This window comes from Rhopilema esculentum, chromosome 18 (genome assembly GCF_057945365.1).
Source record: "Rhopilema esculentum isolate cy_ngs chromosome 18, ASM5794536v1, whole genome shotgun sequence".
Lineage (NCBI taxonomy): Eukaryota > Metazoa > Cnidaria > Scyphozoa > Rhizostomeae > Rhizostomatidae > Rhopilema > Rhopilema esculentum.
This window is the reverse complement of record NC_142832.1, coordinates 7,285,208-7,429,386: the sequence shown is the minus strand read 5'-3', so window position 1 is coordinate 7,429,386 and position 144,179 is coordinate 7,285,208. Positions and strand designations below refer to the sequence as shown.

Genomic DNA, 144,179 nt, shown 5'->3' with positions numbered 1-144,179 from the left:
AGGCTGTATTGAATGAGCACAGCGAGGCACAAAACGACAGTTGAAGTTTATCAATCCAAGGAACTTGCGAAGCTTTTTGAGCGAAGTAGGAGGAGGAAAATCTTTGATTGCTACAACTCTTGTGGAAAAGATTGGCCAAAAATGCATTTGGTAGGGTGAATGACAATAGCATGATCGGAAAACGAGAGAATAAAATGTCAAGATGCAACAAATGTTCTGCTTCAGAATAACTGGCGATAAGTGAAGCACTGTGAGCAAAAACGAAATCCAAACCACGAAGTACATGGTGCATGAAGCGCTGGAAGGTCTATGCTGCATTACACAATCCGAATAGCATGCGAACGAACTCAAATCGCCCAAAGGGAGTTGTTATAGCAGTCTTAGGAATGTCAATAGGCTCGACTGGAATCTGGTGATAGGCACGCACAAGATCAATTTTTGAGGAAACGGTTTTTCCATGCAGAGATGAAGAGAAATCTTAAATGTGTGGGACGGGGTAGCGATCAGGAACTGTAGCATTGTTCAAGCCACGATAATCACCGCAAAGACGCCAGTAACCTTGAGTAGCCTTAGGAACCATGTGCAACAGAGAAGACCAACTGCTTTTTGACGGCCGAATGATGCCCAGTTGTAACCTATGAACAGATTCAGCTTTGGAATGGTCAAACGTTGAGAAGCAAGACGACGGGGACGAGCAAATACAGGAGAGCTTGTAGTTGTGATGGGATGGGTGACTGTGTGCTTTACTTTTGATTCGTTGCATGAAAGACGGACAATGTCAAGATACTTTTGAAGTAATGCTTGGTATGGCGAAGTAGTATCAGGGGTCACCAGCATAGGATGAGATTAGCTGTTGGCGGACAAAATAACTTGAATGGTCAAATTTGTTGTAGTGTCAATGAGTTTCCGATTTCAAACATCAACTTTGAGGCCAAAATTTGCAAGGAAATCAGCGCCAAGAAAAGGGAACGGTATTTCAGCAATAATAAAAATCCACCTGTACGTGCGGCAAAGTCCGAGGTCTATAGTTAAAGACTTTTCTCCTAAAGTAGGAATTGGCGACTTATTTACAGCCTGTAAAGAAAGTGGGGGTTTTAAAATGTGGGGGGTGGACTAAAACCATATAAAAAAAGGCTTTACTGGTAGTTTATTACTTAATATTTAGCATTTTTAGCTAAAGCTCCTCCAGCTGTACCCCCGCTCCACGGTGCCTGGATAAGGATAAATTGTGACTTACGGGAAAGTTTCCATCTTGTGAATGGGGTTCTTCTTCTAATGCGGTAAGACATCAATTATTGTTCACCTCCCTGGAGATCCCTGAGATGAGACGACAATAAGAAATGCCTTCGGTCAGCATTCCATTCAAATCTGAAAAATAATGAAGCATTCGATTTTGAAAAGCTTGCTGCGTTGCCAAGATGAGGATTTGCGTTCAGGTTGAAGTTTCCATCTCTGATTTGTCGAATTACTAATCCATGTTGGCTAGAAGACTCCGCTGAACATCAATCGCAATCTGAAGGAAAATGAATAAAACGACAACCGAAATTTCGACATGAATCGCCTGTTCCAAGCCTCTACCGAGTCGTGCAAATTTCAGTACGAACGTATAACAGTAGCGCCGAATGTTGAAACAATAGCCCTTTCCACGTCACAAAGTGCTTTTCCGAAAAATATTTTGTCATATATTTACAGTGATTCTCAACTGTGAACGTCTATGTCTGGAAAACGAGTTAAGCTCTTCGAAAAAAAATTCACGATAGCTTCTTTTTCTCGACTAACTACCAATTTATGCAAAAATCTCAGAAAACATTTTTGGGCTGGTGTGGCCCTTTGATATTACTTACGATCATGTTTTAGGGTTAAAACGTGTTTAGTTTTGTCTTCTTGAAAAACATATTTAAAAAAATTGCAACACCTTTCAAATCGCCATGTTAAAATCCTTGGTTCTTAATCGATGCCGTGATTATTCTAGATTGTTTTTCATGCTATCCCAAGAGTTCAGTTTTTGCATCATGTTTCTTACCGCCAACCTTGCTGGCTGCCTTCACCAACCCTTGATCTATCCTATCTCTTGCAATAGTGATATCCTAAGGAATTACAGCGGCTTTTTCTGAACAAATGTCTTACTATAGGGCAACATATCATTGTGTATTGAGCTGAATAAATAGAATGTTGACTGTGTGGGACCCTACGATTGATTTCCTCGTAAGGAAAGGTCATTCCAGTCACCTTATCTTCCTTATGTAGAATCAATCAATGCTCACAAAAGTTGATTTATATTAAGGGCTAGCTCAGGCTTTCTTTCAAACATAAATGTAGGGTCCTGTTTAACACTACAATAATGTTTTATTGTGATGTCGAATTTACTTCTTCTGATGACTATGCAAACATATAGCAAGTGACGTAATCAAAAATTATGACCTCATATGTGAAACAACAAATCTCCAATCAAACCATGCATGATCACTTGGTTCAGCATGAGCTATTGATGGAAGTCATTTTAGAGTGTTTGCATTAATAAATTTAAGTTCAAGTAAAGCAATGAAACAATATCTGAAAAGGACATTAATCAGCCATTTAAATAATGAGTATGGATTGAAATTATTTTGTTACTCTATCTTTTGGATGCTTTCTGATGAATTTTAGAGACATCAAAGAGGAAGATCAAAGGGAAACTTAGATATTGCCAATTCTAAACATTTGATGTGAATTTTCTCGATTATGAAACCATAATGACGTCATATTGTCAAAAGAGAATAGTCAAATGCTGTTCCAGGGGCTTTCTTTGAAGAATTTTGTAGACTTTAGATAGCGCAATTCTAAATACGCACCTGAAATTGGACAATTCGCTGGGAATCAGCCAGATTCGCAATAACCATGGTCAAAATGCCCCATATCAAATGTGTCCAGGTTTCTTCCAGAAATGCCCTTTGTTCAATAGTTACTGAGAATCGGTACCAAACTAGCATGCTCACAGAGCGGGAGGCTTTACATTCAGAATGAGCGTAGTGGTGCAAAGAAAAGAGCAAAGACAGTAGTAACAGTTGCGTAACTGAGCTGGCCTTATTTGGATGGTAATTTTTTTTCTTCCTGTCTGGATCGGGTGCCTGGAGAATTTTGTATTGATCAAGTCATATTGGAATCATTTTCACAAAAAGATGAACAGAGTTGAAGAAGGAGAAGTTGAAAGTAGTAAATTCCGTTATCTTGTTTGCGGATTTGCTTTTTTGATTCAGTTTACAGGATATGGCTTCAACCGTACATTTGGGACCATTTATGTATCAATGCAGAAAGAATTTGACGCGAGCAATGCTTCGATAGGTGAGCAACATCTTTCTTTCAACTGACTTGAATCGCGCATAGGAAGGTGGGGCTTTCTTCGATAAATTTTACTACAAAGACTTGATCCTTTCAAAAGAGACCGAGAAAAGTCCCAGAAATCTAGGGTTTTCAAAGCAATTTCAAAACGATTTATAGGCAACGAAATTTCTAATTAGATGGAATGACATAGGACCGATTTTCTACCTGTTTCCTTTTTTTTATCAAATAACCTTACATTCTTCATTTACCAAGTAGTTAGGACGCTCCCTTTTGTATCCTGACATGCCTGACGCAGCCCCCTTTTAACAGAGAGCTAAAGTTTTTGAAGCCTCAAAACTTTCAACCAGGTGACGCCAGAATAGCCCCAGAAGATTCAATAAGAAGGAACCAAGATAACCATGTATATATGATCTAGGTAAAAACATTAGAAACTAAATCTAAGAAATACACTTAAGTATTTTAAGAATATAATTCGTTGTCCTTGTATTCTGTTTCAGTAATGACGTTGACGTGTATTCGTGTTTATTCATCTAACTAAAAGTCCCGGGCTTCTTGTCGGGGGGAAAAGTATTCGGAATTTTACAATAGCTTTTCCGAGAGTCGTTCCCTGCCATATCTCTATGTTTTTCGCAGAGTTGCATGACGACAAAAAAATGAGCTACAAATATTGGTTAGGACTAGCTCTTTCAATTATCTGTCTTAACTCTTTGGCAAATTTTTCACGCTAATCGATAGAGCAACATCCTCTTCTACATACATTTGGTCCAAGAGCTTAAAAAACGACTGTCTTTTTACAGTTATAGTTTTGTCTGGAACCCACTGATTGGAAACGCTTAGTGGGTCTTTTACCAACCTCTATTCCCCTATTATCTGCTGCTGAACAAAGGGTAGACCCCAGGAATTTTCTTTGCATAGAAATAGCCACACAGTTTCAAGCGATCTTAATGAAATTTCTCACTGTTAACCTTAATTTGCATTCACCCAGATGTATACTTATTGCTTATTGCTTTACGTTAAAAGCTTATACTTATAACCACAGGTCTGCTTTTGATTTTGACACATAAAACCCAATTTTGCAGTACAGCTGAAACTCTGAAAAACAGATGAAAATTTTTTACTCATACCACATTAACGTAAAGATTAATTAAGACCCTGCTACACAAGATGAAATCACTACACAGATGAAAGCACATTGAAAATGTTGTCAATGGAGTCTCAGGGTGAAAAATAACTCTTCCTGTCTACACAATAGCGGTTTTTCATGCTTGTGAAGATGGATTCCAAAAATGGAACGACGATCTGGTTTTGCAAATAATTACACTGGCACGTAAATTCATAGATAACGGAACTCTTTTGGGTGGTAGGAACGCAGTCCTTTTCAATGGATGGAGAGGCCATTTTGGTACTGTAAACAATACAAGGATTAACAGGGAAGAAACAATTTGTAATGGCCTGTTTTATCTGGTTGTCAAAATGCAAGGAACTGTTACCGATCCATGGTAGTTTAAGATGAAGTGGGCACTTTCGTGGACCGAAATTTTGAAAAGCCGAAAATTTGCGATCTTTTCCCTTGCGTAAGAATACATGACCTCTGGATAGCCATTCTCCAGAAAAAAATATTTTTCAGCTTGTCAAGTTCCGAATCCAATTTTTGCTTGAAAGAATCCTCAGTGCCCTGTGAGTTAACGTTTTGATAAGGTTGACTTTTCTTTGTTTTGGGCAAAATGAACTCCTCCGAGTGTAAAACCCCACAAATGTGGCTCATCCACACATTGAAAATAGCCAACGGGCTTTTTGCAAAGATATTGGCAAAGGCAGATCCCAGCGGGTTACCCATAGCAACATTATTCTTCTGTTCGTACATTTCATGGTTAAAACTGAATTCAACTGAATGTGTCGCAGTCTCCATCAGTTCAATGAAAACCTCCTCTGGGAATGGTCAGTTATCAAGGCTATGCAAAATTTTAAGGTATCAAAGAGCTTCGGGATAGATGACATCTGCAGCTAGTTTCTTAAAGTATGGATGCCTGTTCTCGCATATTTTTAATAAAAAGGATTTCGGAGGGCTTATTTCAAAACAACTGGAAAGTTGTTAGAGTAGCTCCTATCTATAAAGAGGGGTATACTGAAAACAGGTCAAACTACAGACCTATATCCGTGCTCCCGGTTGCTTCACGTCTTTTTGAAAGGCAATCTTCGACCTACTTTACGCATACTTCGAGGATGATAAGTTGTTCTACTCACATCAATCTGGCTTCTGGGCCCTGCTCTCAGTTTTGACATGCTTATTGAAAAGTAGTGATGATTTGACAAAGGACTCCTTTCATCTGTAGTATTTATTGACTTGAAAAAAAGCTTTTGATACTGTAGATCAAGCAATTCTCATTCAAAAGCTTTTTAATAATGGAGTGTAGGAAAAGGAGCTGGATTGGTTTAAATCGTACTTACAGGATCGTAAGCAATGCTGTAAAGTAAATGGACATACTTCAAAAATAGCAAACGTGCGGTGTACCGCAAGGATCGTGCCTCGGTCCACTACTATTTTTATGCATATATAAGTGATTTGTCCTGTGTTTTGCAAAGCACAAAAGTTACCATGTATGCTGAAGAAACAAGCATTTTGTAATCATCAAAATCTATAGAACACACAAAGTGTGTTTCGTTTTCGATGTTGAAGTTTTGCATAAAGTCAGCGAACGTAAAAGAATCCTTGATGCAATGTTTTGAATGTTTTTGAACTTAGCCAGTTCGTGTTGTGCTCAGCCAATCACATAGAAGAAAGGCCTAAGTGAGTCATTCGGCTTATCGATTATAGGGAGGCCATAACAATTGTGGTTATTATGAGCCTGTGGGTCTTTTTCTATCGAAAACTTCGTTAGTCAACACTTTTGAGTCGACAAGCTCCAAAAGACAATTTTGAAGTTTCAGCCCTAGCTAGGCTGTGTTATCATGTATTTCGACATCATCCAGTTTTTTGAACTTTTCCTTATCGAGGAAAGTTTTCTCCATTTTTTGGATGTTATCCTTTTTGTCTAAAATTACCCCCTGACCCTTTATAGGATTTTGTAATGAAGATTCCATTGTTAGACCATAGAGATTTTAGGGCTTGAAAATGGTTTCTATGCAAAAGAAAATCCGAGTGGGTCGATGGGAGAGCCACTAAAAGCATAAGCCAAATCGCTTAGTCAAGCTCTTAATTTGTTAAATTCCAAAAAAACAGAAATATCGTTCTTGGAAAGTTGAGCGTGTAAAATTTCGAATTCAGTAAGAAGTGGGGTACAGAATTCAAGACCATTACCCAAGAGAAAATTTTTCGCTTTCAGAGAGAGAAAAATCCGATAAATTGGAAATATGTTTTTTTGGAAACGCTCATCAAGCCACCAAAACGTTTCCTAACTAGCATGCCAGTATTCTTATTGTGTTTTTCTGTGGTCTAATTTAGTGTCCGCTGTTCAATTTCAGAAATGTAGATTCATTGTCTAAAAATGTCAAAGAACATGAGAAACGGACGCGTTTTGGACAGTTGGCGTGCATACAAACGTTTTAGAGCCGAGTTTTGCATTCAAAAGGTGTTATCAGTGGTGGCACCAGGGGAGGGCTACAGCCCCTCCGTCGGAAGCATCTAGCCCCCCATCGGATGAAGTTATTGGAAAGAGGTTGAATCGTGGAGGTGAATATGGTCTGGAGATTCCAGTAATTTACCACAATTATTACTCCCGCTCGATTTGCGTGCCAATTTTTTTTGCATGAATGTATTTAAATGTCCATCTACATTACGAAAATCAAGGGTGCCATTTTTTAGGAAAGCGGAAGGGGTGTAACAGAGTTGTCAATCAAGAGCGGTCATTGTCAGTTCCCCTGCGGAGGAGCAGATACCATCAATCGTAATATATGATATTGTTTCCATTATAAAGTGTTTCCAATATCAATTGTTTCGAAATGATATCTGGGACATGTCTTTAATCACTATTTTATTTAGAAATTTATAGTCACGTGTCTTTATACCCCCTAAATCCAAATAAGGAGATTACTAGTCCAATTGGTCATAAACTTCATCCTGAATGGGGATTAGGGATGGGGGGGGGGGTAGAAAGATTTAGAGGGGCACAAGATGCTGAAAGGTAAGAGCAATATTTACTGTATTGTTTTAAGTGCATTATGGGATTTATTGTAGACTAAGCCACATCAGCCCTCTAAACACTCTCCTTGTGCACTCCTGCGATAGAGAGGGGCAAAAAATATAAGAATGAAATTAACTGAATGATTGAAATTTAGAGTCCAACAATTTACTAAGGAGGGTCCATGACCGTTAGCATGACTGTTAGCAGGAATAATATTTTGAAGCAAAAAGATTATGAAAACAACAGGGATGATGTGACGTGTTAAAGCAATTTTTGTTTCAAACCATAAAAGGAGGACAAGCACAGCTTGTCAAAAACTGAGACAAAACAGTGTAATACCTCAACAACATCACACTGGGCCCTCTCACAAAATCTTTTGTTGTTAGGAGATCTGGGATCCAGTTTGTTGTTAGGATAGTGTACCTAGTGTACCCAACTAGAAAGGGACGTGTGTCAGTATAGATATACTATAGTGCTTCACAGGGCCGTCGCTAGAAAATTTCATGAGGGGTGCAAAACCAGTGGTTTGCCGACAAAATTGGCGTGACAACAGATACGGGCGTGGTTCTCAAACGATTATAATTATTATTGATAAAACTCGCGAATATTTTTTCTCGAACTGCTATATTTCAGTTTTGCTCAGTGTCATGATGGCATGGTGGCCAGCAAACCAAAAGGTCCCGGCTCAGGGTGTGGCAGATAAACTTTTATGAGCCACACCAACTTATGCGAGAACTGCCTTGGCTACGGTGAGATCTCCAGTGTTGGCTTCGGAGATACCTCACAAATTTTATATATGTATATATATAGTATTCTGAGATTGAGCCAAGAAAATAATCAAAAATTCAACCTGCATATTCTTTTCTTTTATGTGTCATCTTTTCATTTGTCTAGGTTAGTATCTTGGCTACAATTTGAAATCTAGTGACCTACAAACTTATTCACACTAAAACATCATTGAGAGAACTTAAAACGATACAGATTCCTTAGTCTGTACTAAACTTTACCATACGCCGATTCTGGAGAGGAAGTCGAAAGTCATTAACGTATTTAAACTGTTCGTTGTTCCTTAATACACCTAAGGGACATCTCCTTTAACGGATCGTTAACGGCATCCCCTTGAAATAGGGCCCCTCTCTTCCGATGTTTAAAAGTTGCAGAAATGACTCTGACGTGATTAAAAATTGTTATTTCCAGAATATCTCATTGTAGAAACCAATAAAAATATTCATTTCCATATATGGAAATAGAGGCAGAATGTCACGTGATTAACCATATTAATTCCTAAAACCAGGACCAAGAATTTATAGATTTCCCCAGTTAATATTTGAAAACAATATGGTGAATTTAAACTTATATCATCTATTGTGATTGGGACATTTTTCTCCTCCGCAGAAACACATGCTTCGACCGGGCATGATTTGCACCCCAATAAAACCCACTTCTGTTGAGCCAAAAAAATTGCACCTATGATTTTTATATAATTGATAGATATTTGAAGGCATTCATCAAAAAAATCAATTTTGGCACCGAAATCGAGCGGAATTACACAAAGAAACCCGACTGGAAAGAAAAAAAGCCAAATTGACTATTTTGTGCAAAAAAGATTGTCCGTTAATTAGAGTGTCCGCTTTTTAGACAGTCTTTTATGAGACTTTGGCCAGAAAAGATCGGAGAAAAAACTTGATCCTCTAGTCAGAGGTGTCCGCTTTTTAGAATGGTCGTTTATTGGAGAGAATACTGTTTTTGTTTTCTGAATTTCACCTTGTAGAAAAGCGTGCTCAATTGTGGGATTTCGTCTAACACCAGACATGCGAGAGGTGATGAATTTAGGTGCAACTTGACAAAAAATTTACCTAAAGAGGGCCTGGATTTTTGGATTATGGATTATTGATTTAAAGATATGAAGGTCTCTGAAAGACCTAAATCACTGTAGTCACACTGAGTGGATTTAGGCTGAAATTTTCTATTGAGATACTATTGGCAGGTAACACTCCCCACACTCCCGGTCACCAATCCCCTGATCATAATATAAAAGCCACTAATCAATCATTTTAAGCATTAGGATTATTCTCATAAATGACCAAATGTTATGTTTGATCTGGAAGCGTGAAGATGAAAGGTCAGGACAGGCACCGGGGAGCGTTGAGAAATGTTGGGAGGGGAATGTTTGGGGGGGTCAAGTCGAATAAAAAGTAGTTTGACTGGTGATTCACTGGTAATTTTTTGCATTTTGTCAAAAATTGTTGGGCAATAGCACCCCAGCCCCCTTTTCCGTGGTGCCTGCAGTAAAAAAATCAATCTTACAGAGTTTAACGAACAAAACGATAGGGAACCAGATCTTGTTAATTTTTTCCGCGTATAAGAAGTATTATATAGCCTGACAAGCAGTCATTATTCTGAAAAGCTTATTCCTCTAGAAAAATGGGCTGGTTTTCAGGATAAGTATGACTTTGGTATTTAACATTTCTGAAAACTTTGCTTAGCCCCTTAATGAGTTTTCAACATTAAAATTAAGCTTAACCTGCTGAATTTTGGACTCAGATTACAGGGCCTAAGCTTATGATAATTTGGCCTACATTATTATTGACCTCTTAATTAGTATGTTGTAAACAATGTTGAAGAAGCTGTAAAACTTTATGCCACTCATATTCAACTTCCTCTTCTCTATTCAAGCACTAGCGGGTTCATTACCGGCATCTTTGCTGTTCATGTTATCAACTGTCGCAGTCGTTATTTTGGATCGGATAGGCTTTCGCCTTTCAATGCTACTTGGAGGCATATTGATAGGCGTCGCCCTACTGGTGTCATCGCTCACTTCAAACATCCTCATCATCTACCTGACGCTTGGAGTTATTTACGCATTTGGTCAGAGTTTGTGTTATTACGGGTCTTTGCTAATTTTGCCATTGTACTTCAAGAAGACACTGCCACTCGCCCATAGTATAGCCATATCTGGGAACAGTGTTGGTGGCTTAGCCTTGGCGCCTGTCGTTGGTTTCGTCTTGAAACAGTATGGCTTTAGTGGAGGAATGCGGCTGTGCAGCGCCATTGCCTTGTTCATTATTGCAATGTCGGTGGTATTTAAGAGGCCTGGGGAGAGCTTTTGGTTCAACGGATTGATTTGTGAAGAGAATGAAAGGCAAAGCGACAGTGAATCTAAACCTGAGAACCTACCTCTGCATAAGAACAAAGCATTTGTGATTTATGTTGTGTCGATCATGTATTGCAAATTTGGAGTTTACATAAACTATGTGCATATAGTAAGTATTATGTTATAGTCCTACGTCTTCATGGCTTTTTTGCAGGCGTTGGAATAATTGAATGCAATTGAGCTTTGCCTTTTGACGCAATGTGGAAGTTGTCGATTTTGCAGCTTAGCGCTGCTGTCCATCACCTTCTTTTTGTATAATGATTTTAATATGGAATCTCTTTGCTAAATCTTCTCTAAATTTCTTTTTTCGTAATTTCTAGACCCTTAGAAGATTTTTTAGTAGTATTTTTTTGCATATGTTTTAATCTGAGAAAACATTCTAAATTGTGAAGAGGGATGAAAAGCAAAAAAAGTTAAATCATCTATCAAATTATTGATTTGAATTGGTATAAAGAAATATTCTACTAATGATCTTGAATCATAGACTGTTTACTTCTATATGCCTAACATAATTGTATGTACCTACATGTGTCTTTTTGAAACTACTACTTTTTCAGGTACGTTTGGCTCTTGACCGGGCAGTGCCTTACACTGAAGCTACATTCTTACCAGGCCTAACTTCAATCGCACAGTTCCTTGGCAAAATAGCTTTTGGCAAGCTGTCAGCCATGAAAGTGGCAAGCAATTTGGCTTTGTGTCAAATTTCGACCGCTTTTATGGGAGTATTAATGTTTTTCCCATTTCTAAAAGGGTTTACTGGCCTAGCCATAATCTCTTTTGCTTTTGGATTATCTCAAGGATTGCATAATGCATCAAACCTTATTATTGTCAAAGAAATTGTAGAAACACAGCAATTTAAAAGAGGATACAATATCAGTCAATTCTTTATAGGAATCGCTACCTTTTGTGGACCCCCAGTTGCAGGTAAGAAAAAATTTCTGGGGGTCTTGGCTGGGATTAAAGAATGATGTTGGAATCATCAAAACACTATACTATTTAGAATTTATAAAACAATTATACCATATCATATGATAAATGATGTTATACGATGTGGTTTAAATAAATATTTTATATTTGATGTATCAACTTGTGATACGTTGTAATATCAGACTTAACGTTTGAGCATTTCAAAGGCTTGTTACGATGGAATAATGAGCTTGATAATTTAGTAACAAATTTCATTTCCAATGTGAAATTTACCAGGATTTATGCAAGCAAAAATGCCTGCAATGCGTACAAAAGTTTTATCAAGATATCTTCGTACGGAAAAACATTTCACCAATCCAGTGTTTAATGATTTAACTATTGAAATGCCCTTAAAGAAAGTAACAACTTTGAACAAACTAAAGCTTTCCGTCCAACTCTTTTCAGAGTATAAAACCTGTGAGCAAGGATTTAAAACTTCCAGCTAGAAAACGTAAATGAAGCTGTGGATTGAAACTTGCTAATGAGAATGGCAAGCACATGACTATCGAGCTTGCCCATTTAGTGCGGTTTAATTATTCAAAATATTTTAACCAATCTATTTCTAGGGTCAAACAAATTCTTTCTGTTTACACAACAGAGGCTATTTTATCTTTTATGCAGATAGAATGTAAAAAATGCTGGATGTTAGGACGATCGGGCTTCTGAAGGCTTATAAATTCATATGAATGCTAGACTAAAAGATAATGTCTCAATATGTTTGCATTTTTTAAAGACTCTTTAATTTTCACACTAATAAAATAGTGAAATATAATAAGCAAAATATAATTTTTTAAAGAAATTGCTAGTGTTTCTGAAAGTCGTGAAAAGTTTTTTTGCTGTGAAAAATATATTCTCGTATTATAAGTAAAAAAATATAAAAATATTATCCTAGCAAGACAGTTTCACGTGAAGCCTTACTTCGGTCTATTGTACCTTCTATCTTTCTCTTATCGTTTCCTTCCTTTAATTATCTTTTCTTATTTCTCTTGTAGGCTATTTGTATACACTCACTGGCAACTATATACTTGCTTTTCTCATTGCTGGAGGATGTGCTGTTATGGGAATGCTTCTGATGTTCTTCGTGCGATATTTTCATGCCCTAAACAAAGAGGAAAATGAGCTTCTCCTCAAACAGTAGAAGTTTAAAGTCAACATAATCGGATAAGAATCTTTCAATAAAACGTAAGTTACTTGAAATGAAAGGTGCTGCTTTAAACCCTATTATATGCAAACAAGCTTCAACGTAATGAAGAAGAGAGTTGGTTGTCTTGATCTTAATTAGAAATAGTTTTACATTTCCTCTTTTTAAAAAATAGCGAGAATTCAACCAAGCTCTGATTGCAATTTTCAAATTGAATTCAATTAACAATCAATATGCTTGTAGATTTTGTGGTAGTAATATTCGTTGCCGCTTTGAGAACTTAATAGAAAATGAAAACACTCCCAAGAATCTTAAGATCATAAAGAATTTGAATTGAACCCACGTTCTCACAGGACCGCATTTACGTCTTCTGGAGCCCTGGGCTCAAAAATGATTGGGGCCCCTTAAAATATACCAAACAATTCGTTTCACGTGCACAGTACTTGGCTAAACATAATCAAACATAATCAACCAACTTTATGACACCAATAAACTTGTATCCATTGCGCATTTCAGGACATTTCCATAAAAACTACCCAGCTGCTGGAAACTTTTCGATGATTTTATTGGCGTTTAAAACTCCCAGAACATCAACATCTGCTGTCATTTAAAGATTGTTTAATGATTAAACATAAGGAAACAACGCGCTACTGTGACATTGTTGACCTTAGTTCACACTCTTTTTAATTACCCTTTTCAGCATAGTGAAACATTTTTCACCGGAGAAACCAATGTATGGCAAATTGAGCAACAAACTAAATGCTGTCATTGCATTGGGGAAAGCTCCTATGAGGACAAGCGAAAGTTTCAAAAGCCCTGTGGTAAAAAAAATGAGGCCCCCTGCGAGCGGAACGAGCTAAAAATTCTTGTGACCACGCCCTTTATTACATTCTTTAAACGGAATTCATTACTTTACAAGGCCTCCTAGCCCCATTCAAACACAAGATTGAAATCAAGAGCACATTAAAATTTTGCACAGGGCCCCCTAAATCAAAGAATCCGGGCCAGAGGTCAGTGGGCCCATGGGTAAATGCGTCACTGCGTTCTCAAACATAAAACAAATGTTTGTTATCTTTCAAACGGGTATAGTTTGTTATTTATAGTTTTTTTTGTGAATAAGTCAAAATTAATAAATACACCAGTGCAATATTATTCCGGTCATATGTGTTTTTTTTCAAACTAGGACCTGGCCAAACTTTTTCATGCAAAAAACAGCCTATAGATTAAGATCAAGGGCAAGCAAGCAAGGGCCCGGAACGGGAGCTAGTGCATGGTCTGGAAGACAGGCATAATTCCCTTTCCAGAAAAAGACATAGCAGGATTGTCGGGGAGACGATCTTTTAAAGTTAGTGTGGGGCTACCTTCTGCCCAGGCGTCAAAACGTAACAAGATCTCTTTCCATGCGCATGCTCGTTGGTTCCAGGACAGAGGGTTGCCTCACCCATCAAAATACCTTCTTATGCTCGTCTCCCCAATAAACAGGGGGATTTTGTGTGAGGAAGTGTGACAAGCCTCAAGAGTTGTTTAATCGGCGGATTCGCCATTTTGGTACTTACTCGGCAAACTTGGTGGTGGCATAAATTAAAAAATTAATGATAGTTGATGGTATATTTGATTGTTTTCATCTTCATTTCGATTTTTTCTTGCAAAACACAGCATTTTGATATTTCAGATGTTGATTGGCAAGCTGTCAGCAATGAGAACCAAACTCTACATTGCAAGTTTTCAAGGCTAGTGGCGCAAATGGCGAGAATGCCAGCAAGAAAATCGAATAAAACCATCAAAAAACGTTCCTCCTGCTGATATAAAAGTATAGTTGTATTAACTTGCTTCAATGAGTACATTTTTGAGCAAACTGGTAGCATCAAATTTTTGAAAATTTCCTCACCTTCTGCGGCAACCATTCCTCGCCTCAGGTAGTAACTTTCCAGTTCTTGTTTACTGCACGTATCACAATAGTCTGCATGTTAGCTACCTTAACCTAACCTACCTATACAGTACAAATGGTTCCTAATTTGTTAAATGATTAAATGAAGAAAGCTTTGAGATATCAAGGAAAGTTTCTTAAAGAAAAGCCTATCCAAATACCTTTTAACTACTGGCCTTGCGCTCCTGTGTCTTTACTATTTCATCGCTGAGATCATTATGTTTTCAAATTAAAGCAAATAAGCCAATGCTAAATTTTTTTGTTATGACGTTGCTTTAGTTTGCTATTATCAAGGTATTAGTCAGATATTGTGCTTCAAGGTATTTTATTTCTGTGATAATCAATGGTCGTACAGTTATCAACGATGAACTACCGAACTACGCATGCCCAACTTACAAAATAATGTCAAGATTCTAACAGGGATATCTCCATTTGACTTTCAACATTCTCATACTCAACCGAACATTGTAGGAGACAAGTAATGAAAGACCCGCCAATTTAGTTTAAAAAATAGCTTGGTATCTCGAATTATGCCAATAATAAAGAAGCTTAACGCCACAGATGGCTTGAGTACACTGTTTTTTAGAAATAAATGCTGTTGTTTATTAGAATATTCAGAAAATATTAGAATATCACACAAAACGGTTTTTCAAAATTACAAAGGCGAGATCCGATCAGAATTGGCATTTCTTTGTGAAGCTAGTGAGAGATTTATAAACCTAGTGGTTGGAAATGTATTTTGAGGGTTATGAACAATGATTAAGCGAGATGTAGCAAATTGTGTTGCTTGCAAATTGTTATTAGATACCTGTAATATGGATTTCGGGCAAACAGCAACATTATTTTGCCATGTGCAAGGACAACAACATATGGCACGGGGACCATTAGATTTATTGGCCAAAAATATGGCAAATGCTAACCACTGAAATCAAAGAGTCCCAATCACTGCAGATTTTTCAACCAAACATGAAATTTTTAAAAAACTTTGAGTGCAGTTGTGGTTTGTGCGAAGCCTATATTGTACATTTAGGCATTCTATATATATTTACTTTTTATAATTTATCACTTTTATTGAAAATAGTTAGCTTGAATTAACTTAATGCCAGATAGATGAGATAGATGAAAGAACTTATTGCCAACTTTAAACAAATTATTTATGATTTATTTATTTTTACTATATTATGTCATTGTTATACTATCATATATTATTATTCTGAGACATCTGAGGGTTGAAAAATGTTTCGCCAGGAGTGAATGCGTCTCTCTATCTTTTGTCAAACACTATTTAACATGATTACGATTTGCAGCATATTAATCAATTGCAGCATCGATAGATACAAAAAAATGCAAAAGTCAATAGTCTACAATCAAAAGCAATAAGTGAAAATTTTATTGCTAGCAACAGAGTTTTGGTTCAGTGTACATGAAAATTTCAAATTTTTCTGCACTCTCTGAGTTTTCTCTTGCAAACTTTGTAACAACTATTGTTACCTAATTATCTTTACTTATGCTTATCAAATAATCAAATTAATGATCTGATGGATATCGTATAAAATGATCTTGGTGATGGAGAAGGATTGATTGTTTCTTGCAATACGCAAATTACGAGACTGAATGAATTTGTTTATGTTTCAAACCAAAACAGCATTTTGGTTGGATGAACGAAAAAACACTGGTCCGATTCATACATTACTAATATTCTGGCCTGTTCACTAAAACCAGTTCGAATGATCGAGAAAAAGCGCCCATATATGAATCGAAAAATGATTCAAGATATCAGAGGTTCGAGCAATCGGGGGTTCAAGTTATCGATGGCATTTGTATATGAAAGCACTACGCTATGTTCAAGGGGAAGCAATATCAGTTCGAGTTAGGGAATGTTCGAGCTATCGGGGGTTCGAGTTTTCGAGCCTTTACTGTCTTTACAGAACTAAACTGACATAAGCAACTTCCAACGCTGCTCGACACTTCCAGTTTTGTCAGAACTTCGCATGAAAAAAATTGAACTTTCTGCTTGCGTAATATGGGCATGCGTAATTAAAATCAAGTGGTCTCGATTTTGCGTCCGCTGTAAGCGCCGGAAAGTTGATAGGGTCTCAACTTTTTTATGCGGTCCGCCACTTGACAGCAGCACTTAGCTACGCATGCTCAGATTTGGTCGCTACGCCCGCGCGCAGAAAAAATGTCAAATGGAAATCGGCCTTAACAGTTAACAATGGCTCACTAACACGCAGCAATAGCTGTGTGTGTTATGATATGACGCGATTTAACCGTTGTGGCACAATAGGTGCCGTGGTGCATGCACGAGAGGCTAACTATGAATTTGTTGTAGCAAAAAGTATTTATTCGCTGCTTCGTCACGCGCAATGAGAAGTTTTACAGTATCGGAATAGATAATGTGATGCAATTTCTTGTGTATTTCTCAATTTCTTTACAACCTTTTGTTATTATATGTGCCATCCCATCGCTATCTCAATTTCCATTTATCAATGCTAAGCCTTTTTTGCTTTTTTAATTTCAATGATATTTCTTTTGAACAAGGATTATTTAATCTTAGGTACGCCTAGCGATGGAAGCATTTTCACTGGGCTTTTACTGTTGTATGGATATACTTTAATTGAGGTCTTCTACAGTTGAAGATCTGAAGGTATCTGACGAAAGGTTTCTTCATCAAGAATATTTACTGAGGCTTCAGTGTCCACAAGCAAATTACATTTGTAATCGCTGACTTTGGCAGTAACAATGGTACTTGGATTTATTTTCTGTTTCACTGTATATAAGTAATCGAAATCTGACTCAGAGTTTGTTTGTTTCTCATCAACTTGTTTAGTTGTAATTTGCCTAACGTATCCTTTGTATGGTGTGTTTTTTTTAATCATTTTTTGAAGCAAGACCACTCTGATTTCTTCTGTAACATTGTCTGTGTACACATGTACCATTGTATCAAAGGCACTGACTATATCAACATTATGTGTTAGAGTCTCTGATATTTCTTTGACATCAATCTTTGGAATATGGGCTGCAGAGGTGATCTTTCGAAATTCTTCTTCAACAAGCCTAAATACCTGAACGCATTCTGGTGTTACTGACAACAAGCCACCGCTTGTCTGTGATGCAACTAGCCTTGGTGCTGATACATTATCACTTTTGGCAGCATAGAGCAATGATAATATTTCTTGAGATTGTTTGCACTTCTTGTCTGAAAATTTTTATACTTTTCTAACCATTGCATTCATGACATAGCCAGATAGGTACTGTAAAGCATCCATTTCTTGCACTGTGATAGGTTTACTGGATGTCATCGGTGATTTCTTAGATTTATTAAAATAAGCCACTCAACTTGTCTGCAAGTCGCATTGCAATCAATGTGCATACAGGGTTCTCCAGGGAAATAAAATATTTTGTTGCATTGAGAATAACAGAGTGGTAAAATGAAGAATAAAACTTTTCAGCATTATAATTTCTAGAAAATGAACTCCAGATTTTCTGTATTTCTTTTTCAAGAAGCTGGGATTCGTCAACAAAGCAATAGTCCCCTGCAGCTTTACATATAAAATCTGGATAGCACTCATCTTTTGAAACGTTTGCTTTGGATTTGTTAACCAGTCTTATCAATGTATCTCCTTGGAGCTGACTCTCTGGCTGCTCTTGATTATTCCCTTGGTCTGGAATGCTTTGTTCGCCCACAGTCACATCATGCTTTAATTCATTTTACTTTAGCAAACATCTTTCTGTTTTGTATTTCTTCTTGCAAATATCACAGACATATTTTGCTTCAATTGTAAGCTATGAGAATGACAAATATTAAAATGATTTGAACAATAAACAGTTTATAGAGATCTGAATCATTAAAACACAACGGCAGTAACTGGATTGTTGTTTAGCCAATGTAATAAGCATAGAGGTAAAAACAGACACACGATTTAACAGTGAAAATGAAAATACTTCAATGATGATTGTAAATTGAATTCTCTGGAATCTAAAAATTGTTCTAAATTGAATCCTCTGTAACCTTAGCCAATTTTGCCTGGTAGCCTATGCACAAACTAAAGTCAGTCCGAATTATTTGACGCATGACTGAGAAAAAACTTAGGCCTTTCCCAGAAAGTGTGTATAAGATACGGCTAACACTTGCGAAAAAACTCGTAATAAATAAAAAAGATAACATTTTTACATCATCGATGAAAATGCTTTCATCGTCTTCTATGGGTAAATAGTCGTTACCCAGAAAATCAAGGAATTAATCATATAAACCACTGTTGTTGTCCGCCATCGTTGTCTAGCGTGCATCTACTTAAGTCACGTGAGCAAGTCGCTCGCGTGTTTCAAGTTATCTTTCTATACAATATTTCGGAACAATCGGTTTATTAACATCTACGAGGAAATGTTTTTCAGAGTGCTTGAAAACCTTGAAAGGACCGTCATATGGAGGTTGAAATGGCTTTCGAACAGCATCATGGCGAACAAAGAGGTGTGTACAAGATGGAAGATTAGCTGGGATGTATGTGTAAGCTTCTTGAGAATGGGGAGGAGTTAGTTTTAGTTGTTGCATAAAACTTTGTAGACGATCAACAAAAACCGAGCGATCAAGGGCTGTGACATCAGATGTCGGAGATATGAATTGACCTGGAAGACGAAGTGTGGAACCATAAATAAGTTGGGCAGGTGGACAACCGAGGTCAGTTTTAATCGTTGTCTGAAGTCCGAGGAGAATGAGTGGAACCATGACATTGGCGCAAGGGTGGTAATAAGTAGCATGAATACGTTTGATTCCAAGTAAATCAGCGAGGGAGTTCTTATAGCAGCCCAAAGGGAGTTGTTATAGCAGTCTTAAGGGGCTCAAATAACCAAAGGGAGTTGTTATAGCAGTCTTAGAAATGTCACTAGGCTCGACTGGAATCTGATGCTAGGCATGCACGAGACCAATTTTTGAGAAAACGGTTTTTCCATGCAGATATGAAGAAAAATATGCGAGATGGAGTAGCGATCAGGAACTGTAGGATTGTTCAAGCCACGATAATCATCGCAAGGTCGCCAATCACCTTCAGTAGCCTTAGGAACCATGTGCGACGGAGAAGACCAACTGCTTTTTGACGGCCGAATGATGCCAAGTTGTAACATGTGATCAAATTCAGCCATGGCAATGGTCAAACGTTCAGAAGTAAGGCTAGTCAGGATACAGGAGGGTTTGTAGTTGTGACGTGATGGGTGACTGTGTGCTTTACTTTTGATTCGTTGTATGAATGACGGGCAATGTCAGGATACTTTTGAAGTAATGCTTGGTATGGCGAAGTAGTATCCGGGGTTGCCAGCATAGGATGAGGTGAGCTGTCGGCGATCAAAATACCTTGAATGGTCAAATTTGTTGTAGTGTCAATAAGTTTCCGATTTTTCAAATCAGCGCCAAGAAAAGGAAACGGTATTTCAGCAATATTAAAAATCCACATGTTCGTGCGGCAAAGTCCGAGGTCTATCGATAAAGACTTTTCTCCGAAAGTAGGAATTGGCGACTTATTTACAGCCTGTAAAGAAATGTTTTGAGAAGTTTGTTTCTCAGCAGAAGAAGGAGGTAAAACGCTTACATCAGCACCTGTATCTACCAAGAAGCGTGTGTTATTATCTTCTTTCAAACCAATTAACTATTTCCAAATAAACACAGCGGTATGTACAAGCAGCTAAACATAGCATGAAAAACACAGCGGGAACAAAACAAAAAAGACAAAAGCTTAGATGTTATCACTACAGGTTCAGGAGAAAAACACTGGAAAGTTTAACACATCTGCACCCCGGGCAAGGGTGTAGTGCACAGATCACTGGCAGTGGTTTAGTGCTAGGTGGCTAAGGCCCCCTTGTTGGTACAAAATGTAGCAAACTTCTACTTTAAGTTCTATTTTATGTGACATTTTGCTTGATAGCCCCTGTTGTACTTTTCTTAGTACCATACCTGTGACCATTTGGGGGACAGTTCACGAGACGGGCTGTTAGAAATCTTACATTTAGAGGACTTTATTTTTCTTAAAGCCTGGCAAATTGCTTTGCTTAGGTGGTGCGTGTCACACCTTCCCCAAAACCCCTCCAAACCTCTACAAACTGCAGTTTCCCCAAACATTCAACATATTAGAATGATAACAGGCACCGTAGAGCATTGAGAAAGTGGGGGTCAAAAAATGTGGGAGGGGGGGGGGGGGCTAAAACCGTATAAAAAGAGGCTTTACTGGTAGTTTATTAATTAATTTTAGCACTTGTAGCTAAAGCCCCTACAGCCATCCCCCGCTCCGCGGTGCCTGGATAAGGATAAATTGTGACCTACGGGAAAGTTTCCTTCTTGTGAATGGGGTTCTTCTTCTAATGCGGTAAGACATCAATTATTATTCAGCTTCCTGGAAATCCCTGAGATGAGACGACGATAAGAAATGCCTTCGGTCAGCATTCCATTCAAATCTGAAATCTAGTTTCCATCCCTGAATCTTCATCGAGTTCCCAAAGCATTCCATTTCGAAAAGCCTGCTGCGGCGTTGCCAAGATGGGGATTTGCGTTCAGGTTGAAGTTTCCATCTCTGATTTGTCGAATTACTAGTCCATGTTGCCTGGAAGACTCAGCTGAACATCAATCCCAATCTGAAGGAAAATGAATAAAACAACAACCGAAATTTCGACATGAATCGCCTCTTCCAAGCCTCTACCGAGTTGGCAAATTTCAGATTAAATTACTTACGATCATGTTTTAGGGTTAAACCGTGTTTAGTTTTGTCTTCTTGAAAAACGTATTTAAAGAATTTGCAACACCTTTCAAATCACCATGTTAAAATCCTTGGTTCTTAATCGATGCTGTGAATATTCTAGATTGTTTTTCAGGCTATCCCAAGAGTTCAGTTTTTGCATAATGTTTCCTATCGCCAACCTTGCTGGCTGCTTTACCTACCCTTGATCTATCCTATCTCTTACAATAGTGATATCCTAAGGAATTACAGCGGCTTTTTCTGAATAAATGTCTTACTATAGAGCAACATATCGTTGTGTATTGCGGTAAATACATAAAATGTAGACTGTCTAGGCCCCTACGATTGATTTTCTCGTAAGGAAAGGTCATTCCAGTCACCTTATCTTCCTTATGTAGTATCAATCAATTCTCGCAAAAGTTGATTTATATTAAGAGCTTTCTTTCTTTCAAACCTAAATGTAAGGTCCTGTCTAACACTACAATAAAGGTATAAGGTGATGTCGAATTTACTTCTTCTGATGACATATGGAAATATGTAACAAGTGACGTAATCAAAAATTATGACCTCATATGTGAAACAACAAATCTCCAATCAAACCATTCATGATCACTTGGTTCACTTGATAGCTATTGATGGAAGTCATTTTAGAGTGTTTGAATTACTAAATTTAAGTTCAAGTAAAGCAATGAAACAATATCTGAAAAGGACATTAATCAGCCATTTAAATAATGAGTATGGATTGAAATTATTTTGTTACTCTATCTTTTTAATGCTTTTTGGTGAATTTTAGAGACATCAAAGGGGAACATCAAAAGAAAACATATAATGTGAATTTTCTCGATTATGAAACCATGATGACGTCATATTGTCAAAAGAGAATAGTCGAATGCTGTTCCAGGGGCGTTCTTTGAAGAATTTTGTAGACTTTAGATAGCGCAATTCTAAATACGCACCTGAACTTGGACAATTCGCTTAGAATCAACCAGATTCGCAATCAGCATGGTCAAAATGCCTCGTATTAAATGGGTCCAGGCTTCTCCCAAAGATGCCCTTTGTTCACTAGTTACTGAGAATCGTTACCAGATGTTCACGGAGCGCGAGGCTTTAGATTCAGAATAAGCGTAGTGGTGCTTTATATCCAATAAGAGCAAAGACAGTAGTAACAGTTGCGTGACTGATCTGGCTTTATTTGTATGGTAATTTTTTTTCGTGCTGTTTGAATCGGGTGCCTGGAGAATTTTTTATTGATCAAGTCATATTGGAATCATTTTCACAAAAAGATGGACAGAGTTGAAGAAGAAGAAGTTGAAAGTAGTAAATTCCGTTATCTTGTTTGTGGATTTGCATTTTTGATTCAATTTACAGGATATGGCTTCAACCGTACATTTGGGACCATTTATGTATCAATGCAGAAAGAATTTGACGCGAGCAATGCTTCGATAGGTGAGCAACATCTTTCTTTCAACTGACTTGAATCGGGCATAGGAAGGTGGGGCTTTCTTCGATAACTTTTACTAAAAAGATGTTTGTCCCAGAAATCTAGGGTTTTCATAGCCATTTCAAAACTATATAAAGGAAACAAAACTTCTGATTAGATAGAATGACATAGGACCGATTTTCTACCTGTTTCCTTCGTTTTATCAAATAACCTTACTTTCTTCATTTACCAAGTAGTTAGGACGCTCCCTTTTGTATCCTGACATGCCTGAAACAGCCCCCTTTTAACAGAGAGCTTAAGTTTTTGAAGCATCAAAACTTGCAATCTGGTGACGCTAGAATAGCTCCAGGAGACTCAATAAGAAGGAACCAAGATAACCCTGTATATATGAACTAGGTAAAAGCATTACAAACTAAATCTAAAAAATACACTCAAGAATTTAAAGAATAGAATTCGTTGTCCTTGTATTCTGTTTCAGTAATGATGTTGACGTGTATTCGTGTTGAAAGGATAAAATTGTGGTTTTATGATAGATTCTAACTAAAAGTATCGGGCTTCTTGTCGGGGGGAAAACATTCGGAATTTTACAGTTTAGCTTTTCCGAGAGTCCTTCCCTGCCACTCCTCTATGTTTTTCGCAGAGTTGCAGGACGACCAAAAGAGAGCTACACATATTGGTTAGGACTAGCTCTTTCAATTATCTGTCTTAACTCTTTGGCAAATTTTTCACGCTGTTCGATAGAACAACATTCTCTTCTACCTACATCTGGTCCAAGAGCTGTAAAAACGACCGTCTTTTACAGTTATAGTTTTGTCTGGAACCCACTGATTGGAAACACTTAGGGGGTCTTTCACCAACCTCTATCCCCCTAATATCTGCTGCTGAACAAAGGGTAGACCCCAGGAGTTTTCTTTGCATAGAAAAAGCCACACAAGTTTCAAGAGACTTCGTATGCAAGGTGTAATGTGTTGGCGTGATCTTAGTGAAATCTCTGTTAACCCTAATTTGTAGTAACCCAAATGTATACTTATTGCTTATTGTTTTACGTTGATTGCTGATGCTTTTAACGACAGGACTCTAATTGCTTTTCACACATTCAACTCAATTTCTCAGTACGGTTGAAACTCATGAATTTGATGAAACTGATGAAACTGATGAAAAAAATTTATTCAAACCGCATTAACGTGAAGATTAATTAAGACGCTTCGACACAAGATGATACCACTACACAGATGAAAGCACATTGAAAATATTTTCAATAGAGTCTTAATCATAAGATGAAAGCGAACTCCTTCTGTCTACACAATAGCGGTTTTTCATGCTTACGTAGATAGATTCCAAAAACTTCTAGATGGAACGAGGATCGGGCTTTGCAAATAATCACACTGGCACGTAAATTCATAGTTAACGGAACTCTTTTGGGTGGTAGGAACGCAATCCTTTTGGACAGGGAATTTTGTAGAAAAAACTAGCAAACTGCCTAACCTCAAATTTTATTACACAATCCCACTAAATCAACTATGAAGATTTGAAATCCAAGATGGGCCCTTTTCACCTGAAGTTACATTTTTCGATGACGTCTTCAAAAAATTGATAAAAATTCTTGAAAAAGCAGCCAATCACTTAATCTCAACTTTTATTGCATTTTCCTACTAAATCAACTATGGAGATTTCAAATCCAAGATGTGACAAAAAATTTTACCGGAAGTTACTTTTTTGATCACATTATGGGGGAAATTTATCTTGTGGAAATTTCTCCATGATCCATGGTGATTTGATAACTGAGATCTATAATGGCGAGACAAAAGGAACTGCGGGTCAATTTCGATCAGGGTATAGTACTGATATAAATACAGTGAATATTTGGGTTATAACCTCACATATCAATGCACGGCTTCAAACGGAATTGCGAGAAAGAATAAACCTTCAAACATCTGCAGTCGACAAAGAGTCTACATTAGCAGGAAAGCTGTTTCATGTTAAGCACATAGAAAAACTTAAACAAAAGCTGCGAGATTATAACATAGATCTATTTGGTAAAGGACCAGCTCGACATTTTACAACCGGTAAAGAATTAGACCATTGAGTTGTCAAAGACCCTCTGGACGCTCCTGTGCTTGGTAACGAAAAGTATGTTCAGTTTGTGGAAGATCGCTTAGTAAAGAAACCGTGGATTCTATTCAGCCCATAAAGAAAATGAAACTTTAAACAGGATTGTCCAAGAGGTTGAAGCAACTTGAAATAAAGCTTTTTATACTGTAGATCATGCAATTCTCGTCCAAAAGCTTTTTAATTATGGAGTGTAGGAAAAGGAGCTGGATTGGTTTGAATCGTACTTACAGGATCGTAAGCAATGCTATAAAGTAAATGGACATACATCAAAAATAGCAAACGTGAACTGCGGTGTACCGCAAGGATCGTGCCTCGGTCCACCAATATTTTTATGTATAGATAAGTGATTTGTTCTGTGCGTTGCAAAGCACAAAAGTGACCATGTATGCTGAAGAAACAAGCATTTTCTTCTAATCAAAATCTATAGCCGAGGTGAATGAAGCAGTTAATTCATATCTTAAAGGCTTCAGATTTGGTTGGAAGGTAATATGTTCGAGTAACTTGAATAACATCATATGGAAAATGGAGATCTTGTGATCAATCTCCATATAAATGAGGACAATCTAGAAATGATTGGATCAAATAAGTATTTGGGGTTTCAGATTCATTTATAACGTAAGTTGAGAGAACATATAACTTTTGCTTTAGGCAAGATTTTCAGAGCAATGGGCATACTTAAATAAACTAAAAATTATCTTCCATTAGAAATTATAAAAACATGTATACAAGTAAAGTTGAACCGCATTTCAGAAACTGATGCTCAGTGTAAGGTCGTTGTAGAGAAACCCTGCTCGATAAGCTACAAAAGCTGCAAAACCGTGCCGCACGAATTGCTACTAAAATCTTGTACAGCATTAAACTTCTGTTATTTTTTCTTTTCTAACCAGAGTATGTATTAATTTTTGTTTATCTATTGTATGTTGATTAGCTTAGGTTTTTAGACAGGGCACATTGTGAATCAGTTATTAGTTTTTCATTATTGAATGTATTACCTTGTATAAACAATTAAAAATCGATCAAAATCAAGCTCGATCCGGTACAAAGCATCGGCACATATTTTGATTGTTCACTCAAAGGAACATGAGTGAAAAGACTACTAATGTCGAAAGAACACATGAAGGGTGTTTTGTTTTGATGTTCAAGTTTTGCATGAACTCGGCAAAGAAAAAGAATCTTTGATGCAATGTTTTGAATTTTTTTGAAGAACAGGATCGAAAACTTCAGTAAGCCGCTTAGCCAGTTCGTAATATACTGAGCCAATCATATACAAGATGGGTCTAAGTTGGATATTCGGCTTGTGTATTTTAGGGAGGCCATGACAATTGTGGTCATTGTGAACCTGTGGGTCTCATCTTATCGTAAATTTGTTAGTCAACACTTTTGAGTCGACAAGCTCTAAAAGATGTTCTTGAAGTTTCAGCCCTAACCAGGCCGTTTTATTGTGTGTTTCGACATCACCCAGTTTTTCGAACTTTTGCTTGTCGAAGAGAATATTCTCCATTTTTTGGATGTTATCCTTTTTGTCTAAAATTACCCCCCTGACCCTTTATAGGATTTTGTAATGAAGATGCCATTGTTAGACCATAGAGATTTTAGACCTTGAAAATGGTTTCTATGCAAAAGAAAATCCGAGTGGGTCGATGGGAGAGCCACTAAAAGCATAAGCCAAATCGCTTAGTCGAGTTTTTAATTTGTTAAATTCCAAACAATCAGAAATATCGTGCTTGGAAAGTTGAGCGTGTAAAATTTCGAATTCAGTAAGAAGTGGGGTACAGAATTGAAGACCATTACCCAAGACAAATTTTCGCTTTCAGAGAGAGAAAAATCCGAAAAATTGGAAATATGTTTTTTGGAAACGCTGATCAAACCACCAAAACATTTTCCATCTAGCATGACATGTTATTATCATCTTTTCAGTGGTTTGTTTTAGTGTCCGATGGTCAATTTCAGAAATGTAGCGGCATGGTCGAAAAATGTCAAAGAACATGAGAAACGGACGCGTTTTGGACCATTGGCGTGCATACAAAGGTTTTAGATCCGAGTTTTGTATTCAAAATGTGTAATCAGTGGTGGCACCAGGGAAGGGCTACAGCCCCTCCGTCGGAAGCATCTAGGAGGAAGTTATTGGAAAGAGGTTGAATCGTGGAGGTGAATATGGTCTGGAGATTCCAGTAATTTACCACTTTCGTGGACAAGAAAAGTTAGCGAACTGGGCTGTGAAGAAGCTCAAAGCTATAGAAAACCAACTAAATTGTCAAAAGACAAAGTGTTTGAAATGGATATTTGAAGAAATATTCATTCGTCTAGGTTTTCTGTTTGCTGGCTCTTAACTCTTTTATAATGTCCCTTTATTTGAAAGAAAAGGAGCGAAATTGACTATTTTGTGCAAAAACTATTGTCCTCTAATTGCAGTGTCCGCTAATTAAGTGTCCGCTTTTAAGAAAGTTTTTTATGAGAGTTGAACAGAAAACGATCGGGAAAAAAATTTGTCTGCTTATCAGAGGTTTCCACCTTTTAGAGTGTCCGTTAATTAGAGAGAATACTGTTTTAGTTTTCTGAATTTCATCTTGTTGAAAAACGCCCTCAATTGTGGGACTTTGTCTAACACCAAGCTTTGAAATGCGAGCGGTGATGAATTTAGGTGCAACTCGACAAAAGCCAAAGATTTACCTAAAGAAGGCCTGGATTTTTGGAATTAATGCCAACAAGAAATCTTCAAATCTTCAAATCATTAGTTTATATACCTTCATTCATGTCAAGGAATATCATATTCAACCAAAGGAGCAACTACCTTTTCTTGATCCTTTATTGATTTAAAGATATGAAGATCTCTGAAATACCTAAATCACTGTAGTGGCACTGAGTGTATTTAAGCTGAAATTTCCTATTGAGATACTATTGGGGTGTAACATCCCCATACTACCGGTCGCGAAGCCCCTGATCATAATATGAAAAGCCACTGTTCATTTTAGGCCTTGGGGTTATTCTGACAAATGACAGTATGTTTCGTTTACGGACTGGAAGATGAAAGGTCAGCACAGGCTTAGCGAAGCGTTGAGAAAACTTGGAGAAGGAGGGGGCTAAAGCCGAATAAAATGTGGTTTGACTGCTAAATTCACTGGTAATTTTTTGCATTTTTGGCAAAAATTGGTGGGGTATAGCCCCCCATCCCCCTTTTGCTTGGTGCCTGCAGCAAAACATGAATCTTACAGAGTATAGTAATCAAAACGATAGGAATGCAGATCTTGTTACTTTTTCCCGCGTAAAAGGAGTATTATATAGCCTGATAACCAGCCCATTATTTAAATAGCTTAATCTTTTAGAGTAATGGGCTGGTTTTCAGGCTAAGTATGATCTTGGTATTATACATTTCTGAAAACTTTGCTTATCCCCTTAATGAGTTTTCAACATTAAAATTAAGCTTACCCTGCTGAAATTTGGACTCAGATTACAGGGCACAAGCTCATGATAATTTGGCCTACATTATTATTGACCTCTTAATTAGTATGTTGTAAACAATGTTGAAGAAGCTGTAAAAATTTATGCCACTCATATTCAACTTCTTCTTCTCTATCCAAGCACTAGCGAGTTCATTACCGGCATCTTTGCTGTTCATGTTATCAACTGTCGCAGTCGTTATTTTGGATCGGATAGGCTTTCGCCTTTCAATGCTACTTGGAGGCATATTTATAGGCGTCGCCCTACTGGTGTCATCATTCACATCAAACATCCTCATCATCTACCTGACGCTTGGAGTTGTTTTCGCTTTTGGTCAGAGTTTGTGTTATTACGGGTCTTTGCTAATTTTGCCATTGTACTTCAAGAAGACATTGCCACTCGCCCATAGTATAGCCATATCTGGGAACAGTGTTGGTGGCTTAGCTTTGGCGCCTATCGTTGGTTTCGTCTTGAAACAATATAGCTTCGGTGGAGGAATGCGGCTGTGCAGCGCCGTTGCCTTGTTCATTATTGCAATGTCGGTAGTGTTTAAGAGGCCTGGGGAGAGCTTTTGGTTCAACGGATTGATTTGTGAAGAGAATGAAAGGCAAAGCGACAATGAATCTGAACCTGAGAACATACCTCTGCATAAGAACAAAGCATTTGTGATTTATGTTGTGTCGACCATGTGTTGCAAATTTGGAGTTTACATAAACTATGTGCATATAGTAAGTATTAAGTTACAGTCCTACGTCTTCATGGCTTTTTTGCAGGCGTTGGCAAAATTGAATGCAATTGAGCTTTGTCTTTTGACTCAATGTGGAATTTGTTGATCTTGCAGCTTTGCGCTGCTTTCCATCAACTTCTTTTGGAAATATGATTTTTATATGGAATTTATTTGCTAGATCTACTCTAAGATTTTTTTTTCGTAATTTCTAGACCCTTAGAAGATTTTTAAGAATTATTTTTTAGCATATGTGTTAATCTGAGGAAACATTCTAAATCGTGAAGAGAGAGGAAAAACAAAAAAAGTTAAATAATCTATCAAATTATTGATTGAATGAATTGGTATAAAGAAATATTCAACTAATGATCTTGAATCATAGACTGTTTACTTCTATATGCCTAATATAATTGTATGTACCTACATGTGTCTTTTTGAAACTACTACTTTTTCAGGTACGTTTGGCTCTTGACCGGGCAGTGCCTTACACTGAAGCTACATTCTTACCCGGCCTAGCTTCGATCGCACAGTTCTTTGGCAAAATAGCTTTTGGCAAGCTATCAGCCATGAAAGTGGCGAGCAATTTGGCTTTGTGTCAGATTTCGTCCGCTTTTATGGGAGTATTAATGTTTTTGCCATTTCTTAAATGGTTTTTTGGCCTAGCCATAATCTCGTTTGTTTTTGGCTTTGCCCAAGGAATGTTTAGTGCCTCTAATTTAATTATTGTCAAGGAAATTGTAGGAACGCAGCAATTTAAAAGAGGATACAATATCAGTCAATTCTTCACAGGGATTGCTACCTTTTGTGGCCCCCCAGTTGCAGGTAAGAAAACATTTCTAGGGGTCTTGGCTGGGATTAAAGAATGATGTTGGAATCATGAAAACGTTATATCATTTAGAATTTATAAAACAATTAAATCATATCATATGATAAATGATGTAATACGATGTGGTTTAAATAAATTGGAATGGAATAATGTGCATGATAATTCTTTAACAAATTTCATTTACAATGTGATATTTCATTCCATTTATCAAGGATTTATGTAAGCAAAAATGCCTGCAATACGTATAAAAGTTTTATCAATATTTCTTTGTACGGAAAAAAATTTCACCAATCCAATGTTTAAAGATTTAACTATTGAAATGCCCTTTGCTAAAGCAATGCTGGAATACGTAAATCCAGCTGTGGATCGAAACGTGCCAATGAGAAAGGCAAGCACATGTCTGTCGAGCTTGTCCATTTGGTGCCGTTTAATTATTCAAAATATTTTTACCAGTCTATTTCTAGGGTGAAAACAAATTCTTTCTGTTTACACAACAGAGGCTGTTTCATCTTTTATGTAGATAGATTCTAAAAAAATGCTGGATGGTCAGGCTTTTGAGGGCTTATAAATTCATATGAGTGTTAGATGAAAAGCTGAAGTATGTCTCAATATGTTTGCAATTTTTAAAGCCATTTTGATCTTAGTACTAATAAAAAAGAAAAATATAGTAAACAAAATCTAATTTTTTGAAGAAATTTCTACTGTTTCTGAAGTCGTGAAAAGTTCATCTTACCGTGAAATACATATTCAAATTTCCAGGGAAGTTCATATTGTGTTCTGGGTGGTGGAGTTTCGGAAGTTACACTTTGTGTATAAAAGGGAATATGGCTATTATCGTAGCAAGTCAGTTTCCCGTGAAGCTTTACTTCAGTCTATTGTACCTTTTATCTCTCTCTTATCGTTTCTATCGTTTTATTATCTTTTCTTATTTTATTTGTAGGCTACTTGTATACTGTCACTGGCAACTATATACTTGTTTTTCTCATTGCTGGAGGATGTGCTGTTATGGGAATGCTTCTGATGTTCCTCGTGCGATTTTTTCATGCTCAAAACATAGAGGAAAATGAATCTCCTCAAACTGTTGAAGCTGTTAATGTAATAGAAGTAATAGTTAATAATCATACTTAATGTAATCGAATAAGAAGCTTTCAATAAAATGTAAGTAACTTGGAATGAAAGGTGCTGCTTCAAAATGTAACAAAGCTTTGATTGTGTCTTTTTAATTAAATTCAGTAAACAATCAATATTCTTGTCGATTTTTTGGTAGCAACTTTCGTTACCGCTTTGAAACTTGATAGAAAATGAAAACACTACCAAAAATATTACGATCTTTTCGTAAAGAATTTAAACTGAATCCATGTTCTCTGTCTGTTTTTAAAGGGGTGTAGTTCTTTATTTGTAGTTTTTATGTTAATAAGCCAAAATTAATAAATACATCGGTGCTATGTTATTCCGGTCATCTGTATTTTTTTTAAAGCTAGGCACTGGTTAAACCATTTTCTTGCACAAAACAGCTTATAAAGTAGGATTTCACACTTACGGAACAAAAGTATTGCACAGCCTCAAGCAGAAATGGTGGCAATGCTGCAAAAATTCCTGGAGCTAACAAAAGTAGCAGAAAGTTATACTTAAATTGCAAGATAACTTTTCGTTGGCGAATATATTCGTTTTTTTCAAAAGAAACTGGCTATAAGAAACAAGTACTGGACAGTCAGAAAAAATTAAGAAACTTTTGTAATCGATGCAAAAAGAAATCAAGAAAATAATAAATCGTGATAAAACTGCGAACAACGAAATTTTGTAAAATCCAGAACATGATTGCCCTGTTGGCCTATAACTTAAGTCACAAGGCTTCTTCCACAATCACTTACAGAAATGTGATCATTCTTTTTCAAATATTGTCACGATTGACAGACATCAGATACAAATTGACTAACTTGATCTTCGCCAAACATTTGAGTTGCCAGATCCCCAGCAGCTTCGATTAACTCTTTGGGGGACTTTGATTGTATTATTTTCTTCTACAATCATTCTTTGCTCAAGGAAATTTTTCACAGATTGCACAATTTCTCTTCTTATTGCGCCTTTGTCTCTACTTCTGGGTGTCACAAATCGATGGGCATTTGCAGCTTGGCGAACATTAGTTTCATCACCATTTATGACAACTTGACATCCCTCATGGTAGTCCTCTTCTTTTCCTCTAGGAATTTCTGCCATTAGCTTTAGACTTTCAATATCACCATCTTCACCACTGATTATATCTGGGAGTATCAAATTTGATTTTTGAAACAGCAACTGCAATCTTTTGAAGATGTTGCAAAGATCATACATGACAGCAGTAAGCCACAACTGCAGTGATCTCTTTTCCCATTTTCTAAGAAATCCTTGTGCCATTTGTTTTTCAGTTCTCTCTGTTGAAATTGTTCCACCACACATCTTTGTCCAAACATTTATTGCTGCTTCCAGGTTATGAAGGACAGCTTTAAGTACATTAAGGGTATGTTCTGCAAACCGAACTTCAAAATGCTTTGGGAAAGTGAGGCAGTTTTCATTCTCTTTATGAAGTAGCTTTGTTCTTCGAGGAGGTGAACGAAAAAATGAAATAACAGCCAGCACATTTGTCATCCAGAGAGCAAGTTCAGGTACGTTGGACTGTACGGATTCCAGTGCTAAGTCAGACCTGTGGCAAACACACCACACAGTCAAAATATCCTTGCCAATGTGGTCTTTCAGTAGTTTCCACAATCCTTGCCTTTTGCCAGTATTTGTAGCCTCTCCCTCTGTTGTTACGCCAACCAACTTCTCCGTGTCCACATTTAGATCATTCATACACTGTACAAAACTGTCCAGAAGACCATCTGCATCACCAAGTTCACTGCTTGCAATACCGAGAAAAACTGTTCTTACACTTACTTCATCTGTTGGAACAAATCGTGCTGTGATGAACTTGGAGTCAACTTGCTGTTTATCATTTCTTCTATCAATCTGTATGCAGATTCTTATGACCTATCTATTTTCAAAACCAAAATTAACAAACCTGATAATAACATCCTCCCCATTTCTTAACCTTGGGTCATTAGTAAAAGGAGGAGGCACAAAGATTGGTGAGTGCTTGGGGCACCAATGAACCTCGACCTGCTCCTGAATGCAAAGTCTTTGTCGGCTAGCACTAATGGCCTGCTCAAAAACTTAACTTCTACAAGGGAAAAATGTCCATGTCTGCCATGCAGTAGGCTTCCCTCTACCAGCAAACGATTTAACTGTATCAATAACGAATGGTGCATACCAAAATATGGAATACAGTATCTCGCGATGCCTGAGAGAATATGTTGTCCCTTTTTATTTTTTTCCAGTAGCCAACTCTACCCAAAGCTTTTCTATATTCAGGAATTTAAATTTAGCAATTACGATAACAACAAAATCTATCAAAAATTGGCTTGTATCTACATCCTCGTGATTGCAAAAATTCGGCTCATTACAAATTGAGTGGCCTTTTGCAAGTGTCCTGTCAAACCGAGAACTGAAGCTTATCTTTCCCAGCGCAAAATCATTAGAGATCAAAGCTTATTTGATCAGGGTATTTATCGTGCTTACAAATAAGTTTTTATACAAGATAAATTGCATTCAGTTGGCTTTTAGCGACATTCCAGAAAAGAATTTTCTCGAGATCTGGAAACTATTACACATTCTAAAAACAGCATTCGGTAGCAGTTTGAAGATGGAGATCAATCTAAATCCTTTACGTGTGTAAATCCAAATCATTCTAATTTTCTTGTTTCTATGATTAGTATTCCTGCTAAATTTCAGGTCACTGATTTCATTTTCAACAACATTATTGAGATAATCAATTTAGAAGTCTGGGAGCAATAAGGCATTTTAAAGATAGCATTTCGAGGCATTTTGAAAATGGAAATCAATCTAAATCTTTTACGTGTGTAAATCCAAATCATTCTAATTTTCTTGTTTGCTATGATCAGTATTCCAGCTAAATTTCACGTTAATAATTTCACTTTCAAAAAAAAGTATTGAGATAATCAATTTAGGAGTCTAGCAACAATTGAGAAAACTAAAAATAGTATTTTGAGGCATTTTGAAGATGGAAATAAATCTAAATTCTTTACGTGTCTAAATCCAAATCATTCTAATTTTCTTGTTTGCTATGATTAGCATTCCAGCTAAATTTTTAGGTCACTGATTTCATTTTCAGCAAATTTATTTAGATAATCAACTGAGGAGTCTGGGAACAAATAAGCATTCTAAAAATAGCATTTTGAAGCATTTTGAGGATGGAAATCAATCTAAATCCTTTACGTGTGTAAATCCAAATCATTCTAATTTTCTTGTTTCTATGATTAGTATTCCTGCTAAATTTCAGGTCACTGATTTCATTTTCAACAAAGTTATTGAGATAATCAATTTAGGAGTCTGGGAGCAATAAGGCATTCTAAAGATAGCATTTTGAGGCATTTTGAAAATGGAAATCATTCTAAATCCTTTACGTGTGTAAATCCAAATCATTCTGATTTTCTTGTTTGCTATGATCAGTATTCCAGCTAAATTTCACATTAATAATTTCACTTTCAAAAAAATTATTGAGATAATCAATTTAGGAGTGTAACAACAATTACGAAAACTAAAAATAGCATTTTGAGGCATTTTGAAGATGGAAATAAATCTAAATCCTTTACGTGTCTAAATCCAAATCATTCTCATTTTCTTGTTTGCTATGATTAGTACTCCAGCTAAACTTCATCTTTCTGATTTCATTTTCATCAAAATTATTTAGATAATCAACTTAGGAGTCTGGGAACAATTAAGCATTCTAAAAATAGCATTTTGAGGCATTTTGAAGATGGAATTCAATCTAAATCTTTTATGTGTGTAAATCCAAATCATTCTGATTTTCTTGTTTGCTATGATCAGTATTCCAGCTAAATTTCACATTAATAATTTCACTTTCAAAAAAATTATTGAGATAATCAATTTAGGAGTGTAACAACAATTACGAAAACTAAAAATAGCATTTTGAGGCATTTTGAAGATGGAAATAAATCTAAATCCTTTACGTGTCTAAATCCAAATCATTCTCATTTTCTTGTTTGCTATGATTAGTACTCCAGCTAAACTTCATCTTTCTGATTTCATTTTCATCAAAATTATTTAGATAATCAACTTAGGAGTCTGGGAACAATTAAGCATTCTAAAAATAGCATTTTGAGGCATTTTGAAGATGGAATTCAATCTAAATCTTTTATGTGTGTAAATCCAAATCATTCTGATTTTCTTGTTTGCTATGATCAGTATTCCAGCTAAATTTCACATTAATAATTTCACTTTCAAAAAAATTATTGAGATAATCAATTTAGGAGTGTAACAACAATTACGAAAACTAAAAATAGCATTTTGAGGCATTTTGAAGATGGAAATAAATCTAAATCCTTTACGTGTCTAAATCCAAATCATTCTCATTTTCTTGTTTGCTATGATTAGTACTCCAGCTAAACTTCATCTTTCTGATTTCATTTTCATCAAAATTATTTAGATAATCAACTTAGGAGTCTGGGAACAATTAAGCATTCTAAAAATAGCATTTTGAGGCATTTTGAAGATGGAAGTCAATCCTAATCCTTTACGTTTGTAAATCCAAATCATTCTAATTTTCTTGTTTGCTATGATTAGTACTCCAGCTAAACTTCATCTTTCTGATTTCATTTTCAACAACATTATTGAGATAATCAATTTAGGTGTCTGAGAACAATTAAGCATTCTCAAAATAGCATTTAGAGGCATTTTGAAGATGGAAATCAGTCTAATTCCTTTACGTGTGTAAATCCAAATCAATCTAAATTTCTTGTTTGCTATGATTAGTACTCCAGCTAAACTTCATCTTTCTGATTTCATTTTCAACAACATTATTGAGATAATCAATCTAGTAGTCTAAGAACACTTAAGCATTCTAAAAATAGCTTTTGAAAGCATTTTGAAGATGGAAATCAATCTAAACCCTTTACGTGTCTAAATCCAAATCATTCTCATTTTCTTGTTTCTTATGATTAGTACTCCAGCTAAACTTCTTCTTTCTGATTTCATTTTCAACAAAATTATTTAGATAATCAATGTAAGAGTCTGGCAACAATTAAGAATTCAAAAAATAGCATTTTGCGGCATTTTGAAGATGGAAATCAATCTAAATCCTTTACGTGTCTGAATCCAAATCATTCTAATTTTCTTGTTCGCTATGATTAGTAGTCCAGCTAAATTTCAAGTCACGGATTTCATTTTCAACAAAATTATTGAGATAATCAATTTAGGTGTCTGGGAACAATTAAGTATTCTCAAAATAGCATTTAGAGCCATTTTGAAGATGGAAGTCAATCCTAATCCTTTATGTGTGTAAATCCAAATCATTCTAATTTTCTTGTTTGCTATGATTAGTATTCCAGCTAAATTTCAAGTCACTGATTTCATTTTCAACAAAATTATTGAGATAATCAATTTAGGTGTCTGGGAACAATTAAGCATTCTCAAAATAGCATTTTGAGGCATTTTGAAGATGGATATCAATTCTAATCCTTTGCGTGTGTAAATCCAAATTATTTTAATTTCCTTGTTTGCTATGATTAATATTCCTGCTAAATTTCAGGCCACTGATTTCATTTTCAACAAAATTATTGCGATAATCAATTTAGGAGTCTGGGAACAATTAAGCATTCTCAAAATAGCATTTTGAGGCATTTTGAAGATGGAAGTCAATCCTAATCCTTTACGTTTGTAAATCAAAATAATTTTAATTTTCTTGTTTGCCATGATTAGTATACCTGCTAAATTCCATGTCACTGATTTCATTTTCAACAAAATTATTTAGATAATAAATTTAGGAGTCTGGGAACAATTAAACATTCTGAAAATAGTGTTTTGAGGCATTTTGAAGATGGAATTCAATCTAAATCCTTTACGTGTGTAAATCCAAATCATTCTAATTTTCTTGTTTGCTTTGACTAGTATTCCAGCTAAAATTCACGTCACTGATTTTACTTTCAGCAAAATTATTGAGATAATCAATTTAGGAGTCTGGGAACAATTAAACATTCTGAAAAAAACATTTTGAGGCTTTTTTGAAATGGAAATTAATCTAAATCATTTACGTGTGTAAAGCCAAAACATTCTAATTTTCTTGTTTGCTAGGCTTAGCATTCCTGCTAAATTTCAGGTACCTGATTTCATTTTCAACAAAATTATTGAGATAATCAATTTAGGAGTCTGGGAACAACTAAACATTCTGAAAATAGCATTTTGAGGCATTTTTGAAATAGAAATTAATCTAAATCCTTTAGGTTTGTAAATCAAAATTATTCTCATTTTCTTGTTTGCTATGATTAGTATTCTTGCTAAATTTCACGTCACTCATTTTATTTTCAACAAAATTTTTGAAATATTCAATTTAGTAGTCTGCCAACAATTTAGCATTCCAAAAAAAGCATTTTGAGGCATTTTGAAGATGGAAATCAATCTAATTCATTTACGTGTGTAAATCCAAATCATTCTAATTTTCTTGTTTGCTATGACTAGTATTCCAGCTAAATGTTAGGTCACTGATTTCATTCTAACAAAATTATTGAGATAATCAATTTAGGAGTCTGGGAACAATTAAACATTCTGAAAAAAACATTTTGAGGCTTTTTTGAAATGGAAATTAATCTAAATCATTTACGTGTGTAAATCCAAATCATTCTAATTTTCTTGTTTGCTAGGCTTAGCATTCCTGCTAAATTTCAGGTACCTGATTTCATTTTCAACACAATTATTCAGATAATTAATTTAGGAGTCTGGGAACAATTAAGCATTCTAAAAAAAGCATTTTGAGACATTTTGAAGATGGAAATCAATCTAATTCATTTACGTGTGTAAATCCAAATCATTCTATTTTTCTTGTTTGCTATGACTAGTATTCCAGCTAAATTTTAGGTCACTGATTTCATTTTCAACAAAATTATTGAGATAATCAATTTAGGAGTCTGGGAAAAATTAAACATTCTGAAAACAGCATTTTGATGCATTTTTTAAATAGAAATTAATCTAAATCCTTTAGGTTTGTAAATCCAAATTATTCTCATTTTCTTGTTTGCTATGATTAGTATTCCAGCTAAATGTTAGGTCACTGATTTCATTTTCAGCAAAATTATTGAGATAATCAATTTAGGAGTCTGGGAACAACTAAACATTCTGAAAATAGCATTTTGAGGCATTTTTGAAATAGAAATTAATCCAAATCCTTTAGGTTTGTAAATTCAAATCATTCTAATTTTCTTGTTTGCTATGACTAGTATTCCAGCTAAATGTTAGGTCACTGATTTTATTTTCAGCAAATTTATTGAGATAATCAATTTAGGAGTCTGGGAACAATTAAGCATTCTAAAAATAGCATTTTGAGGCATTTTGAAAAGATGGAAATCAATCTATTTCCTTTACGAGTGTAAATCCAAATCATTCTAATTTTCTTGTTTGCTTTGACTAGTATTCCAGCTAAATTTTAGGTGACTGATTTCATTTTCAACACAATTATTCAGATAATCAATTTAGGAGTCTGGGAACAATTAAGCATTCTAAAAAAAGCATTTTGAGACATTTTGAAGATGGAAATCAATCTAAATCCTTTACGCGTGTAAATCCAAATCATTCTAATTTTCTTGTTTGCTTTGACTAGTATTCCAGCTAAATTTTAGGTGACTGATTTCATTTTCAACAAAATTATTGAGATAATCAATTTAGGAGTCTGGGAACAACTAAACATTCTGAAAAAAGCATTTTGAAACCTTTTTGAAATAGAAATGATTGTAAATCCTTTAGGTTTGTAAATCAAAATTATTCTCATTTTCTTGTTTGCTATGATTAGTATTCTTGCTAAATTTCACGTCACTCATTATATTTTCAACAAAATTCTTGAAATATTCAGTTTAGTAGTCTGCCAACAATTTAGCATTCCAAAAATAGCATTTTGAGGTATTTTGAAGATGGAAATCAATCTAAATCTTTTACGTGTGTAAATCCCAGTCATTCTAATTTTCTTGTTTGCTATGATTAGTATTCCAGCTAAAATTCACGTCACTGATTTTATTTTCAGCAAAATAGTTGAGATAATCAATTTAGGAGTCTGGGAACAATTCAACATTCTAAAAATAGCATTTTGAGGCATTTTGAAAAGATGGAAATCAATCTAATTCCTTTACGTTTGTAAATCCAAATCATTCTTATTTTCTTGTTTGCTATGACTAGAATTCCAGCTAAATGTTAGGTCACTGATTTCATTCTAACAAAATTATTGAGATAATCAATATAGGAGTCTGGGAGCAATTAAAAATTCTGAAAAAAACATTTTGAGGCTTTTTTGAAATGCAAATTAATTTAAATCCTTTACGTGTGTAAATCCAAATCATTCTAATTTTATTGTTTGCTAGGCTTAGCATTCCTGCTAAATTTCAGGTACCTGATTTCATTTTCAACAAAATTATTGAAATAATCAATTTAGGAGTCTGGGAACAATTAAGCATTCTAAAAAAAGCATTTTGAGACATTTTGAAGATGGAAATCAATCTAAATCCTTTACGCCTGTAAATCCAAAGCATTCTAATTTTCTTGTTTGCTATGACTAGTATTCCAGCTAAATTTTAGGTCACTGATTTCATTTTCAACAAAATTATTGAGATAATCAATTTAGGAGTCTGGGAACAATAAGGCATTCTAAAAATAGCATTTTGAGGCATTTTGAAGATGGAAATCAATCTAATTCTTTTACGTGTTTAAATCCAAATCATTCTAATTTTCTTGTTTCCTATGATTAGTATTCCTGCTAAATTCCATGTCACTGATTTCTTTTCCAACAACATTATTGAGATAATCAATCTAGTAGTCTAAGAACAATTAGGCATTCTCAAAATAGCATTTTGAGGCATTTTGAAGATGGAAATCAATCTAATTCCTTTACGTGTGTAAATCCAAATCATTCTAATTTTCTTAATTGCTTTGATTAGCATTCCTGCTAAATTTCAGGTCACTGATTTCATTTCCAACAACATTATTGAGATAATCAATTTAGGAGTCTGGGAACAATAAGGCATTCTAAAAATAGCATTTTGAGGCATTTTGAAGATGAAAATCAATCTAATTTCTTAACGTGTGTAAATCCAAAGCAATCTAATTTTCTTGTTTCCTATGATTAGTAATCCTGCTAAATTCCATGTCACTGATTTCATTTCCAACAACATTATTGAGATAATCAATCTAGTAGTCTAAGAACAATTAAGAATTCTGAAAATAGCATTTTGAGGCATTTTGAAGATGGAAATCAATCTAAATCCTTTACGTGTGTAAATCCAAATCATTCTAATTTTCTTGTTTGCTTTGATTAGTAATCCTGCTAAATTTCAGGTCACTGATTTCATTTTCAACAACATTATTGAGATAATCAATCTAGTAGTCTAAGAACAATTAAGAATTCTGAAAATAGCATTTGAAGCATTTTGAAGATGGAAACCAATCTAAATCCTTTACGTGTGTAAATCCAAATCATTCTAATTTTCTTTTTTGCTATTATAATTATTCCAGCTAAATTTCAGGTCACTGATTTTTATTTTCAACAAAATTATTGAGATTTTCACTTTAGGAGTCTGGGAACAATAAGGCATTCTAAAAATAGCATTTTGAGGCATTTTGAAGATGAAAATCAATCTAATTTCTTAACGTGTGTGAGTCCAAAGCAATATAATTTTCTTGTTTGCTATGATTAGTATTCCTGCTAAATTTAAAGTCACTGATTTCATTTTCAACAAAATTATTTAGATAATCAATTTAGGAGTCTGGGAACAATTAAGCATTCTAAAAATAGCATATTGCGGCATTTTGAAGATGGAAATCAATCTAAATCCTTTGCGTTTGTAAATCCAAATCATTCTAATTTTCTTGTTTGCTATGATTAGTATTCCTGCTAAATTCCATGTCACTGATTTCATTTCCAACAACATTATTGAGATAATCAATCTAGTAGTCTAAGAACAATTAGGCATTCTCAAAATAGCATTTTGAGGCATTTTGAAGATGGAAATCAATCTAAATCCTTTGAGTTTGTAAATCCAAATCATTCTAATTTTCTTGTTTGCTATGATTAGTATTCCTGCTAAATTCCATGTCACTGATTTCATTTCCAACAACATTATTGAGATAATCAATCTAGTAGTCTAAGAACAATTAGGCATTCTCAAAATAGCATATTGCGGCATTTTGAAGATGGAAATCAATCTAAATCCTTTACGTTTGTAAATCCAAATCATTCTAATTTTCTTGTTTGCTATGATTAGTATTCCTGCTAAATTCCATGTCACTGATTTCATTTCCAACAACATTATTGAGATAATCAATCTAGTAGTCTAAGAACAATTAGGCATTCTCAAAATAGCATTTTGAGGCATTTTGAAGATGGAAATCAATCTAATTCCTTTACGTGTGTAAATCCAAATCATTCTAATTTTCTTAATTGCTTTGATTAGCATTCCTGCTAAATTTCAGGTCACTGATTTCATTTCCAACAACATTATTGTGATAATCAATTTAGGAGTCTGGGAACAATAAGGCATTCTAAAAATAGCATTTTGAGGCATTTTGAAGATGAAAATCAATCTAATTTCTTAACGTGTGTAAATCCAAAGCAATCTAATTTTCTTGTTTCCTATGATTATTATTCCTGCTAAATTCCATGTCACTGATTTCATTTCCAACAACATTATTGAGATAATCAATCTAGTAGACTAAGAACAATTAAGAATTCTGAAAATAGCATTTTGAGGCATTTTGAAGATGGAAATCAATCTAAATCCTTTACGTGTGTAAATCCAAATCATTCTAATTTTCTTGTTTGCTATGATTAGTAATCCTGCTAAATTTCAGGTCACTGATTTCATTTTCAACAACATTATTGAGATAATCAATCTAGTAGTCTAAGAACAATTAAGAATTCTGAAAATAGCATTTGAAGCATTTTGAAGATGGAAACCAATCTAAATCCTTTACGTGCGTAAATCCAAATCATTCTAATTTTCTTTTTTGCTATTATAATTATTCCAGCTAAATTTCAGGTCACTGATTTTTATTTTCAACAAAATTATTGAGATTTTCACTTTAGGAGTCTGGGAACAATAAGGCATTCTAAAAATAGCATTTTGAGGCATTTTGAAGATGAAAATCAATCTAATTTCTTAACGTGTGTAAGTCCAAAGCAATATAATTTTCTTGTTTGCTATGATTAGTATTCCTGCTAAATTTAAAGTCACTGATTTCATTTTCAACAAAATTATTTAGATAATCAATTTAGGAGTCTGGGAACAATTAAGCATTCTAAAAATAGCATATTGCGGCATTTTGAAGATGGAAATCAATCTAAATCCTTTACGTTTGTAAATCCAAATCATTCTAATTTTCTTGTTTGCTATGATTAGTATTCCTGCTAAATTCCATGTCACTGATTTCATTTCCAACAACATTATTGAGATAATCAATCTAGTAGTCTAAGAACAATTAGGCATTCTCAAAATAGCATTTTGAGGCATTTTGAAGATGGAAATCAATCTAATTCCTTTATGTGTGTAAATCCAAATCATTCTAATTTTCTTAATTGCTTTGATTAGCATTCCTGCTAAATTTCAGGTCACTGATTTCATTTCCAACAACATTATTGAGATAATCAATTTAGGAGTCTGGGAACAATAAGGCATTCTAAAAATAGCATTTTGAAGATGAAAATCAATCTAATTTCTTAACGTGTGTAAATCCAAAGCAATCTAATTTTCTTGTTTCCTATGATTATTATTCCTGCTAAATTCCATGTCACTGATTTCATTTCCAACAACATTATTGAGATAATCAATCTAGTAGACTAAGAACAATTAAGAATTCTTAAAATAGCATTTTGAGGCATTTTGAAGATGGAAATCAATCTAAATCCTTTACGTGTGTAAATCCAAATCATTCTAATTTTCTTGTTTGCTATGATTAGTAATCCTGCTAAATTTCAGGTCACTGATTTCATTTTCAACAACATTATTGAGATAATCAATCTAGTAGTCTAAGAACAATTAAGAATTCTGAAAATAGCATTTGAAGCATTTTGAAGATGGAAACCAATCTAAATCCTTTACGTGTGTAAATCCAAATCATTCTAATTTTCTTTTTTGCTATTATAATTATTCCAGCTAAATTTCAGGTCACTGATTTTTATTTTCAACAAAATTATTGAGATTTTCACTTTAGGAGTCTGGGAACAATAAGGCATTCTAAAAATAGCATTTTGAGGCATTTTGAAGATGAAAATCAATCTAATTTCTTAACGTGTGTAAGTCCAAAGCAATATAATTTTCTTGTTTGCTATGATTAGTATTCCTGCTAAATTTAAAGTCACTGATTTCATTTTCAACAAAATTATTTAGATAATCAATTTAGGAGTCTGGGAACAATTAAGCATTCTAAAAATAGCATATTGCGGCATTTTGAAAATGGAAATCAATCTAAATCCTTTACGTTTGTAAATCCAAATCATTCTAATTTTCTTGTTTGCTATGATTAGTATTCCTGCTAAATTCCATGTCACTGATTTCATTTCCAACAACATTATTGAGATAATCAATCTAGTAGTCTAAGAACAATTAGGCATTCTCAAAATAGCATTTTGAGGCATTTTGAAGATGGAAATCAATCTAATTCCTTTACGTGTGTAAATCCAAATCATTCTAATTTTCTTAATTGCTTTGATTAGCATTCCTGCTAAATTTCAGGTCACTGATTTCATTTCCAACAACATTATTGAGATAATCAATTTAGGAGTCTGGGAACAATAAGGCATTCTAAAAATAGCATTTTGAGGCATTTTGAAGATGAAAATCAATCTAATTTCTTAACGTGTGTAAATCCAAAGCAATCTAATTTTCTTGTTTCCTATGATTATTATTCCTGCTAAATTCCATGTCACTGATTTCATTTCCAACAACATTATTGAGATAATCAATCTAGTAGTCTAAGAACAATTAAGAATTCTGAAAATAGCATTTTGAGGCATTTTGAAGATGGAAATCAATCTAAATCCTTTACGTGTGTAAATCCAAATCATTCTAATTTTCTTGTTTGCTATGATTAGTAATCCTGCTAAATTTCAGGTCACTGATTTCATTTTCAACAACATTATTGAGATAATCAATCTAGTAGTCTAAGAACAATTAAGAATTCTGAAAATAGCATTTGAAGCATTTTGAAGATGGAAACCAATCTAAATCCCTTACGTGTGTAAATCCAAATCATTCTAATTTTCTTTTTTGCTATTATAATTATTCCAGCTAAATTTCAGGTCACTGATTTTTATTTTCAACAAAATTATTGAGATTTTCACTTTAGGAGTCTGGAAACAATAAGGCATTCTAAAAATAGCATTTTGAGGCATTTTGAAGCTGAAAATCAATCTAATTTCTTAACGTGTGTAAGTCCAAAGCAATATAATTTTCTTGTTTGCTATGATTAGTATTCCTGCTAAATTTAAAGTCACTGATTTCATTTTCAACAAAATTATTTAGATAATCAATTTAGGAGTCTGGGAACAATTAAGCATTCTAAAAATAGCATATTGCGGCATTTTGAAGATGGAAATCAATCTAAATCCTTTACGTTAGTAAATCCAAATCATTCTAATTTTCTTGTTTGCTATGATTAGTATTCCTGCTAAATTTAAGGTCACTGATTTCATTTCCAACAACATTATTGAGATAATCAATCTAGTAGTCTAAGAACACTTAAGCATTCTCAAAATAGCATTTTGAGGCATTTTGAAGATGGAAATCAATCTAAATCCTTTACGTGTTTAAATCCAAATCATTCTAATTTTCTTGTTTGCTATGATTAGTATTCCTGCTAAATTTAAAGTCACTGATTTAATTTTCAACAAAATTATTGAGATAATCAATTTAGGAGTCTTGGAACAATTAAGCATTCTAAAAATAGCATTTTGAGGCATTTTGAAGATGGAAGTCAATTAAATCCTTTATGTGTGTAAATCCAAATCATTCTAATTTTCTTGTTTCCTATGATTAGTAGTCCTGCTAAATTTCAGGTCACTGATTTCATTTTCAACAACATTATTGAGACAATCAATTTAGGAGTCTGAGAACAATTAAGCATTCTAAAAATAGCATTTTGAGGCATTTTGAAGATGGAAATCAATCTAATTCCTTTACGTGTGTAAATCCAAACCATTCTAATTTTCTTGTTTCCTATGATTAGTAGTCCTGCTAAATTTCAGGTCACTGATTTCATTTTCAACAACATTATTGAGACAATCAATTTAGGAGTCTGAGAACAACTAAGCATTCTAAAAATAGCATTTTGAGGCATTTTGAAGATGGAAATCAATCTAATTCCTTTACGTGTGTAAATCCAAACCATTCTAATTTTCTTGTTTGCTATGATTAGTATTCCAGCTAAATTTCAAGTCACGGATTTCATTTTCAACAAAATTATTGAGATAATCAATTTAGGTGTCTGGGAACAATTAAGTATTCTCAAAATAGCATTTAGAGGCATTTTGAAGATGGAAGTCAATCCTAATCCTTTATGTGTGTAAATCCAAATCATTCTACTTTTCTTGTTTGCTATGATTAGTATTCCTGCTAAATTTAACGTTACTGATTTCATTTTCAACAAAGTTATTGAGATAATCAATTTAGGTGTCTGAGAACAATAAGGCATTCTAAAAATAGCATTTAGAGGCATTTTGAAGATGGAAGTCAATCCTAATCCTTTATGTGTGTAAATCCAAATCATTCTAATTTTCTTGTTTGCTATGATTAGTATTCCTGCTAAATTTAACGTTACTGATTTCATTTTCAACAAAGTTATTGAGATAATCAATTTAGGTGTCTGAGAACAATAATGCATTCTCAAAATAGCATTTAGAGGCATTTTGAAGATGGAAATCAATCTAAATCCTTTACGTGTGTAAATCCAAACCATTCTAATTTTCTTGTTTGCTATGATTAGTATTCCTGCTAAATTTAAGGTCACTGATTTCATTTTCAACAACATTATTGAGATACTTTGAGGCATTTTGAAGATGGAAATCAATTAAAACCTTCACGTGTGTAAATCCAAATCATTCTAATTTTCTTGTTTGCTATGATTGATATGTCAGCTAAATTCCAGGTCACTGATTTCATTTTCAACAAAATTATTGAGAAAATCAATTCAGGAGTCTGGGAACAATTAAGCTTTCTATAAATAGCGTTTGAAGGCATTTTGAAGATGGAAATCAATCAAATCCTTTACGTTTGTAAATCTAAATCATTCTAATTTTCCTGTTAGCTAGGATTAATATTCCAGCTAAATTTCACGTCACTAATTTCATTTTCAACAAAGTTATTAAGATAATCAATTTAAGAGTCTGGGAACAATTAAGCATTCTAAAAATAGCATTTGTGGGCATTTTGAAGATGTTTATCGATAAAATTCCTTTTATTGTGCTATAATTATTATCCAAATGAAGTTTCTTGGTATTGCTTTTATTTTTAGCGGAGTTGTAGAAATAAGCGTGTTAGAGGTCTGGGAACGAGTACATGGTCCACATATGGAACGAGTACACGGTGGATGTGAGTCTAAATCACATTACCGTGTTATTATTCCTATCTATACCAATTTCATGTCATTGATTTCATTTACAACAAAGTTATAGAGATAATGAATTAAGAAGTCTGGGAACAACGAATCATTCAAAAAGAGCTCTTAAGGGCATTTCTCAGACTTGGTCCCGATCCCATCTTTTCAGCATGTCAAATTGTATGTTGTTATTGTTATTATTGTATTGTCAAGTTATATGGATTGGAAATTGAAAAGTCAACAGAGTATCAATATTTAGGGATCATGGTGGAAAAGACCTTACAAACGCTGAAAAACTAAGAAGGCAAGCTCGAGAGTTAAATTATTGTCTAGGATAAGACTGAACTTGACCCCTCCCGCAGCGGTAACAATCATGATACTGCCATTGTTAATTTAATGCAACTACATTTTTACAGACTTCTTACCATCTAAAATCCAAATACGATCTTTAAAAGATCGTCTCCCCATCAATCCCGCTATGTCTTTGTCTGGGAGATGAATAATGCTCGTGTTCCAGCCCATGCACTGGTCCCCGTTTCGGGTTGATTGCTCATGCGTATTATCCTTTGAAGCCCTGGCGGGAAGCTCAGGAGCTGTCTGGTCACAGCATAGAGATAGGTCACAGGCAGAACAGCTCTGCAAATACTGTTATTAATGCGCATGTGCTATGACTCTGGGACACAGATAGGTTGTTTCGAAACAAAGTACCAGAGGCTTCATCTCCCAAACATGTCTTACAATACGGCCTTTGATGTTAAAATAGCCTTCAAGTATTAGTCAAGGGTTTTTAAAATAAACATTGGAGAGTGAAGTCCAAGGAATGTGTTTCTTTAAAACAGAAGATTTCTTTCTTCTGCTAGTGAAAATTTTAATCTTCAGAAGCTTATTTGCGATTATGATTATTTGGGAAATTTTTAGCAATAAACTTTGATAAATGATGATGTAAACGTTGTAAACGACATGGCTTTCAAACCTAAAACAACTTTTATGAAACAATTAGTTTAAGGTTTAAAACCACTTAAACAAAACCTCAAACAACGGGCAACGTTTTGTAAGACTTGCTAAGATTAAAAAAATGACTTGTAAAACAGATTTCGTCAAACTCGACATGAAAGATTTACAAAAACATTGGCAAGATAGAGTTGAAGATATCCGACATTTTTAGCAATAAAATTTGATAAATAATTATGTTTAGTACTCCAGTTTTTTAATGTTCTGAAAATTTGACTACCCAATGTTTCTTAAGAGTTTTGTAATTATGATGTCATGAAGTTTGCTATGAAATGTTGATGACCTTTTTTAACAAGTCAAGAGATTCACTTTCGTTCTGGTGATGTATTTAGATGTGGGAAGTATATTTTTATCCCTTGCGTCTTGAGTTATAGGCCAACAGGGCAATCATGTTCTAGATTTTACAAAATTTCGTGGTTCGCAGTTTTATCACGATTTAATATTTATTTAATTTTTTTGCTTTGAGTACAAAATTTTTTTAATTTTTTCTGACTGTCCAGTACTTGTTTCTTACAGCCAGTTTCTTATAAAAATATGAGTATATTCGCCAACAAAAAGTTATCTTGCAATTTTAGTATAACTTGCTGCTACTTCTGTTAGCTCCAGAATTTTGCAGCATTGCCCCCATTTCTGCTTCAGGCTGTGCACAGATGTATTTAATAATTTTGGCTTATTCACATAAAAACTACAAATAAAGAACTACATCCCTTTAAAAATAGACAGAGAACGTAGATTCAGTTTAAATTCTTTATGAATAGATCGTAATATTTTTGCTAGAGTTTTCATTTTCTGTCAAGTTCTAAAGCGGCAACGAAAGTTGCTACCAAAAAATCCAGAAGCATATTGATTGTTAATTGAATTTAATTAAAAATTTACAATCAAAGCTTTCTTATATTTTGAAGCAGCACCTTTCATTCCAAAAGACTTACATTTATTGAAACATTCTTATTCGATTACGTTGACTTTAAACTTCTACTGTTTGAGGAGAAGCTCATTTTCCTCTTTGTTTAGAGCATGAAAATATCGCACGAAGAACATCAGAAGCATTCCCATAACAGCACATCCTCCAGCAATGAGAAAAACAAGTATATAGTTGCCAGTGACAGTATACAAATAACCTACAAGAGAAATAAGAAAAGATAATAAAACGATAGAAACGATAAGAGAAATATAAAAGGTACAATAGACTGAAGTGAGGCTTCACGTGAAACTGACTTGCTACGATAATGGCCATATTCCCTTTTATACACAAAGTGTAACTTCCGAAACTCCACCACCCAGAACACAATATGAACTTCCCTGGAAATTTGAATATGTATTTCACGGTAAGATGAACTTTTCACGACTTCAGAAACAGTAGAAATTTCTTCAAAAAATTAGATTTTGTTTACTATATTTTTCTTTTTTATTAGTACTAAGATCAAAATGGCTTTAAAAATTGCAAACATATTGAGACATACTTCAGCTTTTAGTCTAGCATTCATATGAATTTATAAGCCTTCAGAAGCCCGATCGTCCTAACATCCAGCATTTTCTACAATCTATCTGCATAAAAGATGAAATAGCCTCTGTTGTGTAAACCGAAAGAATTTGTTTTCACCCTAGAAATAGACTGGTAAAAATATTTTCAATAATTAAACGGAGCCAAATGGGCAAGCTCGACAGACATGTTCTTGCCTTTCTCATTGGCACGTTTTGATCCACAGCTGCATTTACGTATTCCAGCATTGCTTTAGCAAAGGGCATTTCAATAGTTAAATCTTTAAACATTGGATTGGTGAAATGTTTTTCCGTACGATAAAATATTGATAAAACTTTTGTACCTATTGCAGGCATTTTTGCTTACATAAATCTTTGTAGATATCACATTGTAAATGAAATTTGTTACTGAATGATAATGGTAGTTCCATCGTGACAAGCTCTAATATAAGATCAAACGTTAGGTCTGATATTACAACGTATCACAAGTTGATACATCAAATATAAAATATTTATTTAAACCACATCGTATAACATCATTTATCATATGATAAGATATAATTGTTTTATAAATTCTAAATAATATAATGTTTTGATGATTCCAACATCATTCTTTAATCCCAGCCAAGACCCCCAAAAATTTGTTCTTACCTGCAACTGGGGGGCCACAAAAGGTAGCGATCCCTGTAAAGAATTGAGTGATATTGTATCCACTTCTAAATTGGTGCGTTTCTACAATTTCTTTGACAACAATAAGGTTTGATGCAGTATGCAATCCTTGAGATAATCCAAAAGCAAAAGAGATTATGGCTAGGCCAGTAAACCCTTTTAGAAATGGCAAAAACATTATTACTCCCATAAAAGCGGACGAAATCTGACACAAAGCCAAATTGCTCGCCACTTTCATGGCTGACAGCTTGCCAAAAGCTATTTTGCCAAAGAACTGTGCGATCGAAGTTAGGCCTGGTAAGAATGTAGCTTCAGTGTAAGGCACTGCCCGGTCAAGAGCCAAACGTACCTGAAAAAGTAGTAGTTTCAAATAGACACATATAGGCACATACAATTATTGGGCACATAGAAGTATACAATCTATGATTCAAGATTATGAGTAAACATATTAGTATTCAAAAACAATACTTTGATTGCAGATTAAACTTTTTTTTCGCTTTTCCTCTCTCTTCACGATTTAGAATGTTTCTTCAGATTAACACATATGCTAAAAAATAATGCTAAAAAAGTCTACTAAGGATCTAGAAGTTACGGAAAAAGAAACTTAGACTAGATTTAGCAAAGGAACTCCATATTTAAATCATAATGCAAAAAAAAGTTGATGGACAGCAGCGCTATGCAGTAAAATCGACAACTTCCATATTGCGTCAAAAGACAAAGCTCAATTGCATTCAATTTTGCCAACACCTGCAAAAAATTCATGAAGAAGGGGTACTTTAACTTAATACTTACTATATGCACAAAGTTTATGTAAACTCCAAATTTGCAATACAATGTCGACAAAACATAAATCATAAATGCTTTGTTCTTGTGCAGCGGTAGGTTCTCAGGTTTAGATTCACTGTCTCTTCGCCTTTCATTCTCTTCACAAATCAATCCGTTGAACCAAAAGCTTTCCCCAGGCCTCTTAAATACCACCGACATTGCAATAACGAACAAGGCAACGACGCTGCACAGCCGCATTCCTCCACTAAAGCCATATTCTTTCAATACGAAGCCAACGATAGGCGCCAAGGCTAAGCCACCAACACTGTTCCCAGATATGACTATACTGTGGGCGAGTGGCAATGACTTCTTGAAGTACAATGGCAAAATTAGCAAAGACCCGTAATAACACAAACTCTGACCAAACGCGAAAACAACTCCAAGCGTCAAGTAGATGATGAGGATGTTTGAAGTGAGCGATGACACCAGTAGGGCGACGCCTATCAATATGCCTCCAAGAAGCATTGAAAGGCGAAAGCCTATCCGATCCAAAATAACGACTGCGACAGTTGATAACATGAACAGCAAAGATGCCGGTAATGAACCCGCTAGTGCTTGAATAGAGAAGAGGAAGTTGAATATGAGTGGCATAAAGTTTTACAGCTTCTTCAACATTGTTTACAACATACTAATTAAGAGGTCAATAATAATGTAGGCCAAATTATCATGATCTTAGGCCCTGTAATCTGAGTCCAAACTTCAGCTGGGTAAGCTTAATTTGAATGTTGAAAACTCATTAAGGGCTAAGGAAAGTTTTCAGAAATGTACAATACCAAGATCATACTTCGCCAAAAATGCAGAAAAATTACCATTGAATCACTGGTCAAACCAATTTTTATTCGGCTTTAGCCCCCCCCCCCCCCCACATTTCTCAACGCTCCGCGGTGCCTGTCCTGACCTTTCATCTTCACGCATCCGGATCAAACATAACATTCGGTCATTTGTCAGAATAATCCCAAGGCTTAAAATGAACAGTGGCTTTTCATATTATGATCAGGGGATTGGTGACTAGGAGTGTGGGGAGTTTTACCCCCCAATAGTATCTCAATAGTAAAATTCAGCCTAAATCCACTCAGTGTCACTCCAATGATTTCGGTATTTCAGAGACATTCATATCTTTAAATCAATAAAGGATCAAGCAAAGCTAGTTGCTCCGTTGGTTGAATATGATATTCCTTGATATGAATGAAGTTAAATAAACTGATAATTTGAAGATTTGAAGATTTCTTGCTGGCATTAATTCCAGAAATCCAGGCCCTCTTTAGGCAAACCTTTGCCTTGTGTCGAGTTGCACCTAAACTCATCACCGCTAGCATTTCAAATAGGTAAACCTTGGCCTTGTGTCGAGTTGCACCTAAAATCATCACCGCTCGCATTTCAAAGTCTGATGTTAGATGAAGTCCCGCAATTGTGCGCGCTTTTCTACACGATGAAATTCAGAAAACTAAAACTATTATAAAACTAATAACTAAAACGTTTGTATGCACGCCAATGGTCTAAAATGCGTCCGTTTCTCGTGTTCTTTGACATTTTTAGAAAATGCCGCTACATTTCTGAAATTGACCAGCGGACACTAAAACAAACCACTGAAAAATATAATAAGAATATTGACATGCTAGTTAGGAACGTTTTGGTGGATTGATATACGTTTCCAAAAAACATATTTTCAATTTATCGGACTTTTCTCTCTCTGAAAGCGAAAATTTGTCTTGGTTTATGGTCTTGAATTCTGTATCCCACTTTTGCTGCATGTTATTTCTGTTGGTTTGGAATTCAACAAATTAAAAGCTCGACTAAGCGATTTGGGTTATGCTTATAGTGGCTCTCCCATCGACCCACTCGGATTTTCTTTTGCATAGAAACCATTTTCAAGCTCTAAAATCTCTACGGTCTAACAATGGCATCTTCATTACAAAATCCTATAATGGGTCAGGTTGGTAATTTTAGACAAAAAGGATAACATCCAAAAAATGGAGAATATTCTCCTTGAGAAGCATAAGTTTGAAAAACTGGGTAATGTCGAAACACATGATAAAATGGCCTGGTTAGGGCTGAAACTTCAAAAACGTCCTTTGGAGGTTGTCAACTCAAAAGTATACAAAGTTTACGTTAAGATAAAAACCACAGGTTCACAATGACCATAATTCTTATGGCCTCCCTAAAATACATAAGCCGAATGTCCCACTTAGACCCATCTTGAATATGATTGGCTCAGCACAACAGGAACTGGTTAAGTGGGTAACCGAAGTTTTAGATCCTGTTCTTCAAAAATATTTGTAACATTGCATCAAAGATTCTTTTACTTTGCCGAGTTCATGCAAAACTTGAACATCAAAACGAAACACATTTCATGTGTTCTTTCGACATTAGTAGTCTTTTCACTAATGTTCCTTTGAGTGAACAATCAAAATATGTGCCGATGCTTTGTACCGGATCGAGCTTGATTTTGATTGATTTTCAATTATTTATACAAGGTAATACATTCAGTAATGAAAAACTTATAACTGATTCACAATGTGCTCTGTCTAAAAACCTAAGCTAATCAACATACAATAGATAAACAAAAATTAATAGATACTCTGGTTAGAAAAGAAAAAATAACGAAATCTTGCCTAAAGCAAAAGTTATATGTTCTCTCCACTTGCGTTATGAAGCAATCTGAATCTCCAAATACTTATTTGATCCAATAATTTCTGGGTTGTCCTCGTTATATTGAGATTGATCACAAGATCTCAATTGTCCATATGATGTTATTCAAGTCACTCGAAGATATTACCTTCCAACCTAATCTGAAGCCTTTAAGATATGAATTAACTGCTTCATTTACCTCGGCTATAGATTTTGATTAGAAGAAAATGCTTGTTTCTTCAGCATACATGGTCACTTTTGTGCTTTGCAACGCACAGAACAAATCACTTATTTATACATAAAAATATTGGTGGACCGAGGCACGGTCCTTGCGGTACACCGCAGTTCACGTTTGCTATTTTTGACGTATGTCCATTTACTTTATAGCATTGCTTACGATCCTGTAAGTACGATTTAAGCCAATCCAGCTCCTTTTCCTACACTCCATAATTAAAAAGCTTTTGGATGAGAATTGCTGGATCTACAGTATCAAAAGCTTTATTTCAAGTCAATAAATACTACACATGAAAGGAGTTCTTTGTCAAAATTATGGTACCAGTCATCACTACTTTTCAATAAGCACATCAAAACTGAGAGCAGGGCCCAGAAGCCAGATTGATGTGAGTAGAACAACTTATCATCCTCGAAGTATGCGTAAAGTAGGTCGAAGATTGCCTTTCAAAAAGAGCTGAAGCAACCGGGAGCACGGATATAGGTCTGTAGTTTGACTTGTTTTCAGTAGACCCCTCTTTATAGATAGGAGCTACTCTAACAACCTTCCAGTTGTTTGGAAATAAGCCCTTCGAAATCCTTTTTATTAAAAATATGCGAGAACAGGCATCCATACTTTAAGAAACTAGCTGCAGATGTCATCTATCCCGAAGCACTTTGATACCTTAAAATTTTGCATCAAGAAAAAATGATATATAGCATGCACAGTTTTTCTATTTAGTTTAAGTAAACATGTTTTTTTTGTGTCACATCGTGTCATTTCACCAAAGGCTCTCTTTTACGCCAATATAAGCAGGTCTAGTATTAACCGGGCAAATACACATCTACTAAGGAAATCGTTTACATTTAAAAGATCTTTTGTCTAGTTTTGATGACATCATCTAAAAAGTAACTTCCGGAAAAAATTTTTTTGTCGCGTCTTGGATTTGAAATCTTCATAGATGATTTAGTGGAGAAATGCATTAAAAGTTGAGATTAAGTCATTGCCTGATTTTTCAACAAATTTTATTAATTGTTGATGACGTAATCTAAAAATGTAACTTCTGGTGAAATTTTTTTTGGCCATCTTGGATTTGAAATCTCCATAGTTGATTTAGTGGGATTGTGTAATAGAATTTGAGGTTAGGCAGTTTGCTAGTTTTTCTACAAAATTCCCTGTCTAAAAGGATTGCGTTCCTACCACCCAAAAAAGTTCCGTTATCTATGAATTAACGTGCCAGTGTAATTATTTGCAAAGCCCGATAATCGTTCCATCTAGAAGTTTTTGGAATCTATCCACATAAGCATGAAAAACCGCTATTGTGTAGACAGAAGGAGTTCGCTTTCATCTTATGATTAAGACTCTATTTACAAAATTTTCAATGTGCTTTCATCTGTGTAATGGTTTAATCTAGCGTCGGAGCGTCTTGATTAATCTTTACGATAATGCGGTTTGAATAAAATGTTTTTCATCAGTTTTTCAGAGTTTCAACCGTAATGAGAAATTGAGTTGAGTGTGTCAGAAGCAATTAGAGTCCTGTCGTTATAAGCATAAGCTATAAAAGTAAAGCAATAATCAATAAATATACATTTTGGTTACTACAAATTAGGGTTAACAGTGACAGATTACATTAAAATTACGCCAATGCATTACATCTTGCATACCAAGTCTCTTGAAACTTGTGCGGCTATTTCTATGCAAAGAAAACTCCCGAGGTCTACCCTTTGTTCAGCAGCAGATATTAGGGGGATAGAGGTTGGTGAAAGACCCCCTAAAGCCTGATTTACACGAGACGAATTTTTTCGTGCGAAGCGAATTTTTCGCCGCGAATGCGCGAAAAATATGCGCAGAAGTGGAGATTAGGAAATTCGCAGCGAATTCGCAGCGAATAATTCGCTGCGAAAAAGTAGAAACCATTCCTACTTTTTCGCTGCGAATTTTTTCGCCTTGTAAAATAAACCAATCAGAACAGCAATTGAAGACATCTGACACGAACCCAAAGGAAGGGCTAGGCCGAATGGTGCTACGCAATGTAAACATATCTAAATCAAAATTATGCAAAACGACAGAAAACTACGCAATGGTTCAAACAACAACATGGGTGAAGAATGAGTAACCTATGACCAGGCCTAAACAATGCTGGGAAAATCCCGCACCTATAACATAAACAATGGAATGGGACGTTTCTAGCAACAGGCGTCTTTGGTGCAATAAACGGCGCTAATGCAGTTTCGCACCTCTTGGACATTGATCCTTACCCAAACCCTATCCTTATGCATGGAACCACACGCTGAGAGGTGCGAAACTGCAATAGCCCCCAATAAACGATAAAAGCTCCTCATATGTAGTTGGCGACATTCGAAAGTAATTATTCATGACAATGTAAGCGTAAGTCACTTACCAAAAGATGAAACTCCTCCTTTTGTAGACGTTCTGAATAAATTTTTCGAACCAAGTACCCCTTTCTTTGCTTTTTTGCTCGCTTTTTTTAATAACAACAATCTTCGAACAGACGCCATTTTATTTTGCATTATTCGCGGCGAATTCGCAAAAGAAATTCTGCCAGTGGAAATTGAGCTTCGAATTCGCAGGCGAAAAATTCGTGGCGAAAAATTCGCTTCGCGCGAAAAATTCGTCTCGTGTAAATCAGGCTTAAGTGTTCGCAATCAGTGGGTTCCAGACAAAACTATAACTGTGAAAAGACGGTCGTTTTACAGCTCTTGGACCAGATGTAGGTAACAGGAGTGGCGGCATGGGGGGGGGCAAGGGGGGGCTTTAGCCGCCAATCGGCAGCCAATCAATTTTTGCTTTCTCAATACCGTCGGCACTTGATGGATGTCACCCGGTTTACATGTTTTTGAATGACATAAATAATCGAGGAGAAAACTGCACTGGGTGGTTTATGGTTTCCTCGATGGCTTTTCTTCGGCAATTTTATTATCATAGTGGCATTATATCCTGTCGCTTCCGTGAAAGCTGTGACTTAATTTCATGGTGTTCCCTCGCATGACCCACAATACCATGGTGCCCCTCTCAGTTGAAATCCCTGTTGCTGCTTGGAATTCATGCGAAACGTGCAGAGATGCTTAATTTGAATCACGTTTTGGACCGTTTCAAGGCAATTTACCCTAACAACAGCAAAATCACGCTGTCATAAATAAAGTCTTTAATGGATTTTAGGGATTCTCTGTTCGTTTCAAGACATTATTATTGCCAATGAAAACATTTCGATCATGAGCACATTTTGCGTAATAAATTTTTCAAAAGGCATTTCTTGTCCTTTTTCATAAACTATTTTTCAATAGCATTGTTCACCGTATAGCTTGCGACAAACAAATGGTTTAGAGAAAACCATCGATTAACTTCTTCCACCATAGATAGGAAGAAATATTCAACAATAGGCAATATTTGCGCATTAAGTTTCTTACAAGGCACAAATTGCCGAGAAAATCTCGTGGACTCCGACACAGGTTGGATAGTGGGGGGCGGGGAGAGGTCAAGGGAGAATTTTGCATCCACAACAAAAGATTTTGGAAAAATGCTCTTTTGCCTTGTAAAAAAGTGGGGGCCATGACCCCTCGGTGCCCCTTCATTGGAGGTGCTGCTCAGGGACGTCGCGACTGAGGGGTTGTCACACCCACCCCAATAGTATCTCAATAGGAAATTTCAGGTAAAATCCGCTCGCTGGAAGAAACGCTTTAGGTATTTCAGAGACCTTCCTGTCATAAAATCAATGAAGGATCAAGCTATCTTGGGTAAAATTGTGCCTCGTGTCCATTTCTCCTAAAGTTTCTCAGTAGAAGCGTCAACTGCAATTCACTATGAGCTCCAGATTTTCCTTAACATTCAAAAGGCATGATAAGATGGAAAGAGGGTTCTAAATTTAGAAGTAGCTGACAACCTGGTATTTTTCAAGACCACGGCGAAATTGTTGTTTTTATCTGCTGTAAAAAAGTTTTCCAAAAGGACAATAATTTTCAATAGGATTAGGAGGATTGCTTTAGTGAAATTTGCTTAAAAGAGCGCATTTTCCAGGGAACTAGAAGCATCACAATTCGAAAATTCCCTGTCCCTTCGGCGGCAACCATGGTGCCGCCTCAGGTAGTAACTATATATTTTCCCCGTCCCGATATAGAGATTTGACAAGACTATTAGAAAAGTTGGTTATTTTCATACAGAGTTAGATTGACAAAATGTATTGCAGAGGTTTGTGACACCAGCTAAAAAGTTTCAGGCAATAATTTTTTAAAGTGTGAGATGGAAGAACCGCAGGATAGGCTGTCCGCCGGATTCTGTGAAACTTGAAATGAGATTTAAAATGAAAGGTATACAGGAACAAAGCAATACGACGACGAGAATCCAATGTCACGAAATAAATTTTCAAAATAAAATAAATTTAAGAGTATACTGTACTTTACTATAGTATACTCTTAAATTTAATTTATTTTGAAAATTCATTTCGTGACATTGGATTCTCGTCGTCGTATTGCTTTGTTCCTGTATACCAATAATTTTTTAATCAGGTAAATTTGCATTACACACACCACCCACCCCCCAACGAGGCTTGCCTCGCGACCGCCCTGCCTGTCGGCAATTTGACACATTCAGCGTCGGCAGTTACGGAGAATATAAACTTCGGCAATTTAGAGGTTTGTCTCTAGCGCCACCCCTGGTAGGTAGAAGAGAATGTTGTTCTATCGATCAGTGTGAAAAATTTGCCAAAGAGTCAAGACAGATAATTGAAAGAGCTAGTCCTAACCAATATGTGTATCTCTCTTTTTGGTCGTCCTGCAACTCTGCGAAAAACATAGAGGAATGGCAGGGAACGACTCTCAGAAAGTTACTGTAAAATTCCGAATGTTTTCCCCCCGACATAAAGCCCGGGACTTTTAGTTAGAATTTATCATAAAATCACAATTTTATCCTTTCAAAACGAATACACGTCAACGTCATTACTTAAACAGAATACAAGGACAACGAATTCTATTCTAAAAATACTTAAGTGTATTCCTTAGATTTAGTTTGTAATGTTTTCACCTAGATCATATATACAGGGTTATCTTGGTTCCTTCTTATTGAGTCTCCTGGGGCTATTCTAGCGTCACCAGATTGCAAGTTTTGAGGCTTCAAAAAATTTAGCTCTCTGTTAAAAGGGGGCTGTTTCAGGCATGTCAGGATACAAAAGGGAGCGTCCTAACTACTTGGTAAATGAAGAAAGTAAGGTTATTTGATAAAACGAAGGAAACAGGTAGAAAATCGGTCCTATGTCATTCTATCTAATCAGAAGTTTTGTTTCCTTTATATAGTTTTGAAATTACTACGAAAACCCTAGATTTCTGGGACAAATATCTTTTTAGTAAAAGTTATCGAAGAAAGCCCCACCTTCCTATGCGCGATTCAAGTCAGTTGAAAGAAAGATGTTGCTCACCTATCGAAGCATTGCTCGCGTCAAATTCTTTCTGCATTGATACATAAATGGACCCAAATGTACGGTTGAAGCCATATCCTGTAAATTGAATCAAAAAAGCAAATCCACAAACAAGATAACGGAATTTACTACTTTCAACTTCTTCTTCTTCAACTCTGTTCATCTTTTTGTGAAAATAATTCCAATAAGACTTGATCAATACAAAATTTTCCAGGCACTCGATCCAGACAGGACGAAAAAAAATTACCATCCAAATAAGGCCAGATCAGTCACGCAACAGTTACTACTGTCTTTGCTCTTTTTGGATATAACGCACCACTATGCTCATCCTGAATCTAAAGCCTCACGCTCCGTGAGCATTATAATCTGGTACCGATTCTCAGTAACTATTGAACAAGGGGCATCTCTGGGAGAAACCTGGACCCATTTGATACGGGGCATTTTGACCATGGTGATTGCGAATCTGGCTGATTCCAAGCGAATTGTCCAATTTCAGGTGCGTATTTAGAATTGCGCTTTAGATTGTAGAAATCTAAAGTCTACAAAATTCTTCAAAGAACGCCACTGGAACAGCATTTGACTATTCTCTTTTGACAATATGACGTCGTTATGGTTTCATAATCGAGAAAATTCACATTATATGTTTAGAATTGGCAATATCTAAGTTTTCCTTTGATCTTTAACTTTGATGTCTCTAAAATTCACCAAAAAGCATCCAAAAGATAGAGTAACAAAATAATTTCAATCCATACTCATTAGTGAAATGGCTGATTAATGACCTTTTAAATATTGTTTCATTGCTTTACTTGAACTTTAATTTATTAATGCAAATACTTTAAAACGACTTCCATCAATAGCTCATGCTGAACTTGGGGGCCTTAATCTAAACAGCAAGCTCTGGGTTTAAGAAGACACGCGCAATGGCAATCGATTTACGACAGTTCTTAATTTCATGGACGCTTTAAAATGGACAGAAGACCGGCAGGATTACATTCATGAAGATGAGCTTCACAGCACGTTCGCTACAAAGGTGAGGCCTTATAAGGGGTGTTTGAAATATGAAATAATTGAGATCTTCGGAATGAAAATATAAATATCAATTAGTTAAGCTAGAAATGTGACAGGGTTTATGTCAAAGGCAACAGCCCATCCTCTCGTAAGTATTAAATGTGTAGGATTTGTCTCTCAAATCCTAAAGATATCTGTCTCGACTTCATGAACAAGTTTTAACGACCCATCCAATTTTTGACAGCAGGTACTATTTGGCTATAGATGAAAAGTTTCGGTTGAAATTTGAGGGATCGCGTAGAGTGTTTCTTGACACCAAAGGTAACACATTTGTCAATCCTGACAATGAAGTTTGCTCATTGGCACCATCTGGTAAAGCAGTGGTGAAGAGTTGGTTCTCCTTTTCTCAACTGGTAACAACAGCAGCATCATCAGCAAACTTAAACCAGTGTACTGGCTGAGACATGCGGTCATTACCATCATGGGGGAGAAACCAAGCTGCTTATATTTATCTGATTTGATGTATTGTATGAACGTGTTGAAGTAAAGGTTGAAAAGAAGGGGGCTGAGGTAGTCACCTTGCAATACGCCGCGGCGAACGGGAATTGCAGAGGTTTGGAATTTATCGGTTTTGATACAGTTCTCAAAGTCTAGATATAAGCTAGAGATCAATGATTTAATTTCCGAAGGTAGATGATGATAAGCAAGAATAGCTGGTATCAGCTTGTGGTGAACTTCGCCAAAGGCGTTTTTGAGATCCAGCAAAGATACCACTAAAAATCGTTGCTTAATGCGAGCTTTATTTATTAAATGGCTCATCATTGCTGTATGCTCTAATGTACCTGATACTTTTGAGGTGAAGCCTTTTTGGATTTGGTGCTCGATAAAGCCATTGTAAGATGGAGTCACGTAAGCAACAAGTGAATATTTTTAAGGGCACTGATTCTAAAGTGATTGGCCTGAAATTTGATGGATCATCTGTGCTGTCTTTTTTGTGAATCAAGATAGTGGAGGCCTTTTTCCATTCGGATCAGGAGCGCATCCAGACTATAGCAACTGTAGCTCGAGCTATAGTCAAAATCTCCGTGTTTGATTTTCGGAATTCAAAGTTAAGTGTTAATTCTTCCTCTGCTATCAAGCCTCTCAACATTTGAATTGAAAGCAGCGGTATAGGTTATCAAATGCGATTAACAAACATGCAATGCTGGCAATGTGTCATCACAATGCCTCTCCAGATAAGATATAAAACATTGAGCGCAGAATGGTCTAATATCAAAACTTAGACGAATCAGAAGTTTCGTTCTTTGTTGACAGTAACCAACCAGACTTGAGCTACAGTGGATATTCCGAGCTATAGTCGGTCTGGGGATTTGCTCTGGAAAAGGCATCGAAGACAATGAAACCCGTACTATAATTTTTGGCAAGAGCATGGCTTTTTATCCAATAGAATATGAGTATCCACGGTACTTCTCCGCTCTCTGTCCCCTGTAAAGCAACAGTGGACTATAGCTCGTTTTTACATCCTAGGTCCCCTGTAATGTAGCTTCAAAGGCAGGGACGGCGGAACGACCAAGCGGCAAGAGGGGGGAGGGGGCAGGCTTGATTAAAAGGGTTTTTGAAAGATAATTCCCAGCTTCTACAAATTCATATATAACTGCAATTTTATTATTTGTAGGTATCCTCAACATTGGCTAACTTTCGGCATAAGGAATTATTTTACATGTTTTGAGAATTTCAGAAATTCATATGAATCTCTCTAATTATTACAATTGGCCAGTTTCAAGGGAACTTTATTAAAAACAACCCTTGCCCCTTCTGTCAAAGGGCAACAGGGGCGGTTGTCCCCCCCCCACACCCCCTTCTCTAGCGTCTCTGGAAATAGAAAAAGGATGTTTGAAGAAATATTTATGAATACGAAGCAACTATAAACACACATGGCTATATCATTTGCCCATATAGTGGGCATGTCCCACAAGCAAGGAGGGCGTGGTCCCGATCACAAAAGATTTGAGCTATAGTCACCAAAAATCCTGGATCAGCCCCTGCCGGATGGTACCTTACCTGGAAGCCAGACAACACTAGTAATTTCAGTAAGAAATTATAGATAACACATTTCAGTAAAAGATAACACGAATTATTTCAGTAAGAAAAGAACGAAGATAGGGACTTCGTTTGAAACAGATGATGGATATTTTATCAGAATAATTTCTAGATCCGCCCCTGGAAGTAATGGTTTTGTAACGAGGTGACTCTAGATCAAATGGATAAGAAGGTTCATTGAAAGTAGGGATCCAGGAAGAAATGGTGAGATGTTTGTTAGGAGCGATGGCAGAAAATGTTTTGCAACAGAGGTACATCCTGCAACAGAAAAAGTTGGAAGAGCTTAAGTTTCATATTGTTGAGTATTCCAGTAATTGCGTTTGACGTAATAATAATAGTAATATTATAATGATAATAATAATAATAATAATAGTAAAAATAATAATAAGTAATTTGTTTAAAGTTGACTTACGAAATGAGCGTCTAATAGCTATAGCTTATTAAAGCCAACTGTCTATGAAGAATTAGTATAAAATAAATATATTGTACAATGTTAAAAATGTTTAAGGTATAATATTCTGAATAAAACCTAACCCAGCAATGAATATTTTACATAATCTACAGTTGCATTCTATAGGGTGTGCTCTTAATTCTTTTTTAAATGTTGCTAATGATTGGGACTCTCTTATACTGTGAGGTAGTGTTTGCCACAGTTTTTGACCTAAATATCTCACAGTTTCTATACTATAGGAAGTTGTTCTGGCTTTTGGAATGCAAAGAGTATTTTTAGTTCGCGAATCGTAGAGTACATTTCTTGTCTCAAAAATCTCACTCATGACACTAGGGTTCAGGTTATATTTGGTTTTGTATATTTCTATCATCAAGTACTGTAGATTGCGTTGGTGAATCGATACTGCATTATCCAATGTCAGCAATGCTTCGTAGTCAGCATGACTGTCTTTATAAACAATTCTGAGTGCTCTTTCGTGGATTTTATTCACTTTAGCATTCAGACATCTGTCATGGAACATCCAAATTAAGGGGCAGTAGCTAAACTGACCTTTTATGAAGCTGTTCATTAGGAGACGCAGTTTATCAGAACCCATAAATGTCACTATTCTAGCAAGGGCATGCAGTTTTTGGCTGGCTCTTTTGCATAAATTTGAGACGTGACTATTAAAATTAAGATTTTTATCTATTATCACTTCTAGCAGTTTTTCTTCAGAGCTTTCTTCAACATTGGCCTCGCCGATTGCTGGCTCTTTTGCATAAATTTGAGACGTGACTTTTGAAATTAAGATTTGTATCTATTATCACTCCTAGCAGTTTTTCTTCAGAGCTTTCTTCAACATTGGCCTCGCCGATTGCTGGCTCTTTTGCATAAATTTGAGACGTGACTTTTGAAATTAAGATATTTATCTATTATCACTCCTAGCAGTTTTCCTTTAGAGCTTTCTTCAACAATGGCCTCGCCAATTTTGATTTTAATATCATCTTAGTTTAGTCTACCGCAAGTTTTTTGGCTTATATTATCTCAAAGAAATAGCCAAGAACATCAAATAAAATCATGATAATGTTTTTATCTACATTTCATGTTCACATATACTTAATAGGAATTCTTCCTAAGACTATTAAACCACTGTTTTCTAAGCCATTTAAGATGCAGGATTGATTTGCTGGTGAGTGGTGATAATGTTCAGAAAGATATTGTTCGTTCTTCAATTTTTTATCTGGAGCTAACATGTTCACCAAAAAAATAGTTTTATCTTGAAAATGTTGTTTCCGACCATATCTTTGATTTCAGTATGGCGCCAAGAAGTAATGCTAAAAGTGATTATAAAGTAAACAAAAAGATCAAACTATAAGGCAGTATTATAAAAAGCCACGAACATGTAACAGTGAAGAGAATTTGGTCCACTCCAACTGTTTTTTCAAACTCGATGAAAGTTTAAATCATAAAAATAAAGGCCACTGATCATTTTAAGCCTTGGAAACATTCTGGAAGTTGAGCAGAAGTTGCTTTACTGGAAGCATGAAAAATGCACAGTCAGCAAAATTGCGACATTCGAATTTTTCAAATCTGATGATACCATCAAAAAGGGATGGTTATGCAAAATTCCCTGTCTATAAAATATCTATTCTTTAGAATCATGCAGTCAGTCTGCAGCATTTATTATGATTTCTTCTTGAGAACATCGCAAGAGTTGATTTCATTTAGTTTTAACATTATTTTTACATTTACATTAGCTTCGCATTAACATTATTTTAGCATTATTTCTTTCTATTGAATGCACCTAAGACTGTAAGTGACTAGAAAAAACAATATAAATATAATATGAAAAATCCATTACACAACTGAATTTATTGGTTGTTAAGAGAACCAAAGAAGATGTCCTAAAATTAAAAGTTCAAAAATCCTTCAACTTCATTGTCTTTTCCAGGCATGTCTATAAAACTGGCCCCTTCAGGTTGTACCCTCCACGCCAAAGATTTAAGACTATCAGTTTTGTTACATGTATGTTTTTCGAGTTTCTTTTTTAGTTGTTTCCAAAAAAAAAAGTTGAGCAAAACAAAGATAAATATTCCATCCAGTGTCCTTAGATTCGCCCTTAAAGTACCAAATGATTCCACAGTTCAAAGAGAATGAATTCTTTATTTTTACCCAAGTGCGGAATTCGTTTGATTTTTTATGCACCTATTCTTTATACATTTTCAATATTAGTAGCTGCCAAGGTTGGTTTTGAAGACTCGGTCAATTTTGTATGTAAGTCGGTTCAACTTTTCGTCACACCTGAAAGCAGAATGGAATATTCGACAATTTTGAAATACTTTGCTTTGTTAATTTTGAAATATGAAATAATTGCAAGATATCATCATGAAATATGAGATAATGCTATCCCCCTTATAGGGCCTCAAAGGTGTAAATTTGGGACACTATTGAACAATGCGCGTAACAAACTCGTTGAAGTTATTGTTTTTGAATGTGTAAATTAACAGAACAATTAGCGTGTCCCTCTGTAAAAACGTATATGAAGGGACATTGTTAATCAATTCTTGTTCTGAAGCCCAACAGACGCATGAAAGTCTCGTCAAGGCAAGTAAAGACAAGCTTGACTCATGTGTAAAAGATTGTGAGTACACCTTTATTGTATATGCGAAATAAGGGCGCATAGGATAATCACACAGATACAGTTGGTATCTGAGGTATTGTAGGCTAAGGGACGCTTACCTATCTTCGTTGTAAGGAATTACTACGGGAGATCGTTATTCGTAGAGCATTTCTAAGAATCCATATATTTCTTATATCGGTTAAAGTGTATAAGTGATTTGTGTGCAGTCATACAATTCTTTTATACTTAAGCAAGTAAGTAAGGCCATCAACGTGTGTAATTAGGTTTCTTACAGGAATCCTTTAGTAGCACTTCAAATTGCATAAGTTTGCTTACAGCTGGTGGATACCCCCGTAAGCTCGGAGTAATACATTATGGTCTTTAGGTTCGCTAAGTTGTTTTGGAAGTCGTATTTTATTGCAATATATTTGATTAGCTTTCTAAAGTTGTATTTAATGTGCTTTAACTTTATCAGTATTAACGTATATAATCCTTGTTGTTGAGACATGAACAGTGAGCCATTGTTTTATGGATATATTTTGTGATTATATTTCTAGTTATTCTACACCGTGCAAGGCTAGGGTTAGCGATAGGGCATTCGTTCTTGCGCTTAGGATATCATTATTATTGTTTGTTTTGTACAGTCCTCTTTTTAAGGCTATCGGTCAGAGTGTCAGCCCCCCTAGATGCCCGACAAGCTATCAAGTGAACCAAGTGATCATGCATGGTTTGCCTTGGAGATTTGTTGTTTTATATATGACTCCATAATTTTTGAGTACGTCACTTGCTATATGTTTGCATATGTTATCAGAAGAAGTAAATTCGACATCACCTTATACCTTTATTGTAGTGTTAAACAGGACCTTACATTTAGGTTTGAAGGAAAGAAAGCTCCTAATATAAATCAACTTTTGCGAGAATTGATTGATTCTACATAAGGAAGATAAGGGGACTGGAATGACCTTTCCTTACGAGGAAATCAATCGTAGTGGCCTACACAGTCAACATTCTATTTATTTAGCTCAGTACACAATGATATGTTGCACTATAGTAAGACATTTGTTCAGAAAAAGCCGCTGTAATTCCTTAGGATATCACTATTGCAAGAGATAGGATAGATCAAGGGTAGGTAAAGCAGCCAGCAAGGTTGGCGGTAAGAAACATTATGCAAAAACTGAACTCTTGGGATAGCCTGAAAAACAATCTAGAATATTTACAGCATCGATTAAGAACCAAGGATTTTAACATGGCGATTTGAAAGGTGTTGCAAATTGTTTAAATATGTTTTTCAAGAAGACAAAACTAAACACGTTTTAACCCTAAAACATGATCGTAAGTAATATCAAAGGGCCACACCAGCCCAAAAATGTTTTCTGAGATTTTTACATAAATTGGTAGTTAGTCGAAAAAAAGAAGCTATCGTGAATTTTTTTTCGAAGAGCTTAACTCGTTTTCCAGACATAGACGCTCAAAGTTGAGAATCACCGTAAAAATACGACAAAATGTTTTTCGGAAAAAGCACTTTGTGACGTGTGAAAGGGCTATTGTTTCAACATTCGGCGCTATTGTTATACGTTCGCTCTGAAATTCGCACGACTCGGTAGAGGCTCGGAAGAGGCGATTCATGTCGGAATCTCGGTTGTCGTTTTGTTTATTTTCCTTTGGATTGCAATTGATGTTCACCGGAGTCTTCCAGCCAACATGGACTAGTAATTCGACAAATCAAAGATGGAAACTTCAACCTGAACGCAAATCCTCATCTTGGCAACGCAGCAAGCTTTTCAAAATCGAATGCTTCATTATTTTTCAGATTTGAATGGAATGCTGACCGAAGGCATTTCTTATCGTTATCTCATCTCAGGGATTTCCAGGGAGCTGAATAATAATTGATGTCTCACCGCATTAGAAGAAGAACCCCATTCACAAGATGGAAACTTTCCCGTAAGTCACAGTTCATCCTTATCCAGGCACCGCGGAGCGGGGTGAAGGCTGGGGGGGGGGGAGCTTTAGCTAAAATTGCTAAATATTAAGTAATAAACTACCAGTAAAGCCTCTTTTTATACGGTTTTAGCCCCCCCCCCACTTTTTTAGACCCACCTCACTTTTCTCAACGCTCCATGGTGCCTGTTATCATTTCACCATGTTGGATGTTTGGCGAAATCGCAGGTTGTAGAGGTTTGGAGGGGTTTTGGGGAAGGTGTGACACGCACCACCTAAGCAAAGCAATTTGCCAGTTCTGAAAAATTTAGTTCTCTAAATGTAAGATTTCTAACAGCCAGTCTCGTGAACTGTTCCCCAAATGGTCAGAGGTGTGGTACTTAGATAAGTACAACAGGGGCTGTCAAGCAAAATGTCACATAACATAGTACTAAAAGTAAAAGTTTGCTACATTTTGAACCAACAAGGGGGCCTGAGCCTCCTAGCACGAAACCACTGCCAGTGATCTGTGCACTACACACTTGCCCGGGTGCAAATGTGTAAAATTTTCCAGGGTTTGTCTCTTGAACCTTTAGTGATAACATCTTTAATTCGCAGCTTTTGTTCATTTTGTTTTGTTCCCGCTGTGTTTTTCATGCTACGCTTCGCTGCTTGTCTATACCGGTGTGTTTATTTAGAAATAGTGAGTTGGTTTGAAATAAGATAACAACACGACGTACGTCTCTTACTATCGACTTCGCTCTTCAATAATTCGTCCTTCGAGACTGTTCCTACCATGTTTTGCCTTTGTATTCCAAGTATATTTTCTTGGCTGCCTTGGGCCTGATTGACACGAGACAAATTTTTCGCGCGAAGCGAATTTTTCGCCACGAATTTTTTAGCTGCGAATTTTTCTCTCGAATTCGAAGTTCAATTTACACTGGCTAAATTTTCTGCGAATTCGCTGCGAATATTACAAAAGTATATAGCGAAATTTATCAAAAAAGCGAGCAAAACAGCAAAAAGCGATACTGGATGAGAAAAATTTATTCAGGACATCTTCAGAAGGGGGAATTCCATCTTTCGGTAAGAGAGGTTTACGTTTACATTTATAATACCAGTATAACTTCTTCAAATACTTTCAAAGGTCGCTATCGAAGCTTGCACAAGCTTGCAAGGTCCTGTTAGTGAATCTGCTTAAAACTGTTGCTGTTGAGCAGGCCAATAAGCAGTCAACAATTCAGCAATTTGAAAAACTTCTTGCCTATTTTTTAATTCTGACATATTGGTAGAACGATGAAACTTTCAAGCCAATTTTCGTTAATTTGAAATTCAAATGTTTGAATGAATCCACTTCTAATATGAAGCCACTTACATGGATTGTGTACAAGAAACAGGAATTGAATGATTACCAACCTATTTTATTGACGTTTTAAAGGCAGAAGTATTTTAAATAAGAATGCGGAAAGACATAGGCCGTCTGAAACCAAAAGAGAAGTCACGTGTCTTCCAATGCTGTTCTGATTGGCTTATTTTACAAGGCGAAAAATTAGGAATGGTTTTACATTTTCGCAGCGAATTTTTCGCTGCGAATTTTCTGATCTCTATTTCTGCGCATATTTTTCGCGCTTTTGCGGCAAAAAATTCGCTTCGCACGAAAAAATTCGTCTCCTGTAAATCAGGCTTAAACTCCAGTAGTGCTTTTCCTCTAGTGCTTGATAAGGCAATTATGTTTTCTGGTTGTTTCGTCGTTAATAATTTGATGGGAAGTTAGAAAAATTTGCTACATTTTGATTACGTCTACCTTTTTAAAAAGTAATATTTGCCCATGATATTTCTTCTGAATGCAGGGACCTAAGGACTCATATTTTACAATTATGTTTTTGGCAACATCCGACACACAACGGTTTTCAATATGATATCAATAAGGATGACAAAAATAAAAATTGGGAATAAGAATTAATTCCAGATTGACACTATTTCACAGGTCTTAGTAGTTGCCATTTATCGTCTTTATTCTAAATCTAAATATTAACATATACTTAAGTATCCCGATCCTTAACATTACATGCTAGTAATGATATTATTGCTAAGTTCATCGGACAATAAAAAGTCCCTAGTGGTGATCCTTTCCATGTCTTCTTCAGGTATCGAATCATCAACATAGTTTTCTGAAATATTTAACTCGAGCAAAGAAATAAAGGAATCTCGGTGTTTTTAAAGCTATCCAACAAATGCCTCTATATTTGGGTACATAGATCAATACTATTTAACATATACTTTTGAACGAATTATGCCTGATTTTTTATGACAAATAACAGGTTGAACATACCTGCAAACGGAGGACCAGCAAGGATAGCGATGCAGTTGCAGATAAGATATGCACTGTATCCTCTATTAAATTGCTCTTTTGTTATCAAATCTCTAACGATGAGCATGGTAGATGCGGCAATACTGCCATCAGCAATACCAAAAAGAAAGAAATAAGCAGTAAGGCCAATAAAGGAGGTTAATGTTGGAACAAATGTTGTCACTATGCCTATAACGATGGTGGCCCATTGGCAGAGAGAGATCTTGCTGTAATTCGGGAGAGAGGCAAGCTTGCCGAAGCCTACATTACCAACTGCTTGAGCAATAGAGGTAATGCCTGGTAGAAATACCGCCATTGAATATGATATGCCTGTGTCCATCGCTAGGCGTACCTAAGATTAAATAATCCTTGTTCAAAAGAAACATCTTTGAAATTAAATAACCAAGAAATGGCTTGGCATAGATAAATGGAAATTGAACGAGCAATGGAATGGCACATATAATAACAAAAGGTTGTAAAGAAATTGAGAAATACACAAGAAATTGCATCACATTATCTATTCCGATACTCTAAAACTTCTCATTGCGCGTGACGAAGCAGCAGATAAATACTCTTTGCTACAACAAATTTATAGTTAGCCTCTCGTTCATGCACCACGGCACCTATTGTGCCACAACGGTTAAATCGCGTCATATCATAACACACACAGCTATTGCTGCGTGTTAGTGCGCCATTGTTAACTGTTAAGGCCGATTTCCATTTGACATTTTTTCTGCGCGCGGGCGTAGCGACCAAATCTGAGCATGCGTAGCTAAGTGCTGCTGTCAAGTGGCCGACCGCATAAAAAAGTTGAGACCCTATCAACTTTTCGGCGCTCACAGCGGACGCAAAATCGAGACCACTTGATCTTAACTACGCATGCTCAGATTTGGGCGCTACGTTCGCGCGCACAAAAAATTTCAAATGGAAATCGGCCTTTAGTAACTTCAGTAGCGCTTGCTTGTAGCTGCAACAATTCTTGAAAATTAATTTAACATAAATTTCCGTCTGAATTCTTTTCTTTAAAACTAATGTTTATCAAAAGAAAATGACTCCAATATCCTGAGCAAGGAAGGAGACGTAATTATTTGGTGCATTTTTTTAGCAATCATGGACTTGTTTTCAATTGCATTACCTTAGAAGTCCTCCAAAATCCTCTCGTACGCAAGTCTTGGCTTGTTCACGAGACAGTTGTTTATGCTTTAACTATTCCTAGGAAAAAGCTGGAATATCCCGCCAGAAGCCTCAGCTTTCAATCAGCTTCATTTTTCATTTTATAATATTTATACAGGTTAAAGGTTCATACATATGTTTTTCAACCTGACCTGTTTAAAAGATTAAAATAAGAGCTAATATCTATGTTAGAATACTAGTAACAAAAGAAATTTACCAATCAAACCTAATTTACAATATTTAATAATACTAAGGCTATAAAAAGTGAGCGTAAAGATGAAATAAAAATTGTCCCCGACTATAGTTGTTCTTTGAAGGTTTTCAGGGAGGGGGCCAATTTGGTAGCCCTTTCTAGATTATTCCACAGTTTTGAACCGCGATAAGAAAAAGCCTTTTGGCCATTTATTGTTTTTAGCAGCGGTATCTTAAGATCAGTTTCTGATGAACGCAGAAACCGTTCTCTATCATCCGAACATTTTTCGAATAATTTTCTCAAATAGTCTGGTGCAAGCATATTTAGAGATTTGTAAGTTAGCGTGGCTGTCTCCTTTCTTACAAGATTTCTGATGGTTAACCAGCCAAGATTCTGAATTATCGGAGCAGCAGACGCATCGTATGGGCTGCTAGTTACAATTCTGGCAGATCTTTTTTGGATTTTTTGCAACACGTCAAGCTTTGATTCATTACAGCAGCCCCAAACGGAACAACAGTAGCTCAAATGGGGCTCAACAATTCTTCTATACATTTTGTTGAGGATGTCAGATGGAAGATATTTCTTAGAATACTAAATAAGTCCAAGGGCTCGATTAGCCTTGGTCTTGATAGTATCGATATGCTTGTCCCAGTTGAGCTTACTGTCTATCTGAACACCTAAGTATCTTGTGTTGGTGATCATTTCAATGTTCTGATCACCTATTGAAAAAGAAAAAGATGGTGGAGCATCAGCCTAGCTTTCGATCTTACGGATGTTTGGACCAGAGCCTATAACAAGTGACTGCGTTTTCACTACGTTCAAGGAAAGTTTATTTGCATGCAGCCAATCCTGTAGTTTCAAAAGATCTAAGTTTAGGTCATCTTGAAGGTCACCAATACTTTTGTAGAAAGGGAAATGGCCGTGTCATCAGCATACATGCTGACATGAGATTTTTGCAAGGAAAAAGGCAAATCATTGATGTAAATCAGGAACAAGAGTGGACCAAGACAAGAGCCTTGAGGGACTCCACAATTTATTCTCCTCACATCAGAGGAGGTGCCATCCATCCTGCAGAATTGTTTACGATTTTCCAAATATGATGTGAACCAGTCATGTTCCAGGCCGGTCACTCCGTGCATATTCTTGATCTTATTCAAATACGCCCTCAATATTCCTTGCGCTGAGTGAGATGCCCGTCAAAACCTGCCCGCGTCTTTGATTGAACATGGATTTCAGATAAAAATTTATTCCACTCTTCTTCATATAAGAACCTGGAATTTCCAAAACATGATCAATGGATTATTATTAATTTGCAATTAAACTCCTAGGGTTTGTTTGAAATTCTAGACAGGAAAACTAGAATTTTACTGAAGAAAAACACTCTGTGTGTATAATGCAAATATAGGTTGTTTGATAAAATTAGCAAAAAATGAACTCCATCGTTAAAGATTTTGTCTTGATCAATATAAACGAAAGCGTAATCAGCTTTTCTTAAACTCACCAAATGCACAAAGGGTATGAAAACTCCAAAAGTGACCAACATCATTGCAAAAACATACAGGATGTAAGCATAAATTCCTAGTAAAGGTATTTCCTCTCTTCCAGTCTTGCTCGTTATTTCTCTCTTTCTCTCCTTCCTGCACTTCAAAGGATTAGGCCCAAAACTCTCCTCAGGCCGCTTGAATAAAACAGATACCGCTATTACAAACATTGCGATCACGCTAGACAGCCGCATTCCACTGCTGAATCCATACTTTTGCAAGATGAAACCGAGACCTGGAGCCTGAGCGAGGCCTCCGAGGCTACTCCCGCACATCACTATTCCGTGGGCCAGTGATAAGTTGCTTTTTGAAATAGAGGGGCAAAATCAGCAATGGAGAAAAATAACACAAACTTTGTCCTATCGCAAACACGAGTCCAAGTGTGAAATTAGTTACAAATATACTGGATGCGAATGATGTCGCCACGAGTGAAAGGCCAATTAATGTTCCTCCAAGAAGCAGTGAGAGTCTATAGCCAACCAGGTCGAAGACTCTGAAGGTAATTCCGATTTCAAGTACGCTTTGGAGATTATTTTAGTTGGTTAGCCCCCCTCTGTCCACTGCGTCCGCATAAATTAATGCGTCACCATTTTGTAAATCTTTCTTTTTGGATATGAATTTTTGAGAGTTTTAAGTCTTAATGCGGATTATGAACGCGGTTATGAATATGGGCAAAGGTTACCCAATGGTTTCCGTGAAATTCATTTCAGCCAGATTTTTATATTCTATCCATAATGGATAAGCACATTATATTTTCAAAAGCAGTGTTACCCTTCAAATTTTTTATTGTTCTTACCTTTTTCTGTATTGAAACTAGTCAATGCTGCAGTAAACATCTATGCGAATGAGCTATCGTTTCGAAAAAGAGTTATCACATATTATCAGGCCTGTAGAAAGCCAGTTCTGGGTCAAAGTTCTGGCCCTGGGGCCACCCCAGCTACCCCATCCTTATCAACGGGTCTCAACATTATTACTGTAGAAGGCAACAATTATATAAAACAATGTATCGTGTTATAAAACATTGAAATGAAACATAAGTTATTTCAAAAACTTTGCTGGTTACCTATGCTGTTGATCTCCAGCAACAAATTCAAGTTTTTTCATGCAAAGTTCTTACGAAACCGGAAGTGACGTGCATTATATTTTGAAAGTTGCTTATGTCAGTTTAGTTCTGTAAAGACAGTAAACGCTCAATAACTCGAACCCCCGATAGCTCGAACATTCCCTAACTCCATTTGATATTGCTTCCCCCTTGAACCTAGCGTAATACTTTCATATACAAATGCCATCGATAATTCGAACCATCAATAACTGGAACATCCCCTTACTCCAACTGATATTGCTTCCCCCTAGAACCTAGCATAGTGCTTTCACATATAAATGCCATCGATAACTCGAACCCCCGATTTCTCGAACCTCTGATATCTTGAATCATTTTTCGATTCTTGTATTGGCGCTTTTTCTCGATCATTCGAACTGGTTTTGGTGAACAGGCCAAAATATTAATAATGTATGAATCGCACCAGTGTTTTTTCATTCATGCAACCAAAATGCTGTTTTGAAACAGAAACAAATTTGTTTAGTCTCGTAATTTGCAAAATGCAAGAAAAAATCACTCCATCACCATCACCAAGATAATTTTTTCACTAGGATCAGAATTTAATTGAAGCAATCAAGTTGAACCCGAAAGACCAATTCATTCAACAATGGAATTCTGATATGGAAAAATCACAGAGGGGAAAAAATGTATAAGCGTGTAAAATCATGTAGATCAAAAATAAGCAACACAGAGAGTATCTTGCAGATCCTTATATAAAAGACGCAATAGACAATTATCACGCACCTATTGCTATGTAACTACGTTGAAGACAACGATATGTCGAAAGTGTATACTGCTGGATAAAGTTTAGCAAAAAATGCGTGAAAAGATTTGGCTTTCCTTTTGAAATTCTTGGTTGCGTTTGCATCGCCAAGATACTTCCTGTTACTCTTTATAACCCTAAAAATTTTCGGAGCCGCACATTATGGTTGCGTTTACACAATAGTGAATCCGATCCGGATCGGCGTTGCATTTACACGAGAACTGACAGTTCCGTATACTTTTTGCCCCGCTGTCTGAAGACCTTAGGTATCGCCTCTGGAGATGATCCCGTATGGATCCGATCTGGACAAGATCACGTGTAGACGGTTGGATATGGTTTAGATAGGATCCATTTACGTTCTGATTTGTGAGTGAGATAGAATAAATGTAAACTCGAGGTGTTTTTATTTCGTGGTTTTTGCGTCAAAAAACAAAACACTAAGTTGACTTACTACTGTTGAAAAATTACTTCGAAAAGATGGATCAAGGAATCTAAGAGACGTGTATAAAGAAGCTTCTTTACTTTTAAATTCGTTTTTTCTTAACAGCTCTTTCAGGTTAAATTGTGAGTGACTTTACCTCGCCATGTTCAGTTTGGATTGTTTGTTTTCATCTAAATTGTTTTAAATACCTCTGATGCACAACAATTTTTTAAACGCGCACGTGCGTAAGCTGAAGATCTCATCTTGATCCGACCACATGTAAACGACTGGGATCGGATCTACAAGTATCCGGATACATGTGGATCCTGATCTGTTCCAGGTCTCGTGTAAACAGGGTCTATGTCGATGGACATTCAAATAGACGATACCTTACAAAAAGCAAGAAGCCTACTAATTTTTAACAAAATTCAACTCCATCAGTTAAAGTCAAAACGAAATATCTTCTCTTTGCCATTTGTTAAAAGCAATGTCATGTAAAAATGCTTAAAATAAATATCAAATCAAATCACAAGTCTCTGTCTCTCATTGCATCAAGAATTGATGGCATATGTTAAGCCTTTAAAAGCAGCACCATTCAATCCAAGTAAATTATATAGTATTGACAGATTCTTCTTCGATTGTTATCACTTCAAGCTTCAACTGTTTGAGGAGAAGTTCATTTTTCTTTTCATTTTGAGAATGAAAATATCGCACTAAGAACATCAAAAGCATTCCCATAACAGCACATCCTCCAGCAATGAGAAAAGCAAGTATATAGTTGCCAGTGACAGTATACAAGTAGCCTACAGGAGAAATAAGAAAAGATAATAAAAGGAAGGAAGCGATTTTAAGTAGGCCTCATTTTTCTGTGTCTTCAACAATAGGGAAACTTTACTCAACTTTTCAGAAACAGTAAGAAAATTTTTAAAAGATATAAAACCTATTCATTAGGTATAAGTTATTCAACTTTGGATGTTGAAAATTCAGGAAGCCTTGCTTGATAAAATCAGGTAAATTTCACCCTGCGATTGTAACGTGTTGCTAAATCATAATACAAATCATTCCATCGCTACACTCTGCATGATTTTGTCTAACATTGTATAGCAAACTGAATTTTGAGATATTTTATCAGATGTCTTAATGTATAAACGAGAAAATTCGATATCATTTGACATTAACGATTGCTATGTTTAAATGAATGATGCTTTTGATAAACACGACATAATTCTTTCATCCCAGTTCAAACCACAATTATTTTACTAACCTGCAAATGGGGGGCTGCAAATGATAGCAGCCCCTGTAACGAATTGATTGACATTGTATCCTCTTTTAAATTGCTGCGTTCCTACAATTTCCCTGACAATAATTAAATTAGAGGCACTATACATTCCTTGGGCAAAGCCAAAAACAAACGAGATTATGGCTAGGCCAGTAAACCCTTTTAGAAATGGCAAAAACATTAATACTCCCATAAAAGCGGTCGAAATCTGACACAAAGCCAAATTGCTTGCCACTTTCATGGATGACAGCTTGCCAAAAGCTATTTTGCCAAAGAACTGTGCGATCGAAGTTAGGCCTGGTAAGAATGTTGCTTCAGTGTAAGGCACTGCTTTGTCTAGAGCCAAACGTACCTGAAAAGTAATAGTTTGCATACAGATACATGTAGAAACATCAAAACCAATTGGTCATGTTGAATTTTAAGCATTGTATGATTTCAAGATATCTTTACCAGTGTAAACTCAATACTCAAATTGCTATTGAGCAAATTGCTTTGTTTTTTGCTTTTCTTGTCAATTCCAATAATATATTTGAAAGTCAGAAAGAAGGAGAATGTCGCGATTGATTTGTTCCTGGTTTTGATCCGTCGGTAGCCGCTAACCACTCGCCTAATTGAAGAGTCCAAGAGAGAAAATGAACACGTTCTATCTTCAAAGGTTGGAATCAATTGCTTTCCTCTAGACTGATTCGAAGAAAACCTTTGTCAAAAGGCGACTTTGCTTGCTCAATAATGTTGGCCGTTTCGCCATAAAACGTTTTCAGATTTTTGAGTAAATATATTTCATACAAATAAGCTTTGTAGCTGGCGAGAACATGATTTAATGTCCTGTCGATTAGTCGATGACACGAGCACCCAGCATACAGAACTTTGGAAGAAGTGGCTTCTGTTCTTATCATGGAAATATCAATGTGCTCAAAGAGGAAAGAAAAGCATATCGATTGAACAATCAAATAATTTTTCATGCTTTGTGCAAAGAAGGAAAAAAACAAACTTAATTATCAAAGCTTGAAATGTTCAGAAATTGTCTCGATTTATCTTTTTTATACAAAAAGTTCAGAAATAGAGCTTAAGTAATTTCCTTTCATTTTTTAGGTATAAGGGCCTGTCTACACGATGAAACATACTAATACAAAACTCCATGGAACATGTGTTGGATAATGGTCACAGAACACATACAGTCATGTTAGCCTGATGTATTCAACATATACGATAATATCCGCTGTTATGAACATTTGAAAGATAAAAAGGAATCGAATGTGACCATGGGCCAAGAACTGGACAATTCCTGAAGCCTTTCATACAAATTTTTGTGAACTTGAACAAATTGATATGTCGAATCTCGGCATCAAGTGCGGTCCCAACAGCTCGTTCCAGTTCCATCTGCAATTTTGCAGCATGAGTACGTTCGTAATAGACGATTTTGATTGGAAAATTGAACATCGTAAAACATGTTCAAATTTTTTCCGCATGCAGCTAAATTCTCGTACCAGACAAGGCTGTATCATGGAGCAAGCCATATGATCAAAAATTTGTTCATATGTTTGACGATGTTTCATTATGGTTTGTATCAAGAAGCTGTATCTTGTAGACAGGCCATAAGCAATTTGGGTTTAACTGAAAGTAGCATGGTTGCCATGATGTTCTTTGAGGTCCAAATATTGAGATGTCTTATTTACAATCAATTACATCTCTTTTTCATAACTCTTTTATGTTTAATGTGTTTTATGTTTAATAATACTGCATATCAATTTTCGATACTTTTTTGTCACCAGATTTGTCGCATTTCCTACATTTTCTAACTTTATGAAAATAAATTATTTGGCTTCTCTTATCCTCAAGATGAACTTCTACTGAGCTTCTTAGATTCTAATTTTTTGCTTGAAATTATTTTGAGAGGAAGTTCGAGAAGAGATAGGTTACCCTTTAGCATGCACATATTATCAACAAAAAAGTTTCGCTTTCAAACGTTAAGGTGAAACTTGGAAAATATGAAACAAACCATAATGTCTATGAATATTTCAATAACTTAGTTATGGAAAAGGAGTTATGGAAAACGGCATTAAACTGTAAATTAAACAACGTCCACAAGTTGTCAAAATAAACTTCATTTGTGAAGATGTGGTTCTTTAAGGCTGCGCTCACATTGAAGCGAAAAAGAGAAGCCAAGCGAACAGGGGCAAACAGAAGCAATCGGAACAACATGCTGTGAGCGAAAAATCGCGAATCAACCGGTTTCGCAGGATGAAATTTGATGGCGCAGTGGCTGATTTAAAACAAAAATAATGATTTTATCTGAAAGTTGATTTCTTAAATATTCTCTATTTTCAAAAGAAAGACGATTTTTAGTTCACGAAATAAAAAGAGGCACGACCTGATTTTCATGAATATTTGCTTTTATCTGGTGAATATCATCATTTGATGCCGCAGTTGAGGAATGACGAGGCTATTTCAGATTCAGAACATAGACATCTACGTTTTATAGTCGGAAATAAATTTATATTGGATTGGGGATGGCCATTGTTTTTCTTCCCATTTAAAGTACAGTTGGCAATTATTTGGGCCAGCTTCTTTCCCAAATAAGGCTATGTACTTTCATACTGGTTTGGTTGAAGACCAGCATCGCCAGACTATCCCCAATTACTAATCGGTTGTATGGCAACGGTATGTATGGCTAACGTCCATTGCTGTTATTCTTTGCCGTTCGCAGCGAGCAAATACATGAGAAGTAATCTTCTCGCTACGTGTCGCTATCGCTCTGTCTTGATATAAACAGGCGCTTTGTTTTCAGTACAAACTTTCTGAGTGCGAATTTGCTCATTCGCTTCGCTACGCTATTTCGCTCAATGTGTACGCAGCCTAAATCAAAATAAAGATGTTGGTCTATATTTCAATACTTACTATATGCACATAGTCTATGTTAATTCCAAACTGCCAAAACATCGTCGAAAGAATGAAAATCATATATGCTTTGTTCTTATGCAGAGGTAGGTACTTGGATCCAATGGCAGTGTCGTTCCGTTTTGCATTCTCTACACAACTCCATCTGTTGAACCCGAAGCTCTCCCCAGGCCTCTTAAAAATAACTGACATTGGAATAATGAACAAGGCAATGACGCTGCACAGCCGTATTCCTTCACTGAAGCCATTATGTTTTAAGATGTAGCCAACGATGGGCGACTGAGCTAGGCCACCAAGATTGCTCCCCGATAAGACTATACCATGGGCGAATGACAAATTCTTCTCAAAGTACAATGATAAAATTAACAAAGACCCGTGATAACACAAGCTCTGACCAAAAGCGTATAAAACTCCAAGCGTCAGGTAGATGATGATGATGTTTGAAGTGAACGATGACATCAATAGGGCGACGCCTATCGACATGCCTCCAAGAAATATTGAAAGGCGAAAGCCTATCCGATCAGAAATAATGACTGCGACTGTTGCGAACATGAATAGCAATGATGACGGAATTGAACTCGCCAATGCTTGAATAGAGAAGAAGAGGTTGAACCGTCTCTTTTGAAAATATGATTTTAAATAACATTATAATCATAAGATAAACAAATCATAACTATACTGAAAACGTTTAACGATGCTTTATGAATATAATTTCAAAATAAATGAAAATATATGCGTATTTTAAATGGACATTAAATGCATTTAAGGTTTATTACTGTTAAATGGAAGGGGCCAAAGCATCGAGCCTGGAGCGGGTCCGACGTAGCACTCGTCTTCCCTTGGTGAATAATTCACTATTTGAATACGTATAACAGTTGATAAATATACTTAATTAATAGAATAACTGGTATTTTAAATAATCAGACGATGGCTTAAGTTCAAATCTTGCTCCTATAGCTTTGGCGAAACTGGGCAACATTGTTGCGCGACAATGTTGCTCGGAATTTTGTTGATTTTGTTGTCGTCGAAAAATGTTGGCCAAACTGGACAACATTGTCGTGCAGCATCTTTTGCTGATGTTGTCAAAACTCTCAGAAATGAACACCTTTAATGATACGTTTGAACCCCGAGCTGCCCCCGCGGCCTCCATCGCTCTGGCGCCCTTGCTGCGAGTTGCATTATCCTAGCTGTAAAAGTGGTCTTTGTTTTTTGCATCACCATCCTTATCCAAAGAAATAGGATAAGACTGAAAAAAGAGCCTTTATTATTCGTTTCCTTTCATAAAACATACAAAAATGTGAAAGCTTTGTACGATGAGCACGGATACAATAATCTGTTAAATTCCCTATTGGTTTTCAGCCAAACAGCTTTTGCTCAACTGGCGTGTTGCCACGCAGGATGTCCCGTGTGACACACTCTTTTAATAGCCGCAACTACTCAGATAAATAGAGACCATGATCAAACTCTATAAAATAATTTACTTAATAAAATCTGCTATTTCTCAACCTACTTCAAGCAACTTTTTTTGAGCATCTACATCGACAATTTCTTTAATAAAACGAAGATATTCATCCTTGTTCTTAAGGGTCAAAAGATTTTGTCGTACAATTCTTTCTATTGCCCAACCTCCCCAAGTGCCCAGATTTAAGTTTGATGAAAGAATGTTATCACTCACCTATCGAAGCATTGCTTGCATCAAATTCCTCCTGCATTGATACATAAATGGACCCAAATGTACGGCTGAAGCCATATCCTGTAAATTGAATCAAAAATGCAAATCCACAAACAAGATAATGGAATTTACTACTTGAACTTTCTTCTTTTTCTTGAACTCTGTTCATCTCTATTTGTTAAAACTATTCCTATAAAGCAGGTAAAACGAAACTTCGTAGTGCCTTCGATTTGTAACCTCGATGGAAAATGAGATGTCACCTCAAAGACGGTGTGTCACGCTGTTCATTGGCTGGCAGAAAACCTTCTACTACGCAGTATTTTCCCACTTTTGTCCTTAATCTTTATTGTTAAAGGCCATATGTCTCACTTGCAATGAATTTTCATTTCTGTCTCATTTAAACTACCGTCAAAATTCATCCTCGATCCCGTGCTTTGTACAAAACAAAAGCGATAATTTGCAATCAAATCAGATAATTAGGTAACTTTTTGCGGGCGATCACTAAAAAGTTCAACCAAATGGCTACCTTTAAAACACGGAATCCGGAATACGAAATACGGAATACGGAATCCGGAATACGGAATCCGGAATATGGAATCCGGAATACGGAATCCGGAATATCGAATGGTATTGAATATGGAATGGTATATTATTTATCGATGTTGATAGACAGGATATGCAGATAAAGTGGCATCCAGGATATGAAATACAATGTCATATAACGTGATTTAAAGTTCAGCACTAAGTATGAATAAAAACAAGGAACGAACATGAATCCCACTCGCAATGTTAGAAAAGAAAAATCAGAACGTTTTATCATTCGTCGTTACTTTCATATTTCAAAGATGCTTAGGTAGAGATAACATTGAGGGGGCACAAGGGGCTCAACTTTTATTTTAACAATAATCTTGGAGGCCTTCCTTGACAGTAAAATGTCCCTCGGGATACATGTCGTGGATATATACTTAAGGAATTTCGCTTTTATCGTTCTGAATTTTGCAAGGTGCCGTGATGCGAGTTGATGAAGATACAAAACGATCCACAAAGTAATATCTTAATGGGTTATTCTTGGTTACCTGTTATTTACCAACCCATTGCCCAAAATGATATAATAACACAGAGAAACAATGCGGAGTGACATTGTGATCATGGGAAGGCTTCCAAAGCATTGACATTTTGGGTTTGTTTTTGTATAATGCTGCTTTGTGCTTTGCCTCGCAACACACGTCATGCTTCGCAGCAACCGCACCGCCGCGCCTCACTTGTGTTCTATGCTTGTGTTGCTCGGCAATTTAGTTTAATGGTTGCTACAAATAAGGTTATACAGGAAATATATTTTGAAGCTCATTTTGCTTGTTTTTCGACGTTCACACTTTTTTAATCAACTCAGAAACACATTTGCATTTTCTCAGCATAATATCTTTTAATCCTATTAACCTCGCAGATTTTGAATAGACCTTCGCTTATCATTTATTTGTCCCTTGAGCCATACCATTATGTTGCACAATTATGTATTTAGATACTAAGACAAATATGTTCAGTTTGTTTTATGAGAACGCTTGTTTATTTCGTGGATATATATCTTGCTGTTCTGAGAAGTTTGTCGTTCTTTCCTTTTGATTCTGGGAATGAGTGCTTAGACCGCTGAATTTATTACATTGACGAGACTTTTTCTGTGGTCTGGGTCCAGCGAATATAAAAATAAGAAGACATACGGAAATTTGTTCCTTGCTTAAAGTGCCTGTGACATAATTTTTTTTATTCGCTTGATTGAAACGTTGCACTGCTCTTATAGTAGATCTGAACTTTTTTTGGAATAAAAGCGTTTTGATATTGAAATTAAGCAAAATAGTGCGGCCCAGCCAAGTCGCTTTATCATCATTCGCCGTTCTCTTGTGACGTCATGGGAGGAACTTGTTATTGTAACAATGTAAGCGCTACCTTCTAAAAATCTCATCTTCGCTGCCACTACTTTCTCTGGAATTATCGCTCATCTTGGACCTGTTAGATTTCCCTCATTGACTACGATACAAAAACTCGAAGAAGAAGGCGATCGGGTCCCTCCCGTGACGTCACTGTCTACTCATTCTGAAAACCAAGATGGCGAATTTTGGCGTAGAAGATCGCCAATAACTCCTTCATTTATCACAAAACGTAAAAACTAACCTCAGAAATGAAAATAACAGGCTTTTTTACATAAGAATATATATACAAACCCAAAAGTATGAAAATCATGTCACAGGCACTTTAATAAAGGATCACAGGACAGTAAGGAAGTAAATAGTGGAAGCTTTCTCTAGAAATTCCAAAATATTATTTTTTGGAAACAAGAAATATCGATGGGTAGCTGGACTTGAGTGAAGAATCTTCACTTCCAACTATACCAGCAAAGATTACTAGTTCTATTAAACATAACGACAACTCTGACATAATTAATCAAGTTTCAAATTAAAATAAGGGTAGCTGCAATACTGTTAATTCAAAATTTTAATTTCTATAAGCTTTCAAATCGCTGAAGTTGATAAGCTGATTGGCCTTCGGAATTTTCGAATAATGACATTAGGGTTGAGCCCCCGGAGCCCCCACCCTAAATGCTGCCTCTACCTTTGAAGATTTTGAAATTAACGGTGATAACTGCTGAAAAGCTTCCATTCTTTATTTTTAAAATTGTGATTTGGGGTCTATGCAGGGGCGCAGTGGGAGTTAACTTTTTGGGGGGGCAAAGCTGAAAATTTTCCGATAAAACTATGATTTTTCTGACAAATTTTTTGTCAATACATTCCTTGAAGATTACCCTTGCTACATATACTGCAACACTTGATACGACAATATCACGAATGGATCTGGAAATCATTAACGAATGGACTGTTCGTTATACACCTTCAAGTTCAATAATAGCCTTCATTCTAACAAAACTTACCAAATATAAATCGCTATGAACAAAACTGCAACTAGTTATAAATTTACACCCTACAAGTCTTCTTGCTATACTAGACAATAAACTGTCACGTTAGTGTTTATAGCTGTTTATAGCAAAAAAAATTTTTTGGCAAGTTTTAAATAGCATCATAATTACTTTGCATTTATTTATGCTGAACCTTAAATAGATATAACGCTTCCAAAAGAATAGTTTACCTTTAAATGATATTTATATAAACTGTTACTCAAGCAGCATCTTTCTCAAAAGAGGTGTGGCAGCAAACAAATCGATGATGTCACCATAGTCTATCGACTGTAAAATATCACTTTCGACGTTGATTGTTATCAGAGAGGAAAGGCGGTCTTGTCCCATCGTTGACCGTAGCCGATTTTTTTACAATCCTCAGCTTTGAAAAAGCTCTTTCATAGTTTGTTGAACCTATTGGCAAAGTGACGAGAACCTTGTAAAGAAGGACCAGCTGTGGAAAGGCACTTTGCAGGTTGTACTTAACATCAACTGAAGAACTGAATGGAAGTTTTTCTCTTTCTCCTGCAGCCGGCAGAGGGTTGCTCTTTTCTCTAACTTTCCTAAATTTACGGTAATTATTGACGAAAGAGCTGTACTCATCTCTTAATTTTACGTCATCCAGGCCGTAATTCTTCGCAACCTTTTTGAATGACACTGCACACAACTGCAGAGGCGGATCCAGCGGAAAATCTGAGGGGTGCTTAAGGGCGTTGCTTCAACAGCCATAATAATGCCACACCCCACTTTTATTTACGGTTAAATGAAGGCAACACCCATCTTGATAAATTAATCTTTTTTAAATTCAGGTATGAAAGCATAACTATATAGAAAATTATCTCTTTTGTTAGAAGCTTATATGCTAGCAATGCTAGTTAAAAATAACACTGCTACCTTCGCAGTTTATACATCACATTAATCAATGAATGACATTTTAGGTCGTTAGTCAATATTTGATTGCTCTGCAATATTCAGACGCTGGTTCATTTTTGTAAAAAGGCAGCTAAAATGTTTCAAACAAAAAAATGAATCATTGCTACGTTAACTGACCATTACTATACGAAAATTGAGTTAAATATCATTGAGTCAAGATAAAATGGATTGGGTATACCCTAAGTGCCAGAATCCGCTGAGTCATGATTTTCAAGAATCCATGCTATTGGTTGACCTTGAACTGGTCACATGAACTCACCTCGTACTGATTGACAAAACAATTTCCATCAATAGCAAGTTGTCAACAACGGATGCAAGTACACATGAAACAGCAGCGATCACGCCGAATCCAAATGACCCCCTATAGAGAAGGCCTATTTACCAAGACTCGATGTCTTTAAATCAATACTTGTAAGAATTTGTTGATAAAAATTGATTGTTTTACTAAGTACCTTGTGTTGAAGTAGTACGTTTTTGGGGTCATCTGCATTTGGCAAGAAATGGGTATCGAATTCATTCTGGTAGTAATTACCATACCACCCCAACAACCAAAAATCCTTGGCACCACTTTTTTAGGGGTGCGCATTTTTCTCTGTAAAATTCGATATTTTTGTCGAATTAATCCAAGAAATATTCTGTTAAAACGTTTTGCATTTAAAGCCTGGTAAAAGAAACTACCAACCAGAAAGGCCGAACGTCAGAACTTCCACGGGACAGTACTTGAACCTTTGGCATTTGCAGTTCAGCGAACTCATCGATCTGTGTATTCCCACAAGTCACGACACCACCATCCACCACGCTCTTATCAAAAACTTCTCTCACGATTGACTGAATACTCAAAAGCTCGTTTTCCGTTTCAATTTCTTCAGTCGACTGGCAACTAAATTACCGAGAACACCTGCAACAGCAACGACTTTATGTCCGCCATTGCTGCTACACGAACAGGTTTAGTCGTTTCAGTGACGGTATGCACCAGTGTACATTAAATGATTGATAGGGGTGCTCAGATGAGCCGAAATTTGGCAAACGGATTGGTTGAAGCCTTGTTTGATTGATAGGGGTGCTCGACATTGGGGAAAAACATATCAGAGCGTGATGTGATTGGCTCAGTTGCAACTTTAACCTTCGAGGTTGATTGATAGGGGTGCTCAAGCACCCATGAAGTAGCTCATTGGCCGAGAGTGTGGTTTGATGGACAAGTAAAAAAATTGGTTCCAGGGAAGCTCAACATGAAATTTCTAAATATTTATAGTTTAAAGCAGATACAGGTTATGCTAACTAACGCATGACCGTATGTCATCAGTTTACTGGAAAATGCATTTACATCATCTAAAAGGATTCAAGACGTTTTTCAGAGATTAGAGAAAATGCATTGAATGTTATATCTCCGAAAATTCTGACCGGTGCTCAAGCACCCATAGCACCCCCCTAGATCCGCCTCTGCAACTGCCTTTCAATTGTTTTTTGAAAACATTATGGGTTGAGCAAGGCAAAATCTGTCAAAATTGCCTTATGAGACGTGAATCTTGTATTCATTGAGCTGATCTACTATTACGATGATATACGGATTCCCTATTTCCTTCTAATTCATCCATGCAATTTTCCCCTGGCATCTTTTTTTCTGCGAGTTCTTCGCTCGACAAAATTTTGCTCTTCTAAGTCAAGGCGTAAACAATAACTTTTTGCGTCTTCTACAACACCAGCGAATTCATTTCGAAATGAACTGAGTTGAATTTTAACTGTCGGAAATGGGAATTTATAAAATAACTGAAACCAAAGCGTTAATTTCCTTTACAAATTTCAGCAATGCGATGATTCCGATAAATACTCTAATGAAAATAAGTAAGAAGGGTCGAGCATGCCCTATTTTACGACAGGTTAAAAAAATATGCGACCTTTTGGACACGATCGATAAAAACCTTACATTTTGTCAAATATTTCAAATTTTCCGACAAACATTGGATTTTCCGACTATCCGACAAAATTTTTGCTGCATTCCAGAGGCAGGCCCAGTCCTAAGAACAATTTCAACCAAAACAGTAAATTTAAAATGCATTTAATAAGGATTTATGTATCTAAAGTTTTCTTTATTTGCTTGTTACTAATGTTTATAAAGTATTGTTAAACTGGACGTTGATAAGGTTCTAGAGCTTTACCTTTTAAGTATTTTGACATGAAAATTGAGCCCCCTGTGCCCTCTCAATGTTGTCTCTGACTAAGCATCTTTGAAATATGAAAGTAACGACGAATGATAAAACGTTCTGATTTTTCTTTTCTAACATTGCGAGTGGTATTCATGTATTCACACAACTGTACCTCGTTCCTTGTTTTTATTCATACTTAGTGCTGAACTTTGAATCACGTTGTATGACATAACATTTCATATCCTGGATGCCACTTTATCTGCATATCCTGTCTATCAACATCGATAAATGATATACCCTTCCATATTCAATACCATTCGATATTCCGTATTCCGTAATCCGGATTCCGGATTCCGTATTCCGTATTCCGTATTCCGTATTCCGTTTTCCGTTTTCCGTATTCCGTATTCCGTATTCCGTATTCCGTACTCCGTATTCCGGATTCCATATTCCGTATTCCGTGTTTTAAAGGTAGCCTCAACCAAATTGTACTACTGAGCGAAAAGCAGCTGGCAGCGCGTAGAGGTAAAATAGTCTTGAGCGCAGGCTCTCTGTTGGCTTGTCGCTGGCTTTCATCGAGTTTTGCTTCATTCAATAGAGATTAGGCTTTAAAGGGGCCGACGAATTCCTGTTAGGTGCCTTTTGTTATTGTATTTTCATCTCACGATATCACGCAATTTCTTCAAAATTACTTCAACATCTTCATCAACCTTCTGTAATCACATCTGTCTGCAAACATTAACCCGTTGACCAAGTTTGTTTGTTTGTCGTGATATTTTGCATTTATATCGATTCTGTATTATTCCATCGTGTTTCTAGCTTTCACTTTTGTTGGATTTATAATATTAGATGAATGGCATTACAAGAAATAATTTTACAAACTAGTTAGCATTTCAATATCTAGACCATATCCAACCGTCTACACGCGATCTTGTCCAGATCGGATCCATACGGGATCATCTCTAGAGGCGATACCTAAGGTCTTCAGACAGCGGGGCAAAAAGTATACGGAACTGTCAGTTCTCGTGTAAATGCAACGCCGATCCGGATCGGATTCACTATTGTGTAAACACAGCCATAATGTGCTGCTCCGAAAATTTTTAGGGTTATAAAGAGTAACAGGAAGTATCTTGGCGATGAAAACGCAACCAAGAATTTCAAAAGGAAAGCCAAATCTTTTCACGCCTTTTTTGCTAAACTTTAGCCAGCTATAGACACTTTCGACATGTCGTTGCCTTCAACGTTGTTACATGGCAGTAGATGCATGAAAATTTTCTATTGCGTCTTTTATTTGAATAAGGATCTGCAAGATATTCTCTTTATTGCTTTTATTTGATCTACATTCATTTCTTCTTTCGAATGAAATTATATATAAAAGGGATCAAGATTCCGAGTTGGGACATTTTGGAAAATTGGTTCTTGTCACGTGACAGTGACGTAATTGTCGGAGCGACAAGTCATGGTCAGAAAAAAGTAAACTTTTCAAATTTTAAATCTAAATACATTTTTAGATTGCTCTTTCAAAGTTATTCCGACTATACAAAAGAACCATAGCCCTCTAACGTACGGTTCCAAAGTTATAGGCGTTTAAAATTGCACTTAATCAGGGGGTAACGTCGTATAATACTTATGGTATGTTTGTCTGTCTCAGATGAGTTGACAAAAGTGAGCCAAAAATGAATAACAAGCGTGATTTCTGCTTCTATTACAGTTATCTTAAAGAACATTTTTCTACAAATCGTTTCCTTTAGATGAATTATTGAGCTTCTTTCTTTTGATGTTGCCCCCTGATTTTTTTGAATTACAAATTTCCTTGTTGGTTTAATGATATTTAATTTGAAGATTATACAGAAAATGTACGATCTTCATTCTTTAGTGGTTTTGGCTATTCACTGAGTTGCAAGAATCACATGGACTCACCTACATGTAGCCAGGACCGTCGAGAGGGGGGGGGTAACCAGGGTAGTTACCAGGGGGCCCGGGGCCTTGAGGGGCCCGTAGAAAATAGGGTATGTATTTTTGGCTATGAGTTTTCAATTAGCAGCATTGGCATGACCCGATTGATATTCGAAATTTATTCTTTCAACAAGGGATCAACAAGCTGGTCTATGATGAGGGCCTGTTTTTGTTAAGGTTTATAATTAAAACATTGACGATACGATCACAATATACTTCTCCGGAAGCCGAAAAATTCGATTGCACTTACATATATCTACTTTTAGGTCAAATGTTTTAGTTATTCCTTGTGTGGACTTCCTATAAACGTAAAACTAAATCTTCCATTCACGGCGTACACCAGAGAAAAAGCACATGCGAAGAACCAAGACAAATCCAAACGCTATAAAAGTCTTTATCAAAATCACTAAGCGGGATCACGATCCAACCAACCCCTGCGATGTCATCTTACAGGCACAAGTCTGGTGCTCAGAAAAGGCAGGAAAAAAGATGCGAGAAAAAGAAGCAAAGAAAGCCTCGCGCACATTGTTTGAGGCAGGTGCTTACAAAAGAGACAAGGAAGGTGATTCAACTTTAAATAAACCTGGTGAAAGCTCTGTTCAAAGCACCGCTGAAGAAGAAAAAGACACAAACGGCTTGGCTGCTTCGGTAGACCATGACACCCCAGAAAGTAGAGAAAGCACTACTGATTCATCATTAATCAAGATACTGTTCATAGTGGATCATCTAGTTTTTATGTCGGCACATTGACCGGATTTCCAACGATAAAGGAGTTAGAAAAGGTTGTTAGAACTGGTCATTTGCCTCATCCTCCAGAGTTTCCCAAAGATTGCGACGGCCACAAATTTCCAACAACGGTCCTTAATGTGAAGCAGCAAAATTGGGAGGTAGTAAGAAGAAGCTGGCTTGTTTTCAGTCCTACAAAGGCTGCACTCTATTGTTTGCCATGCACACTATTAATAATGGTTCAAAATCAAAATTGGCTTCTCCTGATGGTTGGGGAGCGAACGACAGCTGGAAAAGATTGTGGGAAAAGATTAAGGATTTCGCCATGAGGAAAGCAAGAAAAGCAGTTTTTTAAACATTAAATTAACTCTAATTTTTAAACTGATTTGTTTTAATGATTTGTTTTATATAGTCACTAATTATATGTTCTGTTAAAGACCTTAAAATACAAATTCAAGTGTTTCAGGGGCGTTGATTTCAAAATTCATGCCTTTTACAGTCCATCTAACTGCATTGCTAAGGGCGTAATCCAAAAAAGGTTTTTGCAGCCTTCGACTGTGGGGCCCCATGACAGTCCCAGCACTGCATGTAGCACTACGATCCGTTATAGAAACAAACTATGTAATAGAAACAAACTATGTAAAAACATACCTGACCAATAAAAATGGTCTAAGGTAGCCACTCATCACAAGAGTCCTCGCTAGACATAAAGTCAAATACTTCCCAGCCCGGTGGCAGAAACAGCGATTATCAACAGCGAAGAGGAAGGGGATAAAGAATCTGATACGAATGACTGTGTGGCAAGAGACAATTCAAGTGACGAAAGTGAATGGGAAGTTCCACGTCTCACGTCTCATGTCTCACGTACAGCTGCCACAAGAGTCAACATCAACGAAACATCTCTGAGATAAGTTACAGTAAGTTTTCACTAAATCAGGGGGTAACATTGAACGACGTTCAATAATTCATCTAAAGCCCACGATTTGTAGTGTTACGGTACGAAGGTCGAACTTCTATCACGTGCTGGTCCACGTGCGTATCAGCGTGAACATCGTTTGATTAACTTTAATGCTTTTTAACTATTGTTTTGTTCTAGTATCTAATTGGCTGTTATCATGTTCTGTTTTGTTATTGGCTAGCTGTATTTTAGAAAGGGTATAAAGGAGCTTGCCTGTTTTAGAGTAGGAGGCTTTTTACTGTGGGCGTTCCCGCCTTGCCAAAAGAATCGTGGCCGCCGTTTCCCGATGAAAGTCGAAGCGTGTGTCGCTTGAAAGACGTCGCTGTTGCCATTCGAAGTATTTAATTCAGAAACGCCACAAGTCGCCAATACTAAAGCAAGCAAGCTAAAGGTCGTGAGTGCTTTGTTTTCATTGTTATTCTTAGCTTTTCTACATTTTTTTATATTAAACATTTGAGACTGATTGCCTATGAAGTTATTCGTTGACTCACAAACTGTTAGACTTAGAGGCGTAGTCTAATAGTAGCATAAAATCTGCTTCAAAATAACTGTAATAGAAGCAGAAATCACGCTTGTTATTCATTTTTGGCTCACTTTTGTCAACTCATCTGAGACAGGCAAACATACTATTAGAATTATACGACATTACCCCCTGATTAACTGAAACTTTAAACGCCTATAACTTTGGAACCGTACGTTGGAGGGCTATGGTTCTTTTTTATAGTCGGAATAACTTTGAAAGAGCAATCTAAAAATGTATTTAGATTTAAAATTCGAAAAGTTTACTTTTTTCTGACCATGACTTGTCGCTCGGTCTATTACGTCACTGTCACGTGACAAGAACAAATTTTCCAAAATGTCCCAACTCGGAATCCTGATTCCTTTATATATACTTTCATTCTGAGCATTAAAATTTTTGGTTACTCAGGTCCTTAGATTGTAATGGAAAATTCCCTGCCTAAAAAGTGCTTATTGATTTAGAAAAGAAGCAAATTTAATTAAGCGTTATACAAAGGAGAGGATGTGCTTGATGGCTAACAATGGTGTAATTGATTGGAATAAAATGAAGTGTAATATGCATAGAGAAAGAGGAATGTAGAATTGCGTAGGTATGTAGAAAAAGCAATAATGGATTGTGTAAAATGGCCTAAATTGAATCACTACAAACTTACATAAGTGTAAAATGTTGCTTAAATCGATTGATTCTCAGGACCTTTAAAAAAGCAGAAGATGGCCAATAAATGATGCGACGTAAATCGGTTAAATCTTTCCTTTTTTTCTTTCGATAAAATCGTCCCGGCAGCTACATAACTTGCATGCTAACAACGGCATAATAATTAACGCGTGACATGGGCATAATCTTTCTCAAGAACTACCCCAGAGGTCTTCCAAAACTGATATATCTCCTATAAATATCTCAAAACGACGAAGGCGACAAGATCTTTCACAAGCATCTTGCCCCTAAAACGGTGCATGCCTAAACTGCTTTCTCTTGCTGCTACTTTTCCATAATTCTTACTTCCTAAGATGAGGTACGGGGCCCCCATATATACTGAACTAAAAACAATAGACATACGTAAATAAAACGGTGAAAGGAAGTAATCTACTTAGTAACGAGCGGGGTTGGGTAGCGCGATATCCTAAAATACTGGGTTGCTATGGCGATCTACTTAACATGCTGATAATTGACGTAGGTATGAAGTTACTCATAATATTACAAAGATTATCCTAATACACGTGATAGAAAAATGCGGAACGAGCAAGGAAAGTTACAGATAAACAAGAGTGATTAGGTAAGGAAAATCAAACGAATGGACAAGAGAGAAAGGCCTAAAATTAGCAGTATTACATAAGCAACTTCAAAGTATGATGCATGTCACTTCCGGTTTCGTCAGAACTTCGCATGAAAAAACTTGAATTTGCTTCTGGAGATCAACCAACAAGAAATATAATCCAAAATGAAAGGCGATATGAGGAAATTGATATTTAAAACTGTTTTAGCAGTATCTTCAATCGTTGCCTTGGTCTAACACAGATCCTTGTGGGTTTCTGTTGGCAAAACTTTTGAAGGGCTGGACTATTTAGGTCAATTTCTTTCAAATATGGATAGTAAGGATGTAGGGCCTAAAAGAAGCTTTACCAAAAAGAAGCTTTTCCAATGCTTGCTATGTGCATCGGCATTTCTTGTCCAATTCACAGCGTTTGGATTTTACCGTGGATTCGGATCCATCTACGTGTCGATGCAGGAAAAGTTTACAGAAAGCAACGCGCTGATAGGTAACCAGCAAAGTTTTTAAAATAACTTATGTTTAGATTCAATGTTTTATAACACATTTTTTATATAACTGTTGCCTTCTACAGTGATCATGTTGAGTACCGTCGAGAAGGATGGGGCTGCCGGGGTGGCCCCAGAGCAAGAACTTTGAGCCAGATCTGGCTTTCTATAGGCCTGATAATATGTGATAACTCTTTTTCGAAACGATAGTTCATTCGCTTAGATGTTTATTGCAGCAATGACTAGTTTCAGTTCAGAAAAAGGTGAGAACACTCAAAAATTTGAAGGGTAACACTGCTTTTGAAAATATAATGTGCTTATCCATTATGGATAGAATATAAATCTGGCTGAAATGAATTTCACGGAGACCATTGGGTAACCTTTGCCCATATTCATAACCGCGTTCATAATCTGCATTAAGAATTAAAACCCAAAGATTCATTTTACCAAAAAAGAAAGATTTACAAAATGGTGAAGCATTAATTTATGCGGACGCAGTGGACAGAGGGGGGCTAACCAACTAAAATAATCTCCAAAGCGTACTTGAATAATCTCCAAAGCGGACTTGAAATCGGAATTTGTAACACCTTTTGCGATCTATTTACAGCAAACACGAGGAGTTTACTTACAATGCAGCTCGACAGTGTCAGATTACGCCTGGAAATGAACGCCGTACAAACGATACAAAACGCGGTATCGAGGTCGTTATTTTTGCTATTGATTTTTATTAGAGGACATAAAGTTTTCTGTTTGCGAATGTGGAACAAAGACAATTCGTTTAGGATACGGTAGATAGCAACAAAAGTTTAACCAACACCCAGGGCCACTGAGAGAGGGGGAAGAGGGGGCAAATTGCATCAGAGCTTCAAGGTGTAGGGGGCCTCAGGTGTTAATGAGTTAAATTTTAAAAATTGAATAAATCAAATGAAATAAAAATATGCATGAAAAACAATAAGAGTTTTCAACGGTCAGAAGAATATGATTACACGAAGTATTATGAATGGCATTTTATGCTAATCTACATTTTATGCAAGACAGTAAGCTATTCTCAGGGCGTGGTTGCAAATATTTTCTACCGCTCCGCTCCCAGGCTCTCAACTCCGGATTTTGTCCTTGAATCTCCTAAACCTATCGGTGGCCATGCCAACAAGTTGATTTACTGAAAATATCGATTGGATTGGTTTGTTTTTGCTGGTAGAAGCCTGCCCTTAAAGCGTGAATAATGCTAGAAATTATTTTAGAACAAGCTCGGAGAATAGCTTACTGTCTTGCTTTGCAATTATTGTAAAACAAAAAAAGGCCAAGTAAGGACCTGTTTATGCGGTTCATATACATCTTGCAAACAGGAAACTGTCGACAAGCAACAGACCACAAAAGAACGAAACCGTTGTATAATTGCACTTTTGATTAAAGATATAGAACTTTTGCTCATGATACAATAATATTGTAATATTCTTTGCAGCTTGGACCGGCTCCTTGTCAATAGCTATGACTTTCCTATCGACGCCGATTACATTCAGAGTCTTTGACTTGGTTGGCTATAGACTCTCACTGCTTCTTGGAGGAACATTAATTGGCCTTTCACTCGTGGCGACCTCTTTTGCATCCAGTATTTTCGAAACCTATTTCACACTTGGACTTATGTTTGCGATAGGACAAAGTTTATGTTATTTTGCTCCATTGCTGATTTTGCCCCTCTATTTCAAAAAGAACTTATCACTGGCCCACGGAATAGTGATGTGCGGGAATAGCCTGGGAGGCCTCGCTCAAGCTCCCGGTCTAGGTTTCATCTTGCAAAAGTATGGATTCAGCAGAGGAATGCGGCTGTCTAGCGTGATCGCACTGTTTGTAATAGCAGTATCTGTGTTATTCAAGCGGCCTGAGGAGAGTTTTGGGCCTAATCCTTTGAAGTGCAGGAAGGAGAGAAAGAGAGAAATAACGATCAAAACTGAAATGGAGGAAATACCTTTACTAAGAAATTATGCTTACATCATGTATGTTTTTGCAATTATGTTGGTCAGTTTTGGAGTTTTCATACCCTTTGTGCATTTGGTGAGTTTCAGAAGAGCTGATTACGCTATTAGACAGGGAATTTTTGACAACATTTGAGCAAAGTGCCTAACCTTAGTTTTTGCTCTTGATTTGGGTACTATCAGGCTTGCTGCATATTTTAAGCCATGGATGTATTTTTGTAACACAATATAAATCACTAGATGCATCGTTTCCTTCAAATGACCTCGACAGACATTCTGATAACTGCAACATCGCCTGTAATTGTGATGATTGAGTGCAAGAGGTATCAACTCATGCTTGGCATGTAAGTGCTATTAAATATTGCACTCTCTAGCTACTGTAAAAGATGAATACATTGTCGAGCGACAATGCTAACAAACTGACGGTCTTTCATTGCTGAGAAAAGCTTCTATTCAGTATAGCCTTTTCGAAGACAAATTTGTATTAGAACGTTTTCCTTTAGCTTCCATTTTTGTTCAATACTTACTTTCCCAGGCGGGAAAATATATCAGCTCAAATGACATTCTTGAGTTTCTGAATAACACGAAGGTCAAAAAACTTCAACATCGAGGTAAAGCAACCTTAATTACGACCATCAGCCTTCAAATTCCACGTGCTTGAAAACTGGAGAACCGCCATTTTGATGACGTCATGCAAAATTTAAATAGCAATAACTCGTTATCTGCCGGTCTGATAGAGTTTAATCTTTCGAACTTTTTGCTCCTATTAGAATGCCAAACAAGATGGTTGGAGCGATTTTTCGAAAATGAGAATTAAAAATTTGAATGACCAGGGAAATGACGTCATCGATCAAGTAATTTTGATCGTCTTACAAAAATATATGCAAGGCTTAAAATATTAAGCAAGGCTGATAGTACCCAAATCAAGAGCAAAAACTAAAGTTAGGCACTTTGCTCGATTGTTGTTAAAATTTCCCTGTCTATAACGTCTATGTTGATCAAGAAAAAATCTTTCACGATGGAGTTCATTTTGTGCTGATATTATCAAACAACCTATACTTGCATTATACACACACAGTGTTTTCCTTCAGTAAAATGCTAGATTTCCTGTCTAGATTTTTAAATAAACTCTAGCAGTTCAATTGCAAACTAATGATAATCCAGTGATCATTTTTTGGAAAAACTAAAAAGAATCAATCTTAGTTTCAAATTCCAGGTTCTAATATGAAGAAGAGTGGAATAATTTTTTATATAAAATCCATGTTCAATCAAAGACGCGGACAGGTATCGACGGGCATCTCACTCAGCGCAAGGAATATACAAGGCGTATTTGAATAAGATCAAGCTACGGCCTAACTTTCTGCTGCAACTGATTGAAAGCTGAGGCTTCTGGCGGGATAATCCAGCTTTTTCCTAGGAATAGTTAAGCCATAAACAACTGTCTCGTGAACAAGCCAAGACTTGCGTACGAGAGGATTTTGGAGGACTTCTAAGGAAATGCAATTGAAAACAAGTCCATAATTGCTAAAAAATGCACCATATAATTACGTCTCCTTCCTTGCTCAGTATAATCCATTGGAATCATTTTCTTTTGATAAAACATTAGTTTTATAGAAAAGAATTCAGACGGAAATTTACGTTAGATTAATTTTCAAGAATTGTTGCAGCTACAAGCAAAAAGCTACTGAAGTTAATTAAGGCCGATTTCCATTTGACATTTTTGTGCGCGCGAACGTAGCGCCCAAATCTGAGCATGCGTAGTTAAAATCAAGTGATCTCGATTTTGCGTCCGCTGTGAGTGCCGGAAAATGATAGGGTCCCAACTTTTTTGTGCGCTCGGCCACTTGACAGCAGCACTTAACTATGCATGCTCAGATTTGGGCACTACGCCCGCGCGCAGAAATAATGTCAAATGGAAATCGGCCTTAACAGTTAACAATTGCGAACACTAACACGCAGCAATAGCTGTGTGTGTTACGATATGACGCGATTTAACCGTTGTGGCACAATAGGTGCCGTGGTGCATGAACGAGAGGCTAACTATGAATTTGTTGTAGAAAAGTGTATTTATCTGCTCGTTCGTCACGCGCAATGAGAAGTTTTACAGTATCGGAATAGATAATGTGATGCAATTTCTTGTGTATTTCTCAATTTCTTTACAATCTCTTGTTATTATATGTGCAATCCCATTGCTCTTTCAATTTCCATTTATCTATGCTAAGACGTTTCTTGCTTATTCAATTTCAATGATATTTCTTTTGAACAAGGATTATTTAATCTTAGGTACGCCTAGCGATGGACGCAGGCATATCATACTCAATGGCGGTATTTCTACCAGGCATCACCTCTTTTGCGCAAGCAGTTGGTAAGATAGGCTTCGGCAAGCTTGCATCTCTCCCGAAATACAACAAGCTCTCTCTGTGCAAATGGGCCATCATCGTTATAGGCATAGTGACAACATTTGTTCCAATATTAACCTCCTTTATTGGCCTTGCTGCTTATTCCATTCTTTTTGGTATTGCTGATGGCAGTATCGCCGCATCTACCATGCTCATCGTTAGAGATTTGATAACAAAAGAGCAATTCAATAGAGGATACAGTGCATATCTTATCTGCAACTGCATCGCTATCCTTGCTGGTCCGCCGTTTGCAGGTATGTTCAACCTGTTATTTGCCTTAAAGAATCAGGCATAATTCGTTCAAAAGTATATATTAAATAGTATTGATCTATGTAACCAAGTATAAAGGCATTTGTTGGATAGCTTCAAAAACACAGTAGAAATAAGTGAATGATATTTATTGAGTGATAGGACCAAAGAAAGATACTTCTTCTAGGAGCAAGCTGTTTCAGAAATTTAGATTTGAATTTGTTTTCAGTCTGCGTAAAACAGAAAATTTAATGTCACAATTCAGATCCTCACTCTTAATGCGACTCTTTCTCTGCATGTCTCCTTGTGTGTAATTATATAAATTCGTTTCTGTATAAATTTATTTCAGGATATTTGTACACGGTTTCAGGAACTTACTCCCTTGCATTCTTTATTTCTGGTGGCTTCGCTGCTGTAGGAGGTTTCTTGATGTTTGCAGTGCAATATTTCTATTCGGAAAACAAAAGGACTTCTTTTTCCAACTTATTGACGAATGGCTGCAATACCCAGAAAAGCAAGAAAATTTTCAGCTTCATGAAAAATTACTCCAAACCCTATGAATTGGCAAATGAAAAGACAACAGAAATAGCCAGTTCAAACCGCCCAACTATTCACAACTCCTTTATTTCTTTGCTTGAGTTAAGCAATGCAGAAAACTATGTTGATGATTCTATACCAGAAGAAGGCATGGAAAGTTACCTGCATTCATAAGAAGTATCATGACCATATGTTATTCTTTTGAAAAAGGTAGACGTAATCAAAATGTAGCAAATTTGTTTAATTTGTAATATATGTGCTAGCAAATCATTAACGACGAAACAACCAGAAAACATAATTGCCTTATCAAGCGGTGCTCTACAACACCATGATTTGAAGATGATTAAAACTCTTCCGTTAAATTCACTTTGATTAACATGGCTTTGATATGAAGATTCGTAATTTTCTGATCGAAACATCTGAAGTGTGCAAGCTTGATACTACTAAAAACGGTTTCATACGAGCAAGGCGGACTTTAGTTTTCGTCTAAATAGATGCTTTGTTTACAATTTTAATTAAGCCAAACAGAGCTTGCCAATCTCGCCTGGTTTGTTTACAACTTTCTCAAAAGCACCCCTAGCTGTGGAAGTAAAGCACTACTGCAGTTTAAGGCGGCCAAAAAATATACTTGAAATATAATCCGCCACAATTAAAAATTTACAATGTTCATAAAATTTACTAAAAGGTGCCGCTGCTTTTGAGTAAATTCCTCGTTATATTCCAGGGTAAATTGTATCTCACTGAGGATATAGGCCTATTTTTCCAGCCTGGCCAAAAAGCTCTACTTAGGGCTTGTTTACATGAAGGCGAGTTTCCCTGCTAGCCGAGTTTCCCGGTAAGGCAGGTCAACTAACTGCCAGTATTTACATGTAGCCGGGAAACTCGGGCAGGCAGGATATAATTGGGAGTGATACCGTAATATGCAGAAAAATGAAGTAATATGCGTTTGATGCTATTTAAAAAGCAGGATCATTAGAACACTCAAAATACAAAAAACGTGAGATTTTTTAGAAAAAAGTGCTACACATGGTATGACACGTGCGTATGTCAGACAATTTTATCCAGTTTAGGCGGGAAACTCGGCAATTTGCTCTTTTACATGATTTGGCCGGGAAACCCACCTCCGCATCGTATCAGGTAAATGACATCACCGCAGGTACAGTCGAAGTTTCTTTTGATTATAAATGGCTCGTTGGCGCTCTTGAAATGAGAGGACACGTTCCGCAGCGTTTGTTGTTACATTTTTTTACTTTCGTGGTTGGGTTGCAGGCTTGAATAGTTTTTTTATTTAGCGAATTGAATTTGGCTTTGGTGAGAATCTGTTTAATGTTTGATGGTTGTCGTTTGCTGTTGATCAACTTGATGTTTGTAAAGATTTTCTTTAGTTTTGGACTTGCGTCTAGAAGCTTGATAGTGTCTTTGATGACAAAGAAAATATTTGGGTTCCTTGGGTTGTGAGTAGAAACAAACTGCTATTTGTGATATTGGTTTTACGGAATTCCGAAAGTAGTATATTGCTTTAGTATAAGAGTAGAGGCTTTACTTATTCCGTTTTCTGTCAGTTGGCTTGAGTAGCCTTGCTTAAGTAGGTTTACTTTTAACTGGTTTAGCTTTTCCACTTTCAGCTCTTCTTGTACTATAAATATGCATATTCTTCTTGCTAAATTGAATGAGATGTTTCCTTTGGTATGGGATGGTTGGCATGATTTGAAATGAATGAACTGCTGTCGAATTATATACAGAGTTAGATTGACAAAATGTATTGCAGAGGTTTGTTACAGCAGCCAAAGAATTTCAGGCAATAATATTTCAATCCTCCAGAAAATCCCAGAATTGATTTCGAGGAATCCTCCTTGGCTCTGCTTGCCTTCAGGGACCTAAAAACAGACAATTCTTTTTTTAGAAGCTTCATCCTAGATTCTTGAAATTTGGAACGTCTGTTATCACAAGTCACTTACACGAACGTACAGTCTTAGGTGCATCAAAAGCTAAAAAAGTGGCGGAAATTCAGGCTTTCATTTGGGGGAGGGGGTTAGGCCTACGATTTTCCGAAATTTCACGAGGGGATTTTGAGCTTTAACTAATTCGCTTGAGATTGTTATTATTTCTTATTCGTTATGGCCTCTGGTGCCACGCTTCTCCGTGTTTTCTTGTATAAAGGAACGTTTTCTACGACATCGTACTTGATTTCACTACCTGACCGTTCAGCCTTATCTACTCAACAAATGAAACAAATGGTAGAGTGGTTATCGTAGAAATGTAGTCAAATAATGTATAGGCAGGCATGCACCCATAAAGAGAAGCAAAGACTCTCACTGAAGACCCGTTTCCATGTTACCTGATTTGTCAAAAATCATTAAATTAGTAGTTTTGAAACAAATCCTGAGCTTTACCTATAAAGAACAGCCTCTGTATAAATTTTATCTGCAACCATATGGTCACGTGTTGAACCAATGGTCACGTGACGACGAACCGGTAAGGTTTTCCTTATCGGTTCGTCGTTATGTCATATAACCTATCGTAATGGCGACAAACAGTGAAGTGAGTGAGATCGCAGCGCTTCCCGATGACGAATTTACATTTTCAGATTCGCTAATTTCAACTATTGATTTTGTTTTTGATGCTGACAGTCTTCCTACCACATTCATTTCGGACGACGATGTTATTGAACTGATTGGTGCGCAGGAATTTCCTTCAGGCACCGCGCAGCCATTGGGCTAGCAGGGGCTATAGTCCCTCCACTTTTTTGCAGTAATAGATCAGAAATTCTTTTGGAAAGTTTACTTTAACTATGCTTTGGCGCAATATTGGATAGTATACTCCTAAGGAGTAGCAGTTTTTCTTGACTGGGAACCCTTCTTGTTCATTTTCTAGGTGTTTTTCTTGAAGTTTTATTATCCCCAAGCTAATTTCATCTACTTCTATAGCTATTGATCTATTCTCTGAGCCAGAATATTTGTAAAACTTGAATGTTTTCTAAAAGGGGCGTTTTTAAGCGTTCTAGAAGGCGTGGCCGTTTGAGGCAGGCCTTGTTTGGGTTTACTATTAATTTGCCTGATTTGAAAAAATCACCTGAAATTCTTTAGCTGCTAACACCATCCTCCACAATTCAGAGTGTTGATTCAACGAAAAATTAACATTAAAATATCAGACCTTCGAACCCTTTAGTTAGATCTATATATCGGTACAAGCCCAAGATATAACTATACTGTTTGAAGCGGCACCATGGTTGCCGCCGAGGGAAAAAAAATTCGAATTTAGATGCTTCCAGTTTGCTGGAAAACGATCTTTTTGAAGCAATTTTTGATAACGCAAGCTTAATAGCCACAGGATGAAAGCTATTTGATGGTTTTAATCGATTTTCTGGTGTCGTTGTTGCATTTTTTTGCTTATGCAGCATAATATTCTTCAGATTGGGACACAATCTTTTCTTCCTAGCATTTCTTATTATTTTAGCAAATCAAAACGCCTTGCACCCTCCCAATAATTTTATGAAATGGAGCCTAATCTGGACATTAACCGCCAAGCCCAACATTATCGGCGGGTTCCTTAAAAACACCTTCTCACTTGGTACGACCTTGGTATCTACTTATTAAAAATCATTTAGATTTAGCGTGCGACCTTGAGAATTGAGATGGTGTTTGAGGATCGTTGTTCAGAGGTGGTATGTTGCAAGGTGATTCTTGTTCTTTTCGCCTTTAGTAACTATTGTTGGGTTTATTTTATGTAAATCTTCCTCGCTTGCTACAGAGTGAAAATTAATTCTGCCGCCCCTGATATTTGATCGACAGGAGGGCAATTGCCCCCCCCCCCCTGCCCCCCTGTCAGCACGCCACTGCTTTTGCAATTAGACATGGCTTTGGTGCAAATGCATGTTTGTCATTGTTAAGGCATCTTTGGCTTGGCAAGATCAGCGTTTCAGATGGTTCATCATAGGCACTAGAACTCTTTGCTTGTATAGATAAACAAAAACGTATAAATTGTGGTTGATATCTTCTCTTGTCATTGGTGTAGCTTGGCATAGCTTTTGTTGCTCTTCCCACAATAACTTCATAAGAGGAGTAATTTCAATGGCTGCTTTTTCAAAAATTGATGACAGGTCTGAATGCAATTCATCACTCACATTACAACCACTTTCATGATCAGTTTCTCTTTGCTGCATGTTGACACAGGTGACACAGGTGTCTTAATATGTGAGCAAAAAGTTATCGAAAAGAAACTCTTTTACATGGTTTGTTCGGATCTCTGTCAAAGTTATTTTTTTTCCTTTCAGCTTTAAAAACTCCCTTAAATCAGCCTTGCTTCCCAGACTTTGGTATTTTTTGGTTTTCTCAAACCATATCTCTGCAGCTTTTCTCGGAACTCGAAACTTGTGAGATCAAGCATATAAATTGCAATATTTATCTAATTGATAAGTTTCCTGGAGCTATGCTGCTTTCCCCACCTGCTTCTGTCTTGTTGTAGGTGGGAATTAGGGATTGCTGCGATGTCCGGGTCAAAAGCTGGGTGAAGCTTTCTTAAGTCTTGTTTACTTATGGAAAGTTCTTAACTGCATTCAGCCCAGTGGCCAGAGCTGCAATTTGGCCTTTTTGACAACCCACTGTACTCATTCTTCATAAACAAAAAGGCAGTTTAGATCCATGGTTTGATGGCCAAATTTCTCCATTTTGGCAGTTTCTCAAAACCCCTTGGCCGTCATAAATTGATTTGGCCGAAGAAGCAAAATTTGGTTGAATTCTGGTAGGATGTTGCAAAAAACAACGAAAATACAAAGGAAACAAATATTTTTGCACAGATAATAATCAAAAAATTTTAAAATAATTTCAAAATTGCAAATGATGAATGATGAAACAAAGCAAAAGATAACAGACAGTTTTAGATCAAAGCAAGTGAAAACTTTTGTAACCTACAAAGCAAATTTTGATTACGGTATCACTCCCAATAATTAGCAAAAATTTAACTTTTTGTATAGCGTTTAGCTGGCTGCATTTGGCTGCCAACCACAAAATATGTGGCTGCCAACCATTCAAAACAACTGACAATAACCTGAAGGTAGAAAGTCACAATTTACTCCCAAAATGAAACCACAGATGCTGGTGTAAAGTGTTTACATTTGGTAACGATAGACAATGGATCAATGGAAACAATGTTTTTTTACATAATATCAGAAGTATGCCAGAGTTATGCTAGATTCCAAATTATGCTAGATTTTATGCTAAATGACGATTTTTGGCCAATATCATGTTAATATTGGGCTAGATCAGGTCACACTGGCACCAGCCCACAAGGGAGTGGCTGGAACGGGACTAGCAGGCTTTCCCCTAAATTTTTTACGGCCACGCCCTTTGAATCACCGGAAACCACTCCTGTCAGAATATATTTTCGTCCTTACTCATAAACATAACGATTTCGAGAAGATTTCAATTAACATAAAAATACAAAACCAAGTGAGATAAAATACAAATTTATCTTTACCACACAAGATAAAGCACCATCAAAAAAACAAAAATGTGTTCCCAGCAGAACTGCTACTAATGCATTCGTTAGCGTAAACTTTTAAAACATTTTTTAACCCATTGTTGCAAGGACTATAGTCCCTGTTAAGCCTTGGCCAAACTGGGCAACATTGTTGCCCGACAATGTTGCTTGAAATTTTGTTGATTTTTTTGTCGTCGAAACATGGTGGCCAAACTGGGCAACATTGTCGTGCAACAACAGTGCGCCAAATTTGAATTGATAAGTGGTTTCAAAAGTTTGGATACGTATGGCTGAAAGAAAGCAAGCTGCAGCCACTGGAAGCTGATTTTGACACATCACAACACCATCGTGTTGCTTTTAGCACTCTTTGGTTGAGCACTCGTAGAAGCAGTAGCATTTGAAAGATTTGTTGTTTTCAAAAAATTGCACTTGGATTTGTTTCAGACGAGACCTTTGTATTCTTCCTGAACTATTCTTTCTCTCCATGGTTTCTTCCCATTCTGCAAAATCAACTTCGAAGCTTAAATTTTGACAGGACATTTTAATTGAATCGAGTTGAGGATATTGTTTTGCAATACAACACTGCGCATGTTGATTTTTGTCTCAGATGGTAAATTGAGGTGAATTGTTGCCCGACAATGTGGCCAAACTGGAAAACATAGAACTGAGCAACAAATGTTGCCGAAAAATGTTTGAGCATGTTCAAACATTCCAGCAACAAATTTCTTAATGAATTTGTCGGCCGTCACGGTGGCAAGACTGGACAACATTTGAGCAACATTAGGAATTTGTGAATGTTGCCTGACAATGTTGCCCAGTTTAGCCTAGGCTTTATGCAACATGCCTATTTGAATGTTCCTCCAAGCTACCACCGAAAAGGCTTACGGGCAGCGTTTAGCTGCTGCAGCCTTGAGAGGAGTCCTCCCAATGCTTCTCCAATTTAAAACACCTTAGTTGAAATGGTTTGTAACTTTTTTTTGAAATCTACTGAAAGATATCACATAAAAACCCCAAAATACATTACGGGCAGGAAATCATAATCTCGGTCTTGGTCTTAAGGCTCAGTGTCTTTTTTAAGCAAGTCATAAAAGTAAACTAAATTGAGATGATGTCTTGAAGTTAAAGCTGTATACAGAGTCCATCTTACTTCAAAATAGCACACAACAATATCATAAAGCGCAATTGATTTTTCTCCGCATGTACTGAAGCTTCGAGCTCTGAATTTTCTTAATTCTTCTTTTTTATCCATTGCATATTTCTTATCGTAATTTTCTTATAAAAAATGAGTGCAATACATAAGGCTGAGATTGGGCATTCATTGCGAATTGGAAAAATATTCCCATTTATTTCTTAGACGTTTCGATTGGTATTTTATGCTGCATTTTTAAGAACATGCATTATTTACAAATCCACACTTTCTACAATTACAGGTCCACAATTTTAATTTACAACTCCACAAAGTGAGTCAGATCCACGGTTATTTTAGGCCCTGCAAGGTGCCTTCTTCTTTGCTGGATGAATCTTCTTTTCAGTGACCATATCAGAATTTCGCTTTTCTGCCTCAATCAGTGACTCACAGGAAAAGCACAAAGCACTGCATTGGTTTTGTAAAAGTGTAGTACAGGCTGTGCTCCGCACAAAATTATTGCAGATAAATGGGAGGGCAGTCTCTGCGGTACTACATGACTAAGTGTATTGTTGCCAGTAAACCCATCAGGTAACCCATCACAGACAGGAGCACTTTCTATTGAATTAAAGATGGAAATTTAAAAAATCTCAGGCACATTAATGTCAGACAACCTCAATCCATAGTGAAAGCATGCCACAGAAAATTCATCATAAATGCTCACATAAAACCGGGGCACCCAAAATTCTTTGTCGGCCAAGGTGAAATTTACCTGATGATCTGTAACCTCATAAGACCAGGGATGAATCTTCGAGGTTTCAAGGCTCATTTTATAAATTTCGAAAAGGGTGTGTATTTCCTCTTCAGCAACAGATCCCTGACAAGCGACCGGCGTTCTTCTTCCACCTCGCCATCGTCTAGCGACTTCCCAGGCAAATTTATGCTGGGAACCTGTGCGAAGTACTTTGCGCGTAGGAAATTCGTCAATATCGCTCTGATTAAAATGTGTTTCACACAAATAAAATTTGTTCTCTTTGAACTGTCTGTCTAGATCGCTGTCCCTTACACGTGTTCCACAAACAATTCTTGTCCATTCTTTTCTCGCAGCAAACTTTTTCTATTTCGTTTTTTCGTTGTCTCTTTCGTTTAGTGACGGAATTTGGAAAAAGGAAATTATAGAAATCGATGAATTGAGAAGGGAGTCGACTATATACGGTTTTTATATCTATTTTTCGTAGATGATATAGGGTGTATTGTATAAATTCCTGTAGGCTTTCAAGCTTATGTTTGCTAGATGAAGATTATGTCATCGACAAGTCTTTTCCAAAATATTTGACTACGCCCCATCGGGGCATTGCTCAAGATATGTTGTTCCATTGTTGTCATGAATATGTTGGCATAATTTGGGGCAAAGGTTTTTTCCACTGCGGTGCCTTAAAGGAGGTTAATAGAATTTACTATTACAATCTTCTTCATAAGAGACAGTAAATTGAAGTTCAGGCTGAATTGTTCTTAATTTGTTCTTCAATTTATAGGTATAAGCAATGCAATCGCTACCTTTTCACTCTAGGGAGGGGTCCAGGCCTCATTTACCTACAAAGTGCATGGGAAAACCTTCATTTGCTGTCATGTTTGAATTTTTACCGAAAAAGCATCCCAAGATGGCAAAAAACTCCTCGTTTTGAGATGAAGCATTGTTCAAAGTTACATTTTACGGTAGCTCAGCCTCAGCTTGTTCTTAATTTGGTCTCAACTTTTGGTCAACTTTGAAGCTCGTGTTTTTACAAAATTGTTCTTACAAAAAGAGAGTGTAAAGGCAATACAACTATGTTTGAGAATAAAAATCACCATCTTTTGTATTTTATATGCAGCAGGGTAGTTTCCCCATAATGATTTTTGATGGCATAGAGGGAAGCTTTGATACCCTCATCTTGTGAAATGCTAGTGAGTTTATCGTAAGTGTGTTGTAGAAAATGAGCGCATGATCTTTGAATCTAGGATGGGGGGTTGCCTCACTCATTGAAAAACTTTATCTTGCTCGCTTCCCCAAGGTTAGGCAAACGCATCGGTGAACTTGTGGACACACTGAGCAAGGATCTAAGCGGGAACAACTGACCTTTAGAAGTATTTTAATGTTACGGGAACTGAGGGGCCAGTTCCTAACATTTCCAATTTTTGCCAGGGCAAGATTTTGTAATAGGGTTATTTGCCAAATGAATGTATCCACCCTATCGTTATCATCGAGACCAAATGGTCCTTCCATCAATGAGAAAAGAAACAAATAGACACAATGATAATGTTGAAACGTCTTTCTTCAGATCAAACGATCTTTCCGCGAAAAAGGTTCTATAAATATGATGTTTCTCTACGGTTGTCCCGTAACGTCGATTCGTTCTTTTAATGTCAGGCACAGTCTTTCTCAAGCACTGTCCTCTCAAACATATCAAATAATCCACAATAATCGTCACACGCGGTGCCATAAATAACAATACCTATCCTATAAATCCATAGTTAATGCCGACAAGATCTTTTCAAGCATCTTGCCACATTTATAAAACGTCGAGAACCTAATTATACAAAATATCAAAACTTAACCTAATCGCTCTTAACCGTAATTCCATCCCCAACTTCAACTCCAACTCCAACTCCAACTCCAACTAACTCAAAATGTAACACGCCCAAAATATAACTAAACAAGAACTTATTGTAATGCTACATAGCTACGTAAATTTACATAATAATAGTGAATACAAAATATATTACTCCCAAGATTAATTACATAATCTGAATACTGATACTAAAAATCCCAAAAGAAATAGTTAATGAATCTAAAGATGCAATTAGAAAACAAAATGAATTATAAACAATCGAATGTGCGAATGGTGATAAAATTACTAAGGTTACAGGATGCAAAACAAACGAAATCCAAACTAGCACTATTACAATTTTGTCTGAAGGGCAAATAAGCAGCCACTCCCCCCCCCCCTTTTCACCAAAAAATACGGAGTGGCGCCCCTGGGTGTGTCATTGACAAGATTAAAAGTCACGAGGGCTTTACCAGACTGTCAATCTTGTCAGAAACAAGGCAATAATGCTAGTCATGAAGGGCACCAATTTTTGCTGAGCCCCCCCCCCCTACTCCCAAGGCGAAAAAGACCAACCCGCCACTGTATAGTATTTGAAAAGTATTATTTAATATTTCAATTTTTATTATAAAATTTTAGTACATGATCCGTTGGCTTTGTTTTTCAATTTTTTTTGCATATTTGTGTAGGGATTGGGGAAAATTCAAAGTTGTAAGGGAATGTAGGGGAAAACAAGGAGACAGCAAATGCAAGGTAAATGCAAAGAAAAACGCATGCGCCGTAGCGAAATATTGCAAGGAGCACTGCTAAAGGGCGTCAAGTACCTGCAGCTAGACCTGTGTACCTGGCTAGACAGAAGAGATCTATGTCATAGACCTCAGGACTTTCTCTGTTTCTAATTAAAATCCCGACCTCCAAATTATCAGCAAAGAAATTTCTGGTAATAAATGGCTGAAAACGACGTAGAACGGACAAAAAGCAGAAAACAAGTTCTCTTTCAGTGCATTCTGTGTGCTTCAGCATTTCTAGTCCAGTTTACAGCGTTTGGATTTTACCGCGGGTTCGGATCCATTTATGTGTCGATGCAGGAAAAGTTTACAGAGAGCAACGCATTGATAGGTAAACAAATACAATTCGCTGCTTATTTCTAAGATTTTTTAACTATTTAACTTGCTAACTGTAAATAAAATCTTGTTTTAAACAATCCCTGTATAGGTAGGCCGCCAATCAACAAAGTCAATAAAGAATTCTGCCTGCATACTGCTAACAGGATAGAAATAGGAAGGCATTCTCTGGCCTTCCTCTGTTATGTTTTTATCTGCGTGAGATATATTGCTCAATTATTCTTCCATTTTCTCATTTTACTCTCTATTCCTCTTCTAATATGTGCAAAATTCTAAAATTCTAAAATTAAAATTTTTGGTAGGGCTTCGCCATAAAATTTTCAAATGTCTATACAAACAGGACTATCTATCAAATCGACTGATCAATTGAACTAATAAGTGGGCGTCTCAAATAAAGGGCCGCCACATCCAACTGGTCAGCAATAATAGGCCAGATACCAAGAGGCATTTTGCCGTCGCCTGTGATCTTACACATCCGCTGCATATATCGCGAGCTTGAAAATTTCCTTTTGGATGAAGCGTGTTTATATCTTATAATCGTTTTTCTGCAGACTGCCCTTGAGATCATGCGAGCTTTGGTATTTCCACGCGGCGGCCATTACTATAATCTTAATCTCCCTTGCGTTTCTGTATGGAACAATCAACCATTGAGCTGGTGAGGCAAAATCACTCAAGCGGTAAAAGGGCTCAGTACGGGAAATTGCAAGTTAAACAAAGAAAAACCAAGATTTTCGAAAATTAGCATAATTTCAAAAGGTTAGTTACACATTGCTAGCTTGCTGATTAATTTCAAAAGTTTTAAGCCATAAATTGTATTGTTAAATAGGGTTTCAAGATTTTTAAAATATTTATTGGTGCGGCGCTCGCACTGCCCACTGGCCTAGGCAATGTTTACCTTTTCAGGTAAACTGTTTTTGGGTTTATTTGCAAAAATACCAAATATAATTTCAAAATTGGGTTTATTTTGTATTTTATAAGTAAAAGGGTAGGGGTAAGCAAGTACTCTTTTATCATTATGACAACTTGTTAAATGAACACTCCCCTACTTCGGAAACCCCATGCATATGACTTCTGGTAAAAATTTCAGTTGTAAGGAGTGAAAAGTGTTATGATAACTATCCTTATCAAGTTTTTTCCATGACAAGACCTTCCCTTTAACACCCATCAGCAAATCAGACTTTTATTTACGGACATCAGGATGTTGTAGGAAGGGGGCGTGGCTGAATCAGGATTGAAGATGACCTCTTTCTCCACGATTCCTTAATGTTACGATAAAAAATTAACACAAGATGGTTTCATAAGCGTGACATTTTTGTAAATAAGCCCAAAAACAATCTTCCTAGAAATATAAATATTCTTTAAACCAGAGTGCCCTTATCAACGCCATGGTGAAAAAATATTTTGAAAATTCCAAGACCCGTACACAAACAAAAATTATGGCTTAAAACTTTCTAAATGCATACGGTAAGCTGACAAAATATAACTTTCCTTCCTAAATCAAATAGATTTTCTAAGATTTTGGGTTTCGATTGCCAGCTTCGGAATTTCCCATACTGAGCCCTTATGCGGAATCGTCTTTTTGCCCTTTTATCGCACGAGCACGAGTGATTTTGCCTCACTCGCTTATATATCCGTAATGAGGTTGTATAGTGAACCTATTGCTCTAGAGAACTCCTTAGCAACACCGTTGAAAACTGGCTGTAAGAAACAAAGATGGCGAACAATGTGAATCAGAATGAAAAGCAAAGCAGTCAGGAAGACACGGAAGCAAAATCGTGTTTTATTCATTTTAAAGATGTTTCACTATCTTTACCAATTCTTTCGGAAACATGTCTAAAGAAGTTAATATCGTGTCGTTAGAGATGGGCTGCTATAAGCGGTGAAAAACGGGTTAATGCCCCCAAACTGGCACCAAAGCTTTTGTTTTCTTTTTTTCCAGAAATTCTAAAGCCGGGTGTAATTTTTTAGGAACAAAGCAATATGACGACGAGAATCCAATGTCACGAAATAAATTTTCAAAATAAATTAAATTTAAGAGTATACTAATATTTCGCCCCGGAATAAAGGGCTTCATCAGAGTCACTCTGATGAAGCCCTGTATGCCGGGGCGAAATATTAGTATACTCTTAAATTTAATTTATTTTGAAAATTTATTTCGTGACATTGGATTCTCGTCGTCATATTGCTTTGTTCCTGTATACCTTTCATTTTAAAATCTCATTGCAAGATTCACAGAATCCGGCGGACAGCCTATCCTGCGGTTTTTCCTTCTCACACTTTGTAATTTTTTAGCTTTTTTTCTAAAGCCGATTCACCAAAACAATCTTAGGAGTGCACACCTCCGTCGTTTTGGTATCCAAGTACCCCCTCCCCCCCCCCGGGGTTAATGCCGAAAAAAATACGAAGTATTTCTAGACGACGAGTGTTGCCTTAAAAAGAAATGTGCTATATCATTCTTTAGGTAACTGTGCTTAGTAATCTCTTAACCCTATCCAGACTAGGCTTTTTGAAACTTTCGGGAGACTAGGGGGGGGCACAAAGTGCCCCCCTCCGTAATTTCTTTGTCCCTCTAGCTAGGACAATGAACTTTGTTTGGATGGTACTCTTATCTGCTCTCCACATTTTAGTATTTTTGTTCAATTTTTAAGTCACGTGGTTTTACGATGACGTCATCATAATGGTGGCCGGGTGAAGCAAAAATTTAGAAAATTTTAGAAAATCTTAAAATATTCATTAATTCCAAAGCATTGGGCTAAGATATTAAAATAAGCAAATTTGATGCATTTTCTAATAGAAACAAGAAGATTGACACAATTTTAATGCTACTTCTCAAAATTATTAACGTTCCAAACAAAAGAACTCAACATATTTTGTATTTGGCTATAGTTTTTTCTATATAACTAAATGATCGATACAACCAAATGTCATGTTTGAGTTCATTTTTAATGCCTTAGCAGACAAATTATTCTAATCTTGCAGTTTTAATAATGTAATACCTATAAATATGTCAACAAATGTGTGCGCATGCGCAGAAGAAAAATCATAGAAAAGGATGTTGAATTTGAATTTTCTGGTTAGAATCATGAAAAGAGCACAAATTAATGCCTAGATACTAATTTTCATCAATAAATCTACTTTTGTTGCGAATCCGTGGCAGATTGAACTATTTTTTACTTGACTAGTTTTGAAAACGCCCCTACACAACCCCCTGATTAATAATAAAAAAATTATCTTTTTATATGAACATGTGACAGATAGGTTAAAACTAAAAGTCAGGAAGTCTGAGGGGTATTGCTTTGAAACTCCTGAAATTATGAAAGAAAAACCAACTAGGGGGGCACTTTGTGCCCCCCCCCCTAGTCTGGATAGGGTTAAAAATTCCCATGGCTTTAGCTTGGTTGCTATGTCTTTACCATAGAAGACATATATTGAATATGGGAATTTAATCAAAGAAATCGATCATTGTCCAAGTTGTACAACGAGTAACAGCTTGGCTTAGGAAATAGATCGAGAAACCTGATCCAGAATCTCCTGGTGCCAGCACAAATTGACGGAGTTTCGTTTTTTATATGGCCTAAACTAACCAAACAAGGTCCAAATGTAAACGAAGACCTTCTCAGAAACATTACAAAGAGAGAAACTAGCCGTTGAAGGAAAAACAGCTGTAAAGGACATTTTTGAGGATATGAGAAATAAATTATTGGCAGATTTATTCTTTAGAAGCATCATCAAGAAAATACAAAGTTTGATCGTATCGATAATCTATTCCAAATAATAGAAAATAGACGCAATTATAAATTTTATTAAAGCTCGTTTTACCAGCAAAGTTTGAAAGTTTTTCAAAAATGGAACCTTTTTCGTTAAAAACACTATATTTCTTAAAATGTTAAGGATCAAATGTTACAAAATAATATCCCAACAGTACAAAATTGCTTGATATTTTATTTCTAGTTAATAGTTCTTCTGTTGATATTCCAATGTTAATGTTCATTAATAAACCGTGTTTCATTTATTCTTCTCCCCCATCCAATTTTGGATACTTATTAAATCTAAAAAGGAACTTTCGTTATAAGCTATATTATAAAGGTTATTTTCTAAAACTTCGCAAGACCTTTCCAATTTAAAGTCAACATTACAAGAGATGAGAGTATGGGGCATATTTGATAAAACAAAACTTAAATATATTGCGTCGGATTTTCCTTCAGTTAAAATCTATTTTAATACAGTTTCTGGCCATCCCTAAGACACCATAACTCTATAATTTTTCTTGTCGCCAACCATGGTGACAGCCTTTCCTAAGCCCTTTCAAGTCTTTGATATTTGGCCCCTCCACTTTCAAATACGTTTCGCCAGCCCTGCTGTTGACATTTATGTTGACAAAGAACGTCATAAACAAACCTGTGACAAAAATAGAACCCAGAAAGCCGAAGTTATGCCAACTCATCATTTAATGACAATAAGATTTTGATGACGTCATGCAAAATTTCTGATGACGTCATAATGAAAATACTGATGTCGACAAATCATGCTTAAATATACATCAATTGAAAGCATGCAACGAGACGAGTCGAAATATTTAACTTGCGTCAAAAAATGACACTCCAGTAAAGAGCTAGCAATTGTTTTGTCTGACTTTTTACCGTTAAATGGCGTCATCAGTCCCGTGACACCCAGGCATTTTCAAAAGTCACCTGGCAGATTATGAAAGCCTAGACTCCATACTACAAAAATCCGTTGAGAAAGCAAACATTAGCTTGAATGTCAGATTGTCAGGCTATATGTCCTGTCTAGTAGGGAAAATTGACACAAGACAAACTTTACCCAAGGAGGGCCCGGCTTTTTGGCCTCCGATGTAACGAACTACCGATAAAGGATCAATTACCTTTGCCTGATTAATCCTTTATTGATTTAAAAAACATGAGGGTGTTTGAATAACCTCAAAACTTTTTTCAACTAAACGGATTTTAACTGAAATTTCTGTCAGGATACTTAAAATGTGTACTATTGGAGGTGTGCTGTCAGGATACTATTGGAGGTGTGACACCCCCACACCCCCCGGTCGCAACGCCCCTTCAGAAAATGTTTTAAACTAACAGAAATTTTGAAAATAGAAAAAGTCCAAAGTAAACGAAGGTTTCCAAAGTTTTTTGTTCAAGTCTGAAATCGTTGCTTTGCGGTTTTTTTGTATATCTTAAGTTAGGAAAAATTTTTGACAACAATGGCCCTGGGCGCACTGGTTTCTGACATACAACTCATTGTACGGTATTTTTAAAAGGGGAAAATCAAGAATACTTTTTCAAGTTTGACAAAGATAATCCACTTGAAAATTCGAGCGCGCTGCAGGTCATGTGTGAAATGGTTGTTTGGTTAATGTAAAGTGGGATAAAAAAAGAACGATTTGACTTTGGGTGTTGTGTGGCGCCAGAAAAACGCGTTAATTGCTAACCATTTCCGTTTTCCACGGCTCGTCATGCTCTGGGACAGGAGGGTGGAGCGTTTGAAGTATTAAGTCCTGGGCGCACTGTTATCTTTGACAAAGGTAATCCGATTTCCGCTTAAAATTTATTGCGCATGGCATTGTGTTGGAAATGGTTGTTTGCTGTGTGATTAATAAAAGTGGTTGCGGTTTACCTGCCTTGAACACTGAATTTGACTTTACAAAGCAGGTAACATAACATCATGGACGAGGAAGATGTATTCGAATTCGTTTCTGCATGGTCTCTCACAGCCAATGTGCTTTTGAATTCAGTTTCCCAACTGCCATGTTTTCAGATGGCAATCACAGCTCAGCAACAACAACAAAGTAATCTCCAACTTGTTATCCGCAATCGCCAGAGACGAAAATCGAAGCGAAAACCACTGTTTTGGATAGTTCCTCGCCCGCCTAATTCTTGGTTAGAACACACAATTATTGATGAAAGTATACCTGAATACGAATTCAAACGTCGTTTACACGTAACAAAAGCGACATTTTGGGCGTTAGCCAGGGTTTGCAAGAATAATATCACAAGAGAAAACACCAATTTCAGAGCATCTCTTTCCCCAGAAAAAATTTTGGCTATTGCACTTTACAGATTGGCCCATGGTGTTTCGTACCGGGTTTGTGCAGACGTTTTTAATGTTGGAAAAACAACTGCTAGAGAAACGTTTGAAGATTGTGTGAGTGCATTGGACACTGTTAAAGGTAATTTTATAAAGTTTCCTTCCACATTGCAAGAAAAACAAAATGCTATTGATTCTTTTGCTGAGAGATCAAGTTTACCAAATGTTATCGGTGCAATTGATGGAACCCATATACGCATAAAGGCCCCTAAAGAAAACAGAGAAGATTACCTCAGCCAATACCATCAATATGATGTTGTTTGCCAAGGTGTGGTTGATGGTCACACCCGTTTTCTTGACATTGTAGCAGGCTTCCCTGGCTCAATGCACGACTCCAGAGTTTTAAGAAATACCAAAATATCTCGTTTTCTTGATGAAGGATTTTCTGTTCCTCAAGTAAAAGTTAACGGAAAAATAGTTTCCCCATACCTTGTTGGTAATAGTGCCTACCCTTTGATGACTTCTATTTTAAAGCCATTCTCTGACAGCACTACTGACTCAGCTGAGAAAAAATTTAACATCGAGATTTCCCGGGCTCATGTACCAATTGAATGCGCCTTTGGGGTTTTGAAATCCAGATTTCAGATCTTAATGAAGAAAATAGATGATACTCTAGAGCGATCAAACCAAATAATTGTTGCATGCTGTGTTTTGCACAACATCTGCATTGGAAATGGAGATGAATGGGAAATCCCAGAAGTGGAAAATGATACCAAAGTTGCTATATCTGGGGAAAATGATCGATTTAATGGCAAAGAACTGAGAGAAACAATAAAAGAATATATTTTCAACATAAATTAGCAATATTGATTTTTTAAAGAGCATTTATTAAGAATAACAAAGATATAACATGATCAATGTATTTTGAATTTTTTTCTGTAAATCAGGTTTCAGTGCATTAGTGTTACATTTTGTTTTTATCTGATATTTTATCAAGTCAAGGGGCAAGTCACACCATAAATTCTTAAAAATCCATTCAAATATAAATTAATGTCATTACAGCTCAATAAATCTTTTCAAAGCCCAAGGAAACAGTATTTTTACCATTAAGTCAATTCAACAAGCCATACCTATCATCTCAAATTTTCTTTAAAAAAATTACAGTGTTTAGATCTAATAAATTTATGAAAAATTCTAAAATTTCAGCTTAAAATTCCAATTGGTTGCTGAGATATTCAAATTTAAAATTCATCAATTTTTCTACCAAAATTGCCATGGCAGCCATTTTGAATTTCCTGTCTGCCAAACACTTCTTTATGGATTGATTCCTCTATGAATAATTCACTGACTTCTCAATTCAAATACAACTTTGCACATACATTATAGGGTGATTAGTTATCTCAGAAATATCAATGCTATTTTCTAAAATCATTCCCTAATTGGCACCCAGATAAAGTTGTAGGGACCTTAATAACACAGGCAAGCTGGCACAAAGCACTTATCCTCTCATCTAAGCCAATGGAATGATCTTGATCAAAAAGCTGGGTGCATAAACTTTACTTTAATATCACAATTTGTTTCATCAATGTGGCATGCAATACCAAGCCACACATGATCATTTTAGTAACTGACCACTCAATCAACAAATTTTGACATCAAAGGATGCTTTTAATTTGTGTCAGGAGAAAATAACTGGGGTTAAGGTCTTTTTTCTTGAAAAACAGCCAACAGATTTGAATGAGCAGGTAGCTGGAAGTCTTCCTTGAACTTATATTTACCACTAATATGAACCACTGTCAAGGAGTGTTATTGCAGCAAAAGAAGTTCCCAGTGATCAAGGATATGAAATAACGTATGAGTTGATTTTAGGAGCTACACTATCAAGACACAAGGGAAAAGAAAATACTAAAGCTTCTGACCTTCTGATCAGTCACTAAGACGATCATGTGTGGATTGATATAGCACAACACATTGATGAAACACTGATAAAATAAAGTAAAATTTATGCACCCAGCCTTTTGATCAAGGTCATTCCATTGGCTTAGATGAGAGGATAAGTGCTTTGCACCAGTAACACATCTTGCCTGTGTTATTAAGGCCCCTACAATTTCATCTGGGCACCAATACTAATTTACAGGTAATGAGCATCTTTTGATTCAATCCGAAATAAATAAGTATGAAATATTGAAACATTTATGGTACTGTATTTGTTTAACTAATATCTTGAGGTAAAGCTTAGTATTTGTGCTTGACAAATAATTTTGAATAATGAATATGCTTTATTAACACATGTACTTTTAGCTCTTTGTTGGCAAATCTTAACAATCTTAATAACTCATTTGTTCCAAGATTGTCAAACAGGTTCACTTGATAAATTGTCTGAACCTATTTTGATGTTAAATTATGATATAAGATATCAAAAGAGGCTTTCAAACATCAAACTTGTTACACAATTTCAAAGTCATTATTGCCTCAACTATCAACATATTTTTTTACAAAAGTTGGTGAAGAATAAATGAAAAATAGAGTACCATCTCAGTTTATCAATATGTTGAGATTCAAAAGATGGCAAAATATGCCTCATCTCTTGAGGGGCATTAGGGAATTATTTTAGAAAATAGCATTGACATTTCTGAGATAACCTAATACCCTATAATGTATTAGCAAAGTTGTATTTTGATTGATAAATCAATTAATAGAGGAATTAATCCATAGAGAAGTGTTTGGCAGACAGGAAATTCAAAATGGCTGAATTTTAAATTTGAATATCACAGAATCAATTAGAATTTTAAACAGAAATTTTGGATTTCTTCATAAATTTAGTAGATCTAAACACTGTAAAAAATGTCAAGCAATTCTGAGATAATGGGTGTCAAAGGTCACTTTTGCTTGTTGATTTGGCATGGAATGTCTCCATCACTAAATCTGAAAAACCTTTTAAAAAGAACATCGTTTTCAAGCGGTTTGGTCCTCTCAAGAATCAATCAATTTAATCCAAATTTAAGCAGTTTCTGTTTTGTGTTTCTTGTGGCTACTATCTTATAAATACAAATCAATGATGGGAATATTGAGATCATAAGTGTAGTAGTCAAATGGGGGTAATGGGCGTGATTCCCCCAGCATTTTTGTCAACATACAGAAAATGCCCTGATATTGTCAAAGACACCCAATTTTATAGAAAGGAGTGCCTTTGAACTTTCCAAGAACTTCTAATGTCTCTAATTGATAAGATCAATACCGTAAATCCTCGAATTAGCCCCCTGTGTGCTTATTTATTTTTGATATTTTTTTATGGGGGTTTATTTGAGGGGGGGGGCTTATAAAATTATTGTAGATATTAAGATGACATTATTAAAAGGCCTCGTTTATTTTAGCAGGAATTTCTTTATGAGAATTTAATCAATTATTATTAAAAGTATGACTTTTTTGGTAATTCAATAAAACGTTAAAGGCAACCTCAGATGGCAAAAACCATCAAAATGAGGGGTTTCAATTCGAAAATTTACGTTAGCAGTGGGGGCTTATTCGAGGGGGGTTTATTGACAATTTGTAGTTTTAGGATGGGGGGCTTTTTCGAGGGTGGGGAGCTTTTTCAAGGGTGGGGGGCCAATTCGAGGATTTACGTTATATGTACTTTGGCAATATAACATGATAACACAACAAAAAATAACATTCACTGAGTAGCATAACATGATTAATATATTTCATTTTCATCAGAGTCGCTTTGCATTTGAAGATTCTCTGGTCTCTTTCTTCTACGGGTACTGAGCCTTGGCATCTTATCTCGTGTGTGACTGGTCATAAATGCACACAGGCCGCGTGACAGTTGTTCCAAAATCTCGGTTTGCCTTCTGGAATTTTGTTCCATTCTTTCCGCTACATTAACCAGTTGTTCACTTTGAGCAGTCATTTTTGCCAATGCTAATTCAAGTTTCTTTTCCCCATCTCCTCCTGTCTCGTCTTCATTAACGCGACCCTTTCTCTTTCGTTTTCTTTCATGTCTGCTATCTATGTGAGGTGACTTTGCAGCCTCCAGATTTTTCTCTGGTCCCCTTGGCTCTACTGTTTCTAATGTGTGTTCAAATAAGGTAAATGGCGCCTCTTCTCTTGGACTTTCTTCTTGAACCAAGTCACTTTCCTTTTTCACGGCAAAGAATGGAGTATCTTTTTCACCTAAAACTAAATATGTTGTTTCTGGATCCGGCACATCTTGAGACTGATCATCGGAGTTTTCATTCTCGACACCAGCACCAACAACATAAGGAAAATTAACTACCTCTCCGGTACCCAAGACACCATCAATCACTTCGAAAAAATCGCAATCTTTGTTTTGACCTCCAGATTGGCTTTTGTTCCACTCACACACCGTCTTATACTTTTCAATGTGGTACTTAACCTGAATGAAACAAAGAACAAAATTAGTTTATATCATACAGTTCTTCTTTATACCCTTGAAACCAGAGCACCCAAATCATTCACTAAAAACTTTGTAAAGAAACTTTAAGTACCGTAAACCCTTTATTAAGCCACCTTTCTGTATTTATCCCTTCCTTATCAAGAAAAACCTCAAATTGAGCCCCCACTCTCTATTAAGCGTCCCCACTTTAGCCTTCTTTATTCCATTTCAAAATGGGACAATATTCTTTATTTTGTAACCCAAAGTCTCAGAATTTGCTCATTTTTGGTAGAGAAGTGGATAATCATGAGATAAACACACTTACAAAATTTTACTTCACCATCTTTTGTAATTTTAAAAATAGAGCAATTTGAATTTTTCCTGATTCTCAGCATTTTTGCCAATGTCCACCATTTAGAATTTAAGCTTAATGCTAAATATACTAGATGAAGGCCTCTATTTACCATCTTAATTTAAAAAATCATGTTATCCAGGCCTTCCCGGGAAAGGCGTCCGGTCGCACTCGCACGCGCTGGTACACGCTTCCCCACACCGAGGCGTGTGTTTAAACGCACGCCTGTTTTTGGAATCATTTGTTTGTTTTTTAACCAAAGCGCTGGAAACTATAAGGTGACCAAAAAACAAGACATTGTTTTGTGTTTTTTTATGCACGGTCTTGTCCACCGTACTGGGTTTTGAAGAGCTGTTGTGACGAGACTGGAATGCAATCAAATACGGAACAAATGACCGTAGCATCAGAGCTAGTAGTAGTCAGGACAGAGCGCATTTTTTATCATAGATCTGTTTTAGCATGCACATGTTTTTGAAATACCATTTTCGAATGGTAAATTAAGTTGAATTTTTAAACAAAAGTCTTCCAGTTTAGACAAGATTTGGGCCGCGTTTCTTCTGATCTGCACTCGTAAATTTGGCGTCTTCAGCCAGAAAAGTAAAGGGAGACCCGCCATAATCCAGAAAAGGAGCTCGCCATATTCCTGAAATGGGGCAATAATGACATTTTGGGCTATACTATTTAAGCCCACGACAATGAGCAATATATAACAAAGATTTGGTGCAAGTTGTGTGCGAAATATCTGATCATCAGGCATCCATCATTCTAAGGAGCTGCAATTTTTATGTGAAAGCCTTCGCTTTCTTTACGCTATTGGTTTTACACAAGTGATTTCAGTATCCAGTTCCTCACGCCAGCTGGGTTAAAGATAAGCGGAGCACAACGCAACGCAACGCTAAACAACCCTCCTCAGAAGGGTTTACGCAATATGGCATATTAATCCGACGAGGATGTCCCGTTCTTCCACATTATTTTTACAAGGTGATTCAGTCAGCTTACAATACATGATTAGCTGCTATCAAGAGAAGAGATGTTTCGATGACAAATTATTTAATGATGTTTCATTTTCATATGAAAACGGAAAAACTTGGAAAACGGCAGGTTGTGACATGAAATTTTCAAGGGTTACACTTAGAAACAGAACGATAGCGGTCTGGATTCAATTCAAAGAGAGGGAAATCTGCAATATAATTGTTCTGTTTCAAGCATTTGCACTGAAACATTTCTTGCCGTTTTCAAATCGTACCAATTTCAAATCGTGCCGTTTTCAAATCGTGTCATTTTCAAAACTATTTTCATGTCCCTTTTGATGAGACACTATTGAAAGTTGGGGCCAAAATATTAACAGTTTAAAGGGTTTCATGAAGACTGACACAATTTTTGTTGGCAAGAGGAATTGCTAGGAACTGCATCTAAAATATTTTTTCGGCAACAAATTTAGTAAAGCTCCCTGCCAGTATTCATAAGCTTTCCTTTATGGTTATGCCACCAGAGATATTTATAGTGAAAGTTGTGTGAAACTGAAGAATGGAGGTTTTTGAGGCTCCATATACTTTGTCATTAAACCTTTGTAGAAATAGGACAAAACACAAAAGCACTCCATCACACTCCAAAAACATTCTAGGTGTGCGAAATGCCAAAATTGTGCTAATTTACTCACAAAAAGGCCTCTTTTTGACTAACTTATGTATCAGGAATCCAAAAACAGTTATTGAAAATTTGTCAGACATACCCAGAGCCTTTAATTAATGAGTTGGCGAGGAGCCAGGGCCCACGCCACGAATTTCAAGGTGGAGGGGGGCAAGTTCTTTGAATAGAACTTGAATTTAATGCTACAAAACAGGGCCTCTTTGTAAATATTTTTGCTTACCAAAAAAGTGGGGGGGGGGGTAATGACCCCTCCGGCCCCCTGGTGGCGTATGCCCTGGGAGCGGTTGCTGTCAAAGCAACAAGATGTCAGATTGAGCTTTAGCCATAAGGAAATGTTTTGCTAAAAAAGCAGGATTGCATTTGTCTTTATGAAAATAAAGCCTTTTCAGTTCTAGGCACTTCAAGCACCATTTTCTTCCTTACTTGTTTAGAGTATACTCATAATCAAGCTTTTTAGATTTAAAAAGGAGCCAAAATTAAATGGAGGAGAAAATAAATGAATCAAGCTTTAACAAAACCATTAACATTGAAATATCAAAAGAATCACTGTCAACTCAAAATAAAAGATTATGCAATAAAAATTCTTCATTTCGCATATTCTTAAAATTTTTCTTTCCAGCAGTTTCTTTTCCTTCAACAGTTTTTGAGAAACTTCCTGCCAACAAACAGGCATTGGGAGCGAAGTTTAGGTTATAGAAAAAACAAGACTCCATCATTTGGTGCAGGCAACAAAGTCTTTCTGAATCAGTTTTCTCGATTTATTCCCATAGCTAAGCTGTACTTGTTGTACCACTTGGACAATGACCAACTTTCTTGACCGAATTCCCATTTTCAATTTTTTTTGTCTTCTTTGGTAAATACATAGTTACAGAGCTTAATCTGAGGTCATTTTTAAAATATTACTATGTACACTTACAGAATGGTAGACTAGAATTCTTTGCACTTTGCCTAAGAAAATTATTTTGCTTTGCAGAAAAATGGAGGGGCCATGGCTACCCTGCCACCCCACCACTCCCCCCCCCCTGTTTTGCCAGCCCTGCTAAAAAACAGAGAACGGCATTGAGGGATCAAGTATGTTACTTGCCTGTGTTACAATGACTGTTGAGCTGCTTTGATTCTTGATATTAATGAAGATGAAGGGACTTTCAAATAAACATCATGCACCCACCAGGACCCAATCCGAGCATTACATATGCTGGGTTTCATATTTACACATGTTTTGCACGATTGATTCATCCAAAAAAACCACAGGTCAAACTTACAGCATCAACTACAATGACTATGAAGTGGCATGTCGACTTTTCCACGGCTAAGGATCATTTGTAACTATTCTTTGCTATCATTGACAATAAAATAATGATTGATTCATTGTTTTTCGCAGCTCAATGTATTTCATGGGGGGTATTTCCTTAAATAAAAATTTGTTTTTACTAACAATTCTTGTGATATAATACCCAGTTTTTAAAGTGCAAATAACTGGAATACTCCAAATTTTAGTAGTCTTTGTATTTCATGGCATATTTCCTCATATGAAAATTTGTTTTTGCTCGTCATTCTTGTGATATTATACACATTTTGTCAGTTGCAATTAACTCAAAATATTTTCTGATAGTCCAAAGAATACACTTTGAGAATATTACAAGCTCTCTTTGTTCTATGATTCAAGCTATCAAACTTTTTCAATATTTTTATTCACATCAGTTAGGAATAAATTCAAACAAGTCTTGGTTATCTTGAACCCCAAATTACACTTTAACGCATGGTTATCTGCTTTATTTAAGGAAGTTGACAAATTCTGGTTAAATATTTGAAATACGAGCAAATATGGACAAATATAGAAAAGTTTTAGCTTTTGATAAAAAGCCCCACCCATTGATTGGTAAACTGGGTGCAGCATATTTGGCTAAAATGGGTCACTTTTGAAACAGCTACAAAAAGGATATCATAAAAAAATTTTCATGTAGTGTTTTCTCCAAAGTTGCTCTTTGTGGCAAAAAATCATGAAATTCTAAGACCATGGGTTAGAAATCTTGAAAGTATCTGATAATTTGATATGGAATGACTCTTTGCTTTACTCTCCACAATTGCATAAAATGAAAGTCTTTACTTTAATAAAAACAAATATAACTCTACTAAGTTTTTGTAAAAAATTCGTTTTAGCTAAAGCTCAATGCACAGAAAATTTGAAATTGATAACAGGTGTGCAACATGACAAAAATTTGCATAACAAATTTTTGCTATGACAACAACCACCAGCCACAACACTAAAATTGATTAATCTAAGGCTGTTGGTGTGCCTGACAGGTTTTCTATAGCTAATTTTATTTTCCTGATACATAAATTGTTCAAACTACCTGTGCTTTTTAAAATTAAGATGATAAATAAAGGCCTTTATTTAGTAACTTTAACATCAGGCTTAAATTAAAAATGGTGGACATTGGAAAAATGTTTATCTCATGATTATCCACTTCTTCAACAAAAATGAGCAAATTCTGAGACTTTGGGTTACATGTCTTTCATATGGAATGACCTGGTTGTCAATTGATCCTGGTTATTCTGATAAAAATAAGGAACTTACAGTTTATCAATTAGACTTTCAAAGCTACTAAGGGAGCTTCTAGAAACATTTGTATGACACTTCATACCAAAAAATAGACAAAGGCATTTTTATTTCATAAGCCGCCTCTCTAGGACTGAAAAAGAAATGACAACCCCTACCCCCGGGGGGGGGGGGGGGGGGGAGGGACCATAATACTTCAGTTTCCGAGTTGGCTAATGTTCTATCAGAACAAAAGTCATCAATGCTCGTTCCGGCAGCTTGATTTGAATTTGTATAAAAGATGGTAAACATCAATTGGAATTACCTTGCGCTTGATTTGATCGAATGTTCTTTCAGTGTCAAACGTTTTGTTGAAATTCTGAACTATCTTTTTCCAAGCTTTTCGAGAATGAGCACTGTTTAAATAATTGTAGTTATCCGCCCATAACTGTAATAAGTATTTAGTCGACTCCTCGGACCATTCCGTTCTTTTCTTTTTCAATTTTCCCAAGTCCTGCTCATTTTCGCTGGCAGCACCGTTAGAGCTCGCTGTTGTTTGTGCATTTTCTTGAAATCGTGGGTCTTGAAAGGCCATTAAACAATTGTGTTCCATCGGGTTCCCAAAATAAATCACAGGGTGAAACGGTTGTCCATTATACGGCATTCGAGAGTTATTTTGTCGATTCCGTGTCAGGAATGACTGGCTTTGTGATAGATTTGGATTTCGCCTGTTTCTCCGATCCATATCTGAAATTATAACGCACTTCAACCTTTGAATCTGGTGAGAACGGCCGAAGGTTTTTGCTTAAAACCGAAACATGTACTCTGTGTGGGCTGTGTTGCGAAAAAATTCGTCAATTGCTAATGATTACTGTTTTCCAGAGATCGTCTTTCTCTTCGGCAGCATGGCGAGGATTGAGCGATTAGTGAATTTCGTTCAATAGCAATTTTGGTGGGCGCACTAGAAAATCAGCGTTTGTTTACTGACGAGCTTAATCTCTTATGTCTATGAACAAAGGGATTAAGTTCGTCGGAAGTATTTGCGAAAATCTTGTTCAGTGCCTCAAACGTTCCGTCGTCCACCCCAGAGCAAGAAGACTCTGGAAAACGGAAATGGTTAGCAATTAACACATTTTTCTGGCGCCACACAACACCCAAAATCAAATCGTTCTTTGTTTTATCCCACTTTACATTAACCAGACAACCATTTCACACACGAATTGCAGTGTGCTCGAATTTCCAAGCGGAAATCGAATTATCTTTGTCAAACCTGAAAAGTATTCTCGATTTTCCATTTTGAAAAAGATAACGAGTTTAGCATACTGGAAAAGCCAGACCCTATGACCCTAGGACTAATAATAACTACGAAGAACCAAAAACGACTCTTTTTAATGCTTTCATGTTGACAGCTTCGGAAGCATTCCGACTTTGGCTCAAACGCATTTAACAATTGTGTCTCCTGTCCTTTCATGATTTCCACCAGTCGAATTTCGCACCGAATTCGCTACGAATTTTGTTCAAAAGCGTTTAAGATTCTTGATTTCCATGAGACTGCAAAATGCTGCGATGTTTATAGAATGTTCTCTCAAATTTAATGACATATAAAAAATATTTATGACGAATATCAAGCAAATTTGCCATATTTTGATTGGTTATCAATAAGCTGTTATAAGCTGAAAATATTGCTATAAGGATCTCAAAAGAAGCTGTTCTTGTACATTTTTGCAGGTTAACCTCAAATTGGTTTTTGGCAAAAAGATGCTCATGGATTCACCCAAAAACGTTAAATCCAGAAATATTATTTTCCGCAAACTTAATTTCCTTATACTTTCATGCCATCATTTGCTCTTACTTTGTTATGATTAAATGTGTATATGATAATCTATTTCATTGTTAATAAATTTTTTATGGAGAAATCAGCAGCTGCCCCTCCCTCTACGAGTTGAAGCAAGTCTGGCGCCCCTTTTTGGAAATTGTGCACCCCTTTTGAAGAATGAGAATCAGATGAAAAAAGGTTCTTGGACTGATAGGTTAATTCGCTTCAAGGATTACCTCAAAGTTATGTTTTTTATTCTGAAAATGGATCTGAAATTGTTGTATACAGCGTACTCTCGTCACCAAATTTTGAAAATGTTTGTACTTTTTTCGTATATTTCCCGTGTTTCTAATAGACTAACCCCCCTACCTCCCTAAAACAATGTTGCTTTCAATGCAGTATATCACAGCAATCGGTAGAAAAAGGTTTGCCACGAAAGTATGTCTTAACTTTGCTGTGACACAACATTGTTTGAAGCAGAGGGGGGGGGGGGGGGGTGAGGGAGGGGAACGGATGCATGCAAACGTTGAAAATATCACAAGTGTTCCAAGCGTTTTGGCAGTGATTGTAGGTTCAACTAAGGTGACAGTTACACTATACCGGATTGCTATCGAAGCGTAGTAACTTGCATATCGGATAGGGCAGTGACGTCGGAACGAAATTCATATTTGGGGGAGGCTGCCTATAGTTTTCTTTCTCACTCGTTACACTGTTATAAATGAAACATACTGCACTTTGACAATTATCGATAGTGAACAATGGTGATTTCTGAGATTCTTTTGCAGTTGAATAATGCCCAACGAAAATCATCTGAACATTTTCGTATTTGGATTTCATCTCTCCCCAAATTTCATTGACGTGGCCCTTGGACGAAACGCATAGCTACTTTAAATACATCAGATAGCTAGCAACGCAATCTAGCTATCCATCCAACGAACCACTTCACTTATCGCTCAGTTTTCAGGCTTGTTTTCGTCATTTTATGCAGTAGTTATTGAAAACGAATTAACAACAGCATACAGCCTCGTAAAAATCATCAAATGATTTAATCTGGTGCATTTTACGCATGAGTTTACAAAAGTACACTGCATTTTTACCAGAAATGAAAAGGAATGAAGGCGTTTCAGCAAGCGGAGCGTCGTAGTGTAACTGCTATCCCAAATATCACTCTGGAGTAAAAGTTACTTAGGCCTAAGGAACACCCGCATTAATTGCGAGGAGACTGGTAGCCTTCAGCTGTATGATTATTTTGATATGATTATTGAACTTTTTTGCAGCTTGGACCGGCTCCATGTCATTATCAATGTTGTTCCTATTGACGCCGATTACCTTCAGAGTCTTCGACCTGATTGGCTATAGACTCTCACTACTACTTGGAGGAACATTAATTGGCCTTTCACTCGTGGCGACATCATTTGCATCCAGTATTTTCGAAACCTATTTCACACTTGGACTTGTGTTTGCGATAGGACAAAGTTTGTGTTATTTTGCTCCGTTGTTGATTTTGCCCCTCTATTTCAAAAAGAACTTATCACTGGCCCACGGAATAGTGATGTGTGGGAGTAGCCTCGGAGGCCTCGCTCAGGCTCCTGGTCTCGGTTTCATCTTGCAAAAGTATGGATTCAGCAGTGGAATGCGGCTGTCTAGCGTGACTGCACTGGTTATAATAGCGGTATCTGTCTTATTTAAGCGACCTGGGGAGAGTTTTGGGCCTAATCCATTGAAGTGCAGGAAGGAGAGAAGGAAAGAAATAACGACCAAGAGTAGAAATGAAGAGATACCTTTACTAAGAAACTATGCTTACATCATGTATACTATTGCTTCCATGTTGTCATGTTTTGGGATCTTCATACCCTTTGTGCATTTGGTGAGTGGAAATTATTTGCCTCATTTTCCTTACCCTATTCTGTCACTCAACATCCTTGAGCTATTCGAATTTATAAACAAAGCTGCATCATCTGACACACTGGCACAAACAATATCGGTAATCTATCCTTGACTTCTTTTTCTTTCTTGTTCTTGATTATTCCTTTGTTAAGAACAGTGAATTTAGAAACCGAAAAATGATTGTTGTTTACTTTAGGTGCGGTTAGCGATGGATGCAGGCATTCCATATCATATGGCCGTCTTTCTACCAGGTATCATTTCATTTGCGCAAGCTGTTGGTAAAGTTACCTTTGGTAAGCTTGCATCGCTTCCAAAAGGCAACAAACTCTCTCTAAGCAAATGGGCTGCAATCATCACAGCTGTTCTAACGACCTTTGTCCCAATACTGACCTCTTTCATTTGGCTCACTGCGTATTCATTACTGTATGGTTTTGTTGATGGCGGTATGGCAGCGTGTACTATGCTTATCGTCAGAGATCTATTAACCAAGGAGCAATTTAATAGAGGATACAGTTTATATCTTATCTGCAACTGCTTTGCCCTCCTTGCTGGACCACCGTTTGCAGGTATGTTCAACCTGTTATTTGCCATAAATAAACAGGTATAATTCGTTCAAAAGTATATGTTAAATAGTATTGATCTATGTACCCAAATATAGAGGCATTTGTTGGATAGCTTTAAAAACACAGTAGAAGTGAGTTAAATGATATTTATTGAGTGATAGGACCAAAGAAGGATACTGCTTCTAGGAGCAAGCTGTTTCAGAAATTAAGATTTGAATTCGTTTTCAGGCTGCGTAAAACAGAAAATTTAATGTCACAGTTCAGATCCTCACTCTTAATGCGACTCTTTCTCTGCATGTCTCTTTGTGTGTAATTATATAAATTCGTTTTTATATAAATTCATTTCAGGATATTTGTACACGGTTTCAGGAAATTATTCCCTGGCTTTCTTTATTTCTGGTGGCTTTGCTGCTTTGGCAGGCTTTTCGATGTTTGCTGTGCAGTATTTCCATTCGAAAAATAAAAGGACTTCTTTTTCCAACTTATTGACAAATGGCTGCAATACCCAGAAAGGCAAGAAGATTGTCAGCTTCATGCAGAATTACTCCAAACCATATCAATTGCCAAATGAACAGACAACGGGAATGGCCAGTTCAAAACCTCCCACTATTCACAATTCCTTTATTTCTCTGCTTGAGTTAGACAATTCAGAAAACTATGTTGATGATTCTATTCCAGAAGAAAGCATGGAAGGGACCACCACTAGAGACATTGAAGCAAATTCCTCAGCATTTGTTCATAAATAGGATGATATGGACATTTTACAACGCACTAATTTTTAGAATGGGCATAGAGATAAAATATATAAAACCGGTTTTCGTAGATTTAAAGTTGGAATGATTATTTGAGTTTCACTTTGGAATAATTTTCTAGAAGTAGGTATGTAAATTAGCTTCTGATATTCATTCATTATTGGGAATCATTTTCCAATCATTTTCCAAGTTTTTACTGCTTTGCTAAAAAAGTTATGGAGTCATTTTGGAATGTTGATATAATGTCGATCTTATATCATCTATTATAGAACTTTTCACTCTACTAAGAAGATTTACATAGGATGCTACTAAGATCATAGTGTAAAAATATTTGCTCTCAATTCCCAGCAACCATGAGAGATTTCATTGCCATGTAGCCAGACACAATATATTATATACACAGGAAATTTGTTGTTTTCTTACAAAAATGCGGTAAAGTTTGATTCATTTGAAATATGTTTGCTACCAAATTATTCATAACAAAACACCAGTTCAGATAATTGTTCTCTAATCTAATTTAATGTACCGCTACAAAGCAACGATTCCTTGAAGATAAGTTGTTTGAAACTCTTCTGATAAGCACATATTTGTTTCATGGCTTGTGTTGGCAGATTCGGCATTTTCTGATTTAATTATCTTTTTTGCTAGAGTGTGCAAGCTTGCCACTGCTATAAACGATTTCATCAAATTTAAGCCATTCTCATGTTTAGCTATTTATAATTAGAAAGATTAAAAAACACCTAACATGCATAGACAATTATTTAATTTCTGATATTTGATAATGGTGCGTTTTTCTTAGCTCAGCTTTAGAAATATAGCGTTTAGATTAAGCAGTGGATCTAATCATTATTTAATAATGTAGTAGGCTTTGCTTGAGACCCCGTATACACGGAAAAGGTACCAATTCTGTACCAGCTCTGGGCCCATTTGGAGTCATGTTCAAATGGTTGAATGGAAGAAATTAGGAACCTGACCAATTTGGCTGGTGCTTACACGAGTCTGGGATCAGGAGAACCTGCACTTTAAAGCAGAATTTTAATGATTTAGAAAGATTTGTTTCCTTTGATATAATTAGATACTTATTTTTGCTGATAATTTTTTTAAATTTTTAATACAGTTAATCTTGTTCGTCATCACCTCTTAAGAAAGGCAAGGCATTACAACAAAAACGTGGGGAATCAACTCAGCCATGATATGAAGGATAAATGTAGTTGTTAGTCTATGGTAACGAAAGTTATCATGCATTCACTTTGGAACTCCTCTTTGTAAATCTTTTGTTGGACTTCGGGATGTTTTATTATGTTAAATGTACTTTGCTTCTGAATAAATTGGTACTGGTATATTGCGAGAATTCGCTAAAGCTGTAAAATGAAATAAAGCGCAATAAAAGTAGAAAATACTTTGTCCATAGAAATTCCCTTTCTAGTACCTTCAAAAGTAGCTATAGAACCTTGCCTCTTCCCCTCTGTTTTCGATTTCTCTCCCTTGGCAAGGTTGAGGCTTGATTTTGCATGTCCTTTGTTATAACATCAGGATGTAGCTCTAGCCCAAACCCATTCTCTAGGAATTTGTTCAAATGCTGATGATTTACACGATGGCAGTTTTTTTAGGGAGAAAGCTTTGATAGTATTGTGTCACAAGCGTGCTGGAGCTCGATCAACCATTAAAACGTCCAGATGTATATCTGTTCTATCTTCGCTAGCTACATAGATGCTGGAAAGCTTGCTAGGATCTGAATATACCGTAAATCCTCGAGAAAGCCCCCACCCTCGAATAAACCTTCTATTGCCGAGGTATTGCCCTAACAGCGACAGCTTTATCTCAATATATCTGCAATTTTAAGCAAACGGACCAGCCCCAAAAAGGGGAGGAACATTTCCCTGGTAATACTTTTGGCTACTGCTATCAAGCCTCTACCAGACTGGGTACCAGACTCACTTTTTATAAATAAGAGAAAGTCTGGTTCAGTGCGCCCCTCTCCACGTTCTGGTGTCCCGATATTAACCAATCAGGAGCAAGTGTACAGATTTCTGAACGTTCAATAGTCTAGGCGAAAAAATAAACATGGCTCTGTTGTAAAACGCTGAAAAGAACACAACATAAATTAATACTGGTGACCGTATCGATTAAGTTTGAAGACGCTTTAATTTTTGAAGTTTGAAAATTGTAGTCAAAGAATATTTTCCGCATCTAACACAGAACAGTTAACAACTTTGAAAGCATGTTTACCGATGCGAGGTCCGGGTGCACTTACCCTGGGTATCAGACTTACTATATAAAATAATAGTACCAGACTCTCTATTTTATTTTATAAATAGTGAGTCTGATACCCAGGGTAGGGCGCACTGAACCAGACTATCTTATTCTATATAGAATGAGTCTGGTACCCAGGGTAATAAGTGCCCCCGGGGGAGCTTATTTGAGAACTAAAGACATTTTAGAGCTAAAATGATAAGAAGGGGTCAAAGCATTAGGCATGCCCCTGGACATGGACTGTGAAACAACCTGAAAGCAAAGGGGCTAAGTTGGGGATTTTTCCTTTAGAACGCCGGGAATTGCTCCCTTTCTATTACCTTGCTTCCTTGAATTCTTATCTATGAATAGTTCGGTTCACAGAAGCTTACAATCCGTCAAGTTTGAGCGACTGACCTGTTGTCGTAGTACCTTCGTGAGTACCTAATTGAAAACCACCTCCCTAGAGCACAATTCCCAGTGATTGTACTGATCTCACCCCAATAATTTAAGAACCAATTAAGAACAATTCAGCCCAAAATTTAAAAAAAATAAACAGCCAGCCTTAACTTCAATTTACAAGTTCTTCTAAAAAAGAGTGTATGCCTGTTAGGGATACGAGCCAACATAAATTTTCAAATCATGTACACAAATATAACAAGACAAATCAGAAATTTATCACTTGAATAAATAGTCTAACCTGTTATTGTTAAATTTGGGGGGTTTAGCCCCTGTTAGCCCGGTGCTGCCCCTGGCCCAGGCTCGTCTCTCGGTGGCCCTGCCTCGTAGTGACGTAACTAGGCTGGTTGTATAAAGGGAGGCAGTGACCTGCAAATGACATTGTCCAATACAAATGCCTTTCTTTTCTTTACAATGCTCAGCTCTCCATACCTGCCGAGTCATGTGCATGACTATCACTGACAAAATAGTTGTATGTCATAGACCTCATGGCTGTTTGTAAATAAGATCAGTCTTTTTCATAGTTATCGGCATCCAGAGACTTTTCCTTCAAGAAAATGGTTGGCAACGACGCAGAACGAATGCAAAGCAGAAAACAAGTTCTCTTTCAGTGCATTCTGTGTGCCTCGGCATTTCTGGTCCAGTTTACAGCGTTTGGATTTTACCGTGTTTTCGCATCCATTTATGTGTCGATGCAAGAAAAGTTTACAGAAAGCAACGCGCTGATAGGTACGAGAAAATGTTTTCAAGATATTTAAATTCAGTGCCCTGTCAACTAGAATTTAGTTTAAACAATCCCATATCCCCCATTAATTTTCAAACAACCCGCCACCCCTCAAATAATTTCCCTTAACTGGGCGAAGGTAAACAATCAGGTTCCGGATTCTTCATGATTTGAGTAGGTTTATTATTTCCAATATACTCTCTAGATGACAACACGATGATGTCACAATAATACTTTTTAAGGATTTTTTATTTGTATCACATAAAAATTCCTTTAAAAAACGATTTTTTGCAATATAGGGGTGCTTTGTCGGGAATTCATCAAATTTGGCCTGAACACTACACTCCCCTTGAGTAGATGGCTAGCAATTGCACTGTTTGCAACCCACTTACTTGTTAAGAACAAATAAAAAGCAATCCAGCCTGGGAAAGTCAAGAATTAAGAACAGCCAGCCTGAATTTCAATTTACTAGTTCTTTTAAAAAAAGAGGGTGGCATGTGGGATCCAAAGGGGCAATTCACTCGACTAAAACGAGACGGTTAAGAAAAAATTTATGCTCGCGTAGAGTCGGGGGGAGTGGGTGCAATTCACTCTTGCAAATAGCGCACTGGATTTACACAGAAACAAAAGGATTGATAGGGATTTACTATAGGATTTCTAGCAAATATGTGTGTGATTTTCATGGAATGATTTGCCCCCTGCATCAGTGCCATGGATGACCGTTCAGCACTACCCCCAGCATGAAGTGTTTGTGTGACGCTGATGGCTTAACCTATTTGCTGTCAACAAGTTTGTTATCTTTTGTTAAATGCAAAGGAACGCTTTATTTATCATCTTCTTTGTTTCCTTCATTAGATAAGAATGAATTTTGAAATTAAAGTAAAATAGATGCTCTATTGTTATTCGGCTTTTAGCACAAAAGAAATGACATAGGGCCGTAACCTGGATTGGGAAAGTGCTCATGATTGGTAAACGCATTGAAACGCATCATTTATTCCTTGTTTGTCAAAAATGTTCTCATTACCAGAGGGCAAGGGTAGTTAATTTTTACAGTGGCAAAAAGTTCTAAGAGATATACTCTTACCTTATGTTATTCCCGGATTGTATGGGTTGTGATTACCCTCCCCCTTTTTATTAAATCATGGTCCACAGAATTCTTCTAATAGTTATTAAAACGCATGACGTAGGGTAGGTCGAATTCAGTTTCCTCGTGAAAATACACATGGTATATAGCTCTGAAATGGGGCATAAGGGCGTGATCTCGTGGGTCATACCCAGTACTCAGCTATTCTGCTGGTGTCAGGGGCGTAACTGGGCCAATAGGTTTGGGGGGGGGGTGAAAAGGGTTTCTGCCCTGCGAAAAAGAGTGGTGCCCTGCAGACCTCATAGCAAAGGTTTGTCTATAGGTTACTAGTGAAAGCTTTACCAGTGTAAATTGGTCTTTGCCAAGAGCAAACTTCTCAGCAATAAAAACAAACTTGAATCTTCATTGCCTATGAAATATCTATTTTTTACGTAAGCGTAAATTAAATGTCAAATTTGATTTTCCTTTGTAATAAAGCTTGTATTTCATGGCATATCGAGCTTAGTGGGGTAGGAGGACCCACCATGGTTGGGTCCGACGTGAAGAACATTTTTGAAAATATACCTTGTAAAAGGGCTAAAAAGCATCTCCCAGACTAAAATTTAGCAAAATACTATACTGCTAAAAAATTGATTATTGTTTATTGGAAAAATAGGGAGGGGGGATGGTATGCTAAAACTCTAGCGATTGACGTTGTGAAAGGAAAGAAAGGGTAATCTTTCGTTTCAGATTGCACATAGTTGTGAATGACAGAGCAATGTTGTTTTGATTGGGAGAATTTTATTTTCTGAACAGAAATGTGCAGTTTCTTATCTCGAGAAGGCCATGTTTACACTTCTAAAATGAAAACATTGCAATGATACAGAAAATGATTTACTGAATTAATGCAAATAAAAGAAAAATAATGAAAAATATACGTGAATAAGTTAGCAATTAGATCAAACAAAATCGGCATCTTAAACGTTAATTCTCTTTTTATTTCATACACTGTTAAAAATTTTTAGAAAAAATGATAAAAAATTCTTATCTTGACCAAAGTGGGGGCCTTCAGTCCTCTACTCCCCCCAGTGGCGCCGTACCTGTCATGAAAATAATTTACAACTTAAATTAATTTGCGTGGACTCAACCTTGCCCTCATAAACTTATGCATCAATCATTGCATCCATTGGCTATGACTTTCGGTAAGGAATGCTTTCGCTTTGCTAATAACGGAGCTCTTCCTGACATACCTGTTCCGTTTTCTAAAATGCAATGTCAGGAAGGAAGGTTTATAACAAATATAGTATTTCCATTTCAAAATTCGTGAACGGCCCTTTACGAACTTCAGAGGTGGCGTTTCTGCGTGGCAATAAAGCTCTTCTTGGCGCCCTGCGAAATCTTTGATTGCCCTGCGAAATCTTTGATTGCCCTGCGAAATCTTCGATTGCCCTGCGAAATCGGCTATTTTTAAGATTGGGGGTGAAGTTGCGAGCATGATTCAATGGGCGTTTAAAGGCCTATTAGTTTTTAGATTAGTTATTATTGTTACACTGTTCATTATCTATTATACTATGCACATCTCCTGAAGTTGCAGTATTTGTTCAATGCCTCGTCTCACAACTGTTTATGCATTTAAGTGTGATCAAGAGCAACGCCCTTGGCTACAAAGCTTCCTATTTTAGCACTCCTTCAAATAGTTTCTAGATTCGCCCCTTAGTCAATATAAATTGATTATTGTACTTTTTGTAGCTTGGACTGGCTCGATGTCATTATCAATGATGTTCTCATTGACACCGATTACATTCAAAGTATTTAACCTCGTTGGTTATAGAATCTCATTGCTTCTTGGAGGAACATTAATTGGCCTTTCTCTTATCTTGACTTCTTTCGCATCCAGTATTTACGTAATTTACTTAACACTTGGACTTATGTTTGCGATAGGACAAAGTTTGTGTTATTTTGCTCCATTGCTGATTTTGCCCCTCTATTTCAAAAAGAACTTATCACTGGCCCACGGAATAGTGCTGTGCGGAAGCAGCCTCGGAGGCCTCGCTCAGGCTCCAAGTCTCGGTTTCATCTTGCAAAAGTATGGATTCAGCAAAGGAATGCTCTTTTCTAGCGTGATCTCATTGGTTGCTATATCAGTATCCGTGTTATTTAAGAGGCCTGAGGAGAGTTTTAGGCCTAATCCTTTGAAGTGCAGGAAGGAGAGAAAGAAAGAAATAACGATCAAGACTGGAAGAGAGGGAATACCTCTCCTAAGAAACTATGCTTACATCATGTATACTATTGCTTCTATGCTGATCAATTTTGGGGTTTTTATTCCCTTTGTGCACTTGGTGAGTACGTCACTAACTTACGTCATATCGCATACCCCATTGTGTCACTCAATATTTTTGTTTTCTATCTGTGACATTTCTGAAAGGGAAGCAAGGAGGCAAATGTCCCTATCTGGAGCCTGGATGTCATCTATAAAGCCTGCAAGTTTTGATCTTTATGTTTCAGATTCATCATATAACTCTTGATGAGAAATCTGCGCAAAATAACTATAAATACAAGCGTGCCTGGTTAGAAGATACCTGGTTAAAAGTTCCAAAAGGTCACAAAATCATAGCCAAAATTGATAAGGAAGCTGTGAGTCCGGACAGCCAGAAGATCCATTCGTGAAACAACTTTCAGTAAAACTATGGAATGAAACATTATATTCTTAAGTTATAGCTTTTAAAATATTATTGAAATGTTTGAATGGAAAAAGAAAGTGAAGCAAAACTGCCTATCCCCATGAATTTAGTAAAGTTGACGTTTTCTACGATGATTGTTTCGTTTTTTTGTTATTTTGTAAAAATCGACATAGAAGAGAGACTCCAATATTTTTAGGGTTGCCCATTTTACTTTTCAATATATGTTAAAAAATTGATCGCAGAATTTTAATCTTCATGTTGAAATATTTTGTGCCAAAGTTTTATTTTGTTTAGACAGTCAGGCCTATAATTACGCCGTTTTCAAAGTATAGTTTTTCCTATACATTTCATAGAAGATTGTTGTTCCTGTAAATCTTTACAAATATCTTGATGTTCAAAACATATTTACTCGTGACAAAAAATTGCTAATTTCTAATTTATTGTTTCAAGATCAATGCAAGCAATTTGGTTCAATTCCCAGTTAGGCTTTCAGGAAGCGTCACTAAAATGTACAAAGGTTTCACAGAGAGAGAAGAACTAGCCTTTATGCAGAAATTTCTACAATAAGCCCCCGGGGTTGAAGTATTGGTTTGTGGTACTCGGAAAAATCAGTAGTACCTTTACAACTTTGAAAAATGAGAACTGGACATGCTGGCGTAAAAAAATGTCTGTGGTTTGGCCTTTCTTTTTCCAAAAAGCCATTTCTTGATCATTAGCCTTTATTTCTTGTAAAGAGCATCAAATTTAGAAACAAAAATAGTTTCATTTCGATCATAGGTGCGTCTAGCGATGGATGCAAGGATTTCGTACTCAATGGCGGTATTTCTACCAGGAATAATCTCGTTTGGGGAAGCTTTTGGTAAGGTAGGCTTCGGCAAGCTTGCATCTCTTCCAAAAGGCAACAAACTCTCTCTCTGCAAATATGCTGCAATCAGCATTGGGGTGCTTACGACGCTGGTACCAATACTAACCTCCTTTATTGGCCTTGCTGCGTATTCCTTTCTGTATGGTGTTGCTGATGGTAGTTTTTTGGCATCTACTATGCTTGTCGTCAGAGATTTGATATCAGAGAAGCAATTCCATAGAGGATACAGTGCATACCTTATATGCAATTGCTTGGCACTCCTTGCTGGTCCACCGTTTGTAGGTATGTTCAACATGTTATTTGCCATAAAATGTCAGGCAGAATTCTTTCAAAAACATATGCCAGATAGTACCCATTTTAATAGCCAAGAATAGAATATTTTAATGGAATTTTCAATCAGTAAGGCCTATCGTTGGTTTATTTTGGTCTCAGACAGACAACCCCATATTTCAAGACAGTACCATAAAAGTCTTTGAACCAGTGCCCTATAGACTTGGTCAAGGCTAGACTAGGGTCAAATACTTTTTAGTTTACGCATCAAAGAAAACCAAACTCTTATCGTAACTTGCATAGTATTTTACTGTTCGTCTTAGGTGAGGTTCTCGTCGACCGTTATCCACGGGTACTTAACTTTATTTACCCTGTTTATTGGCTCCCCTTCAACTTGTAACTGCACTGGCTCACTAAAGGACCTAAGTTGTCTTTTGTGACGAATAAGCAGGATAATTATTTTGCTACCATTAATTTTCGGTTCTAAAATCATTACAGAATGAGTCTAAATTTTCATTTGAAGATTTTCTGCTAGTGTCGTCTGTGAACATGTTTTGGGGAAACCTTTCGAGACAATCGACAAAACGAATGACGTAGGGGTGAATAGCAGTGCCCTGAGGCAGTTTAACGCACCGAACAGTTTTGCTACGCAATTTTTGATCATCGATTTGGCAATATAAGTCCAATACAAGTCTATAAAATGGAAACAACTGATAAAGACCCCCAACAATGCCATGAAGAGCTAGTTTTGACAGAAATATGGGTGGTCCACCGTATCGATTTATGGTCCGACGTATCGAAGACAATTTTAAGTTCTGAAACAGGCTCCTATTTATCTCTCTTTTATCGATATTTGGAAACAATGGCTCCGTAACATTTAATGGTGACGTAAGTTGCCTAAAGCCGTGTTGGCAGTTAGGAAAAAGTCTATCCTCTTTCATGAACGTCGAAATATGATCATGAACAATTTTCTCAAATAGCTTTCACAACACTGAAAGTATTGAAACAGTTCTGTAATTACATAATTTAGGTTTTTGCCTGACGTGAATATTGATTTACTGTAATTAGCTTCCTAGTGTCTGGAAAAATTCCTTCCTTCAAAGAACTTTCTTAATCATTTTAAATGGAATATTTTTGTGCCCAAGAGATTTACGAAATGTAAGTCCTTGAATCAGGATGCATGTATAGAATATCTTAGATGCAGTTTCCTGCTGTCCCTTGAATACTATACTTCCAAAATTTATCTTTTGTTCAAGAGATGAATCATGCTCGTCTTTCAGACATGCACTAGCCTCCGTTTCAGGGTCATTGCACATGCGCATTACGACTTAATACCCTGGCGGGAAGCTCTAGAGTTGTGTGGTCTCAGACAGAATAGCTGTGCGAATACTGTTATCAATGCGCATGTGCTACGACCCTGCAACACTGATTGGTTTAAGACGGTATTGTTTCTGAACAAAATACTAACGGTTTCCTCTCCCAAACAACTTGCCGCAAACCATGGTTGGCTCTGACGTTTTGCCTGCCCTGGCAACGGTGTACCGTGGGCGTAGTTTTCTAGGGAATGCCGAGACGATTGATGCCCTCCTAGCCAATATGGAGTCACAGGGCCACTTCGCAAGACTGATTGCAATTCATAGCCTTGACTCTTACTGTAAATTTCTCTATCTCTGTCTCCAATTAAATATGTATTTATGATTGTTTTTTCAGGATATTTGCACACAGTTACAGGAACTTATTCCCTCGCATTTTCCTTTACTGGTGGCATTGCTGCTTTAGGAGGTTTCTCCATGTTTGCTGTGCAATATTTTCATTCGAAAAACAAAATGAATGCTTATTTAAACTCTTTGCGAAAAGACTGCGGTACCCAGCAAAGCAAGAAGATTTTCAGTTTTATGCAGGATCATTCCAAACCAGATCATTCAAAGAAAGAGAAGAAGTTTTCAGTGGTTTCAATAGGTTGTTATTCTTATATTTCATTGGTTAAGTTAAATGATACAGCAAGCTATGTTGATGATTCTGTTACGCTGGAAAGATGTGAAAGAATTTTGACTCAGTCCTCAGTGTCTTCAGATGAGTCAAATAATGAGCTAACTGGAGCAAATGATTTGAAACATATCAATGTTGAAAATAGTAAGATTATTGAAAGGCATGAACACACATTAAGCTAAATCTGTAGCACTGGGATAGTAACCGACTCGAGAATTCTATAACAGACAGATGTATTTATCGTTAGCTCATTTTGAAGTTGAATTTTAATAACGGTTATTGAGCCATAGTTCGGGCATTCCTTTTGCGAACGTCAGAGAGGCAAAATAATGCTACCTTTTTAAAATATTTTATTGACAAATGTATACCGATAGAAATGTATGTATGAAACAAAAAGAGAGTGTATGTATGAAACAAAGATAGAGAGAGAGAGAGAGAGAGAGAGAGAGAGAGAGAGAGAGAGAGAGAGATCAGCAAACGAAGACACAGTTTACCTTTCCATTCGCAACACCCGAACACACTTCTCTCATCAACTCAATTCAACTATGACATTTATCGAGGAGTCACACCTTATTGTTTTCACGGTGGTAATGTACGGGGCCCACAGAACAGCTACAATACAAAATTAATTTGAAGTGGTGGGATGGGAGGCAAAGAACCTTGGTTTTCGAGTTGTCTCTCACACTGCAACCCTAAATTACACTGACAGTTACACCCAACTAAAAATAATACATTACGCATAAAATAAATGATTTCTGGGTATTAAAATGTATTCAGGGCAATTAATGCTGACATCAAAACCGATTGATATTTTCATATACCTGACGGTGAATTTCAAAATCATTTTGTTGGCTATTGAGTTGTACGTCTACTACCACAAAGTATTCGCATAGATGATCATCAGATGATTTAGTTATATCATTGCTTACAAAGTTCTAGAGTTCTTCAAGTAGGTTCTTCTAAGAAAAGTTCTTCTTAGAAAAGTTCATCTAAGAAAAGTTATTTTAAGAAAAGTTCTTCTAAGATGCAAATGTGACCGGCAACGCAGAAGGGAATGACAATGAGTGATTGATTCGACTTCCACGTTCCATCTGCATATTGCGCTATGGCCAGTGGCGTGGCGTGACTATTTTATCTGGGTATTCTTTAATAAATAAAAGGGTGGGGCAGGGTGTGCTTCGGTGGGGCTTGGTGAAACAAGAGGATAATAGGAAGATTAAAAGGACTAGTTCTTGACATTTTGTGTAATTTTCTTTTTGGTTCGGTTGGCAAATACTGCACTGTCAGGGCATTACTATGATGAAAATGATACTGTTTGCTAAAAAACCCAACGCAAATACACTCTTCGAACTCATTCATTGCATCAAATTATCACTGAAAAGAAGTGGTCAATTCGACTTCCACATTGCATCTGCACATTGGGTTATGACAGGCAAAGCTCTTTACAGATCTATGCTCGTTGAAATCACTAAACCTAATGCAAAGCCTAGTTATGAGTGCGGATTGAATTGTCAATTCGCTTTTCAAGAAGTAGGCCTAGTTTCAGAAACGTTGATTAGAGAGCCAGAATGCTTCAAATGCATTTGTTGACAACACGAGTGAAAGATTCTGATAAGTTGGTAAAATAAATTTTCGCATTCAAATCCCTTCTTCATCTCATACCTTATCCTATGAAAGGTAGATTATATCTCACAATTATGTCTATTTCTATTATTTTTGTGCAGACGACCATTTATCTTGTATAGAACGGCTTCAGTATTCAGGTGAAACTTTCCTTGTTTCTTGTATTTGTTCCTGTAACAATCGTCATGAGTAAATTAGCAGAAAAGTTAGTTTCAAAGTTTGTTGTGGCCCAATTTTAACTATTTTTCAAGCAGTTAGCTGCAGGAACAACCTTTAAACACTCCACTTAGTTTTTACACACCATTAGAACCTTCATAAGTGGCCTAATCCCAACCTTAAAGAATTGAAAGTTGTCATGTCTATTTTGTCGTTCTATTCCTAACCTCGATGCCTTTTTATGCTATATAGATGGCCAAAAACTACACTGATTTCTTCTTGAAACAAGATAATTTAGTTTAACTATGAAATATATTGTCATATTATCACCGTCTGTTTGACACAAAGCATTGGAACTTTAACATGTTGATAGCGTGTTTTGTTTACGATAAACATTTAGATTGAAATACCTTGAAATATTGAATAGTTTTTAATTGTCTTATATTTACAATTCGTTTAAAATATATGCAAGAGAAAAGTTGCAACCTTTTCCATTCAAAATCTATTATCTACTAATCAATACAGTTGTGAATAGATTCTTTATTTTAAGACAAACATTTGTGCGATAGATTTAAAATTTATTATCAAGAATTCTGGAGTACCATAAATCCTCGATTAGCCCACTGAGTGCGTTTATTTAATTTTAATATTTTTGAATTCGGGCTTATTCTAAGGGGGGGGGCTTATACAAGGAAGGTCTTATAAAATTATGGTAAAAATTAAAGAGACATTATTATAAAAGACCTCCTTTGATTTTGTAGGAATTTCTTTATAAGCATTAAATTAATTATAACCAAAAGTATAAATTCTCGTGGTAATTCAATAAAACGCCAAAGGCAACATCAGATGACAATAATCATCAAATTGAGGGGTGTAATTCGAGAAATTATGGTAGCAATTGGGGCTTATTCGAGAAGGGGGGCTTATTGACAATTTTAGTTTTATGGTGGGGCTTTTTTCGAGCGTGGGGGCAATTGAAGAATTTACGGTATCATTAAAGATAGTGTATTTTCTCCTAATTAAATATTGACGGTAACTTTTCACAAAAAATTTACAAGCTCAAAAGCAGCCAAAAAATTGCGCCATATTTTTGACAAAACCCTTTGCTATATAAATGTGATCGTTCAGTTTTAGATACTAACATAAGATTTCCCTGAATATGTATATGAATTTGTTACTGGCTTTCTAGACTGACAAACTCTAATGTTATATCAACCTGAATTTATACTTCAAGTGTCAGCAATAGGACGATTGGTATCTGTAACCAGCAAGCTAAAGGTGAATAACGATCGCCTCAGATATTGAACAAGAAATAACAGCAGATTCTTCAATACATCAACTTCTCATGAGAAACATAACATCTAAATAACAATATAAGTCGTTTATTGATCATAAATACACTCATTCTATATTCATTACTGACAATTTGATATCATAATTTTGTTATCTAAAGTTTTTCAACTGTTTTAAATTGGAAACACTGTATTATTTCTTTTACTATCCCTTAATCCTTTATTGAGTTGTAATTTCATTTTTTTCAACCGTCTTCCTAGCCTTTTCAGACCTTTAAACCTATTTCCCTGAACAGAGTTATTTTTGACTGCATTTGGGTAAACGACAGCATTTTCTGCCTCACTACTCAGTTTAATCTTCTTCAAAGTCTGGTTATAACAATCGATATTGCCAACATAAGAAGCACTTTTTAGAGAAGTCAAGTCGCTTCTGTTGCCTGGAAAGGAGCTTAGACCGTTTGTAACGTCACCCAGCGGTTCGTTTCGTTTTCTTTTCAATCCCCGACTGAGAGTTACGTCGACTGAAAAACTCTTATCAAAAAGATTTTCTAAGCTACTAGAAACTCCTTTTAAAATGACTGTGGGGCTCATAGAAAGACAGGCATTATCGAGGTTCAGAAGTGGCCTATCAGCTTCAATTAAAACTTTATTCTCCCCAAAAGAGCTGTCAAGTAACATGTTAGAAGAAAAGTTGCGCTGCAATGGCTTTTCTGCCGCAGCAGCGTTGGTGCTTTTCAAGGCAGCCTGAAATTTTACACTGTTCACTTGGTCAGATGCATGCGACCCCTTTGGCGCTTCCACCAAATTTTCATCAAGACATTGCTCTTCATTTAATGTGACATCATAAGCCACATAAGAGCTGCGTTTCTTAGGATGATAGTACTTAGGGTCACTTGTTTGTTTAGGGACGTATTCGAAACTATCATCAAGAAGTCCTTCTACAGTCTTTAAATGTTCCCTTTCATTCTCAGGGATGTCATTGAATTCTGTGAATAAGAGTTCTTCGAATTTCAAGTTTTTCAGTTTGAAGCTGTTTCCAGCTAGCTGGGCACCTTTCAAAGAACCATTCATCTGAGGGTCTGAAAGCGCTAATTCCATCTGCTTCTTCTGCTTTTCTATGTTCTTAGCGAGCTCTGTCATATCGAATTTCGCTAGCATGCAGAAAAGCTTGATGCTTTCTGATCGGCAGGCTTTCCCCGGGCTCTATAAAAAAGAAATTTTTTTTCATATTTGATTTAGAAGGATGCACAGATATATATGCAGCAGGGGCATGGAGGCCAATAGGGACTTGGGAAATGTCCCAGTAGGAAGCTTAAAATATTTCATGTTGGCCCCTTGGATTTTACATCCTTTTAATCTTTTATCATTTGTAACATCAGATTTAGGAGAAAAACAAGCCAATTGCGGCCCAACGCTGCCTCGCCGAAACCGATTTTTAACATGAAATAAGAAATTACAAAAAGAAAAAATCATCATCAAAATAGTGTGACCCTAAAAACTTTATTTACCAGGCCCCAGATATGCAGTCATATTATCACAAGCACTGTTTATTAGAAAATAATTTCTAATTCAAGATCTGCAATTTCTAGCTAAACATTCACAGAAGATAATGCTTCTGTCATTGAATCAAAAAAATGACACTTCAATCGAATCAAAGCCTTTTTTAAATAATCCTTCAGCTAACCTTGTCAATAACAGCAATGCTGAAAAAGAATGTGTCCCAGGATGTGACGATGTTTCGAATTAACTTGGCAAATGTTTTCATCAATTGGCAGTTAATTCTCTCTATAGCCTGAAATGAAAAGAAATTGATAAAGATATATATTATAATCATGATGACAGCAAATTAACATCTTTTGTTTTCCCATCACTGACTTTTATTACAAATTGCATTACAAGTCAGGGTTTATTTCAAAGATTTTTCGTCATTGCACATATTCAAAATTTTTAAAAGATTTGGGTGTTGCCCTTGAAAATTTTCATGACCACACCTATCAAACTAATTGCATATAATGAAATTTTCGAATTATGCCAGCTCTTATCAAAGCCTTACAAGAGATTTCGACAAGGAGAAGCATTGTTTAAACATGATTTCGAGAATAAGGATCTAATAGGAGAAGATAATGAACAAAATAAACTAGGGACTGATTTCGATAACATTTTAGAGGGATTTCGCTCATTTTTATTATTTGTGTGCACTTTTTTAAACTCTGTGTTTCTATTAGTAATAGTTGATGCTGCAAATTTACTTTTTCAATACCAAATCTGTTCAATTTTGTTTTATCACTGCATAATTACGATTATCACGGCACAAATTGGCTATCACTAAACCTGCATAAAGTAAACCCTGCTTTTCATTTGACAATGAATTTAAAAAAGAACCTAAAATTTTAGAGTTATTTCGTAAATTATGATCATTGTTACTGTTATGTTCTCATTCTTTTTATTTGTGTGCTCTTTTTTAAACTTTGTGTATCGATTGGTAATAGTAGTTGTTCCACCTTACTTTTTCAATACCAAATCTCTTCAATTTAGTGCACAAAATTTGAGCTTATCACTGCACAATTACGATTATCAACGCATGAATTGGTTATCACTACACCTGCATAAAATAAAACTTGGTTTACATTCTCAATCAACTTGAAAAAGAACCTAAACTCACCATCAAATGAAAATCTTCAAGGACACTGAGACAGGCCTTTGCTTGAGTTTTTATCTACAAATTGATATGCAAGAAATTAAAGCCAAAAGAAGAAATACGAAGTGGTGTGAAATTTCGAGAAAACCCACCTCCTTACGTAATCATTGATTTGATAAACGCTTTTTGTGTTTCTGTTACTTGTTTTTAAAAATCTTTGTGTAGAAAAGTAACGATTTACTTTTAAAAAATATTCCATTTTACTCATTTTCTTCTTGTTTGGTATTTGCTACAAAGGATGTGGAAAAATAAATAATCTTTTGTTATGTCAAAGCGAATATTCGTTCTTGAAAGAATGAGAAAGTTGGTTTTACCTGCGTGAAGGAAAATACTCGGTACTCAGCATCAAGAAGCTTTTCCAGACTTCTTTTTCTTGGAGATTCGATGTCCGTCATGTGCTTGATGATCGAGAAGAGGGCATCTGCAAAACGCATTAAAAAA

General features: G+C 36.3%; 9 protein-coding genes across 14 annotated transcripts; 6 read left to right on the top strand and 3 right to left on the bottom strand.

Moving 5' to 3' along the window:
• The first annotated feature begins 1,892 nt into the window (after nucleotides 1-1,892).
• Nucleotides 1,893-17,726, top strand: LOC135696571 (monocarboxylate transporter 13). Of its 2 annotated transcripts, none has more exons than XM_065216007.2 (5): nucleotides 1,893-3,321; nucleotides 10,119-10,705; nucleotides 11,154-11,520; nucleotides 12,555-12,744; nucleotides 17,188-17,726. In XM_065216007.2, exons 1-4 carry the CDS (start codon nucleotides 3,072-3,074, stop codon nucleotides 12,698-12,700), a joined length of 1,350 nt encoding a protein of 449 aa, XP_065072079.2. In that variant the 5' UTR covers nucleotides 1,893-3,071; the 3' UTR covers nucleotides 12,701-12,744; nucleotides 17,188-17,726. The 2 variants fall into 2 exon arrangements, with proteins under 2 accessions (XP_065072079.2, XP_088969744.1); XM_089113618.1 differs by lacking the exon at nucleotides 17,188-17,726 and adding an exon at nucleotides 14,376-15,494.
• A 4,066-nt stretch (nucleotides 17,727-21,792) lies between these two features.
• On the top strand, nucleotides 21,793-31,892 carry LOC135696572 (monocarboxylate transporter 4-like). The gene is made up of 4 exons (XM_065216009.2): nucleotides 21,793-22,795; nucleotides 28,482-29,068; nucleotides 29,520-29,886; nucleotides 30,831-31,892. The coding sequence occupies exons 1-4, from the start codon at nucleotides 22,633-22,635 to the stop codon at nucleotides 31,016-31,018; spliced, it is 1,305 nt and encodes a 434-aa protein (XP_065072081.2). The 5' UTR covers nucleotides 21,793-22,632; the 3' UTR covers nucleotides 31,019-31,892.
• A 16,335-nt stretch (nucleotides 31,893-48,227) lies between these two features.
• On the bottom strand, nucleotides 48,228-89,968 carry LOC135680802 (monocarboxylate transporter 12). Of its 4 annotated transcripts, none has more exons than XM_089113654.1 (5): nucleotides 89,637-89,968; nucleotides 69,226-69,595; nucleotides 50,519-51,105; nucleotides 49,709-50,075; nucleotides 48,228-48,696 (listed from the first exon to the last, which is right to left on the bottom strand). In XM_089113654.1, exons 2-5 carry the CDS (start codon nucleotides 69,581-69,583, stop codon nucleotides 48,551-48,553), a joined length of 1,458 nt encoding a protein of 485 aa, XP_088969780.1. In that variant the 5' UTR covers nucleotides 69,584-69,595; nucleotides 89,637-89,968; the 3' UTR covers nucleotides 48,228-48,550. The 4 variants fall into 4 exon arrangements, with proteins under 4 accessions (XP_088969780.1, XP_065051067.2, XP_065051069.2 ...); XM_065194997.2 differs by lacking the exons at nucleotides 48,228-48,696; nucleotides 49,709-50,075; nucleotides 50,519-51,105; nucleotides 69,226-69,595 and adding exons at nucleotides 71,814-75,236; nucleotides 75,698-76,064; nucleotides 78,611-79,197; nucleotides 80,286-80,363; XM_065194995.2 differs by lacking the exons at nucleotides 69,226-69,595; nucleotides 89,637-89,968 and adding an exon at nucleotides 58,819-60,305.
• A 758-nt stretch (nucleotides 89,969-90,726) lies between these two features.
• Nucleotides 90,727-97,769, top strand: LOC135696694 (monocarboxylate transporter 13). 2 transcript variants are annotated; one of them, XM_089113667.1, is made up of 5 exons: nucleotides 92,081-92,220; nucleotides 92,826-92,919; nucleotides 93,681-94,270; nucleotides 96,475-96,844; nucleotides 97,189-97,769. In XM_089113667.1, the coding sequence occupies exons 3-5, from the start codon at nucleotides 93,707-93,709 to the stop codon at nucleotides 97,548-97,550; spliced, it is 1,296 nt and encodes a 431-aa protein (XP_088969793.1). In that variant the 5' UTR covers nucleotides 92,081-92,220; nucleotides 92,826-92,919; nucleotides 93,681-93,706; the 3' UTR covers nucleotides 97,551-97,769. The 2 variants fall into 2 exon arrangements, with proteins under 2 accessions (XP_065072249.2, XP_088969793.1); XM_065216177.2 differs by lacking the exon at nucleotides 92,826-92,919 and having other exon boundaries at nucleotides 90,727-92,220.
• A 9,428-nt stretch (nucleotides 97,770-107,197) lies between these two features.
• Nucleotides 107,198-128,798, top strand: LOC135696692 (monocarboxylate transporter 13). Its single transcript, XM_089113620.1, has 4 exons — nucleotides 107,198-107,684; nucleotides 125,762-126,351; nucleotides 126,568-126,937; nucleotides 127,283-128,798. The coding sequence occupies exons 1-4, from the start codon at nucleotides 107,513-107,515 to the stop codon at nucleotides 127,678-127,680; spliced, it is 1,530 nt and encodes a 509-aa protein (XP_088969746.1). The 5' UTR covers nucleotides 107,198-107,512; the 3' UTR covers nucleotides 127,681-128,798.
• Nucleotides 113,290-114,653, top strand: LOC135696695 (uncharacterized). The gene has a single exon (XM_065216178.2). It carries the CDS (start codon nucleotides 113,369-113,371, stop codon nucleotides 114,590-114,592), a length of 1,224 nt encoding a protein of 407 aa, XP_065072250.2. The 5' UTR covers nucleotides 113,290-113,368; the 3' UTR covers nucleotides 114,593-114,653.
• On the bottom strand, nucleotides 116,005-123,725 carry LOC135696696 (uncharacterized). Its single transcript, XM_065216179.2, has 2 exons — nucleotides 122,994-123,725; nucleotides 116,005-118,127 (listed from the first exon to the last, which is right to left on the bottom strand). The coding sequence occupies exons 1-2, from the start codon at nucleotides 123,411-123,413 to the stop codon at nucleotides 117,426-117,428; spliced, it is 1,122 nt and encodes a 373-aa protein (XP_065072251.2). The 5' UTR covers nucleotides 123,414-123,725; the 3' UTR covers nucleotides 116,005-117,425.
• An 832-nt stretch (nucleotides 128,799-129,630) lies between the features above and the next one.
• LOC135696690 (monocarboxylate transporter 13) lies at nucleotides 129,631-140,731 on the top strand. The gene is made up of 4 exons (XM_065216174.2): nucleotides 129,631-131,106; nucleotides 133,914-134,503; nucleotides 135,623-135,992; nucleotides 137,691-140,731. Exons 1-4 carry the CDS (start codon nucleotides 130,935-130,937, stop codon nucleotides 138,149-138,151), a joined length of 1,593 nt encoding a protein of 530 aa, XP_065072246.2. The 5' UTR covers nucleotides 129,631-130,934; the 3' UTR covers nucleotides 138,152-140,731.
• A 9-nt stretch (nucleotides 140,732-140,740) lies between these two features.
• On the bottom strand, nucleotides 140,741-142,915 carry LOC148958107 (uncharacterized). The gene is made up of 2 exons (XM_089113621.1): nucleotides 142,725-142,915; nucleotides 140,741-142,243 (listed from the first exon to the last, which is right to left on the bottom strand). The coding sequence occupies exons 1-2, from the start codon at nucleotides 142,872-142,874 to the stop codon at nucleotides 141,215-141,217; spliced, it is 1,179 nt and encodes a 392-aa protein (XP_088969747.1). The 5' UTR covers nucleotides 142,875-142,915; the 3' UTR covers nucleotides 140,741-141,214.
• Between the last annotated feature and the right edge of the window lie 1,264 nt (nucleotides 142,916-144,179).

Excerpts from the sequence above, each read along its gene's own strand:
- LOC135696696 (XM_065216179.2), bottom strand. The coding sequence starts at position 123,413 with ATGGATCGGAGAAACAGGCGAAATCCAAATCTATCACAAAGCCAGTCA. Across the intron at positions 118,128-122,993 it reads TCGATCAAATCAAGCGCAAG|GTTAAGTACCACATTGAAAA; the intron begins GTAATTCCAATT and ends TGTTTCATTCAG.
- LOC135680802 (XM_089113654.1), bottom strand. The coding sequence starts at position 69,583 with ATGGACACAGGCATATCATATTCAATGGCGGTATTTCTACCAGGCATT. Across the intron at positions 51,106-69,225 it reads TGCTGGTCCTCCGTTTGCAG|CACTAGCGGGTTCATTACCG; the intron begins GTATGTTCAACC and ends TCTCTATTCAAG. Across the intron at positions 48,697-49,708 it reads TTGTGGCCCCCCAGTTGCAG|GTTATTTGTATACTGTCACT; the intron begins GTAAGAACAAAT and ends TTTCTCTTGTAG.
- LOC135696572 (XM_065216009.2), top strand. The coding sequence starts at position 22,633 with ATGGACAGAGTTGAAGAAGAAGAAGTTGAAAGTAGTAAATTCCGTTAT. Across the intron at positions 22,796-28,481 it reads CGCGAGCAATGCTTCGATAG|CACTAGCGAGTTCATTACCG; the intron begins GTGAGCAACATC and ends TCTCTATCCAAG. Across the intron at positions 29,069-29,519 it reads ACATAAACTATGTGCATATA|GTACGTTTGGCTCTTGACCG; the intron begins GTAAGTATTAAG and ends CTACTTTTTCAG.
- LOC135696694 (XM_065216177.2), top strand. The coding sequence starts at position 92,046 with ATGGATAGTAAGGATGTAGGGCCTAAAAGAAGCTTTACCAAAAAGAAG. Across the intron at positions 92,221-93,680 it reads AGAAAGCAACGCGCTGATAG|CTTGGACCGGCTCCTTGTCA; the intron begins GTAACCAGCAAA and ends TATTCTTTGCAG. Across the intron at positions 94,271-96,474 it reads TCATACCCTTTGTGCATTTG|GTACGCCTAGCGATGGACGC; the intron begins GTGAGTTTCAGA and ends ATTTAATCTTAG.
- LOC148958107 (XM_089113621.1), bottom strand. The coding sequence starts at position 142,874 with ATGATTATAATATATATCTTTATCAATTTCTTTTCATTTCAGGCTATA. Across the intron at positions 142,244-142,724 it reads GCATTGCTGTTATTGACAAG|AGCCCGGGGAAAGCCTGCCG; the intron begins GTTAGCTGAAGG and ends TCTTTTTTATAG.
- LOC135696692 (XM_089113620.1), top strand. The coding sequence starts at position 107,513 with ATGGCTGAAAACGACGTAGAACGGACAAAAAGCAGAAAACAAGTTCTC. Across the intron at positions 107,685-125,761 it reads AGAGAGCAACGCATTGATAG|CTTGGACCGGCTCCATGTCA; the intron begins GTAAACAAATAC and ends ACTTTTTTGCAG. Across the intron at positions 126,938-127,282 it reads TGCTGGACCACCGTTTGCAG|GATATTTGTACACGGTTTCA; the intron begins GTATGTTCAACC and ends AATTCATTTCAG.
- LOC135696695 (XM_065216178.2), top strand. The coding sequence starts at position 113,369 with ATGGACGAGGAAGATGTATTCGAATTCGTTTCTGCATGGTCTCTCACA.
- LOC135696571 (XM_065216007.2), top strand. The coding sequence starts at position 3,072 with ATGGTAATTTTTTTTCTTCCTGTCTGGATCGGGTGCCTGGAGAATTTT. Across the intron at positions 10,706-11,153 it reads ACATAAACTATGTGCATATA|GTACGTTTGGCTCTTGACCG; the intron begins GTAAGTATTATG and ends CTACTTTTTCAG. Across the intron at positions 11,521-12,554 it reads TTGTGGACCCCCAGTTGCAG|GCTATTTGTATACACTCACT; the intron begins GTAAGAAAAAAT and ends TTTCTCTTGTAG.
- LOC135696690 (XM_065216174.2), top strand. The coding sequence starts at position 130,935 with ATGGTTGGCAACGACGCAGAACGAATGCAAAGCAGAAAACAAGTTCTC. Across the intron at positions 131,107-133,913 it reads AGAAAGCAACGCGCTGATAG|CTTGGACTGGCTCGATGTCA; the intron begins GTACGAGAAAAT and ends TACTTTTTGTAG. Across the intron at positions 134,504-135,622 it reads TTATTCCCTTTGTGCACTTG|GTGCGTCTAGCGATGGATGC; the intron begins GTGAGTACGTCA and ends TTTCGATCATAG.